The sequence below is a fragment of the Pagrus major genome, chromosome 20 (genome assembly GCF_040436345.1).
Source record: "Pagrus major chromosome 20, Pma_NU_1.0".
Classification (NCBI taxonomy): Eukaryota; Metazoa; Chordata; class Actinopteri; order Spariformes; family Sparidae; genus Pagrus; species Pagrus major.
Window position 1 is genome coordinate 21,569,317 of NC_133234.1, and position 138,575 is coordinate 21,707,891.

General features: G+C 41.4%; 2 protein-coding genes across 8 annotated transcripts; both read left to right on the forward strand.

Annotated features, from left to right (window-relative positions):
* Positions 1-25,571: 25,571 nt before the first annotated feature.
* Positions 25,572-90,922, forward strand: LOC141015602 (corticotropin-releasing factor receptor 1-like). The gene is made up of 14 exons (XM_073489733.1): positions 25,572-25,920; positions 34,011-34,098; positions 36,464-36,523; positions 36,895-37,020; positions 56,837-56,922; positions 71,936-72,042; positions 78,234-78,354; positions 79,764-79,917; positions 81,300-81,360; positions 82,932-83,004; positions 85,724-85,809; positions 85,995-86,130; positions 86,387-86,428; positions 90,132-90,922. Exons 1-14 carry the CDS (start codon positions 25,891-25,893, stop codon positions 90,270-90,272), a joined length of 1,311 nt encoding a protein of 436 aa, XP_073345834.1. The 5' UTR covers positions 25,572-25,890; the 3' UTR covers positions 90,273-90,922.
* An 11,105-nt stretch (positions 90,923-102,027) lies between these two features.
* kansl1a (KAT8 regulatory NSL complex subunit 1a) lies at positions 102,028-136,665 on the forward strand. 7 transcript variants are annotated; one of them, XM_073489248.1, is made up of 16 exons: positions 102,028-102,059; positions 102,736-102,818; positions 109,714-111,187; positions 124,046-124,187; positions 124,324-124,407; positions 125,810-125,919; positions 127,388-127,529; positions 130,087-130,252; positions 130,775-130,930; positions 131,954-132,163; positions 132,272-132,426; positions 133,876-133,997; positions 134,129-134,186; positions 134,882-134,994; positions 135,093-135,345; positions 135,460-136,665. In XM_073489248.1, the coding sequence occupies exons 3-16, from the start codon at positions 109,782-109,784 to the stop codon at positions 135,667-135,669; spliced, it is 3,327 nt and encodes a 1,108-aa protein (XP_073345349.1). In that variant the 5' UTR covers positions 102,028-102,059; positions 102,736-102,818; positions 109,714-109,781; the 3' UTR covers positions 135,670-136,665. The 7 variants fall into 7 exon arrangements, with proteins under 7 accessions (XP_073345349.1, XP_073345345.1, XP_073345348.1 ...); XM_073489244.1 differs by lacking the exons at positions 102,028-102,059; positions 102,736-102,818 and adding an exon at positions 106,213-106,232 and having other exon boundaries at positions 131,945-132,163; positions 133,873-133,997; positions 135,460-135,892; XM_073489247.1 differs by lacking the exons at positions 102,028-102,059; positions 102,736-102,818 and adding an exon at positions 106,316-106,807.
* Positions 136,666-138,575: the final 1,910 nt, after the last annotated feature.

The window sequence follows — 138,575 nt, forward strand, 5'->3', positions numbered from 1 at the left end:
AAAGTAAATTCAACATTCATCATCTGTCTGAGTTTAAGTATCAGTGTTTTTCAAAATAAATTAAAATAACAACGCACTGTTTGGCTCTAGTGCTGCATGTAATCTGCAAAGTAACTAGTAACTCAGGTTATCAAATAAATGTAGTGGAGTAAAAAGTAGAATATTTGCCTCCAAGTTGAGGTGAAGTGAAAGTACAAAATAGAAAACAATTACAAATACACAAAAGTACCCAAAAGTCACCGGCCTGCTTGAGTAAAAGTAAGGATATTGTGTTAAAGTAACAATGCACTGTTTGACTCTAGTGCTGAATGTAATCTGCAAAGTAACTAGTAACTAAGGTTATCAAATAAATGTAGTGGAGTAAAAAGTAGAATATTTGCCTCCAAAATGTGATGAAGTGAAAGTATAAAATAGAAAACTAATGGAAGTATTCAAAGAAAATTACACATATACAAAAGTACCCAAAAGTAACAGGGCTGCTTGAGTAAAAGTAAAGATATCGTGTTAAAATGTTACTTTGGTACAAGTGAAAGTCACACATATTAAAAGTAATTAAGTATCAAAAGTGTAAGTTAAAGTAAATTTATCATCTGTCTGAGTTTTAGTATCAGTGTTTTTCAAAATAAATTAACAATGCACTGTTTGGCTCTAGTGCTGCATGTAATCTGCAAAGTAACTAGTTACTAAGGTTATCAAATAAATGTAGTGGAGTAAAAAGTAGAATATTTGCCTCCAAGTTGAAGTGAAGTGAAAGTATAAAATAGAAAACAATTACAAATACACAAAAGTACCATCTTAATATTTTGATGGTATGATAGCATTTTAAGTGTTGTATTGTGTATCATTGATCTGAATCTGCAAAGTTAAGTGCAATATTCAAATACTTTGAGTAGAACTAAAAGTAGCAGTAAAAATACTCTAATACTAAAAGTATTATTGGGAAAATGAATTTTAAGTATAAAAAACAGAGCACGATAATATATAGTCGTACTGATGTCACTGCTGAACAACGATATGAAATGAACACACAGTGTGTTTTTGTATTTTATCGGCTTGTCACAATATTTTTATACTCGTAATATTTTAATTTGACTGTGAGGTCGGAAAACTAATAAATTAATGAATTCTGGCCAGTGTGGAGCTTTGATTGAAGACTTTAATGTGGCGAGATAAAAGTTTACAGACATGATTCACATCTAACCGAGTAAATTACTTCTGCAATACTAATTTATTGATGTAGATTTGGACTCCAGACCAAAGTATTTCTAAAATCCTGTCTCCTGTCTGTACATGAGTTATTTCCACTTTACACGCCAGTCGGACATATTATACTTTCCACTCCACTGCCTTCATCAGCAACAATAATCCAGTGTTGTAATGTAACTGGCAGTGGAGGCAATACTCAGATCCATTACTTAAGAGTACAATTACTAAAATGCAAAATATTACAAGAGACAGTCAGCTTCAAGGTGCCTTTACAGTAAACATTTAGGATGCCGATTATATGTTTTGTTTGTAAAATCGTAGTCTGCAAAAATCTAAATTGTACTTCAGTAGAGTACTTAAGTACATGTCCTAAGTCCCTTTCCACCACTGGCTGTAATCTAATACTGCCTGCATAATGAGTACTTTTACTTTTACTAATTTAAGTGCATGTTTCTGATAATTATTGTGTATTTTGGCCAAAATGAAGCAGAAAAAAATCTGTATATTTGTTGGTTTATGTAGACAGAAGTTCCTTGTTGTTGTTTTGGTGGCTGAAGAAATGAAGCAGCTCAGTCAAAGATTGTTTGTGGATCAAACCTCCCACTGTGATCTGTTTCTCACATTAGTGCTGAGACTTATAAAGAGCTGGACTCCACAATGGTTTTTCCATCGACCCAGGTTCCTCTCTGCCTACTTTCACCACTCCACGGCAGCAGCTGGTCGTCATATTTATCATTTTTATTATTTAATTAAAAATTCATACCGCACAAGGATTTCACTCCTGGCAACGTAGTGAGGTGTTTGTGGATTTATAGTATTAAAAAAAAAAAGCTGTGCACTCAGCTTTCTGGTATTTTATATCTATTACAGAAAGCCAATATCCAGCCTGTGTGGCTCTGATTCAGTTTTTCAGATTTAGTTCACAACTTAAAGTAATAAAACATCTTCCTCAACTCAGATTCAAAGCAACTCAAGGGCAGGAATAAACACAAAGTGGCCTTTACACTAATCTGCAACCATTCAAACACACATATTTAGCATTTATCCAAATATACATAACAAAATACGATGCAGTTATAAACAAATAGGAACATTTTAGCACATGTTAGCATGCTAGTAGGCTACAACTGAGGACGATATCGTCAGTATTGCAGGTATTAATCTGAAAGATCAGTCCAATAAAAATCACTTAGGGTCACCAACGTTATGGATTCATCTTCTGGGGACCAGAGACGTCGGTACAAAACTGTATGACGATCCATTTGAACGTTGTTGAGGTTCAGTTTATTTCGGAGCAGATTGTTGGACCGGTGACAGCCTGTCATTGTCGTTTCAAGAGTCATGCTGCTACCACGACCAAAACAATTTAACCCCTGCTGAGTGCAATCTAACGCACACCAGGTGGACAGGTAAGACAGGAAATGCAACCAAACATGTGGCCTGAGCTTCCTGATGTTTGTAAGAGACATAACATGAGATGATTAAACCATCAAATCAAGTCTGAAGGCTTCGTGAAAATGACGCGACAAAGTCAAAGTGGGGTCAGGCGCAACCTCCTCCATTACCTTCAGGTCATTCTGAGTAAAACTAATTAGCTCTCTATAGCTTTCTTATCTTTTTAATGTCTTTTTAATGGCTCCATAAAGAAAATGAGTTTTGGAAATTAGCCAGCTGCTGTTTGGATCATATTAAAGTAGATTAAAACTGCCACTGGCAGATGAACATAGATGTACAGATAGAGACTCTTTGATGCTTAATCTTATTATTAAAGTGACGTTCCTCAACATTCAGGTCAGGAAACAACCTTGAATCGGCAGCAGAAGACGGAGAATTTGGAAACTCCCTCAAATCTCCAACAATCAACTGTTGTTCTCCTGCGGGCCTCCTTCGTGTGACTGTTATTGCTTCATTTTGCAGAAACATGCCTCAAACTCCTCATGTTGAGCAACAATCAGCTGAAACACGGCACGTATTAAAGACACACACGAGATTACAAACATCCTGTGGAAAAAATGACTAGTTTAAATGTCATGTACAGAAAGTGATTGTCTCCACTTTGGCATTTAAACTACTTTCATATACAGAAAGTGTACAAGTCATCAAAAGCAGATGGTTGTTGTTTCTACAGGCCTGGTTCAGAAGTTTATCTAAACAGACACTGTTTAAAGAAGCAAAAACATGCCCAAATAATTACAATTTTGGTTTGAATGCATCCATCAGAACGAGGAAATTCGTGACCATTTAACCCAAAACCAAGATGTTTTCCTAAACTTAACCAAAGTACGAGTGTCCGACGACGGTCCGGTACAACTCACTCTTTCTGATCAATCAAATCAAGCCTGAATGTTGGTGTCTGAATTTCGAAAGTCCAATTGGAGCAACTGTTCTTTTGTTTCTTTTTGTGGAGAGTCACGTACATTAGGTAACGGTCTTTTAACTTGCCAACATAGTTAAGTTGCGATACGAACATAACGTAAGTGACTCACGTTACGTAGGTGTATTCGTAACTGAAGACACAGAAGTAACGCAGTGATTTTAATCCAAACCACGATGTTTTCCTGAACCTAACCAAGTAGTTTTCTTGCCTAAACCTGACCACACTGTGACCGTACGAAGGAGATCCAGTACGTGTCGCATGTGTTGCTGTTACTGTTGTTTTTAGGAGATGATGACAGTCGAAGACATATTCAGTCGTTTAGGTATGAGGACATGTTGAGCTTATGAGTAGTAGAGATGGTATTTTAGCAAATGCGTCTCTCATCTGCATGTTTCACACTCCACAGTGTCCACGCTGATGACAGCTGACTATTTCTGTATTTGTTAGGGGGGTTGAGGATGGGATGCTGCCTCAGAGTCTGCGGCTGAATGACCCTGTGGGTGCCTCATTGATTTTTCCGAGTTTTAAGGGGTGAAGTGGACACAGTTTCCTGTAAAAAATAACTTCTGTTACAGTAAACATTTTAAAATGGGCCCAGGATTAATAGATAGTGTGATAAATTGACTGTACATCTTAAAGTTTTAGTTAAATGTCACAATTCATTATTCAGATGCTCATTAAATGTTTAATTACTGTGGTATTTCTTTGCTTCCAGTCCAGATGTCCGTCACAAAAAGCACTAGTCATTGCTGAGAATGTGCATTAGAACAAATATTTAGTTCTTTTCCAGAAAAACTATTTGATACACAAAATATCAATCGCCAACATTTGAGAATCCATCAGCAACCAGAGTTTATTTCAGGATTTGGCTCCGAGTCCTGAGACGACATTACGTTGCATCATAACAACAGTCTTTTTCAGACTCAGTGGGGTTTTTATTACAGCTATCTGCAGGGTCAGGCGCTCCGGCGAGTTCAGAGAAAACAACCGTCTCCTTTCAGATTGAATCAAACATGTGGAGAGTGAAGGCCAATCTGAGGCCAGGCGACCGTCTTCAGGACATGAATCATATTCTGGTCATGAGGCCAAGTGCACGAGATCAACTACGGCAAGATCATGAGAAAATGAACTAAAATTATCCAGGGAAGGAGATACACCAGATGCTGAGGAGGGGAAACGGAGATGGATACACAACATATACAATTTCACCAGAAAACAAAAAAGATGTTGAGTATATGAAGCAAGTTTTCTGATACTTTACTCATTTAAATTAAAAGTAAAATTGTATAAAAATGACCGTAGTAATCATCGAAATAGTTTATAACTCAGCTAATCTTGTACAAACTGTTGGGTAGTTAAAAATATCATTAAAAAAATCTGAATTTGTAACGTAACTAAGTCACTAAAGCTAACGTAAAGTACAGTTACCTACAGTGCTTGAGTAAATATACTTAGTTACACTCCATTGCTGCCGTCTGCTAAGCGTTTCTGTCTTCTCTCCATGTCGCTGTCTGACGAGCGTGAGGAATAACCCGTGAAAGATCTTTATAACGAGGGAAGTTGGCAGTGTTATCATTCATTATACAGAAGGTTTTCCATGCAGGAGACATCAGGATACGTTGGAGAACATCTGACCCGCCAAGCTTTAAGCTCCTTCAGGTTAATGACTTTAAAGCCTGCTGCCTCATACCTGTGTGGCAGAACGGTCACTGTAACCTGCTGTAGTATTTCAATTATGAGGATCCTACGAGTTATATTAAGAATTCATGGCAGCGAGCTTTCATGCAACATGCTGAGCGATTTGGGATTCAGATTCTTCTCCAAGGACGCGGTGACGACCCGCTCTGCCTCTTAAACTAATGGCGAGGTTGAATTACCGACTGGGCGAAGCAGTCAGCCGCCTTCAGGGCCCTGCAGACCTCAGTTTGAAGTAATCAGATTAACTGATTAATATAAACGAAGATGAAGATGTCGACTCCTGCAATCACATCCAATTATCTTTTAGATGAGGGCCCTGAGACAAAATGTTAATACTTTAATCATCAATAAGCACGCACGCAACATTTACCTTAAAACGGTCACTAATTTATTGTTAGTTTATGTACATTTGAGCTGAAGTGGGCGGCAATCGTACCATATTTACGTTTGGGTAAATAACCCGACAGTAATATGAAAAAAATAGCATCAACACTGCATCAAAACAACCTCAGGGAAACTTCTGAATAAAATATGATATAATATAATATAATAAAGGCCGGCTTACGTCACAGGGAACATTTGAAATGAAGCTCTGTCTTTCAAATAAAGGCCAGGAGTCGGCTGCATCAGCTCTTCTTAATCCAAATGTAGCTCAGTTATAAGTTTAAGAAGGCCTTTTGCTGAAGTATGAGAAAGTAAACTCAATCATGCATTTCTAATTTTATCAAAAGTGTGAAAATATTGAACTTACAGTTCCAAAAGTAAAAGTACTCGTCAAGCTGAATGTCCCATTGCAGAATAATATTGGATTATTGTATTAAAATAGATGCAATATACATTTTTCCTGTTATCTTAAAGTCAAGTAACACAACATGATTTATTTGTTGATTTCATTTTGAATTATTCATCAGAATCTGTGAAGTAGCTTGTAACTATAATCAGATAAATGCAATAATAAAGTAAAATGTACAATATTTTCCTTCTGTAGAAGATAATACTACTAAAGTTCCTCAAAAGTGTACTTAGTACTTGAGTAAAGATACTTTTCAGCAGTGGAGATGAGTTGTTTCTACATATTTACAGCTGCTAGGTGTAGCTAACTGTTGCGCCGCTAACTGAACTACCTGACAAAGTTAACGTTGGCTTGCACCAGGCGGCAGGCAGGAAGTGCAACGGATGAAGTTTTATTCTCGAACGCGGCGCACAAGGAACACGGACACACAACAGATGACTCAACACAGCCTGGACTTAAATACAAACTAAATCAACGAGGGGATGAGCTGCAGGTGGAGAAACACAGGTGAGGGTAATGAGGCTAACGATGGAGATGCAAGATGGGTGTGGAGGGAAAATCGGACCGGTGAGGAGCACAAGAAAACAGGCGGCAAAACAGTTTCCTGCAGTTATGTTATAGCTTGTGATGCGAACCTGATTTTTGGATTATGGACATTTTCTGCTCACAGTTTGTCAAATATTTCCCTGCAAACTATCGACACATGAAGTCTTTACTTGCTCATACCGCTCATTTTTTGAACATTTGATGATGTGAACTAGTTAAGTTGCATTTCATGAACATAACACAGGGCTCAGGTCACATTCATGTTAGTTTAAATGACAGAACTGCATCAGTGTTGATAAGATTCATTCTACATTAATACAAGCAATGCCTACATTTACTGATTGTTAAGTATAAAATATGTTTTGCTTGCTGATACAGTTCATTGTTTACATCAAATGATTTACTAAGACAGCTGAGTTTTAGCCTGTAGCTCCTGTTTTCCAGTTCAAAATGAGTTTAAAGTCTATTTAAAATCAACTTTCTGTTGGAGGTGGGAGGAAAACTTAACTGTCTTTTACTTTTCTGGAGCATCCTCGGGTGTCAAAACAGGAATTAATGAGATCATTAAGAGAGATTCATTTCAGAGACTGAACTCTCTGCTGGATTACAAACATGAACCAGAGGACCAGATGTTGGGGGCAGACTGAGGGCAGGACGAACCTCTTCCTCTCTCGTAGTTTAATTTTGTCTTCTGACATTTCACACAGTGAGTGAGGATCTGAGGAGGTGAAGACATTATCAAACCCTCCCGGTGCTGCCGTGTTATGACTGCGCACCCTGCCTTCATGGAGAATCATCCACCAGCAGGGGGCAGAGGAGAGCTTGAGAAGCAGTTTCCTGCTGATTTGTGACCTTTGTCATAGTGCACTGGTGTCAGTGATAGCCCCGCCTTGTCAGATCAAATGTGTCATCATCTGAAGAGAGGTACGCCTCTCCACTATCAACACCTCTAATCTTGATGGGAGCTGTGGTTATCTCAGTGTGACTTCAGCCTGCTGAAAGCTAAGTGTGGACACATGATCAACAGCAGGGTTTGAGTTTCAGCCCCCTGCTGTGTGTGTGGGCTACACATGTTGTAATTCACCTGCTGTTGTGTTACCGCTGAGAGCGACTCCGAGATAGTTGGAGTTGTTTCAGGCTGCAGGACGATCAGTTACCCAACACAACACAGATCAAACTACACAGCAGCTCGTTGTCTGACTCACCTGGGCTGCACAGTTTCCACAGAAAGTTCCAGTTGTATAATTATCAAACAGAAAAAAGTGGGTTCCTCTATATATTATGTTTCCCACGTTAGCCTCTCTCCTTTTTGCTGTTTAAGCTTCACGGGAGAGTTAAGCTGCATTGTTGTCTGACATCTCCGCTTCCTGCCAGCTTAAACTTATTGTGAGTATGCTGAAGTAGTTCTGTGTCATTTAATTTGTGTAGGAGCTGAAGTTTAAGGGCATAATTGACCGGAGGAGTTTTGTTAATCACCTGTTGTCACCTCCAAAGGTATCCTGGTCTGGGCCTCTTCATCAAAACACAACGCAGACAACACCGGTTACATACATACATGTAAATATATGTATTATATACGTTTACTCATAATACTTATGTACATTTACTGACAGAAAATAACTTCTTTTACCCAAGTACTTTTAATATCAGATACTCAAAAACTTGGATTGTAGGATGACGACGATGCAGCAAAACTTCCTGTGACTGTTTACGTTTACACATCACGTTGTTTGTCCGTTATTATTCATGGATTATTGTAAAGTTAAAGCAGGTTTTATTGCTATAGTTGGTTGAGGTGCAGCTAATTTCTAAGCTTTTGTCCAAAGCTGCAGCTACTGAATATTTTCTTTATGTACTAATCTGCCGACAATTTTCTCCAATAAATCGTTTTTTGGCTTCAGAAGCCGGAGCTCAAAGTTGCGCCTTCAACGTGCTCGTTCTGCGTGAGCAGTTTTCAGGCCTTAAATGTATTCAGTTAATTAAAATTTAATTCAGACTGATTATTTAAATTCTAATTTCGTATACTGTTGGTTCGTTCAATCTGTAATGCCGCATGCTTTATGTATAAGCTGTCAGTGGAATAAAAAGTGTTTCATTTCCCCTCGTGGTGGATTATAAAGTCACAGACATGGAAAGTAACGAGCACAAGTAACTCGTTAAGTACGGCACTTGAGTATCAACATACAATCGCTGCTTATCTTTTGACTTATACTAAGCTCGTTAAGCATCGTCTGCCTTCACTTTTAATGCAACTTCATCGTCAGCACTTGTTAACGTGGCACTCGTCATTACGCGATCTACCTGACCTCGCCTGTCCCACTGTAGCCTATTTTTCTGTCCCTATTAATCACTCTCTATTTTAAAATCCAGGATTTATTAAAACTTCAGAGAATTACACTCGAGAATGCTCTGAGGGGGAGCTTAGGGGCAAAAAAGAGATCTTTGCAAGGAATGAAGTATAAGACACATTTATCAAGCGACACACAGTCCTACTTAGAGCAGATCTCAGGTGAGCACATGAAGCTCATCGGACACAAGGTTAAACATACCTCTGCCCCATTGTTCATTCTAGGACATGTTATTCCCCCAAAAGCCTTTATTACTTTGACTTTTTTCATTCGTGTGAAATTCTGATTTAATAACGCACAGCCTCCGAGAAGAAGATGCGTAGATGCAAACAAAATCAGCGGCGGGCTCGGCTTTATTAACGTCATCTGCACGACTAGGAATGCAGAAAGACGTGGCGTGATGAGCTTTCAGACCACCCTGTTTTGAATTATACATTTCGCTTCAGGCCAACGCTGCACTACAAAACACGTCCAGGTGTTTTACCTGTAAACACGGAGGAAGCGATGAGTTTGCTTAAGCAGTAAATTGGAAGAGATTGAAAAACAGATAGAGATAAAAAAAGCCAGTCAGCTGGGAATGAAATAATAGCTGTCACAGGTAAAGCCAGCACAAACAAATACAAGCTTTAACCTGTTAAGAACTGGCCTCTATTTTGTGTGTCTCTGCAACTACAGGGACTATTTGAACAATCAAGGTATCATAATAAAGGGAACACCTGAAATATTTGTCTAGATGTGTAAGTTTAAGTATTTATGTCACTGGGTCCGAGTGAATTAAGTTGGCACACAGCATAAATGAAAGATTTTTTTTAAAAACTGACAACTTTATAATGAATATCTCTGAGGAATGATGCAGCTGCAGCTCCACATCTCCAGCAAACCATAGCAAAACATCTGAACATTACCTCTGCCAACTTTTATGGTCTGCTCAGGCTTAACAGGTTAATAAAAGCTGGACATCGCTGACCTTACTGTGGACAGGTAATCAAGTGTATTGTCTATTCATCACAGTTGGGTTGCACTGATTATGAGAAGAGATGCTGAATTTTAAAATTGTCTTTAAATTCAATTCTATTTATCTATAAACTGGATTAAAAAACAAACAGAACACTATATGGATGAATAGATACCACAAGAGGTTATTGAGAAAATAGTAATTTGAGTGGTAATTTGAGTGAACTGACCCTTTAAATAGCCTGATAGGAGAAAGGTGGTGGTGTGTTTGAAGCACTAATCCCCACAACACAATAATACCCTAAATATTTACCCCAAATATGATCTGTGTTGTTGACAAAATCCTTTTTATTAAACACAGCTGCTGTTACAAATTTGGCATTTTCACCTGGATCACATCCAGTGGCACCAACAGACACGATGAGGATCACCTGAAGCTCTTAATCTGTTTTAATCACATTTAAACCTGTATTTTTACGGACGTTTAAATTTGTAATACACGTGGAATTTTAGTGGAAGTGAATGAGGCACAACTCAACACTGAAGAAGGCTGTTTTGTGATTTCATGGCAGTCAGTGTGTACACAACAAAAAACTGATGACTTGGTCGAAGGAAGCCTGTTTTATCCTGCATTTGATAAGACGGCATCACAGATGTTACAGATCAAATATCTTCGTCTTTACTGGTTAACATTTATCAAATTTTAGTAGTGCAAGCCCATTTTAGTAGATCTCTAGTTAGCTAGTAGTTAGCTAGTTAGCTAAGAAGTTACAAAGACTTCACAACCCCATTTATTAGATCTCTAGTTAGCTAGTAGTTAGCTGGTTAACATTAGGGATGATGTTACTAAGACTTTGCAACCCCATTTAGTAGATCTCTAGCATAGTTAACCATGAAGTTAGTAAAACTACATACTTCGTAACATAGCTGGTTTAACCCAATGGATCCATGGATTATAGGTGAATAAATATCAATATTTTAGAAGGGAGAGTTCCCCACAAAATCAAAAATACATATTTGACCTCTTAGCTGTAGTGCCATTTATCCATCTAGATTGTTTTGGTCCAAGCTGCAGAGTTTTTGAGTTATCGGTCAAAGAGATTTTCTGCCGAATATAATGGAACTAGAAAAAATACATTTGAAAAACCAAACAGTAACGTCTCTAATCATGACTTTGTAAGAATGTATTTTACTGAACAACACCTGCTAAACGTATCACTTCACAGGAGGCAGCTCACATGTACTCATGTACTGGAGAACAGCCTTGTGCTCACTCATCCACATTATACTTTGACAAAATGTGTCATATTTGGGCACAGGGGCAAAACTCAGTGCGCATCAATACCGATTCAATTCTGCGGTCACTGCGGGTCTCTTAACTGCACTGCAGGTCTGTGATGTCTCTGAGGTCTTGTGGAGCAGATGGTTTCTTTCACAATGTGGATCTGACTGCCCAGCCTTTTGTTCCCAAAGGAGCTCCAGGAGGAAAGTGCCTCTTGAAGATGGCTGTGACGCCACGCTGCTGTCTGATACATTTCTCTCAAGACACGTTGTTTAAAAGCATCTGCAGTCGGGGGGAGTTGTGCCGCTGATGCATCGCTTGTTGATGCCAAGATGTATCCCGGCTCATCAGGGCCCAGCATCGACTCTCTTTATGTCCATACAGATGTAGGGGACATCAGAGCTACTTCCAAGCTGTCAGATAATCCAAAACTCAAAACATATCGCCGCGTATAGCCTACATATTTAAATATGAGAACAAAATACCTACATGTATAGCACATGGGACTTTCCCTCGACAGATAGTATATGATGACAGCAGACAAGCAAAACAAGTTTATCTGTGTCACCACACTTGATGATAAAACAAGAATGTGACCGTGCAAGGTGTATTGCACGTTACCCCGATCTCATGTCATCTCTGATCAGCCTCCTTTTCTCTCCTCGCCTTGGAGCTCCGCGGTTCGCTCCGTTGCTCCTCAGACCCGAGGACAGCAAATCCAACATGGACCTACATGTCTGATATTTCTGCTTATGGCACTTCTGTGTTTCTATAAAGATGTTCACAGGCTTTTTTTCTCCCCCCCCACCCTCAAATATGTTGAAAAGCCATCTGTCCACTGTCGCAAAAATATATTTATACCAGATTCCTTCTGATATTTGGATGACGTAATCATCTATCATGTTTATGTCCCCTCTATCTGTATGTACCTGGGTGTTTATCTTCCCAGGGTGCTTTAATTAAAAAGTGTGGCTAAAATTTAACACCCTGCATGGTTTTCTATTTGATTTAGCTCACCTGCAAATGTAACGCCCTGGCATTCAAGCCTTCACACACACACACACGCAGACACACACATTATAACTTCAGTCGAGGCATGTGATTCCTCCTGTCAGTCTTGGCCCGGGTTCAGACTCCAGGTGCATTGCGGCACACTCTACACCACTAATGGCGTCCTTAGCAGAAAGCCTGTCCAACTGACATTTATGCCTGACAACAAGCCCAGTGTATATGCGTGATAATTAATACGTGTACACTACAGAACCTTTTCACATCTCCTTGAGTCTCGGTGTGGTGCCCGCTGGGGGAGTTTTATTTTTAGCTCCTTGGTCTTTGATTAAAAATATGACTCTCTTGTTGACCTTCACACCTGCCGCAGCTCTGCCAGGTCCACGGGAACACAACCACTTGATAAATAAAGGCCTGCCACCGGAACTGCTGACAAGACACAATCAATTCTCCACAAACTGGGCCCGCGGATCTGTTTGTGCACGGCACTTTTCTGCTTTTTAGCCACGGCTCTGTGGACGGCAATCAGGATTTCAGTAACAATCTGAGCTTTTGTGTGGGGTGGGGGGGTCTTTAAAATGACAAACCTTAACCAACGTTAGACAAATAGGTGTGTTCTCTGAGAGAGAGAGAGAGTCTGTCAATTCACACCTGGCATTAAACAATCTCGAGGGACCAGATCTCAATTTCCTGCCGAATGAACAAGAAGGCCTGAATAGTTAATAATGTTGTATACAGCGTTTCTCAAAGTTCATATGGTTTCTCCTGCTGCACCGAGTCTCAAAATTGAGCGTTTTTTAAAGGGAGTCTGGTGATTTTCTCCACTTTGTTCTTCAAAGAGGTAACCTAGGTACTGTACTTGATTGTAAAATTTCATGTTTTACCATCAATATGTTTATATTCTTTGATAAATTTTGGTCTAAATGGTGAGAAGAGTTGAAACACTGTGTTCAAAAAGCTGCTGGGAGTGAAAATGCACTTGAAACACGGACAACAGACACTTTTTACAAGGAAAGAAACATCTTATTGTTTTGTATTTAATGCCGATTTTACATGAAGGTACCAATTTTTCAAACTTTGCCGTAGTTGTTTCACAAAGTTTGTTAAGATTCACTTCATGACGCAACAACTCACATGATTTGTTGAGGGAGTCTGGGATATTGCCGTTACTCGTGACTTCACTTCATTACTTGGTCCGTGTCTGTGACTTTCACACACACACACAGCAGCCCACTTCCTCAACAACAGTTATTTACTTTCAATAAGAGAAAGTATGACGGCGCACACCCCAGAGAGAGACTTATGGTATGTGGTTATTATTAGTCATTCAGAGAGAACAGGGTGTGGAGTCCTTCTGGAAAACGTGTTTATTCGAGCCTATTTATATCATTAATGTAAGGAATACTTATTACATACATTTGTTGTGTCTCGGTTGGTGGTCCAGATGGAAATATCTCAGTATCTGGCTATAATTTGGCTTGCCGATGGAAACCATGGAAACAGGGGATGGAGAGCAGAGGGTAAATGTCGGTACTGGTATTTCATTACGGTGACAGCAACCAGTCAGAATCATTTCTTCAAACGTGATCTGGGTCATAGAATCAAATAATGTGACCCATTTCGATGTGTCTCTGTAGATATTTTAGAAAATGAGACTTTTGGACTGAAGTTGGTTCAGATTTCTTGTTCTTGAACTGCTGCAGTTTCTTGGAAGGTCAAACTGAAATCAAATAGCAACATCAAACAGATCGGCTCTGTAAATAACATCTCTGTGGCTCTTTGTTGAAAGACAATCTGTTCTCAGAAGGGGGAAAATAATATTTTATGTTTTGTAGACAGCAAATGTCTGACAGTTTATTGCTCCTCTGCTTTGCTCTAGACTGAAATAGCTTAACAACCATTGGATGGATTGGCTTTAAACTTGGTACAGATGTTCATGGTGCCCAGAGGCTGAATTTCCGTGATCCCCTGACTGTAACTTTAACACCACCGGCACTAAATTTTGTACATATATTTACGGTTCCCAGACGATTTATCCAACGATGTTCCTGGAAGATTTTAATATTCTGGGCCGGAGACATATCTGTGGTTGTACAGTCATAAGCACTGCTGCCTCATAGTTCTGGGTTTGAACCTGCCGACTGGCGTGCGAGGTGTGAAGTTAGCATTTACTTTGGCTTCCTCCCACAGTCCAAACACACGCAGGTTAGGTTGGTCGTACGTAAATATGATTGGTTGTTTGTCACCATGTGTCAGACCTGTGATGACCTGGCGACCTGCCCAGGTGTGCCACGCCTATTACCCATCCCGTAAACCTGCAAGAATAATCTATTACAGGTAATAAATGGATGAATTGACATTTAAATGTGCCGAATTTAAGCAGATTTTCTCTGTAGAAACATGTAAATCTGGTACTCAGTTCATACAGTCTGCCCAAAGAAGTTCAGATTTTTTAACATGAGGAAATTACCGTTCAGTGACTCACCAGCTGTTGCTCTTAATGCAAAATGACAATGATTAATATGTGTCTGAAATCTGGATTCACTGCTCACTACCTGGTAAACACTGAGTATCAGTGTCCGAAGACCGAAGACCGAGGCATTCATCTTCTATTTTTCCAACAAGAAAACACAATATGTGGACGGACGGACAGCAGATGGATGACTGGATAGAAATATTGATCCACGCAGATACGACGAGTAATTGACAGATGGCAGATGGATGAAGAGAAGAAGCAGGTTTGTTGGAGAAGGTTCAAGGAGACTGACCTGTGCATGTCGTCTTTTGGTGGCTTCATTACCGTAACGGATGAATGTAGGACACGAACTCACTTTGGGCGTCCAGATGAATTAAGATCACTTTGATTCCCTGAGGGCCAAGAACATTTATCTATCTGTTCTCTTGTTTATATTTATTTGTATTGTGTCGTGTCTTTATGAAGGTTTAATGTGGCTTTTTTATACATTTTAAATGTCGTATTTGTCTTTATTTTCTTCATTTGTTTCTTTTTTTTTCATCTTATTTGTTTTTGGTAGTTTAAAGATATGATATGTAACATTTCTGACCTGTCTGTGTTCTTTATTCACATTCGTACCTGCAGTTTTGTTTTTTAATTTGATTCATTACATTCTTGATTTTTATCTCGGCCAGGCAGGTTATGTCTTCACCCGTGTCGGTTTGATGGTTGGTTGGTTTGTCAGCAGGGTTACATAAAAAACTACTGAACAGATGGATGGAAGATGTGTCTCAGCCCAGAACAGACCCCATTGACATTCGGTGTGGATCCGTAAAAAGGGAATGGATCCAGGAATTTGTTCTGACTTTCTTTAATATTGCTAGAGAGGGCATTTTTTCTGCATTTTTGTTTATATCTCAGGGAATAATTCATGGATCTTGATGGAAAAAAATCAGGCGTATATATTTGGTGGCTGGTATCTTTGTGTGAGTAAACTTTGATGCTGAAGTTTGATGGATTAGTGATTTAGTCTTGACTGAACTGAAGGTGACTGAGTGACATTCTAGTTATTTCTGAGCTTTCTATAGAAAAAAATCTGTTCTGTGTTTGTCTTCATTTCTTTAGTCTTCCCGTACAATGCACATCATTTCAGCGTTACATGAAGAACAGTTGCGGCACAATGGCAGCTCTCCCGGCGCACAGATTGCAATTACATTCGTGTTGTCATCATCTTACACAACCAGCACCTTTGTCCCTCAAAGTGTTGGGAGTGTAAAACAATGATGTCACCAAAATTGCACGAAACCCAAACGCCTTTTTCTCCCCAAAATGATTGTCACGAAATAATCCCCCAAAGAGTGTCGGAAATGAAATGTTTATGTCATCCTCTTGCTGAAGACCACTCCAGCGGGATCAGATAATAATCCCTCTCCGGCAGCACCTCTCCACGCCGGCCCTACGCGACACACGTAAATGTCATGGCTGCTTTTGCATGTGGATGAGAAACGCTAATGAGGCTCCTCACCGAAGGTAAAAAACAAGCAGTATGGCTCTAAATGGGCCCACTTGTATCTCTCCGAAGGTTAGCGGCGCATGTAGGCACAAAGCCCGTCTTTGTCAGGCGACCTTATTAGCATGCACAGAGTTGTGTCATGTTCTGGAGGTGCTACTTCATCCTGCCCCTGTCATAAAATCAATACACCATCTTCTGAAGGCTTTACCAATAACTCATATCGGCTTTGTCACAAAACCCGGTTCAAGGACTGACTCTTGAAATTGTTTACCACCTGAAATATCTTTGTGAGAAGGCGAGGAGATGTAGTGGTTGGAAACACGCTCACCATAAATATACAAGCGTGTCGTTCCTCCCCGCAGCACACGAGCAGAACCGGTGTTCCTTGTTCTGTGCAGCATGCTGTCTTTGTTTCCTCCTCACACACCCGTCCCGACTGCGCCGGCAGATTGTTCTGCGGAGACGAGAGTGTGTTTCAGAACCGCGCTCTGTTTGTTATTGTTGGGAGAGAGCTCTTCAAGTGTAGCTGAGTGTGCCAGTAAGACACAGTGCACAGATGTGGAAAAAACTCAAAACAAGAATCAGCACGAGCGTACGAGCCCGACACACACACACACACACACAAACACACACTTGCCTGAGTATGAAGCTGATGCATTTTTCTAGGTCACCATCTTGCTGAGTGACTTGACAAGTTTTTCCTATCTCTGAAGAAGCGTTTGAAGTTGCTGCAGTGATTGGATGAATGAGTTTATGAATATGCGACTTTCCCTGCCGACAATTGATGTATTTAAAAACTTGCCTCCAAAATTTGATGAAACAATCTGAGCTCCGAGTCTCATTACGACTCGCTTGTTCTCGAGCTTTTCGGCCCCGCGTGAAACGGTCTGAATCAGCAGATTGAGTTCACTCGGTTTGTTGTGAAAATGTGGACGATCAAACTTTTCCGTTAATTCGAGCACATCGAGGACTTCAGCTTGACCGCAGCTGACCTGAGATACAGCAGCTGACTCATAATCATAACACTCAAGGTCCACTCACTCGCTTGTTCCGGAGCTTTCCACCGTATCAAACAGTCTTCATCACCAAATTGAGTTTACTCCGTTAACACAGGAAGTGTAGACGATCCAACTTTCCATCATTTTGAGGACCTCTAGACTTCTCGTCCATGTCTACTTAGACTTTCTCGACTGTGGAAAACAGTCGTTGACGAAACAATCCTAACTCAAGTTCCACTTATTCGCATTTTCTTGAGCTTTCAACTGTATCGGTCAGTCTTCATCAGCAAATTGAGTTTCATCTGCGAACATGGAAATGTGGACTTTCAAGGCCTCGTATACCTCTGGCTTTAAAAGTTAGCATGATAGTTCGTTCATGATCTTCATCAGCAGATTGAGTTTGGTCTGTTCTTACAGAAATGTGGACTTTCGAACTTTGATTCTGAGCATCTCTAGACGTCTGGCGTAAAAGTTTAGCCTGGTAGTTCATTCTTGACCTTAACAATATGTCGACTTTATGTCCCCAAACCTTCTTTCATGTAAAGCTGAAAGGTTCTTGACTTTGGAAGCAGATGTTAACAAAACAATCTCAACTCCAGGTCCACTTACTTTCTTACTCTGGGTCTTCCTTTGCAGATATAATCTTCTCAACCTCTCATAACCTGTTATAACCTCTCATCTATGTTGACACTCTCGGCTCTGGAAAATGTAATTTCCAAAACAATCTCTACTTCAGGTCAGTTTAACCTCGTCTTCAGCAGGTTTTGTTTGTTTGCTCACTGGAGCTTTGTGATACTTGGCCTACTTTGTGCGTCTCTAGTCATTAGTCAGCAAATTAAGAGTTAGTTGGTGGTAACACAAATGTATTTATGAACGTTCTTCATGTACTAACAATGCAAACCAAAGACTTTTACTCGGCTCCCTCTAAAAGATGGAGTTAGAGTTGTCTAAAGGCCTTTCTGTTTCATTTGACTTTATATTTTTCTTGAAGTAAATAAAACTTTAAAACGTGACCTCCTCACTGAACATTTCTTTCTGATCTTCACTGTTTTCAAACGACTCTTTTTAACTTTAACTCGATAAACGTGAACATGAAAAGTGTATCGACAGACTGAATGAACTGAATATTCTCAATACAGTTGGGATGTAAAAAAGATCGATGCTTCACAGTGGACCGAACCACTTTGGCAAGTCAAAAAGACTTTTCCAGCTCGTTTAAACTTAACAAGAAAAATCTGTGTGCTTAATGACAGCAACACGCATAAAAAGATCATTTCACATCACGTAATGACACACAAATTGACAAATTACATCCAAATGAACATGTCAAGTGCAAAAACATCCGTCTTTCAACCTCAGCTTAACATTCAACAGAGGAAATCCAATCTGCTGATGAGGACCCGGCGACTCGGTGAAAAGCAGCAGAAACGCAGCGTACTCTTCGTCACACTTGCATTAGCTGATTGGCCTCAGCTGTTTCATTCACCATCGCTCGCTTATTCATCATCCGCAGCTACCGCCTGACTATTAACGTCCAATCATAACCATGCAGACGCACAGGACAGACATCATAACCTGACACGTCGTGCTGTGACCCTGCTGATGCACTAACGGCTGCACCCCGACCTCCTGCTCATGCTGTATATCTCCGGTGTCACATGTGAGATTTATGTTCATGTAAGTGCTGTTGGGCTTCTCGACCAGACCGCACTGTAACCGTTACGAGTGGTTAAGTCTTGACGTATTGTGATGCCTTTGACTCCAAGAGCGAGTGAGTGGCTCTCGAGCTGATGTTGCTTCTTGCTAACAGCAGTTTCCAAGGTCAAGAATCATCCTTATGTTTTATAATTGTTACTGTTGAGACGTATTGTGTTGCCTGGATGTGAGAGATGATGGATGCTTGTTGTTCAGCTCCTGTTTCCTTTAGTTTCAGCTCAAGGTGATGTTTGTGAACACTGACTTTAGTTGTAAATACATGTACATTTTCCATCTAATTCTATCTTATTCAATGTCAAAGCTCACATTTACCATTTAGAGTCTTTTATATATATTTCATGTTGAGTCAATGTGAATAAATCAATTAATGCCTGAGGTGTTTATTCAATTAATGCATGTAAAGGGGAACTCATATGTGAACATAACGTGTTTTTCAAGTGTTTATCAGTCAAGTATAATACGTCAAAGTAATGCATTTCATTTATTTATTCTGTCTCACGCATGTATTTATTTAATTTATTCACACTGACTCAGATTTTGCATTAAATGTGACACTTTACATCGAGACTGTGCAACAGAATTGACGGTATCTACCATTATTATTATTTTACATTAATTTGCTGATCGTTTTCTTGATTCATCGATTTGTCTTTAAAGGTATAAAATATAAAACTAAAGGACTGAATGATGAATTTCTTTATTCATGTCATTGTGTGGGATGTTTACTCTCAGTCAGGTAGTGAGCGATTGGTTTCAGGCTTGCATCCGATCCCTATTTAAGATGGCTTCTGTTTGCCTGATGCAAGTTAGACACCATGTGGGAGTTTGCTTGCAACTCAAAAAGTATAATAAGTAACATTTCTGAATTTAGAGAAATTCTGAGAAATCCACAAGTTAACTCAAGCTAACGCTCCAGTTGATCAGCTGTCACTATCATTTCTGGGGAAACATCTAATGATTCACCAGAGAGTGAGGAAGGAACATTACCCGTTGCTGAACATTTGTTCCTGAGTCACGTCAGATAGATCTTCAACAGCATCAGTGGTTGTTTAGCAATGATGACAGAAACTCCCACGATCCCTCGCTACTTACATATTTTGTTTTGATAGCAAGACCCCAATCGCAAGAATAAATGCTAGCTAAGTTCGTTTCTGCAGATTAGTTAAAACTGTTTCTTTATGCTGCAACTTTACGTTTGTTTAGGTTGAATTTTAAATTTTTTCTCTCGTCACAGCATTGCCAACTCTCTGTTTAGGATTAAGCACAAAACCCACTTGTGTAGGGTTCGGAAAACATCATAGTTTGGCTTAAAATACCTGTTTCGGTCGCCACGATCACGGATGGAGACGGTCCGCCTTCCTGTGAATTGAGCCGGTTTGAGTCGTTACAAAACTGAAATATTCTCAGATGTCCTTAAAAATATCAACTGGTGTTATCATGTGAACGTGATGTGCCACATTTGCTACAAATGTCAACCTCGGACATGTCTGTAGTTTGCAGAAACGTTAACTGTTCACATTATATCCTGGAGAGAAACGCTTGTTTTGTTCGCGCAACAGCCAAAAAACACAAATATATTAAATTTAATATCACGTAAGACCAAGAAAAGCAGCAAATCCTCACATTTGACAACCTGGAACCAGAGAGTGTTTCTCTGCCCTTTTCTTGCTTTTTAAAAAAACCATCAAATGATTAATCGTCTGTTGAAATCGTTCCATTTTCTGCCCGTTGATCAATTACATGAATGGGAACAGATTTTCCTTTTCTCCCTTCCTTCTGACTATCTGAACTCATCTCTCTGCAGGTTGACCTACACATTTTCATCACCGGATGCACTCACGCGAGGAAAAAGGCGCATTTATCTGGACCTTCACGGCGACGAGTGCATGTTCATCACATGTAGAGACCCCAACATGCGCCTGCTTTATCATCATCCACGCATCAGGATTGACCCTTAAAGCACACGGGCAGGATTCGATGCCATTTAAAGCATGCGTGGACTGCGGAGCGTAGGGGGATGTCACACGTCTAGATTGAAGATAAATTGTGTTGCAGATTAAATGAGGAGGAGGAGGAGGAGGAGGAGGAGGGTGAACTCCTCCAGCTGCAGGGAAAAAGGGGATTAGAAAGACCGTCTTACACAACCCTTCCCGAACAATCCCATGTGGCCTCGCAGGAAATCCACATCAAGACCAAAACAAATGGTTCCACCAAAGCGTGCATGACACCTGTCAGGTTGATTCAGGTGATATTTTCAGCACCTGTGTGCTAGTCTCACGGACAGGTGTGTACACAGAAGGTAGGCACACTGTGTCCGACAAGGAGCAGGCTCATAAACAGTCCTCGCCACATAACCCCCGTTCGCCATGGTCCTCTGTGTTGCCACTACTGACACTTCACGAGCTGGCACACTCAGGGGAGGGCACTGTCACCTTGGATTAAAGCATCTTCTGAATAATGCCTCTTTGCACGTCACCGGCTTTCTAAAGAAAGCTTTAGCGCAGTGTGCATAAAGCATTTTGTGCACTCAAAGCCTCAGTGGTATGGATATGAGACGCCAGCCATGTCTCCTCCTCCTCCTCCTCCTGCATGTGAGCAAAATATATAATGTCTGATGATCTGATGTGTCGTGTAAAATATTAATTTGGATTTAAACAAGCAGGGACAGGAACACCACGGGGATGGAAGTCCCCGGTGCTGCAACATTAGAACGAGGATGGCGACTGGAGGTTCTTCTCATTAACGATTTATCTGGTATTTAATTTTTTAAGCTTATAAAATGTCAGATAATATTATGAGAAATACACAATTTTCCACGAGTCTCAGGAGACGTCTCCGCTTGTCTGACCAGCAATCCACGACTCAAAGATGTTCGATTAACAAAGAGATAAAACAGCCGACATCAGAGAGTGTTCGGTGTTTCTCAGTCTTTTTGGCTTTTGAGGCCTCCTGAGTTCAACCAAACGCTTATTTTTTCTCATTCTGATTGATGTATTTGAAGGATTTTGGAGCCTTGAAGTGTTTAAAGCTGCTTTTATCAATATTTTCATATTAACAATAGATCAAAAAGTCCAACATGAAAGGTGTCACATGCAGGGATGAGCCCCACGGAGGCCCCACAGTCATTACTGAACTTTGCCGTGTCTCTCATGTATCATTCAGATACGATGAAACTTTCCTTACAAATCGATTTTCAGTTGAATGTTGTGACGACACTGCGGTTATGTTCTGGTTAAGGTTTTTGGCACAATAACCACTTCATCATCATGTTTTGGCTTACAATACCTGTGCTGTTGTTGCCTCCACGTCTCATTAAAAACACCCGGTGGTTTTGTGCTTACGAATGTTGGCAGCCGTCTCGCCTGTGGCACCACCATCCCTCCACATCCTGACACGCAACTCAGCTCATATACATGTAACGTGAATGTGATATGACACGTGTTGTAGGAATGCTGATTTGATACATGAAAAATGCAAATTAAACACAGCTGTGGGTGCAGAAACAATGCCAACATTTCAATCTGTGGACTGGAGTGGCATTTTAGCACGTCTCAGCTAATTGGTTTGGTTTTATAACCTTGATGTTTTGGCTCTTTTCATGTTTTAATAAACCCACTGCACATTACCTGCTCACCAGACACACTTAGAGACCAGCTGGTGAACATCGGCGAAGCAGTCAGTAGCTAACAAGGCAGATATTTCCCCTCAGCAGGTGGTGGAGACCAAAAATGGAGCTAAGAGGGTGAATGTTGGACTTACATCCATCAGGTGGACACAGACACAACTCCAAATTTATGCTCGTGTTGTTTTGCTAAAAAGCCAACATGTCCTCGCTCCCAGCTCGTCAAACTGCTTGGTCAGTGGCCTAAAGCTTCTAAATATCACGCTCAACCTAACGCTCAAGTGTCTGGTTTGCACGTCAAGGACTCCAAGGTCAAGTTAGTAATAAAACGTAATGTGTGTGTTGACCAACAGTTCACATAAGATGACACGTAATGACTTTTGGACTGTTATTAACATTGTCACGGTTTGGTTTGGTTTGGTTTTGGCACCAAAGCTACTTGGTTAGGTCTAGTAAAGGTCAGACTTTTAACTAAAATAAATATGTTCAGTCTAAGTTACGTAGCGGAAGTTGCATAAGTGACATAACTACAGTAGGCTTGGGATGATATTAGATATGATTGAATATGCCGATATTTGCCATTACAAGAGCAATGTGTTACAGTAATCTATTACTTTTAGCGGTAACGTAGTAATATAACATGTTACTAATAATATTTCAGGAGTATATTACTACAGTTATGTCACGTAACGCGTTACAAATCCACGTTACCGACCGAAGTGAAGCGTTTATTGTTGTGTTTTTTAAGAATCCATCCACACCAACACGACCATATTAATAAAGGCTCTGCGTGTGTTTAATATAGACGAGCCTCAGCCCATAGACACGTTCTTTGTTCAGTCTCTGTGTGACTGAAGCCTGATGATGAAGCTTAATCCTCCGAGTGCACTTTAATTTACATTCTTGAATCACATATGCCCATGAATCCTTATTCTGTGGACTCACAGTATTGCATTTTGAAAGTAATTTGGCCAACACTGCCAAAAATCAACATATTGTGTTGTGACAGAAATATGTGATGTGTCTTTAATCATCTGGTGACCCATCAGATTTAATATGGGACCCCAGTGAGGATCTGACCCCCAGATTGTGAAACACTAACTTAATTTATGAATGAATGAATGAATGAATGAAGGACTTTATTTCAAACCACACAAACAACTGTCCCCAGTTTATTTACAATCCAAATATCCACCCAGTGTTACAAATTAAATAGGAACGCCCCGACACAACCTCTCCTCTTCCACATACCTGCCAAAAAATGTCTGTTTTGTATATTTTTTATAAAGTGATTTATATTTTAGCTTTGTCGACCCGCACACTGAATCACACACAGACTCTTATCAGCTGTCTGAACACTGTTCTTATAAATTAAAGCCTCCTCTTAAATTAAAGCTCCCCTCCCTGTCACAAAACATTTCTTTAAAGTTGCTTGGGAGTGAATTATTTCTTGCAGTTTTATATTTGACCAGATGTGTAAACTTCCCTGCCCGTGACCTTAACATCAGTGCGTTCCCGTTCTCGACATTATACATCCCGCTCGCTGTCTTGTGAAGTATGTCAGACACAGACAGTTTCTTCCCCCAGGCAGCAGCCGGCGTGTCAGAGTAACCCCTGATCTCCACACATCTTTAGCACGCTGCTTTTGTATCCTTATGTAAATACTGTGTGCAGAGTTTTTCTCTTAATGTAAACACTGTTGGAAATTCTGCCACTGTTTTTATGCCTCCGCCGGCGACAGCGAGGCCCGGAGGCTTTATGTTTCCAGGGTTGTCGGTACCGTTCTTGTGAACGCGATATCTCAAGAATGCTTTGAGGAATTTTCTTCAAACGTTGCACAAATGTCGACCATGAATCGAGGATGAACTGATTACATTTCAGAGGTCAAAGATCACTGTGAGGACAATATTTTAACGCATTGAGGGGATTTTTGTCAAATTTGGACTGGAGGGTGAACTGATCAGACTCCTCCGGCTCAGGAGGCAGGAAGGTCGGTGGTCTGATTCCAGGTCCCCTGCGGTCTACGTGTCGCAGCATCCTTGGGCAGGATACTGAACCCTCCTGGCGGCTCTTACATCACTGTATGCGTGCGTATGAATTGTTATTCACTGTTATTCGCTCCTGATGAGCAGGTGGCGCCCTGCATGGTGCCCTCTGCCACCAGTGTGTGAATGTGTGTGTGTCCTGGCTCGTGTTGCAAAGCGCTCTGAGTGGTTGCTCAGGCTAGAAAGACCTTATATAAGTACATTTAGATTTTGGGGGTCAAAGGTCACTACAACCTTATTGTACCATACTGTAGCTTCGTAGGAGCTTTACCTTCTTTAAGGCGGTAGTTGTAGTTAATGTAAATACTGCTTTTGTACATGTTAGTCTGAATTTTTCAATTATTTATTATTTTTTTGGATTGAATGTTCAGAAACGATTCCCTGTGCATGGGAGCGAACTGACCCGGAGTCAGATTCCTTGTTTGGCCAACAAAGTAATTGGCTAATGGTGATTGACTGACTGATTGATCGTTTCAGCACCAAATCTGAACACATGGACCTTTTTAAGTCGAAGTCTATTTTTAAAGAGCATGTTTTATGGCACTGACTGGATGATCCCGGGGGGAAGCTTCACTTTATATTGACACAGCGGGACCATCTGTCCATCTTCGCCCTCAGCCAGATCTGTTGGCTGCGGACTTGGCACCAATTCAAGCGAAAACGGGGACGCACACATGTTTTAAAAGGTTTCCCTTCATCAGAGCCACCCCCCCTCCCTCCTCCAGCCCCAGTCCTTTAACTTTCTCACAGGGGGGAGTGACGTCTAGATTGCAAGCGGGATTAGAGATTAGGATCTGGACCGGACAGGGAGACGTTGCATAATTAACTCCACGAAGAGGAATCGGGGTTGTTCCTCAGGCGCGCCGGCGTTGTGGCACAACGTGGGCGGCGCGTCGAGGAGCCGATCTGTGGCCGCGCAGGAGGAGCCACAAGCTGGATGCGAAGCAGCGGGACATGACGGAGGAAAGCACGCGTGCGGAGGGAGTTCTGGTCCGGGGCCAGCTGTGAAGGGGGACCGTGGTGTCCGGGGCGGATGGTGCGCGTCTTCTTCTCTCCGAGGTGGATTCAGTTTCTCAGTCCGGTAACAGACACTGACGGAGGGACTTGATTTCAGCAGGTCACCACCTGCGGACCAGCTGACAGATCAGAGCCGCTGGACTCCTTCATTAAACCATCTGAGTGGATCGTGTGCTGTCTTTGGAGGGGCTGATTTGTGCTTTCCCAACATTTTTTTTATTCTCTTTGCGCAAAACTCGGATAAAAAAACACAGTCAATCAAGTGATTAGAAGACGTTTAATGAGAATTATGTGAAGAGTAAAGATCTGGAAATGCGTCGCAAATGCTTCTATGTGCTCCAGGTAAGTTTCATCCCATCTCCTCTTCTGCTTAAATTAGTATATCTGAATAACAGCGAGGCTCATTCTCGAGGATTTGACTGGTAATCTTGATGCGAGGAGGGATTTAACACCATCATCTCATCCAGATGTCAGGTTTTTTTTTTTGGAGTCTCCATCTCACAGCTATTTTGAAATCTAATATCCATTAAAAGCAAAAGGAGGGGAGGGAAATAAGCATGTTTCTGTGCGCTGAGAGGTTTGAGTCAGGGCTGTAATCCTTGGAGGGTTTTTTATTTTTTATTTTTGTGCAAAAACATTAAAAACAATCTGCCTTGAATTAGTTGAATAAGCGCCGGAGCTGCAGATGTGATGTCGTCTCATGCACAGTGAAACACGAAGAAGGACTCTGGGTTAAGATGGCATGAGAAAACGATCCCAAGCGACACCATCCCTCCCCTCTCCTCCCTCTTTCTCCCTCTGTCTCCCCCTCTGTCTCTCTTTCTGGGACTGCTGATGCTGAAAAACCCGGATTTGGGACACTGGAGATTAAAAAGTGTTAATGCAGCAAGTGCCCTCCTCTCACTGCTGCTTCTTGAATTAAAGAAAAGTGAACAAAAATGTCAAAAAAAATGAGTCGTCTGGTGTGAGGACGTGAAGGGGACGTGTGTGGTGTTTGTGGGGCTGATGTTGCTCCAGATGCCTGAAGGTGAATTACTTCATCACCTCCTCCTCCTCCTCATTGTGTGTGTGAGCGGAGCTGCAGCTCTAAGAATAACTGAGAATCCTCTGAACCCTTCTCTGAAAATCCCCCTGCTTTCTATTCGCGTCCTGCATTGTTGTGATTTAAGAGCAGGCAGTGGCCCCCACGCACTCACATATCACATGTCTGCTGAGGTCACAAAGTAACTGAGTACATGTACTCGAGGGCCGTGTACCTGTATGCACAGTGTCCAGGTGCTCGTAGAGTAGGAAAGTACAAAAAGTACTCAAGTATCTGCAGAGAGGTTGAACGATGCGGCTTTGTCAGGGCCGAAACTGATTCAGATGATCAATAGTCGAAGAGACGGACGCAGTAAAGATCTTTGTGTCACACTTTCAAACAACCAGCGATGAAATAAACAAGTACAATTTACTCAAGTGTGTATTTGATCGGCAATCTGACAGAAAAAATGTTGAATATCGTCCCCGATCATCAGTCAGCCCCTTATTAAGATATATCTGTCAGATGTATCGGTGTGGATATAAGTTGTCTGATATTAAATCTCCTGTTTAGAGATTATAATGCAGAAGAAGATTGTCGTGGCCATTATGAATCTGAGTGGAGCTTACTGTTTCACTGCACTGATATCCTGCCTCCATCACATATCTTAGTGTTCGTTTGTTTTTTTAACTCAAGTTTTATTGCAGTTTCAGCACTTAAACAATCATATTCACAATTGTGCCTGCTGCTGTTTTTCTCCTTCTTCTTCTTCTTCTTCTTCTTCTTCTTCTTCTTCTTTTTCTTCTTTTTCTTCTTTGCAAAACAAAATAACACAAACAAGAATTTCAGCGGGAAGTGTTCACTGAAGTGGTGAGACTGCAACAGAAGTAAACATTAGGGAAAATATAATAAATAATACAAGTCAATCAAGCAAGTAAACAGCAAAGTGAGCATGTGTATATACACAAAGAGACTAAGATATATGTTTGATTTAAAGGTGTAAGTGTTCAAATCAAATTCTCAATTTTATTAATACAAACTCATAAATATTTATTTTTCCACAACTAAGTAAACGAGTTGTTCTCAGAGGAAAATAAGTTCCCCAGAACACTGTTTGAAGTTAGAAAGTTGGCAGGGTCCGCCACATGTAAACAAAGTTAAACAGTAAGAAACTGTGTTGTCCTTTAAGGTCAGTTTGTTTATTCATCATGAAACAAAGAGTTTGTTTATTTAGTTTGTTTGGACATTAAATAAATCGGTCAGTGAAGATCTTTCTCTTAATGTCCTCCTCAAAACTACAGACTGCTCCTTTAATGGTGGTGGAGGTGAATATGGAGCCTGACAGATGTGTGAGTATCAGTGATGATGTTGTCCGATACGTGCCGATATGCAACCTTTCATTTGGAGATTATAAAAGAGAAAAAGATGTGAGATGGGACTCATTTATAATTGGGTCATTCCGACTCACCTCGGGCTATTGTGAAGCTCACTAATCACCTATTTGTGTCTGGCTTGAGTTGAAATTTGTCCTGAACATCCGAGAGACCCAAATGAAACTTGGCAACATTCATTCAGTTACATAGTCGTTGCTGAGTGGTTACAGTAATCACATTTATAACAGGAAGCCATTTTTTTTACCAGCATGAAGAAAAAACTTCACTTTCTCGCAACCAAATTTCCGTTATGTGTAGTATTAATATGTATTTAATAGAGCCCGACTGATAGTCGATTTCTGGGAACCGATGGTGATAGTAGGGAGTCGAAAAACATGCTTAAAACAAATTACCGATAAACGCACATTATTGCAGCGATCCTTCAAATGTGGTCATCAAACACACAGATAACAAACTGATGTGTAACAAAGGCAGGACGTTTTACAGTTTAACAATGCACTTTTTAAATAAAATTATTAATAATACAAATAATAAATTCCATTCATAGACGCCTTTCAGAGCACTAGAAGACTCCTTACAATACAACAAACGGCAACGTATCAAAGGCAACGAGGCAACAATATAAAACACATCTTCTACGATAACTAAGGTGTAAAAAACTGAGTGTGGGTTTGAAAAGATGTGTTATGAGACAGCATTTGAAGGTCGGAGAGAGTCAATATTCTGACGGTCTCTGTGAAGGCTGGAGACCCTGTGTAGTGGAGCGAGCAGAAGGTGTCGTGAGTTGGATGGCAGAGCAGTGCGGGATGGTGTGTAGATATAAAGCATTTCTGAAGTTACTGAAGGTTGAAGGGCTCCAAAGGTGAGAAGCGAGAATCTTAAAAATCAATGCGATATTTAACAGGAGTCAGTGAAGCTGGTGATGAACCGGAGCGATGTGATCTACGAGAGGGAGTTCTGGGCCAGTCCAAGTTCATGAAGACACTCCAGACCAGAGAGAAAAGAGTCGCATCAGTCAATACGTGATGTGATCAGGGAGTGAATGAGAACGGAGGGGCTGTTCGGTGTGAGACGATTAACATTTCTGTAGATGAAAGTGTGCGGGCGGAGTAACGTTGTTGATGTGTGCCTCCGGAGATAACATGCTGTCAATGATGACACAGACTTTTTCACCTGAGGGGAAGGACGTACTCGGTGGTCATCAATATTCAAAGAAAAACGATCGGCTTTATTACTGTTCTGTTTGAAAAAGTTACAGGAGAACAAGGATTTAATTTCCAAAAAAGGGAGATGGAAGAGAGTGGAAGATAAATTAATCAGGGAGTTTGGTCTAGACCTGCTCAATTTGGAAAGTGTCATGAGATGACTTTTGTTGCGATTCTGCGGGATACAAATGAAGATTGTTTGACTGATAAAGCTGGGGGTCGTCCATTGATCAAAATGACATCAGTGTGCAGGCCTGGGCGATTGCATAAATAAGTAAAAATTCTGTCATACCAGCGAGCTGACCTGTCCTTTTTTAATCATAATTTCCTCTGCGTCTGCTTGTGTTTTTCTCGCGGTTGGTTTGTTGGTGTGGTGGATTGTGAGTCGTAGTTGCTCCGGTGGTCGCGCCGAGCACGTTCGCTACTGAAGTGTCTCTGTAGAGCAAACAGGCTTGGTGGCGGAGCAGAGCTGGCCTGGCTGCTCTGCCTAACGAGCCCAGAGACACTCCGGTGGCTCTGGAGGGTGAGAGACACCAAGAGGAGCAGCAGAGGACCGGGACAGAGGCTGAAGAGGTCGGTGTGTTTGCTAGTGGGGCTACGGCTCGGAGGCCGCCGTGTCAGACTGCAGGAAGTTTAACAGGCTGGAGCTGGTCTGCACTGCTATCAATGACGTGTCTATCGCTGATACATATTGCTATCGTTTTATCTCCCAGGCCTATCAGTGCACTAAAACAGTAAATTCACTGGGAATGTAATTACATAAATCATCCCGAGCATCTTATTGTAAAATATGTTCTGTAAAAAACAAAGTTTTCATACAGACATATCTGTAATTGGTCGGTATCACTCCATATCAGTCAAGCTGTAGCTGCTAGTTGTGTTCTAGTGCTGCGACTCGACTGACTCTCCCAGTGAACGATGAGAGCCGACTGTCGTTTTGTGTTTGTGTCAGTGACATTTTGCAGGTGAACTTCACCTCTACAGCTGTTGGTCCTTTAATATTCAGTTCATGCTGAGGTTAGCTGGCCTCTGTCTGAATCCTCTCTTGACCTTCCTGCAACACATGAACCCTGACATTGTATTACAGAACATACTGATGACAGCATACTGGATATTTAAGCGAAGGATGATCAGCTGCCTGCAAACATACATAAACTGACCTAAAATATGTTGATTAAAGAAGAAAAAATACCCCAAATAGGAGTGAAAGTCTCGGTGCAGAGATGACAGAGACTTTACAATGTGGCGGCATCAAAGACGTTCTGCTGACGTCACCTGATCGTGTTTGAATCACACAGCAATATTAATAACTACATCACATCCTGAGAGCCATTAAAACCCGAAAAGGTTAGAACAGGGACCGCTGTGCATGTAAAGATATTTACAGATGATGATGATCTGACCAGAAGATGGATGGAGTTAAACTGGCAATACAGAAGTTTTTTTGTTATTGTGTCATTATGCAGTAAATGTTGATTGCACAGAGCAATGGCTGCAGAATAATGACACCATCAGAGTTTAGATTGGTTCCCCGGCAGACCTCGCTTTCATTGTGCTCTTCTGTTTCGGGCACGAAGTCTTACAGGAAAATGAAGGCTGACCGGTGGCAGCCCGGCACAATTTCTGTCTGCTTTTCACATTTCCATTAGCGACTAAACGATTGAATAAACTCAATTTTTGTCCGGGGAAAGCGATCCAACCGTCTGTTTCCATGATTAAAATCATTAAAATAATGGCTGCAGCTACCGAGTATTTTCAGTATCGATTAACATACATACATTTTGACGAGTAGTCCACTGCTCTAACAAAAACAAATGTTCAGATGTCGCCATTTTATGCTATGTCCTTGGTGCCTACATTACCCACAATGCAACTCAGCCACTGAATGACATCACTGGAGGCAGTTTATCAGGTTGCATGCAGCTTCCTCTGGAGCCACAAAAGACTTTATACTACTTCTTCACTTATGCAGTAGTTCTACACAAGACCTGTAAACACACTTTAATGTGGAAAATGTGCGTAGTTTCCCTTTAATAGTTGACAACTGATAAATCATTGCAGCTCTGGTGTTGAATATTCTCACTGCACTGCAAAATTAGGTTTTCAGGACAAAAATGTAGCTCAACAAAAATGCACCAACGCATCAGTGATAATAATCCTATTAAACATATATAACACTAGAAAAGAGCATATTTAGCATTTTTGTTCCATTTTCTTGGTAATACTTTTATGAAATACCATTTTGATCAGTTGGGCTTTATTAGTCACCAGACGTGGCAAAAGTACACACATCTTTACTCAGGGGGATTCGTCCCAGCTGTTCCTGAACGCACCACTAAGACAGCTGATTGTTGAGTCTCATTTCCACGACGTCAAATAGCCACATTTTGGGTTGGTAAAACCCAAAATGTGAGAAAATAATAAAAATCCAGGCAGAGGGCTGCAGATACGAGACATTAACACGTCTTTTCTCCCCATTCCAGTCTCCATCTCTGTCTGTTTATGTCTTCTTACGTATTTTACGTTGTTTCGTCTCGCTACATCTGCTGTGCGTGATGTGCACTGATAGGTTGAAATCAGTCTTGTGATGTCGGGGAATAAAAATAATCCATAATCCTCCTCAAAAACTAAAGTAACGAGCCTTTTTTGAAGATGTAAAGATGTAAGAAAGTACAGATATTTGTGTTCAGATGAAGGGAGGAAAAGTCAAACAAGTTTTTGTGCCTCCCACCTCTGTTAGTCACAGAGTTTTTTTTTTTATTAAAAAGTATTGTTTAATCTGGAAAATATTCCTGATTAACCTATTTTGTCTAAGAAATGTCAGAAATGCGCATGAATCCAAACTAATTGTCTGAATTTGATTTGATTTCACTTTATTCATAGTTCCACATGAATAACAAAACTCAACATTTAACCAAACATTACATCAGACATTATTTATAAGTGTACTACTCTCCGACTTCAACGCGAGTAAAGGAACGGGAGGCGAACAGGCTGTTTTAATCCAATTGTCTACGTCGTGGCCGTCGGCCGTCGAGCTTTAATTACTTGGAAGAAGCTGGACGGCCGGCGCTGTATTCTGATACCTGCCCAGGACTCAGTGAGCGTGAAACAGACACAGTGAGCCATCAGGAGCTCGCCTTTGAAATCTGGGGCACTCCAGCATTTTATATGACATGGTTACACACACACACACACACACACACACACACACACACACACACACACAGTGTTGGTATTTCACGCTGCTGTAACCGTCAGGTATGAATGTGCTTTTAAAACACGGAGAGCGACACATTTAATTAAAGGTAGAAGTCACTTATTTTTCCCTCCATTTTCTGTCTGAAGATGTGAAATGTTAACTGTTTCAGATGAATTATAGATGGGAATGTTTTATTTAAGGGGGAAATGAAACATCTGCTTTATAGGTAATAGTAGCCACCCTCTCATGCCCGCAGGGAACCGACTCAAGGACAGCTGCACCGACTGACGTGTAACCTAGTTCGGGGTCAATTAGCGAGGCTGCTTCAGTCCGAACATAAACTAAAAGGATAAGCTTTTACAGTCGTTTCTTGGCCCTGACAGATGCTGGCACGCAGGCAGATGTTTCCAGATGTGTCACCACTGCAACATATCGCACAAATAATGTCCCCAGCCTTCCTGGTTTGCTTCCAGCAGTCACTCGTCCATCATAAGCACAGCTGAGATCAGAGTGTGTGGATGAAATATGAAATATTAATGCGAACACTGAATTCCACTAAACTGTCATTTCACAAAAATGGATTTCAAAAATTTAAATTCCTCAAAACATTTCTGGAGCTTCAGAGCAAAAACAGTGTTGCAGCGTTCTCCTAAACGTGTGAAGTAGCTGGGAAATGTAAAAAAAATAAAAAATATCCTCTGATTTCATGCTTACAAATGTTGAAGCACAGTCTTGAACTGTGGTCACTGGCTTCGCTGCAATCTCACCTGCAGCTCCTCCACCATCCCGATGTAAGAGTCAGGTCTTAAACATGTAATATAAGCGTGATATAACGTGTTTTGTAGCAGTGTCAGCGTAAGTAAATATGATAAGTAGAAATTTAAACATATCAAGAATTTGCGGGAACGTTAAAGGGCCAGTTCACCCAAAAATGTAATAGATATGTCGATGGAAAGTCAGGTGAGTCCACTAAACATTACTTCACTTACCTCGACCTTCCATCTGCTTGGTGTTGATTAGATAATGAGTGAACTGCTCCTCTGACTCGAGGGCCTCCTCTGTTTCATTGCTGTGTAAATGGATGCGATCTTACACTGTTATCGTGGCAGAAACAGTAAAAAAAAATATGCCGGCACTTCTGTCGCATGAGACCCGGCAGATGTGAGCCCTTCCTGAGCTTCTTACTGTAGTTTTTAATTATGTGCATTATTTAATGTTTTCCCCCCTCTGCACACATGATAAGTAGGCTAACTGCAGCCACGCACACGATGCACAAACAGAAATATTTTCAATATAACATGACCAACCTCCGAGAAGCCAGCGAGGAATTTCTTTGCCTTTAAACATTATCGAGTCCTTGTATCTGTAAACATGAAAGAGTGTTGACGGGGAGAGATGATTACAGACTACAAAGTGCTGCAAATTGGGAGCGCCGTGCTGCACGCGGCGAGAGGAGCTGTTAATAAATGCATCATGTTGCTCAAGGGCACCCGGAGTCTCTTAGTTCGATTCAGCAGAGCAGCGCACGGGGGAATTAAAGGAGCAGGTTGTATCTGTCGCTGTGTTAATGTTTGATTCATTGATTAAACCCGTCTCCTCTCTGTTCTCAGGTGTGTGCCGTCGTCAGCCTCCTGCCTTCAGGCTCGCTGGCAGACCTGACATGTGAAGCTCTGCTCATGCTGTCAGGGAACGTCTCACGTAAGTCGAGGGCAAACATCAGCTGTTACAGGCTTTTAAAACAGCACTTATAGCCAACCTGAGAGTTTCACTGCAGCTTGTGAGGCTGCATTGATTTTCAGTCTTTCCCATTTCGTGACCGCAACCACTAAATGCCAAACCCTCATCCTCAATTCTAACTTTCTCTGTGTGGATATTGGCTAAATGTCTTTTCCTATTATTCTGTTTCCGTGTCGACCTCGCAAGTACAGCGATAGCTGCTCATTAAATCCACGCCCAGAGAACACAATCACACTCGCATTTGCAGGAATGATCTTTGTTGGCTATTGGGTTGCCTCAGGTACCTGGAACAAAAGATGTTCCAGGTAGATCTGAACAGACTAATAACAAACGCTGGCTTTGCTATTAAGCTGCCACGCGACTCTGTGATGAGTTGACGGGGTGTGAACTTTCTGAACGACGGGTCTCTGGAGGATCGGGTGTCATAAAGCATCAAGTAGGGCAGCAGAGAGCAATTACTTTCATTACTTTGTGACTAATCAGTTCATCATTTAGTCTTTCCTTTATGAAAGTTTCCCACATGAAACTAAAATTTTAACACGAACGAATAAAACATCCCACATGTAAAATTCACATTTTCAAATGTGGATTAGAGACAGATACATTAATATGTGATTGTTTTTCTCACATGTGGGTAATTTTCACGCATTTTCACATGTGAATTACAAACAGTTTGTTCGTATGTGATTGTGTTTTGTTCACATGTGGAAATGTAAAAAAAATGACTGATTATTCAATTTAAAAAATAAAAAATCTGATTGCTGATAAAAATAATGCATTTAAACATATGTGCTACTTGTGGCTTTGATGCAGCATGTGCAAAGTAACTAGTAACTGAAGTTAACAAAGAAAAGTAGTGGAGTAAAAAGTACAATAGTTAGGTGGAAGTACAAGTAATTCAAACTGTACTAATGTACAATCTCTATTTGTAATGATGGTAACTCTTCATAACCAGTAGCGATGTTGACGATACATGCTGTCCAAGTTACATGTCATCTTGGACGATGGCTCCCATCCACTCCATGACGTGGTGTTCAGCCACAGGAGCACATTCAGTACTAGACTGATCCCACCACGATGCACCACAGAGCGTCACAGGAAATCATTCCTGCCTGTGGCCATCAAACTGTTCAACTCCTCGCTCAGTGTCAGACACTCTGAGTCAATAGGAGGAGTCTGGATGCTTTGTTTCTCAAATAATGTGCAATAATTAAGTCAAAAAATGTGCAATAACCCATATTTCAACTGTAGCATTATTTATTACACTGTATATATTGATTTATTTCTAGTAAAATGTACATTTCTTATATTTTTATTCTATTTTTATTATTCTTGCTTATAAATAGTTTTTATTTTTTCTGCATATTTCTAAGACTTTGAATGGGAGCAGCTGTAACGCAAGCAATTTCCCCTCGGGGATCAATAAAGTATTTCTGATTCTGATCCTGATATCTCCGCTCAGCAGAATAAATAAAACATTATTGTATTTCAGAATCCACCTGGCTCATGTTAAACAGTCCAAATCCTGTAACCTGCCCCTCGACGAGCTTTCTGAAAGTTTGTCCAATCAAAAGAAAGTTTGGTTTCAGGCGGGTCAGGATTTGAATCTTTAAATATAAAGCTGGAAATGAGCATAACAGGTCCCCTTTAAAGTAACGGAGCATAAAATGACTTGATGTAATGACATTACTGTTATTAAACAGATGTTTGAGTGTAAAATTGGTGGATTGTGCCTTTAAAAGTTCCCGGTTAAAAGAAGAACCGCTTGATTACGGTTAGAGAAAGATCATTTATAGTGTTAAAAGAAGCGAACAATGACAGTTGGTGATAAAGGACGGATAAGAGTGTTATAATTCACTTGGCTACGCGAGGATTTTGTTAAGAAAACATAAATATCTCACAGCTGATGCTGTTGTTTCCCTGAGGACAGTTTTAAAACCACTTTGGGCTCATTTAACATTTTACATAAATTCATTAATTCCTCATAAAACAGGTTGGTTATGAAACATCTGAACACATTAAACGTGAAGTGTCAACTTTGTCTCGCAGAACATCCTTATTTCCGGCTCTTTTTCTCTAAATCGTCTTGAGTTATTACAGAATTAATAGCCTGACCCCTCGGGGCACGTCTACATTCATATTTGCTGCTACCGTGCTGTTATTGCTCCGGGAAAAGGTCTGTCACCAGTGTTTACCGTTGCCCTTTAATGCTCAACCCTTTGTAGCTGTTAAGCTGAATCTAATGAGATTTTCATAGCCTCCATCTGAACCGAGCAAACAGAGATTGAGGTTATTGATGAGTCTCTCTCTCCCCTCTCCGTTGCAGTGCAGTCCCTGGCCTCCTCCTGGAACCAAACCCTGAGCAATGCCACAGGTCAGTGGAGCGGTGAGTCGGACACGTTGCTCCTCTCGCATGTGTGAAAACTGATTCCCGGAGCTGTTACTACAAAGCAGGGTTGTTGTGGAAGACCCCACCGGGGAGATAAGTTTGATCTGAGCTCAGATTATAAAGACTAACATCAAAGACGAGAACAATGCTGGAAATAGACTTTGGCGACGCGCCACAGGAGACGACGCTCCGCTCAGCCGGCGCAGGAGTGTTCATTAAAGCTCGTGTACACAAACAGCTAATTCAGCTCCGCGGTTTTATTGCCAACATCTTTGGAGCATTGTCAGAATTTCACCGTGGCTATATGTAGACTTCAGGCGTGTCAGGAATGTATGTCTGTGTCTGACATTTCTGTCCTCACGCTTCAGGCTCGGGACTCTACTGTGACACCTCCATCGATGGCATTGGCACCTGCTGGCCCAGGAGCAGCGCCGGCCAGATGGTGTCGCGACCCTGTCCAGAGATGTTCTACGGTGTCAGATACAACACCACCAGTAAGTCCTCGCTGTCAGCTGAGATTCAAACACAAACAATAGATTCAAAACAAGATTTAATTTGATTCCCCCCCCCCCCCCCCAACTCGTCTTCCCCTCGGGCAAATCCTGTTTACGTAATTGTGTATACAGAAAATTAGCATGAGCATACAAATTAGCGAGAGATGAACAAAAAAAAACCCAAACGTGTACACAAAGTAGGACTGCGGATAATACACCGTGAAGTGCCAGAAGAAAGGATGTGGTAAGGGGAAGACAAGTGGAGCTTCCCGCTGTGAAAAATGGTATTTGTGTCAGGATTTAAATGGCACAAGAAAGACGGGATAATGTCGCAGAATGAACCTTAAACTGCCGCCGCCTCAGATTCTTAAGCTTGTTAAAAAGAGGGAGCAGAGGATTAATGACAGCACTTAAATTTTTCTTATCACAACCAGTAAAAAATTACTTCTTCAAAACGTGTTCTGGGTCGTAGAATCAAATCATCTGTCCCATTTTCACGTGCAGCGTCTCTGAGACACATTATCAGGTTTTTGGGCCGAGGTTTTGAGATTTCTCGTTCCGAACTGTTCCTGAACTCCTCCGCAGCAGTTTCTTCTGAGGTCAAACTGAAATTAAGCGACAACTTCAAACAGATCCGCTCAGTAAATTTACATCCCTGCAGCTCTCTGTTCTCAGAGGGGTGAAAATAAAAGATATATTTTTTAGACAGTCTACTTTGACGAATAGAGTCTGACAGTTGATTGGTCAAACATTCATTGTCCCTAGGGGATGGATCCTCATTACACTGGTGATCCTCTGACATTTACTCTAGTGCCACCAGCAGATATTAAACTATCACAACACATTTCAGATTGAAGCGATTAAATTTGGTACAGACATTCATGATCCGCAGAGGATGAATCCTAATGACTTTGGTGATCCTCTGACTTTTGCAGTAGCGCAACCAGCAAGTTATTATTTGTATTTTTATTGAAATATCTCAACACATATCAGATTGAAACTCATCAGTTTTTGACGACATTCATGGTCCCCAGGGGATGAATCCTAATGTCTTTGGTGGACATCTGACATTTCCCCTAGTGCCACCAGCAGATCAATATTTGTGTCTTTTTCAAATAGAAATATCTCAGCACATATCAATTGAATGTCATTAAATTTGGCACAGACATTCATGGTCCCCAGGGGATGAATCCTAATGTCTTTGGTGACCCTCTGACCTTTGCAGAAGGTCGACCAGCAGGTTATTATTTGGGTTTTTTATTGAAATATCTCAACACACCATCAATCGTTTGTCATTAAATGTGGTGCAGACATTCATGGTCAGCTGGGGATGAATCCTAATGTCTTTGGTCCTCCTCAGTTGTTTGCTCTCTCACCATCAGCAGGGTTATATTCAAGGAAATCCAAGTTTTTTTTTTAAAAGCTCAATAAACACATCACATTTCATTAACTAAGTCATTAAGTAATCATGTTGTAAACGACCAAATAATCGTGATTATGATTGTTGCCATAATGGAGCCGCCTTATTATCCTGTCACTGCAATCTTTTTCATCACATTTTATTACATACCGTCTCACCACAAGTCACTGTGGTGAGACAGCTGGGATGCATTTGTGATGGATGCGTCTGGCACTACTCGATGTCGGCGTTCTTTGTGCCTGAACACGGACTAAAAGCACAATGTTGACATATTAATGATAAGATCATCCTCATCTCCCAGTGTCTCGAAACAACGAGGAAACAAATGCAAATTAAATCAGATAGCGTCATCATGTCTGTCGTCTCAAATAGCAATGATTGATAACCATCTTAACCTTTTCCTGATCTCATTATTATGAGATAAGAAGTCGTGGTTTTGACTGATAGAAGTCATAATCAGAAGATAAGGCCTCACATTGTTCACTGTCTTTGGTGAAAGCAAAGTGGTTCAGTAGAAAAGAAGCAAAACATTATTTGAAGCTGAAAAAATGCTAAAAGCTTCAATCTTTTTGGGTATTTTTACTCGAAAATGATTGATAATCAAAATAGTTGCCAATTGATATTTTATTGATTCACTAATAATGTTTTAGCCAATCTAATACTATCAAACCATAACTTATGAGGCAGCTTGTGTGACAGGTTATAATAAGTATTTCACGTTATGTCACGTCACGTCGCTTCACATCATATCATGTTAGGTCATGTCACAATATATCACGTTATATTACCTTACATCATGTTTTGTCATGTAACGTCACATTATGACACATCACGTTACATCGTGTTACGTCGATCACGTCACGATTTTTCATGTTTTGTCCTGTTTTGTCATGTTTTGTCACGTTATATCACATGATGTCACGTTAAGCCACATTACGACACATCACATTACATCGTGTTACGTCGATCATGTCGGGTTTTTTCATGTTTTGTCACATTATATCACGTTTTGTAACGTCATATCATGTTATGTCACGTTAAATCACATTACGTGACATTATGACACATCACGTTACATCGTGTTACATCAAATCATGTCACATTTTGTCACCTCAAGTCACATTATGTCACGTTTTGCCATGTATGTCACCCATGTCATGTTATGTCACGTCACATCATGTAACCTATGTTAAGTAAATCACATCGTGTTCATGAGTTAAAATAAGCCAATATTGATTTTTTGCTCCATATGCACAAAACCGACAGCTCTCTCCTGGGTCAGCTCCTGTGTTTGACCCGTTCATCCACCCTGACATCCTCCCCATGCAGACCACACAGACGTCTCCTATGTCTGTATCTGACCGCCTTTAAATAAGAAGTTTGAAATCCAACCAAAAAAAATCTCCTGCCAGCGATTCTCATCAAACATGAATCTGCGGTCTGTGATGTGTATCTATCTGGGGCACTGCGGCACTCTGAAGGTAAAACAAACACCACAGAGGGGAAATACAGTAAACACAATTAAGTAAATTTAGGAGATAAAAGCGAAAGTGTTTCTTGGTAATTTAAAGTCGAAAAAAAACCCCACAGGACCCCACAGGCGAGAGACAGAGAGAGAGAGAGTGAGCTGGGCTATAATTCAGCCGCAGCTCAACAGTAATTTGACACCGCAAGGTTCATTTCACCTTCAGGATTAACGTAATCTCTATTCAAGCGTAGCCTAAAAGCCTAAAAAGGACTGCCCATCAGCTGACATTACAGCGAAGGTCAATACTGTTGCAAAGCGTTCAGGATGCAGGATGATGACATATTTACATTAGGAGAACTTCTCCTGGGATCTGACCTACTGAACGTTAAAATCCTCTGTGGTATTAAATCCTGGAGGGAAGTCGTGGATAACAAATGAAGCAGAACTACTTTAAGGTGTATTTTTAGCGTGAATTTATTATTAAACAACATAAATATTTGATATTTTTCACTGATGAGCTCAACGGAAGAGCGTTTAATGAAGAACCTGAGCCGCCCGCCGTCGTGTCGGGAACTAAATGTTCAGAAAACTCATTTTTACTTCACAAAGTGCTGTTTTGTTTCAAAAGGTAGAAAAACATTGTGACCTCAGACTTTTTCAGAGGCGTCTGTTCTCCTCCTCAAGGTTTTACATTCATCACGTCGAGCTGAAAGTACCAGGTTGTTACGTCAAGTGCTCTTAATGTGAACTCAAGGCTGCGAGAGTTTTCTTTCACAAACAAGTTGTTCAGAAAACAGCGTCAACATTCAAACAAACAAGTACATTTACTCAGGCGCTGCACTCATTCACTCATTCAGAGGGAGATATTTTATTTCACTACTCCAACTAAGTACGGCATTTAAATCGCTCCACCTCGACCAGCTACAACATTAATACTTATACCGTAGTGACAATAATCGGATTATATAGTATATGATATGGTAGCATGATAATTAGTACTTTTACTTTTGGTACTTTTAAGTACTTTTTTGTCGATACTTTTATATGGTTTCTGCTAACGGCACAGCTCAGTCAGTCGGTCGTCCAGTCTGAAATACCTCAACCACTCACAGATGGATTGTTATTAAATTTTGTTCAAACATTCATGTTTTCCTCAGGATTATTTGTTATAACTCTGGTGATCATCTGACTATTTCTCTAGCGTAGTACTCAGATTGAGTAAATGTAGCAAAAAAATAGAAAATAAAAGCTTTTTTTGCTCTGAATTGTTTTTTACAGCGACCTTAATCCTCTTCCATAGTACTGGCAGAATAAATACTTAAAATATCTAAATTTAAAGGACACATTAGACAAAATAGCTTCGTTCAAATTTTTTACATTTATTATTGTAATTATGTTCATAATTCATTACCGTCTGGCAGCATCTGAATGTTGTTAAGGTGAAGCTCATTTGAATAACTTGATATATTCACACTTTAGTTTTCATGTTTGACAGAAAATCCTGATCTGTAAAGTACAAGTACCTCAAATTTGTATTAAACTCAACTAAAAACTGTAAAAGCCTGTAACTATTCCTGTCAGACTTCATACATTCCTGTGAATTTGGCCAATTTCAGTGGAGTCACAAGGTTTTTTGCATCTTCACGATGCCACCAGAGTGAACTTCAGTGTGTTGTTCAAGCTCTTCCCTCGTCTGTTCTCAAAAAATGAAAATTCGGCTGTGTCATTTCTTCCCTCGAGACGAGCAGAGACTTCAAACATGAAGAACAAACTTCAGCCCCCTCCTCATGTTAGCGTCTGAAGTTTGCTTTTTGTGTTTGAGTTTGAAGATTTCAGCTCAGAGCAGCAGTGCTTGTTTGTTTGTTTGTTGAGTTTTTGAACGCACCCCGACCTTTGTGGACTATTAGAAGCTCATCTTGAATGCAAATAAGCAAAAATCCCCTGATTAATAACTCTCCAACTGGAGTAAAAGTAATAATATTGTAAAAAAAATACTCCATTACAAGTTGTTTCAGCCGCAGTGGCCGTAACTCTTTAGCCGTCTCCTCGTGTTTTACCGTTCTTAGTAATTTATTCCTTGTCTTGTGTTCCTGACTAATCACTATCCTCCTCTTCTGTGCCTCGGGACCGTAACTCACCTGCCTGCCTCCTCACCGGCCCGCTAACAGCCAGCTCCACCCCCACCAACCCCCCTGATTCATCCGCCCCGCTCCGGCCGATCCAGCCATACCTCACCGCCCTCTTGCCCCTCGGACTCAGCAGCTACCTCCCGACTCATTTCACCTCCGTTCTCTGCCGCCCTTCTAATAAATCCACTCAATTCATCTCACTCCTGAGGCCGAGTCTGCGTTCGGGTCCACGCCGCTAAATCACAACACTGTCCAAAAACTGAGTCATGTTGTGAGTCCAGAGTTAAGAGAAAATGAAACCTGATTTCATAAAAAACACTTGAAACAAAATTGGGTTTCCAGTGAAAACAGACGGTAATATTCTGACTGGATCTTTGGACATGTTTTGATGAAGAAAAAAAAATCAATTACAAACTAAAATGACTTGATTAGACGGAGATTTCTGCAGGGAACATTTGTATTGTACAAGGTACAGCTAGTAGTTTACCAGGTAGCTCACTACACCACAGAGGACGTTTTACTGCATTTAGTACATTTACTTTCAATACTTCAAGTACATTTTCCTGATTTACATACTTTTATTTAAATAACAGTTTCAATACAGTACCTTTACTTGTAACAAAGTATTTTTACAGTGTGGTGTGAGTACTTTTATTTAAGTAAATAATCTGACTGCTTTCCCCAACACTGACTGTAGTGGAGTAAAAATACTTTTCCATATTTCCCTCTGAAATTGAGTAGATAAATGATATAGTACTTGAGTAAATGTACTTTACTCAAGTACTTTCCACTACTCACAGTATCAGAGATGGTTTTATGTCACTGAGTGTTAAAGGAAACTCATTTTCAGCCTCATGAAAACTGTTTGATAGTTTAAACTCCTCTCCGATTACTGCAGTAGTACACACTCACACAGCAGTACTTTATTTATTTCTCATATGTCTCCCGCGGGTTCAGTGTATCATCTGATGTCTCCCTCTCTGTTTGTTTCAACACATTCCTGCGACTAAATGGTTCGACTCTTTTTAACCACAAACACATGCTCGACATTATCACTTGGGTTTGAAAAACACTTTCCAGATTTTATTGCAGTTTAGAGCCCGGGCGTTCTGCTGAGGCGTTGAGATGCGATGCCTTTAAATTGTAAAAGTTGACGTGCCTCGCAAACCAAAACAGTCACAAAGAATGTGGAGAGACGGGCCGAACGAACGAGTCTCCGCTCCACATCACTGGTGAATGATTTGCTGACGCGTTGCACAGAGCTGAGACGCTATCTTTATTTATTTGAAAGCACTTTAAATGCAAGTTTTTTATGAAATGACAAAGATTCAAAAACAAAACTGTAGCTGTTGCCCCTGATGAGAAAATATCTTGGTCTCATGTCAACACGATTATAACTGAAATGGAGGAATATCTGCTTTAAAAGATCTTCCTGCAACCTGTGATGTATGGAGGACCAACGCTGCCAAAATAAACATAAATAAATAAAATGAACTAAATAAATGATTCAATGGAGAACAGTAATACGTGACTTAAATTGATATTTCTGTTTTTATGATAATTGTTTTTTATCATTCATTTATTTTTGATCGTGGCAGTTTCAGTCCCCCATGGTGGTATAGTCAGCTGAAAATGATCTGTGAAAGTTCAGAATCAAATGATTTGTAGTCTTATTTCCTGAAATATAACATGTCTGGGGGGGAAAAAAGACTTGTAGGATTCTGGATTAATATTTTTATTTGTGTTCTACAGCAGATAAAAACTGTATTTTCTCTTGATTTAAGTTCTATTACAAATTAGACGCAGGACGGTGGTTTAAGAGAGAATAATAAGCCGTTTTTTAAAATAAATAAAGTACTTGAACAATATTCAGATGCTTCTGGAAACCAAACCAAATTATTATGACAGTAGTTGCTTATTTTGAACCAAGACTGCATGAAAAACAGCAGAAAGATAAGAACAAAATAAAATAAAGATGAAAGTAATACATAAAATAGTATGAAATACATTTGATTCTGACTCGTTTACCCTTTCAGAAAAGATCTGGATCGTGTCCGGTAGTCAAAAGCGTCCACGAACACTCACCGCTTTATTTTTAAGTGTGTTATTTTTGGCACTGGAGTAAAAGGTGTGAATTACAGCGGCGATGGGGAAGACATGTAGTACGGTGATTTATGGACTATGTTGCCCTTATTTTAGCCTGAGAGGAGGACGAGCAGTCGCTGCTCAGGGCTGAAATATCTCCTGCCACTATCTGCTGCATTTTTGGACAAAACAATAAATTAAAGGGCCTGTCTGTTTTGATTATTTGCAGCTTTAGGTGCCATAAATACTGTGAAAACATCAACATTTTTAAATCCACGGAGAAATGCACAAAGCATTTATTCACACGCTGCCTTCAAACGAGCTGTCAGCACCTCTGTTACGTTGTGATGTCACGACCATGCAGCCACACCGCCAGCAGAGTCGTGTCTGCAGAAACACTGACAGAAATGATGTGCACTGTTACTAATACTACTACTACTATAACCACATACATAATAATAATAATAATAATAATAATAATAATAATTATAATAATAATAATAATAATAATGAGAAGAAGCAGAAGAAGATTTGATAGTTTTCAGACATTTTCCATTAAATAAATGTGAAAATATGTTTTTTTGTATAATAAAACATAATCATATCAATAAAGATAAGAACATATTCAATGCATTAAGCAAAGTAAAGCAATGCTTGAATATTATATTATATATTATTTCAAATGATATAAATATTTAGATGACATATAATTAGAATAAGTAGATAGTAAACTGTACATGCTGTATATCCTTAAATAAACAAAGTTAAAGTGCTTAACACAGTAAAGCCCAGTAAGCCAGAGGAAGTATTAGCAGTAGTAATAGTAGTGTAAGTAGTATTAGGACAATATTAAGTGGCTTTAGGTGAAGGCAGCGCGGTGAGTGGCTCTAAAAGCTTGAGTGGTTGTAGCTGCTGGTCTCAGATCCAGAGGGAGATTACTGCAGAGTTCAGGTCGACGAGTGCACGAGTCAGCGTCCCTTGTTTGTCTGAGTCGCTGGTGCGGAAAAGAAGCCAAATATCTGCAGCATATTTCAGCTGCAGCTCGACTTTAAAGCCAGGAGACAAATCCACGACAAGATTTACAGACAAGTAAAAAAGATCTTAAATTGGATTCTGAAACTCGCTGCAGCGAAGAGGAAGAGTGATGTGAATACTTGTTTCTGCTCCAGTTACAGAACAAAATGAAGGAGACAAAAAAACTCACACATATTAAATCGTATCGACCTCGTCCTGACCTGCGTCGAGAATATGAAAGTTTATTCGCAGCAGAACATTCACACATAACTGGAGGAGGAATCTGTCAACGCTGCACAGAAGTAGAGGCGATATTTAGACAATTTACTTCAGTAAAACACTAAAAATACTCAGATACGAGTGAAAACCGTGCATTTGTCTCAAAGTACTCGCAGAAGAAAAATGAGACACATTCAAACTTTTGCAATTATTTCATGATTTGGCTAATTGTCAAACAAAACATCATATTTAGGCTGTCAGACAGCCTAAAAATAGTGGAGTATTAGTAGAGTAAATGTACTTAGTTACATTCCACCGCTGCAGCTCCAGACTGAATGTTTGTGACCGATGAAGTTACAACATGTTTCTCTATTTATAAACTGGTGCAGCTAAAAATAGTGACCAGAAGTAAATCCATTATGTCTGAGCTGTTCGCAGCAGTACTGTGAAACTGCAGTTCGGTGAATCAGGACTTCAGGATTCCCAAAATTAGATCGTGACAAACCCCGTAGACGTGTGTTAGTGTGGTTTCAGTCAGTTTATCAAACTAATCCTATCAGGAAAGATCAATACATCACTGGCCTCCGTTAACCCTTGAGGTCCAGAGTCCTCTGTAGCCGACCCAGGGCTGCAGACCGAATCTGGATGGTGGTAACAATAACTTAAGGGGAGAACATCACACATTCGCTTACATGCAATTTAATTGTCTTTTTTAATTATGCTATTTCAAAGTGTTACATCTAATTAATATAACCCTGACTTTAGCCTCAGGCTTGCTAATTTTGTGGGGTTAGCCCCAGAAAATCAACTAAAAATGGGGCTAAAAGTATGAAACGGAGCTAAAGTAATCAGAGTCTTAACATTAGCTGTGTGTTAACAGACAGTTAACCCGGGCCTAGCAGAAGTGCAGTGTGAACAGTAAAGCCGTGGGCTGAAGTTAACCCCGGGTTATGATTCTGTGTGAAAAGGGGCTAACTGTTAGCCTGTAGGGCTAAGGATGATCCTGGGCTAAGAATATGCAGTGTGAAAATCCCTTTAAGTGGACTAACCCTGACTTTAGCTCAAGGCTCACTGGCCCTTCTCCAGAGCAGGGATAGCCTTGAGCTGCAGGGTTATCCCCTGAAAATCTACTTAAAACAGGGCTAAATTAACAGAGTGGTCGAGGGCGTCACGATTTCAATTCTAAATCGGAAATTGATCTAAATGAGCTTCATCGAAGTCTGAAGCAGGATCAGTGGTTCTCCTACTTGCATGCACTTTACCAGGAGAGCTATTTATCAGCTTTATATCAGACTGTGTTTTAGTCATCCAACCTTGGAATATTAACCTACTTGATGAAGGTTGGATGACTAAAACATGGTATGAAATAAGTAGCTCTCCTGGTAAAGTACATGACTCATTCAGACTACTGAGGTTGAGACCAGGGGTTCAAATCCTCGCTGTAGTGTTTGCTGCATGGAGTGAAATTTGGCCATCATAAAAACTGATGAAAAGACGTCAAAGAAACTTTCATTCTGGCTCTCCACAGGAAGGCAAAGACGTTGAATTGACGTCTTTTGGATTTTTGCTCAGCGGGTTTTGAACAAAGAATTTGAAAGTGTAAATGACAGCTGTCAGGGCTTCAACCAGTGATCTGTTGGTCTTTACACAACCAGATGTGATAGTGAAACAAGAGCAAAGCCGTCAGTGCTAAAAAAAAAAAAGAAAGTTTCAATCAAAAATCAAAATAGAGATCTGGAGAATCACCAGCTGTCAACATTTATTCTCGTAATAAGGTTTCAGATATCATTAAAACTCATTACCTTCCAATCATTACATTTAATGATATCTCATTTGTGCTGAACTGTCATAATTTGAAGAAATACCAGCTAGATGAAACCTAACGTGTCGAAGAAATTCAGGTCTGAAGATCAAAAAAAGTCCAAACTGCACTTGAGGTAACCTTCGCGCTGAGCCGGAGAAAGAAGCCTAATTGGAGCGTTCACCACACGCTAATCGTGCTAATCACCGCAGCCTCCTCGATATGTTTGATGCTCTCCCAGCTGATTACAGCATGTTGTCAAGCATATGCACGGAGGGGATGACAGACGTCCAGCGGCCGTTGTCCAGACCGCTCAGCCGCCGACTGGTGACAGGCGCTCGCGGCGCCGCACGCCCTCCTCCGGGCCCAGTGACTCAGCCCGGCGTGGCTATCTTTGCACGTCTTGCCCCACCCGGAAACCCCTTCACCATTCGATGCCAAGCTTGACTTTCCCCTAATGGTCCCCAGAGGGAGGCCGGTGGATTCTCATGTGTGTGTTTGTGAGCATCCGTGTGTGAACGCACTCTGTTTATGTGGATGCACATTTCCCTGACTTGCTGTGAGTTGTCGGGTCTTGAGCCAGTCACAGCGGATAGAGGCCGAAGGGGAGGTGGTTTTATTTAGAGAAGTGCTGCCGGTCAGCGGGTTGGCGAAACCCCTCACCCCGACTCACCCCGGCTCACCCTCCTGCTCACTCACAGGGAATGCAATGCATCCGCTTGTTGAACGAGCTCGGCGGAGCATCCGTTGAATATTAATACGTGTGCAGACATCAAAGACAGGAAAGACAAAAGGGAAAGATGTGAAAGTGATTGTGTGAAAAGTAGCTACCTGTGCATCCTCCTCACAGTCAGTAGATTATTCTCCTGTCTTCAGAGCTCCGTCCAAAACAGTCAAACCCTCGAGGTGTCTGCAGAACCAAACAGAAGTGAGCCAGAATACACACCCAGCGTGAACACTGGCATCTATTCCCCTCAGTCCAGACCGCCTACGATTCCTCACGAGGCGCTCCATTTTTCAGTTGTTGGATGAATTTAACAAGACTTTTCTTTTTAATGAAAATGAGCTGGCAGCAAACCTTTTCCATGTGCAGCAGGGACGCGTGTTTTCAGAGCACAGGTACGGCCGCTCATCTGAATACTCGTGATTATTATTCAGTGGAGAGTGTCAGTGATGTAGCTGCAGTCTGGTTTAACTCAGAAACGGTCTTAGTTTGGGATTTATGAGTCGTTGGTGAAGAGATTTGTTTGTGGAGGAGAGAGACGAGAGTTACGTTAGGATTAATGCCACTTTTGACAGTGTTGGAGGAAGTATTCAGATCCTTTACTGCAGTAAAAGTACTAACACTACATTGTAAAAACACTTTGTTCAAGTGAAATGTGAGTATAATCAATAAAAAGTAGGTAATGTCCCCTGTGACAGTTTCCTTTCACCGCTGCGACTCAGTGCTGCCGCTTGGCTGCGTTTCAGAAGGGGAATGTTGTGTTTTCTTACTCCACATAGCAAAACTGGTCTGCTATAATCCATTGAGGTGCAAACAGCAATTGCAATGAATTATGGTCCACAGGTGGTCCAGATCTGGTAGCCAGGACATGGTTTCCCATGACATAAGCATGCGTTCTGGGCCAGAACAGAGCCAGCTATAGCCAAACAGTTGGCTGATCCCCGCCCTGCAGGCTAGACCGACCTTGCTGATGCTTTTGTGCAGAATATTTATTTTGCAAAACATAAAATCAACTTCTAAACTTCTTTAAAGAAAACATCTCACTCTTGTCAAGTGGTTTTAACTATAACTCCCGGGAGAGAGTCCGAGAGTGAGGAATGAGGTCGGCGAACGTGACCGAACGTAACGTGGATAAAACTCGAAGACGTCACGTCGTCTGTGAACGTCTCTGCTTGTGTCACATCACATAGATTTGAATCAGCGGCTGTGGTTGTGACAGCGAAGACGACCACGACCTCGTGCTACTTGACATCATCACGCTAACTGTTTTGTTTCCATTGTTTTGAGGCGGCAGAAATTTCAAACTTTGTTTTATAAAAAGTGAGAAAATATGATCCAGTTGAGTACGAATATAAACACAGTTGCAGCTTTTACTCTACTGCTGCTGCTGGTTATTCTTCTTCTGACTAAATCGGTTCTGTCTCCTCGAAATTCAGTTTATATGCAACCAATTTGCAACAGCAAATCTGAATGCCGACTGAATGATGTTTTCTGTTAGAATAATAAGAAAATGTTAATCAACATACCTGGGAAGTCGCAAAAAAGGTGGCACTGAACGTATCAGTCAGACGTTCACTGACAAAATAGACTACTACATTTGTTTGTGTGTCTAATCCAGAATATTATTGATTCAAACTGTTTTTTTTTAAATAAGTTACACATCTTCTAGCTGTACTCTGATGAGGTTTATGATCTGCTGCTTTCTGGGTCCTACTTCCCTGTTTCTCCAGCACGTTCACGATGACGAACGCAACACACAAGGAAAAACAGAAAGGCAAACTAGTCCGCTGAAAGGAGTTAATTGCTGATTACTTCTGGGTTTACTCGTGTTTAAAAACCTGCATATACATGATAGTTTCGGTGTCAAAGTGGTGCAGGACACAAGGTTGGTCTAGATTCTGTCTAGACCTTCCTGCAACACCTGCACACTGATACTATAAAGCACAAAATATCGAAAGAAGCAATGTTCTCTAAATGATACTCCAGTTTAAGTGCTTTATTAATGTTAAGTGTGCTCTGTAGGATGTGTATGAAGGAAATAACAGTCAAAAATATAATTTAAAAAAACTGAAAGTCTGTAATCAATAAAGCTTCACCTCAGTACAGAACATTTAGAGGCTCTGAGCTTCCACCGACAGTGACTGAAGTGCGTAAACAGGCGTCACGTTACAGCTCAGATGCTCACCGTCTGTTCTGCTCTACAGAACTTGCATTAAAAAAACAATTAATTTAGTGCAGATAATGTTATTTTCTCCTCTGCTGCTGCTGCTGCTGTGTGTTAATTAGCTGCTCAGAATGCACAGAGGAGGAAGATGCTTCTTAGCTGCAGCCATTGATCCGATGTGTTGAAGTGCTGAGCAAGTGTGACTAAATTTGGGTCAGCATATTCACTCGTGTCGGGTCTTAAAACAACAAAAAAAAAAACAGCAACATTTCTGTTCTGTTCTGCATTTTTTTATCCACGGAGGGGACACGCTGTAAACTGATCTTTATTAGCGAGCTGTGTGTTTGTTCTGCCTGGAAATAAAAACGAAAAGAGGATCGTTTAGCCTCCGGGGGTTTGGAAAGGTGCCTGTGTTCCATCCACATGTACCTCCAGCTCCTGTTTCCACCGGGGAGGATTAAGCACCTGGCACGGCCCAGTCGCTGTTTTTAACACCCATTCAGAAACAACAATGGCCGGTCACTAAGCAAAGATTAAAACTCATATGTACTATGTAGCGTGCATCCCTTTTTCAGACAATGAAATCCTCCGCGAGCCGTCTCAGATGCTCCGCAGACGAACCTGACTGCCGTTAATAGACCTCCTGGAAAATCACCACTTTGGCAGCGGTTCCTAAATGACATCAGCAGTTATTTTAGGGACCTTGAGCTCGTGACCCGCGTACAACTGGCGTTTTTACGACGCTTTCAGCGGCCCATTCGCTGCAACGTTAACGGCACTGCAGGAGAAGTGCCGCCGCAGTGTGAGAAAAGTGTACAGTAACAAAAAAACAGGAGGTGTACGGTCTGAAGTGCAGCCTGCAACTATTAATGAAGTGAGAGAGAAACCAATGTTTCCAAGAAAACCTCAGGAGCTGGCCTCCGTCCCAACGCGGCCACGCGAGTGCTGACCTGGACGTATTCTGTTCATTCTCAGTACATTAAAGGAGTAGTTTCACATTTAGGATAGTTATTCACTTTCTTTCACAGAATGAGATGAGAGGATCGATGTCAGTCTCATGTCTGCACATTAAAGGGGCAATATGTCGGAATAAAAATTTAATTTATTACGTCTATGCATTGTGTTGCAGAGATTTGTACTGAAGCTAGCATGCTAACCAGCTAGCCCTGGTCAAGAGCTCCTGTGCTAGTGATGTTAACTCCGACACTCTCCTGTTCTCCGAGCTCCCAGTCCGGACCACTAGCTGCACGGCTACCTGAGCTAACTAGCTAACAGCAGGTACAGCAAGTAGCAGCTAGAGGCCACTATGGTGATTTGTTGCCACCCCTTTTTTTTTTAAGTATGAGGGTTGACAGGTGCACAACCCTGCAGCTAAATGCCACAGCAGATTCTGTCTGGAGGTGATTAGCCTAGCTTAGCGTAAAGACTGGAAGCAGGGGGAAACAGCTAGCCTCGCACTCTCAAAGCAAAAAATAATAATGGCACCAGACTACAAGCGGCTTCTTCCCTCAGGCACTAAGTCTCCCGAACTCATCCGTTTATATATTTGAGCTTTTATAAGTAGAATAATGCAAAACTATCTGTTCCTTGTACAGTCCCGGTTGTATAACGATAATTTAACTGTAACAAACTGTTGTTGTTCTTCCTTTGAGAGGTGTTGGACTGTGTATCGTTGGAGAGTGTCGGCCTCAACCGCAAACATTTGCCTCTCACACACTTCAGCCCAACAGGAAACAGGCTTTGCGTCCTGGGATTGCTGCAAACAACTAGTAATCCAAACAACAGTAACACTGCCAGTGTGTTGTCTGGGTATTAAATCCACTCTAATTTAATTCAGCTGTAAAACTCCCTCATGCACTCTGGCAGCAAACAAAATCAGAAAACATGAGATGGAGACAAATCCAGTGACATTTATTCTTTGTCATGTGATAGTAGAGTTTATACTGTGTATTTTTGTATGTTTTTTCAGTATTCTGTATATATATGTCACCATCATTCTGTTATACTGTTCGGTTTGTACTGTACCTGACCTGTTACAGCTGCAGGTCATTGCAAGTCTCTGAAGAATGTACTATTGTGTGTTTCAACCTGTTCATCCATTCACTGGTTAGAGGAAGTCCTCATATTCGCTTTGTGCCGAGAGTAAGATGAGAAGATTCCTCTCCCATCGAGCTGTGAGAGTGTTTTTTCTTTACAGATATCACATTTCAAATTTCTCTTTGATATCGATCTCCTGCGTTCTTCATTCCTTCCTAAAAATGATCATTTGAAGATTTAATGGGATTTTATTCATTTTACAAGAGATGATATCCTCAGAGTTACTGAATATAGAAACACAGCACTCCTCCAGATAATGTAACAATCATACAGGTTTACAGGAAGGTCACCACTTTTATTGATTCATCAAAAACCATGTCGAAAACCATTTTATATTTCTGCTCACGTATGGTTGGCTAGCTGTTTCCCCCTGCGTCCAGTCTTTATGCTAAGCTAAGCTAATGAATTGAGCTTGTCTGACCCCAGCTTATCAAAATGATTTAAAAATGCTAAAACGCTATGTAGCTTACAAAAACGAACGGTAAATACTGTTAACGTTACGCACTAACAAGCTAACTGTGACGGGTGAAGTACGGTAACGGTAGCGTCAGTTCAGTTACTTCACTATTCAAAGTTTTATACATATCATTGATCGTATTTACCATTCGTTTATATGCCGTCGTTTCTGATCACTTTAATAATCACCTCAGTGTCTTAGATGACCGTTAGCTTGCTGCCCAATGTAGCAACAGTGTTAGCCTCATTTTCAGAGCTTAGCTAACGTTACATCATTACAACCCCTCAGTGCTCAGAAGAGCTGCCAAAAATCAAAGTGACTGACGTGGCGGGCAGTAAACCTCCAGCCCCAGTGCTTATACACTTTTTATTTTATTTTAGTAGTCATTAAAAAAACATTAAAAATGCTAAAAGACAACAACAAAGTAAACAGCAAATACTGTCGACAACAGAGCTAAATGTGACGAGCAGCTAACTTGATGATTAAAAAGCGGTGTGATCGCTAAGTTTGGAGGCAAAGGTAACGTCACCGTAGAGTTGAAAACAGACGTGTAATTTTTAGTCACACTACTGTGGATGCAGAGAAAACTAACTGCGACACACAGACACACAAAAAAACTGACACCAATCCTCTTTTTACTGTCTGAATCTCAGAGTCCAGGCAAATGTTCCTGCAACTTTTTCCACGTTTTCCACACATTTTATCCCAAAGTGAAACGGGGTGTGCAGGCTGGAGCACAGAAGCAAATGGAAACAATACTAATCCTCACAAAAATACAACTGCTACTGTAACTAACAGGCCATAAAATGGTGCCTGGGCATTAAATCCACCGTAATTTGACTCAGCTGTCAGACTTCTTTCACCTTTTTCCTCCTGCAAACGACGCCAAAGAATAATTTCACCGTTAAAAAACACAAAGAGGGTTATTTACAAGCGACTTAATTTGATTATTACGTAAAGAAATATCTTCAGAGACATCCGTTCTTCGTTATTAAACGTCAGGACATATTCTGTCTATTTTTTATGGAGAGCTTTAACGGCCATAAATCACTCTGTGTTCCCCGTGCCAGAACGAATTTATCTCAAGGTCATGCTGCTTAATTTGAAGGCTCCACCGTTTATACCTTTAAGCTTTTGGCTCTGCATGTCGACGGTGACGTCTCATTGTTTGGGCTTGTTTTTGTTTGGCTCCAACACATTTGGCTGGTAGACCTGAAGAAAATGTCCACTGCTCTTTGTTTTTTGTTTTTTTTTTAAATGCGTGCTTCCTCAAATAAAGTGACTTCAGTGTTGTGACTACAATCCATGCAGATTATTTTGCGACGATGAGCCCAGAGGGGAGATGTCCAACCACGCAGCGTCGTGTAGATTTGATTTGAATAAAAGAGGAGATAATGTGCGCGTCTTTTGGTGGAGGAGATTTATGCCACTGCACTGAAATTAAGATTGTCACGAGTCTGATTGAAGAAAATTGAGTTTAAAATCCCAAAAAAGACAAAATATTTAGTGAACTGTGAACTGTCGTCTAAGGACTCAAATTATAACATTTATTCCTAAATCTCATTATGAATCCAAAAAATGTTAACAAAACTATGAATTATTTGTACGTCAGGTAGTAAAACTTTATTAGTCTTAACTTTTGACTTTGACATAATCCTCCGCAGACAGATTTTAAAGCTCTCTAGGATATTCCGTCGGGGGGTTAGGGGAATATCACGAGCTAGGTAATCTTGATTGGGGATGACAGTCCCCTTACACTGTCAACATGCTATTTTTACCCAGCTCATTGCACATTATTGCCCTCAGGCAACCCAATCCCATTTCATCTCTTACCCGCCCCAAAAATCTTTTCTCATTATTAAAACATGCATTTAGGGTTATCAGCCCTCATCTCAGGTCGTGTTCACACTGATGAGGATCCAGTTAATACCTGTCTTTGTTTTCCATTTTGGGGTTTAACATCCAAAAACAGAGCTCATCTGCAACGTGGCCTTAAATCGCCCTAAATCAGAACAATTCAAAATGGACTTATGGACCAGACTGGTGGTTTTAAATGATAATTGACTCCGGGAGGGGAGAGGTGGTCCTCCCTGCATTTGTCTTTACGCCTTTACGACTAATCCTGCTTGTGCTTTATTGTATTGTTTACTGCTGTGCTTCTCAAAGTGGGGTCGTGGCACCCTCAAGGGTCTGAGAGGGGGTTTCAGGGGGTCCCCAGCAAAAAGGGGAATCAATTATTTTCATTATAATTTCATTAATATTTAACAAAATGACAGAATGTCTCACTATTTTGGTCGTAAGGTGTCACACAGCTTCTGTAATGAAACATGCAAAAGCAAAAAAGTTATCAGACGGGGACCCTGGGGGCAAATTTTATGTTACAGTGACATATTATAATGTTATACTATGTCTGGGCGATACGACCTTAAAGTCACAATATTTTTCGTCCGTATACAAAATATAAACCTCGATGTTTTGAAACTGGGCGACAAAAACTTCATTATCAATATCACAACAATATTGACTATTGGTACTTTAACAAAATATGAACAGGATGAGATTTATGATCAGTGATCATCAATAATGTGGATATAATGACTAAGTGAGTAAAGACAAGACTTAGAACAAGTCTGGCATCACTTTTTTGTAATGCAGCCTTTAAAACCAGGAAAAGACAACACTTATGATCACGATATCCAAAATTGATAAATATTGTATATATTGTGCAGACCTATGATATACTAGTTGATTTTTGTTGTCCTGATGTGGCTGCAGCTGTAAAAGCAGCTGTTAATGAGCACCAAAAAACATAAGAGATGTGGACAGCAGTTTGGAGGTCTGGCAGCAGCACACCTGCAGTGTAGAAATTCAATATTTGGCTTGATGTTTTTCCAACATAACCTGAGCGCAAAAGTACAAACCGTCTGAAACAAACAAGCGCTCCCTGTCACTGATGTTGTGTTTCATTATATCTGGATGTTGACAGCCTTCAGACAGCAGAAAACAAACAAACAATGCAGCCGCAACTGTGTCAGCGACGAACTCCGCTTTCTCCGCCCGGCTCTGAAAACGGCTCAGCTGTGACCGGGAAAAGGGTGTCTAACGACCCGAGTCAACCCCGCCCGGAGATCAGGGTCAGAGCTGTCCATTGAACTTCAGTGAAAGATGTTTCTCATACGGGGACGAGCGATTAAATGGCTGCCGCACTCGTGTGTGCTCTCACTGCTGATTGACCAAAATCTTCCCACACTGACGGAAAAACCTTCCCCGGAGATGAAATAATCCCCCGAACCTGACCTGAATGTCGCGCGTTAGTTCTAGTAACTTAATTTCACCCCCGTGCTCGTCATTAAATTAACTGAACCTCGAGCTTTTAGTCTTGGACATTTTATTCACGATCCAGCAGCCTCACCTGTTCCCCTGCAGACAGCCGCTCGTGTGGAAAAAAAAAATATCATCTACAAAAAAAATGTCTGACATCCCTCCTTTCAACTTCAGATTGCCTCATTTTGCTGTATGTCGACTCCGCCGTGTCCTATTTGACTGTTTCGTTTCTTTCATCTCGAGAAATAATAAATGTGAAATGACAAATGTGAAATTTGTTCCAGATTATTTCATGTCTGTCGTGCTGCGAGTAAATGTGTGCGATGATACAGCCGGGCCCGACTGGAAAAATATCACTCCGCTCGTCACTTGTCAGAGCCTTCACGCCGACCCCCTACTTTCCGGTCTGATATGATCCAGTAATGTGCAGGAACAATATTGTTTTCTTAATAGAAAATCTGACAACCTTGTGCTGGTTCGCTCCCTTGAAGTCTTTTGATTTGAAGGAGAAAATAAATGTTATAAACAAATATGCACTTTAATCGTGTCGCAGCCTGCAGCAAAGTCAGAAACTCGCGGATTTTGAGTACAATTCTGGTGAACGCGGGTCGAGTGGACGGGCCTCGATGTTAAATGTGAGGTCTGAAATATAAAGAATAACAACAAAGCTTAAGCAGAGAGGGGTGGTAGACTGTCCTGACAGCAAAAAAACGTGTGAAAAATCACAGCTTGTGAGACTTCCTCTAATGATATCTCTCCCTATTAGTCTCAAAAGAAGAAAAAAGGTCACGGTGCCACTACGGATCGAGCGGCACAAGGCCGAAGAATAAGATGCAAAAAAAAAAAGAAATCTGTAAAAATGAAAAGAAACAGCGTCTAACAGCAACCCTCTGTCTCCTCCTTTTCCTCCTCAGATAATGTTTATAGGAAATGTCTTGCAAATGGGACCTGGGCGCTGAAGGGGAACTACTCCATGTGTAAGGCCATACTTCACGAGGAGGTAAGACCTTCATGTGTGTGTGTCCTGATTAACGAGGCATTTCACATAGAGCCCTCTAAGCATGAAACATACATTAATCAAAAAACCAACAACAAAAGGCGAGGTTGGCAGCGGAGAGCAGCAGGTGACTCCAGGCTTTATTTATAGTAAATATGGATGGAGGCCTGGTTGGAGCCTGCAGCCATGAAGGGTCACTACAGTTAGACAAATGCTAAAAATACGCCGAATGTGCTGTGAAATGCCCGAGAGCGTCACTTAAAGGAATCCGCTCCAGAAGCACAATGAATGTCTTTTGCATTAAAAGCGGCTTAAATGTCGTCTCGGCCAAAAGATTTGGCGGCTCGGCTGAGTTTTTATTTTTTATTTTTAAGGAGGCGGGAGCTTGAAATCTGCAGATCAAACCTGCAGCGATTCCCTCTTTTCATTTTGTAAATTCCTCAAGAGAAACCGTAACGGTGATTTCTCTAAACAGCACTGCCCCCCGAGCCGTGTGAGCGAGCTGTGAAAGCAGAGAAGGAGAAAAAAAAAAGAAAACCAGTCGGTCAGGTTTGGTTAAAGCAGCAGCGTCCTGCTGTGCTCCAGATTTTTATCCATCCCTGTTGTTGTTTTTTTTGCTCTCAGCCTCCACCTGGATGTTGCATGGTGACGGTGACGGCCGCTGATTTAAATTAGGACTGGACAAAAGCGCTCAGCCGGAACAGTCTGACCTAAATCACGGCTGTGACATGAAGTATTGTATGTGAAATTTAAAATGCAATAATGGAAGTAGGTGACACAGCATGTTTGTTTTGAGCCCGACCATCTGCTGACACTGAATATTGAGCGGTTGAGTTTCCACAAACATTGTAGTCCTGAGCTGGTTGAGTACGATCTGTTTGTATGTTTCTTGGGACAATTTCTGCTGAAATCCTTCAAGGATAATAATTGCTTTATTCTATATTTTTGAAAGACCAACAATGTGTGAGTCTGTTCGTGGCCCTCAGCCCCTTAATTAAGTCATTAAAAAGCTCGTTAGTCAATACTGATGATGTACACAGTGAGTATAAATATTGCATTTGCTGGGGGACTATTTTCAGCTGTGGATTAATACACATTTGGAGCTCTAGTTAGCATTTATGACAGCGTGACTCTCAGGTCTAGTCCACACGTTCTTGGAAAGGATCTCCGTCCAGATGAGCGTTTCAGCACCGTTTCAGAAATAATACCCAACACAACGCAGCTGACAACTCATACCTCGTGCCCGTTCACGTGCACTGGGCCTGCAGTAGTAAACAGGAAGCAGGTTGTAAACTCCGGTCGGTTGCTAAGCTTCAGAAAACACTATGAACGAGGCATGTCTCTTTTGCATGATGCTGCAAACACTGACAGACATGTGTCTCAGTTTCTGTCCGTCCAGACTAAAACAGTGAAAACAGAGTTCCTGAACATCTCTGAGATCTCCACCCTGGAAGCTTTGTTTTGAGAAATACGTGTGGACATGTGAACAAGTTCATGCATTTAGCGTGATGTCATTTTCACGTCATGTTAGTCGATGTTTGTTTGACAGGGAGGGTCGGTTTGTTTTACCAATCTGTCAAAACAGGCGATGGCCTCCTTTCCTCGCCAGTGGACGAGTTTGTTTTTTTATCTCACATTCGATGTCACGGTAGGTTTTTAATGTCTTTTACTTAAGTCTCAACTCAACGGCAACCAAACAATGATCGAGCGCTGCTTGAACGGAGACGGATGTAAAACTATGAACCCACAGATCTCCTGAACTGCAACGCACGTCATATAATTACCCTGGAAAAGGGGCGGAAATTAGCATGTTCACCCTGGTGTCGTACATTTTTGTGTTGTTTTTCTTTCTATTTATATTTTGGCAGTAATACAGCACAGACATCAGGTTTAAATGGTGCATAATTGGTGGGTTCGTTCATCTCTTTACATTCTGTGTAGCAGCTGAACGATGGCGAGAACGTTTACTAAAGCAGAAGCTGACGCAGTGATTTTAAACAGCTGTGATGAGGAAGATTCAGTGACGGAGGGGTTTGATTCTGAGGATGAAGAGGAGTATCTGTACACAAACAGCAATGTAAAACCTCCTGACTCAAACTCCTCAACGCTCAGACATCAGAGTAGTATCGATTTTCTCATCTTACGCTCAGTGATACAAATCGATAGGCATTTTGTACAAAATGTCGAGCTTTTCCCTCAAGATTTATCTCCGTAATGTGATGTGCAAAAACCTGAATTCTCATCTAAACTGCTCAACTCAGGCTGGGTTAATTGTTTTTCCAACCGGGGGACGCGGCCGTCCAAGAGCACAACGCCAGACTGTTTAAATCCTGAGAAATGAGGGACTGATTCAAAGTGAAGTAAGGGAACGTCACCCAGCATGGCTGATTGATAATTTAATAGTTTTATCAGGCTTTGGATTCACACAGAAAACTCGTCAGTCCGATCAATTCTAGCTGATTTCTGTGGGATTCGTTAACAATAAGATAAAAATAAAGTGTCCCTTCACAGTTGGAGGGATTTTGTCTCACATGTGTCGGTTCGGCCTCCAGCTGCATTACATCTGTCCGTTATAGATCTGTGAGCTTGAGGAAAACAGTGCTGTGGACTGAGACCCTTCATTTAGTGTTTTCCCCGAGACTCTGAGAGTCTGATGGGTGATCGATCCCTGCAGAAGATGGATATAGAGTGTCTGACCTTTTTAAAATGTGGGTTTGATTTTATTTATTTTTTTCCTTCTTGTAGCCGTGAAATAAATCACCAGGTGGCTGCGGCCACGTGATTGACATCAGGGAAATTGAGGGGAGAGTCGAAGCGGCTCCTCTTTAAAGTTCAGCCTATATTGAACCACATATTCAGAGGAGCTCCCACTGGGCAGAGAAACTGTGTGGATCAAAGGCTTATTGGAAAGTTTGCTTGAGGAAAAAAATCCTCTTTCCTTCACTCGCTCACAGTTATTTTCTCAAATATACGATAAGTGTCTTTGTTGTTTCTTACAGCAGGAAGGTGAGTCAGGTTTGGTTTCTGACTCTGTGGCCCACACATACTGTGGGACCCGAGGCGACTGGTGGTCTTTTATTATCCCCTGGTCGTCCACCCCCTCCTCTCCGGCTCCGCTCTCCATCTTTAAACCTCCCTGTTTGCTTGATTTATGTGCTGATGTGTCAGCCGGTCCGGCTCGAGTCAGTGTCTGTTCGGAGCCTGATTCACGTTTTTTTTTTTTTTTTCTGTCAGGTCTATATTACTGCACACATGCTCACGTGCACGCCGATAGCGCCATCATTCAATCTGTAATCACTAGTCATTGTAATCGTTCCTCCCGACAAACCGCCCTTGAAATGATCCTCCTGCTGCGAAAGACAGCGGAGAAAATGTACGATCCTTGTTTGGTAGAAAAATGTCTTTTACTGCAGCTGAGGGAAATGTGCTGCTAGAAGCATTTAGGGTTTTTTTTTTTACTGAGACAAAAAACACCAGTAACACATAAAACTCCCAGGACAAAAATACCAACGTGATTTGACTCCTGATGCTTCGTTATTAGCTCCGGGTGAGCTTTACAATGCTCTTTCTTTCTTTAAAGATCATTTTTTTGGGCTCTTTTTTAGCATTTATTTGACAAGACAGCTTAGACATGGGCAGGAAATGGGGAAGAAGACGTGCAGCAAAGGACTACAGGCCGGATCCGAATCCGAATCCATTGCTTAGGACTTTAACAGTGATGTTTGTCCAAGCATCACAAGCCTTTTCTACATACGCCACATGAACTTTCCCCAGAGACCAGGAACCTTTGGAGGAACTGTGTTTCCACTTCAGGGACCTACATCACATATGGGTAAACTGCGGCCCGGGGGGTCGGTTCCAGCCAGAACATAAGCAGAAAAATAAGTTAATGTGGTCTCATACATGAAGTATAAGAGCACATGTTTGGTCATGAATAGTTAATATTGGTCTTTTCTTCATCCAGTGCTGAAGGTCTGTTCTGCATTTGGTACAGAGGATTAGTTTGACATGAATCAGCACGGTGTGTTTAATGTTTCATTCGGTTTGGCACCTGGCTAACTTGAACAGGGATAAAAGTATTTATTATTTATTTCAGTCACCAATATTTCAAACTGGCTTCGAAGCCTGGCGCTCTTCCTCGGGTCTTGGTGCCACGCAAAGCCCTCAGGAGGAGCACCAGGCTTTGAAGCCATTTTGAAATAATTGTGAAACCGTGTAATTACATCACATGGTGCACAGGAACCCAATGGGACATTTTCCCATACGCTTACATTTTAAAAGAAGCAGCTGTAAAATGGTCGCGAAATGTCTCGCTATCACAGTTTGATCCATTTGGTCCAATAACATTTGGAGAGTCTAGAAAAGCAAGTCTTCAAGTCAGCGACGGGCTAAACTGGGTTTCCACCAGCTCGACCAGGGGACGTCACGGAGCTAACAATTAAAACTGGATACAGTTTGGTGACCCAGATCTTCCGTGTTGTGGGGGTCCATAGAGCGCACGCACTAGAGACTTCCACCGACAGAGCCGGCTAACTTCCAGTTTAGCACCCGGCTAACTTGAATAGAGATAAAATCATGTAATCGTGCAGCTCTGTAACTTTCCAAATGCTTTAATGGTGTGACACATTACGTACTATAAAGAGTCATAATCATTGGTGTGATCATGCCTCCTCAAGCAGCCTGACAATCACACAACACATCGCTCTCTAAAAGATCTGAACTCGTCTCTCGAGTCGTCACTTTTTTGTGCGTGAGAGGAAAAAAACCTTGAACGCCTCGAAGGAGAAACTGTCTAAAAGTGTGCATCATTATCTCCATTAGTACATTTGCACATTGTGTCAATGTCAAGACGCACAAAAGACAGGATTCTTGGAGAGAGATCAGGGAGGAGGCGTGATGCAGCCTGGAGGAGGAGGTTATGACAGCAGCAGCGTTTCAGAGGAGACAACACTTCTGCCTTCAGATACACCTCTGCTGTTCCCAGCTGCATCCTGAATCAGACTGCGAGCACGTTGTCTCTGGTTTTATAGCACTACATCGGACCACTGCCAGGTTTTAGTTGAAGGATATCTGCTACAGATCAGACCGGACGGATTACAATCAGCTCGTTTGCTCCTCATTCTGTCAAACTTTAATATCAGAGTTTGGGTTTCGCGGTGGGAGTACGGTGGCCCTGAGAGCTCAACACACAGCTGAAGACACATTTTTACTCACAGGCCTTTCTGGTCCACTAATCTTCTGATCTGTGGCCTATGAAGTGGTGTAGTAATGAGTCCGGCTCTGACTTCATGAATAAAGATTTGTCCAAAATCAATAAAGACGCAGGATATAAATAAAAACACGTTAACGTTATAGATGCAGAGGCAGAGGACGCTCATATGATGAGATTTGTAATTGTCATATGTCTTTTTTTTTTAGGAAAGGACATTTTTTTATATAATCTGTACTGCCCTCTCTGGCATGCACGTCTTTGCCACAAGGTGGCAGTACTGCTACAGAGGTGGAAAGAGTTAGCCTAAATGTCAGGAGAAGCAGTCAGTTTGCAGTCAGTTTGCAGCCCGAACTTCAGCAGTGCCAATTCAAGAGTTAAGAGAACATATGCCTGTGAGTATTGTATGTAGTTGAATGTACAGTTGAATAGTAGTTACTGTAACCGCTACTGGTGTAAGATGGCGTTCTGTTAATGTTTTTACCGCTGTGACGATGCTAGTTTCGTTAGCCTGTATATGGCGTTTTCCATTGTATGTTAGCATTGAGCTAGCGGACTTTATTTTCATCTGTTATAATTGAAAAGGTTAATGGCTTTTCTGTAAATATGAATGCTGTTAAAACTGTGTTGGTTGAACATCTTTATTACGTAAAAACAATACATTAATCCCGTGTTTGTATGTATTTCAGTTTTACAGTGATCTTCCATTGAGAGTAACAATAAATCCTTGAAGAGAGAAAACTTGCCTTTCATTGAAGAACTGTTAGCTATCTGCCAAACGAAACACACCACGTTCAGGGAGGGCAGAATAGTAAAAAGGCATCTTCTCATCACACTCTACTGGGAAACGGACTGCTCCACAGTTGCAAGTGTAAAGTATCAGAGAAGACTTGTCAATCATGGCAACTCCGGCAGATGAAACCAAAAGAGATAAAACACTGGAGACAAGATCAAGAGCAGCCAGTTCACAACTCTCCAGTCAAAACACCTCATCATCTGTTGCTGTGGCCAGGGCACGAGCAAAGGCTGAAGCTGCTCGAGTGAAGCTTTCCTTTGCACACAAGGAAGCAGACATCTTGAAGAAACAAGCTGACCAGCTTAAACAGAAAGCTGACTTAGACGCAGATCTGCATGTACTCAAATCAGAAAAGGAAGCGGCGGCAGCACAAGCTGAGGCTCAAGCTTGGGAAGAGTCCGCACAGGAAGTCGGAGACCCACAACAGCCCGAGCTGGACGAGATGCCACTCATCAATCCAACCCAGCGCACTCAAGAGTATGTGCAGCAACATGCAGGATTCATTACTGGTCCACAAACGTTTCCCGACTACCCTCCTGATCCTCCATCTCCATCCGTGCATCAGCCAGCCACAGGCTACCTTAAAGGGACAGAGGACTACAAAGACCTGGATGGCTACCAGGGCAGCCGGCACAGCAAGGAAGAGTTTAAACCTTTACCATTCCTCTCGTCTGACCAACGACAGAAGTTTGGGGTGAGCATGTCACAACACAACTATGCTGTAAGTCCCAAGAGAGAGCCTGTCAGTGGGAATTATGGTCCTTATGTAAAAAAGCCTATCAATGACAGCCAGCTTTATCATCCTGGGCCCCACCTATCTACACCAAGACCTCCTCATGTCCAACCTACAGACACCTCCGACCTTGCAAAATACTTGATGCGTCGAGAGATGGTTAGTTCGGGGTTACTGAGATTTGATGATCAACCCGAAAATTACTGGGCGTGGAAGACATCCTTTCAGACTGCAGTTTGGGATCTGAACCTGCTACCACGAGAAGAGTTGGACCTGCTCGCAAAATGGCTCGGGCCACAATCAGCTGCTCAAGCAAGAAGGATCAGAGCAGCTTACATTCACAACCCTGGGGCTGGTCTCGACATGGTGTGGCAGCGACTGGAAGAATGCTTCGGTGCACCAGAGATCATAGAGCATGCACTGTTAAAGAAAGTGGAGGACTTTCCAAAAGTGTCGAACAGAGAGAACCAGCGTTTAAGAGAGCTAGGAGATCTTCTTCTGGAGCTACAAGCGGCAAAACAGAACGGCCATCTTCCTGGCCTTTCTCATCTGGATACAGCACATGGAGTCAACCCTATTCTGACAAAACTCCCATACAACTTGCAGGAGAAGTGGGTTACCGTTGCTTCAAAATATAAGAGAGACTGTGATGTGTCCTATCCTCCATTTTCGTTCTTTGTCAGATTCATCAGTGAGGAAGCCAAGGTTCGCAATGACCCCAGCTTTGCCTGTGTCACGACCTTCAGCCTGAGAACCGAAAAAACAGCAGGTCTAAAGCAGAAACACCAGCTTCCAATCTCTGTCAGGAAAACGGAAGTGTCACCAGTAGGTGGAGCTACTCAACCTACTACCACTGACAAGAGCATCATGGACCCTGATAAACAGTGTCCTCTGCATGGTAAACCGCACCCACTGAGGAAGTGTCGCCTGTTCAGAAGTAAGAGTCTAGATGAAAGAAAATCTCTCCTGAAGGACAAGTATGTGTGTTTTAGATGCTGTTCTTCCATTAACCACATGGCTAAAGACTGCAATGTGCCAATAAGATGCAGAGAATGTGGAAGTGAAACACATACCACAGCACTTCATCCAGAACCTCTCCCTTTAAAGTGGAAAAGCTCTGCTGCTTCTGAAAGCCATGGCGGGGAGCAAAAGGAGCTAACAGACATGGAGGTGACATCCAAGTGCACTGAAATATGTGGAAACTTAGCCGGCTCCAGATCGTGTTCTAAAATATGTCCGGTGAGAGTGTATCCTGTGGGACAGCCAGAAAGAGCAATCAAAATGTACGCTGTTCTTGATGAACAAAGCAACCGCTCACTTGCAAAGACAGACTTTTTTGACCTCTTCAATATCGATGGACACCTAGAACCATATATCTTGAAGACATGTTCAGGAGTCATGGATGTCACAGGAAGACGAGCAAACAACTTCATCATCGAGTCACTGGATGGTACGACACAGCTCTCTCTTCCTACTCTCATCGAGTGCGACATGATACCTGATGATAGAGCTGAAATCCCAGCTCCAGAAGTTGCTCTTCACTATCCTCACCTGAAGCCAGTAGCAGGCAAAATCCCAGAAGTCGATCCACATGCGGAAATCCTCATCCTCCTTGGTAGAGACATTCTCTGTGTGCACAAGGTTAGAGAGCAGCACAATGGACTCCACAATGAACCATACGCTCAACGTCTGGACCTTGGGTGGGTCATAGTTGGAGAGGCGTGTCTCGGAGCCACACATATGTCATTTCAAACCAGTGTCTACAAAACCAACATTCTACACAATGGTCGAGCTTCACTTTTGAGTCCATGCACCAACAACCTTCAGGTGAAAGAGAAGTTCAGTTGTCACACTCCAAGCTTGAATCTTCAAAGCTCCATGTCTGACCAAGCGAGGGAGACTGATAATCTTGGTTACCAAGTATTTCAGAGGACAGAGCATGACGACAACCTTGATCTGTCAATTGAAGACAGAGTTTTTCTGGAAACACTGGATCAACAAACTTATAAGGATGAAGCAAACACATGGGTTGCCCCCTTACCGTTTCGATCACCACGGAACCGTCTTCCAGACAACCGACTTCAAGCTGTGAAACGTCTCTCATCTGTAAGGCGCAATCTAGACAAGAAACCACAGATGAAAAAAGATTTCATCAACTTCATGCAAAAAATATTCGATGCCAAGCAAGCAGAGCCAGCTCCACCACTAACAGAAGGCCAGGAATGTTGGTACCTACCCTTATTCGGCGTTTACCACCCACGCAAGCCAGATCAGATAAGAGTAGTGTTCGATTCCAGTGCTAAACATGAAGGAGTTTCTCTTAACGACGTGCTCCTTTGTGGTCCTGATCTGAACAACACCCTTATGGGGGTCCTGATCCGTTTCCGCAAAGAACCAGTTGCAGTTACTGCAGATGTGCAGCAGATGTTTTATTGTTTCACAGTCTGCAAGGAACATCGAGATTTTTTAAGGTTCTTCTGGTATGAAGACAATGACCTGAAGAAACCAGTGAAAGAGTTTCGCATGACAGTCCATGTATTTGGCAACAGTCCGTCACCAGCTGTTGCTATTTACTGCCTACGACGAGCCGCCTCAGAGGCAACAGAGTCCACTCCTGAAGCAAAAGAGTTTGTCATGCGCAACTTTTACGTGGATGATGGACTTGCATCATTCCCCACTGAAACAGACGCTATCAAGATCTTGCAGACGTCTCAAGAAATGCTGGCTGAGTCAAACATCAGACTACACAAGATAGCATCCAACAGCAGCAGCGTCATGAAAGCCTTCCCCACAGAAGACTGGGCCAAAGGTGTTAAAGACTTTGATTTTGGAGGAGAATCACCGCCCCTACAGAGAAGCCTAGGTCTCGGCTGGGACCTAGTGACAGACAGTTTCACCTTCTGTGTTTCTTCAGAGGAGAAACCCTTGACTAAAAGAGGTATTCTCTCCACAGTGAACAGTCTATTTGATCCCTTAGGCTTTGTGGCACCAGTTACTGTGGGGGGAAGGAACATAATGAGGGAGCTTTCTGTTGAACAGTACGATTGGGATGCTCCACTTCCAACAGCAAAACAAGAACAATGGAAGCTCTGGAGAGACTCCATGAAAGAGCTGGAGCAGCTTGAGATCCCAAGACCTTACGTTCCTGTTTCATTGGCTACACAGACTCAGTACAGACAACTTTGTGTTTTTTCAGATGCTTCTGACATTGCCATAGCAGCTGTTGCTTACTTGAGAACTGTCTCCATGACAGGAGAGTATCATGTGGGCTTCGTCATGGGAAAATCCAAACTGACGCCGCGTCCAGCACATACAGTCCCTCGTCTGGAACTCTGCGCTGCCGTTTTGGCAGTCGAGATGGCAGACTTCATTAAAGGGGAAATGGACATTGACATTCACTCAGTGCAATTCTACACAGATAGTAGAATTGTGCTTGGTTACATTAACAACATGTCACGCCGATTCTACGTCTACGTCTCCAACAGAATCACACGAATCAGGAAGTCTTCTCATCCACACCAGTGGCATTACATCAACACTGAACAAAACCCCGCTGACCACGGGACTCGGCCACAAGCTGCTGCAGACCTCAAGAGCACCAACTGGTTTTCTGGGCCATCGTTTCTGTCAAGGCCACAGCAAGAGAACACTGCTCCTGTCGACAACTTCGAGCTGATACATCCAGACCAGGATCAAGAAATCCGTCCTGAGGTCACAGCCATCAACACAAAGGTGTCAGTGGCAACAAAATATCTGCTTGGGGCACAGAGGTTTGAAAGATTTTCCTCGTGGAAGTCACTGGTGCGGGCTATCTCCAGATTAATCAAGAGAGTCAGGAGCGAGGTGAAGGCTCCTGACAGCGAAAGCAGTAAAGGAGAAGAAAATGCTCAAGCAACAGCTGTGATCATCAGAGCAACGCAGCAAGAGATTTTCTGTAAAGAGATAGAACATCTTACCAAAGGGGATCAAATCCAAAGGCAAAGCCCTCTCGTGAAGTTGTCACCATTTCTGGATCAAGATGGACTACTGAGAGTCGGTGGTCGCACATCCTCAGCAGACATGTGCTTTGATGATAAACATCCTGTGATCATTCCAAAGACGCACACAGCCACACTATTGGTGAGACATTATCATGATCAAGTTGCACATCAGGGACGTCATTTTACAGAAGGTGCCTTGAGATCAGCCGGACTGTGGCTAATTGGGGGAAAGAAACTTGTTTCTACTGTTATACATAAATGTGTCACTTGCAAAAAACTCAGAGGTAAACTACAGGAACAGAAGATGTCGGAGTTACCAGCAGACAGACTGTCATCGTCGCCACCATTCACTCATGTTGGAGTGGATGTCTTTGGCCCATGGACCGTGACGGCTCGAAGAACAAGAGGAGGCCATGCAGAGAGCAAGCGGTGGGCAGCCATGTTTACCTGTTTGAGCACCAGGGCGGTGCATATTGAAGTCCTGGAAACTATGACTACTGCAAGTTTCATAAATGGTCTCAGGCGGTTCACAGCAATCAGAGGACCCATTAAAACACTCAGATCGGATCGAGGAACAAATTTTATTGGAGCGTGTAAGGAACTCAACCTTGACACAGAGGATCCTGATCTGCAGACACACCTCCATGATAGCAAATGCACCTGGATCTTTAATCCTCCTCACTCCTCTCATATGGGTGGAGTGTGGGAGAGGATGATAGGCATCGCTCGACGCATCCTGGATGCTCTTCTCCTCAAAACAAGCACATCCCACCTGACACATGAGGTGCTCACTACCTTGATGGCAGAAGTCACCGCCATCATGAACTCAAGACCATTGGTTCCAGTATCTGCTGATCCTGATGCTCCTGCAGTTCTTACTCCATCAATGTTGTTGACACAAAAGGCAGACATTCTGTCTGCACCTGAAGGTGACTTTGATGTAAAAGACTTCTCTATTAAGGACTGGAAAAAGGTTCAAGGCCTCGCCGACGCCTTTTGGAGGAGGTGGAGGCAAGAATATGTGTCAACGCTCCAACCCAGAAAAAAGTGGCACACTGACAGACGCAACCTGCAAGTAGGAGACGTTGTTTTACTGAAAGATTCACAGGCCAGAAGATCTGAGTGGCCTACGGGACTCATTGTTAAGACTGTACCCAGCCAAGATAACAGGGTACGCAAGGTGGAAGTTAGGGTGGTTAAACAAGGTACTCCTAAAGTGTATTTGCGACCTATCTCAGAGGTCATCTTACTTTTCCCTAAAGACAACGTGTAGTGGTATAAAGCATTATACCAGGCGGGGAGTGTGCTGCCCTCTCTGGCATGCACGTCTTTGCCACAAGGTGGCAGTACTGCTACAGAGGTGGAAAGAGTTAGCCTAAATGTCAGGAGAAGCAGTCAGTTTGCAGTCAGTTTGCAGCCCGAACTTCAGCAGTGCCAATTCAAGAGTTAAGAGAACATATGCCTGTGAGTATTGTATGTAGTTGAATGTACAGTTGAATAGTAGTTACTGTAACCGCTACTGGTGTAAGATGGCGTTCTGTTAATGTTTTTACCGCTGTGACGATGCTAGTTTCGTTAGCCTGTATATGGCGTTTTCCATTGTATGTTAGCATTGAGCTAGCGGACTTTATTTTCATCTGTTATAATTGAAAAGGTTAATGGCTTTTCTGTAAATATGAATGCTGTTAAAACTGTGTTGGTTGAACATCTTTATTACGTAAAAACAATACATTAATCCCGTGTTTGTATGTATTTCAGTTTTACAGTGATCTTCCATTGAGAGTAACAATAAATCCTTGAAGAGAGAAAACTTGCCTTTCATTGAAGAACTGTTAGCTATCTGCCAAACGAAACACACCACGTTCAGGGAGGGCAGAATATAATCTGTCACTCTATATATAACTTTAATCATTTTTATTATATTTTGTAAACTGTCTTTAATGTGTTTTGGTATCTATTTGTTTTATTACCTGTATTTTTTAATTGTTTTTATTTACATCGATGATCTAACTAGTGGGTGGGTGAGTGGGAGGAGAGGAGATGTTTCAAGGGAGTCCTGAATGATGCAACCAAACTAAAACATTTGCATGTTAGAAATCAATAAGGATAAAAAATAAATAAATAAATAAATAAAATAGAGGTGGCAGGTCAGAAAGAGCTCTTATGACTCATTTTGCAATCATCAGACGAGTCCCTTGGAAGGAAATGACACATAATCAATTTCTTGTTTAGGTTCGAGGACGTGGGTTTCAGTTCCCGTGAATATCTTTCGCTCTATATGTTTATATAAGCGTCAGACAGACATGAAGCACTTTACATTCATGAGTCAGAGAGGAGAGAGTCGGCGTCGTTGACTTTCAGATACGGTGTCATGTCGTCCGTCCACTGGAGACTTAGAAAGAGTTAAAGATTTGAGCTGCCGCACCAAAATAAAGTGAATGGGAGAGATTACGTGTTTCGGGGCGGGTGGCGCGGGGATTAAACATGCCCACATTTAATCTCGGCGTAGACACCAGTAGGTTACATAAATCCACTTACAGCACAGATTACTGTTGGTAGCGTGGGGGAAATCCGATCACAATGGATATCTGAGCCACAGACAGTGGTCCTAGGAAGAGATTCAGAGAAAGATGTGTCCACGTTCTGAGTAAAATATTTGGCTACAGCAGCAGTAACAGAAAACCTCGTGTGGATACTACATGTGTGTGTGTGTGCACGTTCACCAGCCTCCTGGTATTCATGTTTAAAACCAGGAGGGAGGCCAGAGGGGTGACAGTTTGATTATTATTATCATGGATGCAATCCTGAACAGGCCTCTGTGTGGAGTAACATGACATTTCTAATAGAAAATTCAACAAGAAAAGATATAAGAATGAGGCAAATGACCACAATAAAATGCAAAACGACTGCAGGGACGCAAAATGACGGAAAAGAGATGAAAACAGCTACACAGAGACGGAAAACACTCACTGAGGGACAGAAAACGTCCACAAAGGATCAAAAAATGACTTCAGTGACACAAGAAATCCATAAAGAGATCAAAAATGACCACTGAGAGACAAAGGATTATCAAAAACAAACAAAAAAAATGACTACAGTGACACAAAATGACCACAAAGGGACACAACAACCACCAACAGACAAGTGATTGATTACAAATAGACAAAAATGACGACAGTGAAAAGGAAAACGACCATTAAGAGACAAAAAAACAACCACAAACAGAAAACAAAACATGCACAGACACAAAGTAGCTGTAAACGGACGAAAAATGACGACAGAGGAATGGAAAATGTACATTAAGAGACAGGAGACGACTACAAACAGACATAAAATGATCACAGACGGACACAAAGCAAGTACAAACATACAACAAATGACCACAAAGAGACAGAAAATGACTATAAACAGACAAAAAAGCTGCAGAGAGATGAAAAAACCGACGAAGACATAAACAACAACACCTAGGAGACAAAGTAAATGACCACAAACAAACAAAAAACAGCTACAAAGAGATGGAAAACGACCAATGAGAGACAAAAAATAAGCTACCACAAAATGACTCACGCGACACACAAATTGACCACAAAGAAATTCGATAAATGACCACAGACATGGTGAACAACTCCAAAGAAACAAAAACACACCCCCAAACTAATTAACAAACTAACGACTGCAGTGACACAAAATGACCACAAAAAGATGCAAAACGTCAACGAACGACCACAAAATGACCACAAAGTAATAGAAAACGACAACAGTTGCACAAAACGACTACAAAGAGATGAAAAACATCTGTGGAAAGATGAAAAACATCTGTGGAAAGATGAAAAACAACCACTGGGAGATCAAAAAACGACCACAAACAGACAAGAAACGACTACAAAGCTGTGTCTCTTTGTGTGTGTTGCTGTTGTGTAGCAGCTGTGGGGGGTCCTGTATGTGTGTGTCAGGGCCTGTGTCTATTTGTAGTTACAAACAGCTGCTGGTTATTGATATTATGTCATATAAGAATGTTTCAAGTTGTTTGTTTGGCCTTCGTTTATTAAGCAGAGTAAACAGTGAACTATTAATAATGTACACGGTTTATTTCTGCCTCTTTTAAACTGTGCCAGGCTCCTCTCGTGCAGTCACAAGTTTCTAAACTCGTCTCCGTTTAAAAAAAGAAAAAAAGCTCAGCAGGAAACGTAAAGATGAAAAATAGTTAGAAGAGGATTTTAAAGTCTGTTTTCTGATGTTGTTTCTGTGCAGCGGAAACACCCAGAAGACTCATCCTGTGTTTCTCTTTCCCCCTGCAGAAGAAAGGCAAGATGCACTACCAAATAGCTGTGATCATAAACTTCCTGGGTCACTGCATCTCAATGGTGGCTCTGCTCATCGCCTTCTTCCTCTTCTTGTGCTTGAGGTAAGTGCTGGTCTCGCCGCCACCAGTCCGCTGATAATCCCGAAGACATCCTTGATGTGACAGAAACGTCAGTATTCCTAAGATCCCTCGTTCAAAGCGCCTCTCGTTCTTATTCAAAAACCGTTTGGTCATGGGATGAAACATTCTCCTATCTCAATCCCGCAGATGTGAAGGGGTTTAGACGCCCGCAAAAAACTAGGGCACATTTCCCCCCGCAAATGGGAACGATATACCCATCTGTACTAGCGGGGGAAAACCAAAGCAGCCGTGTGGTCTGCTGGGACAACCGGTGGAGGTGGAGTGGGTTTTCTCCGACGAGCCGAAGCAAAAACCGAGAGAGAAAAAGGTCTTAGCACCCTCAACACCGCGGCTGCTATCGATCCCCGAGAGACCACCGGGGTGAGAAAAGCGTGAAAGGGCACAGAGAGACATAATAAATAGACGTTTTACAGGACGGCGTTTATGGACAAGCCTTGTTTGTGGGCCAGAGCGGCTCGGACAGAAAGGGAGAGAGGGGAGGACGGGTTTCAGCTGGCTAAAAATGGCACCGGGGTGGTGGAGGAGTTTGGCATTTATTACTCACCTTCTTCACTTTTTAATGAGATTGAGAACCATTTAAGGGGAAGGTTGCCGCTGCCAGAGTGATGGAGAGTAACGTTGACACAAAGGGATCGGAGCCCAGAGACGAGCGCTGAAAAGTTCATCCTGAAATCACAGAAATGGCAGTTGGAACAGCCTAAGCTCCTGTTAATGTGACATATGGAAAAAATACTAACTCCAGAAATAAGTTTAAAAGTTAACACAAGGAGTTTCTTGCTTGTAAGAAGTAAAAGAAATCTGCCAGTTGACCATATTCACACCAAACATAATGTGGGAATGTGGCAGATTGTTGTTTCACAGCTTCCTGATTGATCAGACACTGAAAAGACAACAGTGAAAGAAGCAGAGTTAGTTTTCGTCTGTCCTGTCGAGGTCCAAGGTCCTTCAGGATATTCAGTATCTTTTCACTCGGTGATCAATCATGTGTCTGGTGACTGACAGTTGGACCGCTTCAAGGCTTGGATGGACATTTCTGGAAAATATCTGGTTCTTTAATTTAAAGTCAAAGGTGGACAAAAACGTGGAGAAAGATAAAGTACTGGACATCATGGTTGCAAATCCTATAAACGTTAGAAATCTGAGAAATTATCATTTCACTGCTCACAATACACGATACCATAGGAGAGGTGTAAATCATAAATAATTCAAAATATCTTGCATTAGTGGCCAAAAGGTTTAAAAACACTGACGTTGTTTTTAATTGGCATATCAACATCAGATTAATTGGATTATTCCAGTGCTTTATTTTTCTCCATGTCTTTTGTCCACCTTTGACTTTTAATCAAAGATATTTTATAGAAATGTTCATCCAAGCCTCGAAAAAAAAGCCCCAAACATCCAAGAAGACCGAGGACATTTCACCTCTACTTTCCTCTCCACACTGGAAGCTCTGAGTAACTCCTCTCCTCGCAGTCGGGCTTTAACCTTGAGAGTAGTTTGATTAAATTCTTCAGATGGCCGTGATTCAGGAAGCGCGAGGGCGAGCACAGAGATGTTGTAGCCGTAGACGACGGTTAGCCTTTACCCTCCCCTTCCCCACCTGTGTTGTTGGATCAGGAAGAGGAAGACATTAATAAATTAAACCGGGATCACCTTCTGTTGGAGGGTGATTTCAGCAAACACACCTCTGACCCGTCATATTGCTGCACCATCCATCCCACACACAAGCTGACGGGGAGAGTTTTATAGAGGACGGTTCAGACCGAAGACTCACGACACGACAAAATCGTTTGAGAACGTGCAGAGAAAAGTTACAGGAGGGTGAACAGAAGTTTGTTTGAAGAGCGTCAGTGTCAGCTGGACAACAGCTGGGTGTCAGCTGGACAACAGCTGGGTGTCAGCGGTAAGTGCTTTTTAATTCTTGTTTCTGTCTCGTGAAATAGTTGAGCAGAGCCCAGCAGTAAAATGGTTAAAACTACAGGTGATTGACCACCGAATTTGATTGAGATATAATCTTAAACCTGGATTATACCCAAGTTTAGATTAAAGTTGTGTCATAGATCATATTCAGCAAAGTTTGTCTGACGTGAAGCTTGAGGACTGTGCATTGTGTGGCATGAAGAGAGACATGCCTGCTTCATACGCTACGTTAGCATTAGCAACGTGCATTGAAAGCTTGATTAAATCTAGTGCGTGATACCGCCAGGATTAGATAGTTGAAAGAAAATGTCTCCAAGATGTTTGTTGCTGTTTCAGGATTATTTGAGGCCTTGCCTATCGTATCGTGATACACTGTCAAACGGTAACGTTAGCCAGGAAGTAGATGAATGCTAACGTGAGCTGGTGTCCAACGGTAGCTGATTGTTTTACCTTTAAATATGGTCCGATGGTTTTTCCCTAACCCTGAGGCGGGAAAAAAGATACGTTTTTAGGGATTTTTTGTTATTTGCTAACATTGACTGTTAGCCCAGATGCTACCTTGGACCCTTAGACACATTCAAGCTAGCTTTATTGATCATTGGCAACTACAGTTGTGTAAATTGTTCCCTAAAATCCAACCATCTCTAATAAGATCATCATTTTCAGCTTCAGTCTTGCTGTGAATCATTGTGGAAGTGAGTGCGGACATTATTTTCCGTGCTGTTATTGATCGTTTATGTCCAGTAAGTATCCTGCATCTTTATCCCACCCTGCTGCATTTATTCATCAAGCATCAGCCAATCCTTATGTTTGTAACTGTGGACTATTCTCTGCATCTTGTCAATGTCTCGTGAAGTATTTTATTGCAGTAGAAGGTCAATAAGAAGATCAATTCACTTTGCACACAATACAACCGCTTCTCCAAACAGCACGTCTGGGAGCGCAGGAATGGATTATGTGACATGTGAGCTTCCCGGAGCAATACGTTTAAAAAAAGATCGTTCATTTCGAGAATACATTTGTTTTAAGCAGACCAATAGTTTGAACGTTTTCAGAAGAATTGATCCCATGAAACGGCTGATCGTTTTTGTACAGTAATCTGAGGTCCGGTCATGAGCAACACTCTCCTCTGGCGATGTTCTTCCTTTCATACACGCATGGTTATTGGATGAATAATTAGTATACGTCCCCAGCGCAGGATGAGTCATCAACATTTTTAATGTGTTTCCAGGAAGTTACAAACTCTAAAATACTGATACTGGTGTATAGGTGAGCTATGGAGCAAGACACAATTGATAAAAAACACTTAAACACTAGTTTCATGGGGACTTTAAAGTTATAATATTGTGTGAAGAATGTGGAAGTGGAAAGATAATAGAGTCGATGATATAAAACTGACACGCAGAAGATTAAATCTTGTCCAACCGCCGTGAAACAGCTGCCGGAGTCGACATAATATCAGAGGATGTCTCGGGGACTTGCAGGAAGGTATCACCACACTCGTCGTGCAGCAGGTCCAGGACGATCTTGTCACAGTCTCGGGCGGGAGGTCAAGAAGACACGGCAGCAGTCTGACAGTATGCCAAAGACATTTCCCATCATCCTGCGTGGCTTTGATAGCCAGTAGTTGAAGACCCTCTGCTCTTGTGAGAACTCAGCTGGGTTTTGAGGATGTATGTCTTCAGCGGGAATGCCTGATCCGTATCCTCCGCCGTATGTTGTGACCTGCTGGGTTCATGGAAAGAGGTGCTGGGTCTGGAAAATTTGGCATTCCTCAAAATCTGACGGATTAACGTACAGGAATCTGTAGCTTCAGTGATTGTCAGTGATTTGTTTCTCATCTGACGCTCCGAGGCTTTTTCCCACTCATCTGTGGTGTTGAAGATTGAAATGATATATGGTTTAACTATGTCTGTCATTACAGAGAAGAAGAGTGAAGAGCCAGAGAAGGTGATAGAGGAAACTGAAGAGTGAGAAGCAGCTCCTAACTTAGGGAAATAAGAAAAAAGGACTTGAGTGGAATGACATCAGTGTCTTTGCAGACCGATAGCCCCATAACTTACATGATCACTGACGTTACCATGGCCTATATGGCTCCCCTCAGGAATAGGTAGGTGGTAATAAAACACTAAAAATATCTGGCACACAATAGCACAGTATGCAAAGTGATTTTGGGGACATCTGGTAGCCTAGAAACATGCTGGTTTCTCTTCAACAAAATGTCCTATTTGAGCTTAACTTTGTGTCCCATTTTATGTAATGAATTCAGGTAAAATTGGGACAGACGCTCAAAAACAGTTTTCCAAAAAAAAAGTGAAGTGTACTGTGGAAATACTTTGACGAAAATGAAACATCCTACAAACACTTTGGTGTTTTAACGTTATGGTTTACCTGCCACACAGTTCCTGGAACAATAATTTTGTTTTTTTGTATCATTTTCTCATCGTCGTTATCTCAGACCAATATAATGACTGTTAACCCAACACTGCAGTAACATGTTGGGTGGTAGGCTGCTCACAGGAAACAGATAAAGAGCTGTGTATATATTTATATATGTGTGTCTGTGTGCACTATTAGTAATATAGTACTACTAATACAGAACTAAAACATATAGTATATAATCAAAACTAATATAATATATATGGTAGCAACATAGTATTTTTAGCACGATACGATATGATATAAATAATGTTGGGTATGTAACTACCAGTGGTCGAATGTAACTAAGTACAATTTTGAGTACTTGCACTGTACTTGAGTATTTTCATTTTATGCCCTTTTATACTTGTAATGTACTGCAGTTGAGGAAATATATGTTTTACTCCCCTGCGTTTACTCAGTTACTTCGCAGATTCAGATTACTAATACAACATATAAATGAAGTAATAAACGATGATGTATTATTATAGGTTGAGCAGCAGTAAATAAAGTAATTAAACTTTACCAGCTGCCATAATAAAGTGATGAACACATTATATTCAGTATTATATGTCATTATAAAATGGCTCATTCTGTACATGAGCGCTTTTACTTTAAGTATATTTTGAAGCGTTTGTGCTTTTATTTAAACGAGCGTGTTAACAATCTGATTACTTTTACACTTTCATTCATTTGTGTGCCTTTAACAAAGACGTGTCCGCGGGAGTGTTCGTCTCTCCTCTTGATTAATACACATCGGGCCGGGCTGACCCCGGTGGCAGGATGGAAGTGAGGTCACGCAGAGTAATGAATACGACTCCCCTCTCGGTGCTTCTGGCTCAGCAGCCGCTGCCTTTCTGACACTAATGGAAACTCCAGTAACAGTGTAGCACAGAGAGGGAAATTAGCTGCTGGTTTGTGGGACAACACGCTTTTTATAAATTATAAGTTTGCTTGTTTTTTTTGTACCCTGGAGGCTGTTTTTTTTACTTCTGTGTAATATTGTAATTATTCAAAACTACAGCCTTTGTTGCAGCATCTCTGTGCAGCTGTTATTGTGTTAATGAGGCTGTTATTTTCTTCAAGAGATGCACGGTTAATAAAAATGTGGAATAATACAACGTCTCTGGAAAATTCTTGCTCATGCACGTCTGCTCCGTCAGCACAAAGCCTCTGCAAGTGACACCTATTAAGAATTCATGCTACTAAAAAATAAATCATGCCATTCATGGCTGGCAGAGGAGGAAGCAGCCTTTGCTGGCTGATAATGCCGTCAGCTGGTGACAACAAATGAAGCTGTCACTACAGCGACCGAGGTTGGTTTGTTCTGTCCGTTGACTCGTGTGCTTCTATTTTCGACCGCTCGCTCTGAGGCAGTTAAGCACATTTTAATTGTATCCTAAGGTCGATTTATTTACAGCATTAAAAAAACATCAGACGCCGAGGACATGACACAAACGGGAGCACAAACAGTGGGAATGAAATGTTACTTCATATTATATCAGAGGTGAGGGGTGCCGGGGAGTGATGGGAAAATGTTACTTTGAGGCTAAATCTCTTCATTATTCATATTCATCAGCTTCATCTTACGTTGTTTCCGAGCTTAATTAAAGGCTGATCTCATAGCTGAGAAAAAAGGCAAACACTGTGAGTTTAATGTCTTTGTTTAAAATACGCGAGAACACAGATTTAATTCGGATCATTTCCACCAGTTTGGTCACATGTTTTGCTTTTACATTAAACTTTCTTCTCCGTCTGAAGTCATTTTCTTTTCCCCGCCGCTGAGTTTTTATTCTCCTTTGTTCGTCTCACAGGAGCATCCGCTGCCTGAGGAACATCATCCACTGGAACCTCATCACCGCCTTCATCCTGAGGAACGCCACCTGGTTTATCGTCCAGCTGACCATGAGCCCCGAGGTGCACGAAAGCAACGTGGTACGTGTCATCTGTTGATCTTTAATACATACAAACAGCAACAGTGAATGTATCCACTCGGGCTCAGGGGGGATTACTCGGTTGAAAGGACTATATGGTACAGATAATGTCATTTTCAAGTAAAAGTCTGAATAAAACAAAACATTCTCATACCTAAACAACTAAATAGGTCGAGTGCCGTTGACTCCCAAAACAATATCTATCACCTTTCCACAAACAGGCAAACCGGACCTTCGTCGTGGCTCAGTTGATTGGGTTTACGCAAGAAAACTACTTGGTTAGGTTTAGGAAAATATTGCGGTTTGGGTTAAAACAACTACGTTACACGTACAACTTGAGTTACGTAAGATATGTAATGTAAATTAACGATGTTAGTCGGTTAAAAGTACTCACCTATGACGTTTTCTTTCACACCAGACGCCAACACGGCCTCCTGGGTAAAAGTCCTGTGCATGTTTGGCCCAACTATCCACCTCCGTCCTCCTCTGTATTCAGACTTTGGCGCTCTTTATACCGCTTTGCCTGACGTCCTCCTTTGCTGCTGTAATAAGTACTACAGCCACTAGAGGTCGCTGCTTTTCAAGAAACGTAAATATGGGTTGTAATAAGCTGCTTTCACAGTCAACCTATATATTCATTTTTTCTGACGAGGACTGGCCGGAGTAAAATGTGTCGATATTTCGTACACGTGATGAAAGAAAATCCTCGTTGGGGAGCTGACTGATGTTTATTTATTAAAGTTTATGAAGAATTGCAACTTCAGGTTTAAGCCCCACCTGTTCCGTGTATAGATAAAAGCCTTTATCCTGTAAATGGTTTCTAATGTCCTGCTTTTGTGATCAAACCTGAATAAAACTGATCATCCTTCACTGAAAGAAATCATTAATCAGCTGTAATGCATTGGACTTCTGAAGCATGACAGGCGACACATTTGAAGCACTTTCTCTCTGTTAAAAAGTTTGCAAAATTCTTCCTCTTTGGTGTCTTCAAGGATGGTGCAGCAGCTGAGAAGTCACGACTTCTGCTATCATGAACTTCGGATAATAGGCGTCAAATTAAAGCAAGAAAAAAGTGCAGTAATGTGATTTTTAAGGTGCTGTGAGCCTCCAGAAGACTTTGAATACTGCTCGTCACACTTTCTACAGATCTGTTAACTCTTTTGAAAGGAAAGAAGAGCATATCAGAATCTGACATGTCGCTCCAAAATCTCACATAGATGTTCAGTTGGTTTCAGATCTGATGACTCTGAAGGCCACAATTATGTGAGCCCTCGTAATAAGTTATTGCCGGTGTGTGTGCAGCATTCAAGTATAAAGCTATAAATCTTCCTGATTAAATGATGACAACTTGAAGAAATACTGTATTTTTGAGGAACTATAAAATGTTAACCAGGAGAATTCATTTGGTAGGTTTGGTGTCGTCTCGTCACCGCCTCCTTCAACTATTTCCACTCCACCAACTTCTTCTGGATGTTTGGCGAGGGCTGCTACCTCCACACCGCCATCGTCCTCACCTACTCCACCGACAAGCTGCGCAAGTGGATGTTCATCTGCATCGGCTGGTGTGAGTAAAAAAAAAACAAAGCTGTACAGCTGGATGAAAAACCTTGGATGTGGTTCAAAAAATGCGGTTTTACGGGGACCTATGCGCCAGGTTAGCTGTTTCTCCGTTTCTCCTGGGCTCCGGTCACCGTTCACAGTCCAAATATCAGCTTGAGAAGCGGAAATGAAGTTGGATTTGATACATTTTTGTAAAAGCTAAATCATCATCAGACGAAAGATGAATCCAAGTTCTGGTTCCGCTGTTGCATTTGAGGCCGATGTGTTTCACCTCTTTTGCTCTCCACACCCACCGTCCACCTGCCAGGAACCAAAGTCCGCTTTAAAAGTGACGGAAACGGAAACCAGAACACTTCCGATATCTAAATCTGGCGCCTTGCTTCCAGATTCTGCATTCATATGCAGATATGTGTTTATAGAGATTAGAAAGCAAATAATTGTATTTTCCTAAACTGTTAAGCTGTTCGTTTAACCGCAGTCACTTTGGGTGCATTTCATCTCGGCAGAACAAACCGGAGGTCAGATTCAAATTCAACCCAACAATGGGAGCCGTTGACTTGATGGAGATAGCAGGATTTCATGTGGCAGCTGGGAAATGTATTGGTGTGGAGTTCACTAACACCCCGTTTCACACTGTCAAACTAAACTATGTGCTGCTGAGATTAGGTGTATTGTGCCAGCTGGATTACATTTCCCCCAGGGCGGCGTGAAGCCTCCGTGTGAAGAGGAGATGGCAGCACATTTCAGAAGAAGGGCCGTGAAAAAAATAAATAAGATCAGATTTTATTTGCTTCGCTTAGCTTTGACTCGGGCTTCAAGAGCAGAGATATTATTAATGCAGGGCGGTATGGACAAGACATGAAAACAAGAAGACAAATTACATTTTTCAAGTAATCCGGAGCTGTGAGCCGAGATTTTCCTGAGGTTTTTTTTCATTACACTGATGACAGAATATCACTAATGATGTGGAAACTGTCCGGAGACATGAGACGTGCACGTGTGACGCGGCAGCTGGCAGCGTCTTCATGCTTCTGTTAGTGTCATCTAGATGTAAGTAATGGCTGTTTGTCCGCCTTATTATAGCCCCTTTAAGTCAGTAAGCCAGACGCTCACTCTGCATCATCGTCAACCCGGAGAGTCCAGCTTTTCATTCATTCACAAAGGAAGATTCAGATGGTGACAAGTCCTGGCTCGCATCTGCGGATCACGGAGCACCAGCAACAATTGCTCTTGACAGCGTTTGGCAGGCGCTGGTGCAACGCTGAGGGAAAAAAAAAAAAGACAAGGATTTCATATTGCAGCAATCCCTGGAGGGATAATTTGTGATCTGAATAGCGGAGAGAGATGAAAGAAGAATCACTTTGTCACTGTCTTCTTTTCCTTCAGGTATACCGTTCCCTATCATCGTGGCGTGGGCCATTGGGAAGCTGTACTACGACAATGAGAAGTAAGGCCTTTGTGATGTTGAGATCCTTCTGAGATAGTCGACGAACAGTCGGTGTGTAATAAAAGGACGAGGGCAAAGTCAAACTGTATTGCATTAAAGAGATGGATGTCTATTAATAACCTGCTTTAATCACATTTGCATTGTACACTATTCTTAATTACACGTGAACCCTGCAGCCAGTTTCTCTCTGATTGGGAGTGCTCGGTGCTTGATTGATGCAAGCGTTTAGAGAGCTGTGAGAAAGGTGGAAAACATTTTCTCACTCTGATCAAGTCTCTAGTTTAAGTCCTTAAAGGACAAGGCTGGTGATATTCTGTTCTCTTTGTTTTTGGGAATAAATGCCACAAAGAGATGACATTGAACTGATAAGAGCTGCGCTGAACACTTCAACGCTTCATTCATTACGTTGACATTCAAGGTTTTAATTAACATTTAAGTGCGGTGTAGTTTTTTTCACGTGCATTCAGTCTGTTTAAAGCCAGTGTGCACAGTTGTATGTTAAAGTTCCCATGAAGTCGAGATCACTCGACTATTCACCAGTATCAGGCCCAACAGAGGCAAAAAAAAAAACAGTGTTTTAGGTATTTTAGAGTTTGTAACTTCCTGGAAAATCAAAATGTCGATGACTCATCCTGCACTCGGGGGCGAAGTCACGGCCCTAACATTATTTCAGGAAAACTTTGTCTGGTAGTGAACGGAGAGAGACAAACAACGGTCACCAAAACCTGTAACTTAAACATTGTAGAGCTTTCACATACCTGCAGTCATCAATATGAACAGATTTATTGTGATTTTCATCTTTCTTATTACCTTTTCTGAACCGAGTTGGCGGCCATGTTGGTGTTGAGCGAGACAATGTAGTTCAATGAGCGGTTTAACACAAAACTAGATGATATTTTACTTAAACTACAACAAACTGAGACTTTCTGGACTTGGAAACTTATCTTTTAAACTGACAAACATCATATGTGTGATTCATGACACAATTCAAATGCACACAGTGCTCAGATGGTCGAAAAGCATGAGGTAACCACAGACCTTGTTTCAGACATTTAACTGAAAATCAATTCAACTAACTCAGACTTTGAGACGAGGGAACTGGATGTGCAAAAATGTGAACTTTGATTTTAGCTGGTCGAACAGATACAGATAATGAGATACGTGCTCATTCCTATATTATATTATTTTAATTCATATTTCAAGCATTTTATAACCAACCTTCATTTTTCTTAATTTCCAGTGCAGCAAGGAAGGTTCCTTATTCTTCTCGGTTCAAGACAGAGACGCTAATTTCTTGCTAATTATTGCAACCGGATCATTTTTATTTGAATAAGTCTCATTACACTGGCATTTTCAGGACTCAACTCTGAACTGAATTACGCTCTATAAATTATATTCTAGTAAAATTACTGACTGGAAAATGTGTTTACACTCATGAGCACAAATTAGGAAATTAGTTCCAACACGTCGGGAACTCGGAGGGGAATTCTTCCCGGAGAAGATGAGTGACAGCGTAAATACATCGGCCTGTTAGTGCCGAACATGGCTGATTGCCTCTGTTGACATTGCAGGTGCTGGTTTGGGAAGCGAGCTGGCGTGTACACAGACTACATCTACCAGGGTCCCATGATTCTTGTGTTGGTGGTAAGAGTCTTTTTATTTTTTAATTTGTCCTTCAGCTGCACTCAGCCCTGAGCCTGTTTTACATGTCTTCCTCTGACAATTAGTCTTCATTATGTCTTTAAAATGCCCGGCAGGTGTGAAATGTTGGAAACCGCAACACATTCTTCATGTTAGCGAAGATAAATGTGAAGCCCCTGTCGAGTATAACGTGCTGCGAGGCGTGAGAATCTTTTGGATTCCTCGCTGAAAAACAAGAATGAAATCCAAGCATGTGCTCAGTCTTGTGAGGAGTTATCTCTAACACGGGGTCAGTTCCACACCCCGAGGGGAGGATTATCACGTTTTCATTATTTCATCAGGTGTTCACGATTGTGAGGCTGTGTGTCGTCAGTAAACCCTTTAAACTCTGCAGCAGAAACGGTCCAACAGAGCCTACTTTGGTATTTTTGCTGACTGTGATGATATTTCTCTGAGTATCTTTAAAAGCTCTTTCACCACGTTTTACAACGCGTGTCACAGGACGTAATGACATCATCGCGTAGTTACAACATGATCAGACGGAAGATGAAAGTCTGAGCTTCCTGTTGCAAAAAGAATGAATGTTCCTGTTGTTTTCAATTTAAACAGGATCATGTAAACAACTATCTCCCGCTCCGTTTTCTTAGGGTTGATTGAAAATCCCCCTCATCAGCATCCAGCTCCACGTTCAGGAGCTAAATGTTGAATAACAGCAAAGGGGAAAGATGCTATAACATCTTTTACCAGACATCATCCACATGTAAGACCTATCCTTCAGCTTTTAGCTGTTTTTGTGACTCTCCCTCACCCTGCTAACAGACTATGTGTTGTAGACACTCAGCCCTCCGGCCAGGCTCATGTGGATGATCCTGCAGATTTTCGGAGATTGTCAGGGGAGTCAGCCCGGCTCCTTGTACAAGCTTTAGTCATCTCTCGTCTGGACTACAGTAACTCCCTCGTGGCCTGGCTTCCAAAATACTGTCCTCAGTCGTTATCCACATGCATGCCCTCACACTCTGACCACTACCTCTCCTCTCGCTGTGACGATTTGCCCGTTTTTCTGCTCAGTTTGGACTATTTCGTCCCTGCTGGCTCTCCCGTGGTGATGTGACCTTCCCATCCTTGTCAAAAACAACACATCGCCTCATCTTCTCTTCTTGTTTGAGACAGTCATCTCTCCAAGAGGCACTTTATGTTCTGTCTCTCATGCCGTACTCTTCCCTAAAGCACACATCTGCCTCCTTAAATATCTCTTTGCCTCTTTCACAAAAAAAAAAAAAAATCTGCAGTCTTGCTTTCAATAGCGAGTTCTCTCAGGCTTTTATCTCTGTGCTTAGCACTTGATCCTGCAGGATCATAGTCCGGTCATCAGAATATTTGTGGTATCTCCCGCCAGGGTGCTGCGGCTGTGAACTTTCCATGCCTCCCAATCGCCGGCTTTTAATGTCAGTAAAAAAACTGATGTACTGCTATAACGAATAAATAGCCCACAGGATGTTATTAGAAATGTTAACGTAAGCACTAATACTTGGGGTTATTAAGGAACCAGGAGAATGGAGGGTTCTTGAAAGACTGCCATGCATCTGTTCAGCTCAAGGTCAGGTCGACTGGCCCTGGAAAGTATTCCTGCAGCTATTTTTGCTCCCACGTTACATCATTCACACCTATTGCACGAGTTAGGCTATTGATTTTTTCATTCATCACATTGTGGGAACATATTCTCAAGGAGCACTTCGGATCGCCAAGAAACAGTTTACTGCCTCGAGCATTTACGGAAGGATGAGGCCGAGGAAAGCCGACAAAGATTTGATCGTACTGAACACGTATCATCTGTACAGCTAAAGCCTGATGCTGTTGTCCAGAAATCCACGTACACCATCCTGCTGCCACGAAGAGTGGTGGAAGAAGTAACTGGATCTTTGTAATCAAGTACAATATAATACCATCATGGAGAAATACTCACATTTCAGCACATAACCCTCCTGTAACTATGAATTGAAGTGTGTACACTGGTTAATTGGTGTCGTTTTAAGGTGTTGGTAGGTTTGTTACCTTTGGACAGAGCCACGCTAGCTTGTTCCCCTTTGTTTCCAGTCTTTATGCTAAGCTAAGTTAGCTAACGTAGCTTAGCTTCAATTCTCTCATCGAACTCTCAGCAAGAAGCGAATAATGTTTTCCAAAGTGTTTTCCTTGACCTGTGCTTCTCACTTTGTGTGCTTTGGGTTAAACATGTGTTTGAGCTTATATGGTTATAATCACAGTTTTCATATATATTCGAAAGTGTGTCTGAAAATTAAACAAATGAAAACAAATAAAATCCCAATTCTGAAAACAAAACACTGGCACACTGGTGATTCATGACACAATTCAAGGGGGATCAGGAAAGTATTTGTCTAAGTCTTTCTGAAATAGGGTCCACGGTGCTCAGATGGTCGGAAACTGTGACCACCGGACGTTTTTTTCTGTGTTTTGCACAATAAAAAAGGGAAAAACAAAGTCTGTGTTAGCATACAAATCTTAACAGTAATTTTTCTACTTATTTGACATGTTTCTTTATTTCTAAATGTTGTTAAATGTTTGTATATGAGCTATTACTAGGCGAGGGTTCCTCCATAGTTGAAACCCAGTGGCTCCTGAACATAAACCAGCCTTTATTTGACATTAATAGACACTGTAATGTCTTTATAAAGAGCCTCGCGCTGCTGTGTTGTATTTCCCACAGATTAATTTCATCTTCCTCTTCAACATCGTGAGAATCCTCATGACCAAACTGCGAGCCTCCACCACATCAGAGACGATCCAGTACAGGTACGTTCAACGTCACCTGATGTATTCAGAGAGAGGCTCAAGAGAGGGAACGTTTCAGCGTACACACACTCAATAATTCATGTTTTACACTCTATCCGTTGAGTGTTTTCTCTGTCCGGTGCCTGTAGACAATCGTCTTTCCCGTCACGGTTGTGTGATCACCCGTGTCTTCATCTTCTCCGCAGGAAAGCCGTGAAGGCCACGCTGGTTCTTCTTCCTCTCCTGGGGATCACCTATATGCTGTTCTTCGTCAACCCGGGGGAGGACGAGATCTCCCAAATCGTCTTCATATATTTCAACTCGTTTTTGGAGTCCTTCCAGGTATGATTCAGCACGCAGGCTTTCAGAGACAGGCAGAGTATAATGTCATTGTGTGGGTGTATTTTTTTTTATATAAAGGCTCAGTAATTGTAATGAGTGTTCAGTGGCATCACAGCGCTCCTCTCCAGAGATGATTGAATGAGTGTAACCGGTGTGATTAAAACAGGATCAGGGCGTTGTGATGTTCTGAATGCCCTCCTCTCTGATGTTGTTTTGTTCCTCTCTCCACCTCCCTCCTCTTCCTCTTCTCACACAGGGCTTCTTTGTCTCCGTGTTTTACTGCTTCCTTAACAGTGAGGTAAGCACATTTGCATCCGCTTAATTGATCTAACATTTTCTGTTGCCCCCCCGCTTCAGATTATTATTTTTAATACCTCTCTTCGGGCGTTTCCACTCTCCCTTTTGTTGGCTGTTGCTGTGTGTCGTTGCGGGGAATTGAGCGATGAAGCTCGGAGCACTTATATTTAGGGCACAATTAAGACTTGTCATGTTCTGACGTAAGTGACATCACTTTCTACGCTTTATGACAATGTCAGCACGAATTTGGCTCCACGGACGAATCGGGGGGTGAAACCCTCTCAGAATAGCACCGATGTATTAATATGCATGCATGCAGAAATGCAGCCCTTGTGTTTAATGCATGACGTTATTATTATTAATGTTACGAGGAGTAGTAGTAGGTTTATTAGTTTCATTAGTATGACTGGGTTTATTAACGTTTTATGCTTTGATTTCTGTTTTGGGAGACGGACAGAGATACATGCACACATAGACGAACACATTTTTACATCCAATAAGTATAAAGTGTTGCTCCTTCCTTGCACAAATGAAATAATAAAAATGATATAATTCCTCCAAACCTCATAATCCTCCACTCCACCCTGTCTGTAATCCACATCCGCTCTTTGCACAATCACACCAGATGTTTTTCCTCGCAGCTAACAAGCGTGCTAATGTAAACACTTATTTCATTTTTTTACACCATACAAACAGAACAAAACAGTGATAAGAGGGGCGAAGCAGATGTTACTAAGACGTCACTGAGCTTTAGGTTTTAACAGCAGATCTCCTCTTGAATCAAGAATAAACCTCAGCTTTGCTCAGAGCTCAGCGGTGCTTTAACTACCGGACTTGTCAGGTTGATCTCTGCACTCGTTTCATGTCTGAAGAAGGGCCTGCTCCAAAAACGTCACACATGGAGATAATAAATATTCATGGGATCATTGTGTATCTAGTGTGTGGGCCAGGGATGCACGATATATATCGGACAGATAAATTATCGACCCAATAATGGAAAATTTACATTATCGATTATCGGCAGATAATTCAAAGCCAAATTGCTTTTGTTGACTTGACAAGTGCGGCATCGTCACACAGTAATTGGTGGTATGCACCTTTAAAGTTGTTTTGTGAGCATCCAATAAACACAGAGAAGAAGAACAACAAACACGCTGATGTCACGCTCATAACGGCAAACTGCTGCACCTGTGTAGAGCCACGCAACGTAGACAAGAGCCACACGTGTCGTCACTGGTGTGAACTTTTTTTACAAGAAGAACAGAACATGAGGGAAGAAGTCTTCAAGGTTAACCATAAAATCTGATCACAGCTGTGGAATATCTTTGCTCACTACATCTTAGCCTTTCTTACACTCAGGTGTGCATGAAAAAGCATGAAAATGTATCATATCGGCTGAAGAAATCCATATTGTGCATCCCCAGCGTGGACTGCTCCAACTCTGGCTGAGGAGTTCGTGTTTGTGTTGGACTCCATCAAAGTAGGAAGCTGCTTGAGAAAATAGATTTTTTTCATTAAAGGTTTTATCTCATTAACGACAGCTTTTTACCCAAAAGCGTAAATTAACTTCCATCGTGCTCGCCAAAGTTTCGATCATTACCCTTTTGGCTAAAACCGGAGAAATACGGCCTGACGTCACTGAATTGATCCTAATGGTGCCAAATGAGGCAGAAAGCAGACATGTGGATAATTATAGTGTCACTTGACCTTTTTTCATTGTGGTAATGAGGTTTATTTTAGATCCTCAGGTTCATCAAGCAAACCGGCTGGTTCGCCAGCTGAATCATAACGCGGATGCTGACGTCTGAAGACACAGTAATCACTTCTTCGCCAGTTATTTTCTTGAGTAGCGTGAGGATGTAATATCAGCTGACTGCTGCCCTTTGGTGACCGTCCCACACTGTGTTCGCCGGCTGGATGATGAATGAATATCTCATCATGAGGCGTGTTGTAGCTCCAACAAGGGGCTTAACCAGCATGTGTAGCTTACAGAGGATATTGATTTAGTGTTTAGTTGCAGGCTGAGAGAAGCAGAAAAGCAGGAGGGAAGAAATGAGACAGATGAACGGAGGATACCCGGGGTCACATTCAAGAGGAGAGGAAAACATTTAGCAGTGGAACATGCAGAGGATTAAATGATCTGACTTTGCTCTGGAGGACAGCAGCCAAACAAAACGCTGGTTAGCGCACTAATGAACCGAGCAGTAAAAATATTATTATAGTGTGTTAAAATGACGTTCGGTATTTTATCTGGATCAGATTTGAGGCTGAAGCTCGATGAAAGTATATTGTGATCAGTGCAGGCGGGGATGCACAGAGGTGGACACAGGGGACGATTGATTTTGTGAATGGTAGAGAGGACGAAGCCTTTTAAATCATAATTAAAGTGATTTATAGCTTGTTGTTACTATAGATTTAATGTTTACACAATACATCAAATGATTGGAGCTCAGTTTTACAATGCAGAAAATATAAAACAATTACATTAATTTAAAAAATGTTAAAAAAAATTATGAGATACTGTCGTTACAGTTACTTATTTTTACTTACAATTCTGCATTAAAATGACCTATATATATATATATATATATATATATATATATATATATATATATATATATATGTGTGTGTGTGTATTTGTTCATCTACCTTATCCCAAATGTTTCCAACAATGTTCAAACCACAGAAATCCACAATTTCATTCAAGGTAACACAATAAGATGACACTAAATACACCAAAACAGTTGCCTCAGCTGCAAAAAACTATTTTAATAATAAATAAATCATTTCGAGTCATTTCTTTAAAACAAATTCTCTGATAAATGTTGGTATGTTCTGGTTTCTTTCCTCCTCTATGACAGTAAACTGAATGTCTTTGGGTTGTGGACAAAAACAAGACGTTTGCCAAGAGAATGAATACTGCAGCACTTCTTTATTTTAGATCAGTTTAACCAGGATAACACAAACAACAACCTCCCGTGGCAATTCAGGGTGGAAGGTCTGTTTCCACAGGCGTAGCCAGACACACACTGACTTTTATTATCGATCTGTCTGTCTATTATCTCTTTCTAAGATTGTTTCTTGTTGTTCCATCTCACTTTCTGTCTATATATTTTGTGTATATTGTGTTACTTTAACCTGAACTTTAAAACACACTAAACTTAGGCACTTTGCACACCTTACTGAGTTAGCAGTACCTTTATTTTGAAATACTTCTATGTTAGTGTTGGCTTTTAGGATCCATATATAATGCATTTTAAGATTCTCAAAAAAAGGGCCTGTCCACACGTGCACAAGCTTTATCTGTTTAACGTTGTGTTCAGAAAGACACAAACGGACATTGATATTACAATCCTGGAAAAGAGACAAAAACAACTGCCGACGATGTTTTGTTGACATATTACCCAGAAAGATTCTGTGAATTCGCAGTATTTTCCGGTAACTACGCAACCGACCAGAGTAAACAAACTGCTTCCTGTTTACAGCAGCATCTGCCTGTCCAGTGTACGTGAATGGCAGTGAGATGTGTGTTTTCAGGTGTGTTGTATGAACAGAGAAAAACAAAAAACAATTATTTTTCTATCCAAAAACACCCGCGTACGTGTCGACTAGGCATGAAACAATATGAGGCAGTATATCAGTAAGCACATGAATCATGACTTAGTTAACACACAGATCATTAAACTGTCCTCCTTGTTTGACAGGTGCGGTCAGCTGTGAGGAAGCGGTTCCACCGATGGCAGGAGCAGCACTCCATCCGAGCCAGGATGACCCAGGCCATGTCCATCCCCACGTCACCTTCACGGGTCAGCTTTCACAGCATCAAGCAGTCCACATCGCTATGAAAGAGGAGACCAGCTTTGTCCTACAGACGTGCTTTGGGAGAAACCCCCCCCCCACCCCGGCTGTCGTCGTCATCGTTTTCTGCCACATCACTGGAGTACACTGAAACACTTTCTGAGCTGGAGAGCAAAGAGAGCGAGAGAGAGAGGCTGCATCAGTCTCCTAAACCTCAGGAGGGACATTATACAGAGTTTCAGGAGGAAATGGATGATGGGGACGGGGGTAAAGGACACTGCAGACTTTATGAAACGAGAGGTTAGTGGATCAAAAGATGCACGTGACCAAGCTGAGTTTGGATCTGTGTGACTTTGGACGTGAATGTACAGCACTCCATATTCTTTCATGTTCGCCTGCCATAGAAATTATTCTGTTGCTTTTTCCGCTCGCACACTTTTTGTTTTGCCGTCAGTGAGAACTGGGAGCTCGTGCTGCTGGACTGCACTGAACTGGATTCCAACCAGCGGACACTGGACTCAGATCCCACAGGAGCAGTGACTAAGTTATTAAAAAGACATTTTCAGATTGTATTTTCTTTCTTTTCTTTTTTTTTTATTTCGCCGTCACAAAACAGTCGTCTGGTCCTGGTGTTTGTTAATTTTGTGTTGTGCTATCTTCCTCTGTTCTCAGTCAGCTCGCTGCCGTCGTGCTACTCTCATCAACTTTCTGAAACACATTCCAGATGTTCTGCCTGAAGAGTTTTGTTCCAAAGTGACTAATAAAATCAGCAGTGAAGTTTGAAGTCACTCGCTTTCTTTGTGAGAATTAGATGAGAAGATTGGTACCACTGTCATGTGTTCATGATTGAGCCAGAGCTTGGAGGTGATTAGCCTAGCTTAGCATAAATACTGGAAGCGGTGGGGAACAGCTAGCCTGCCTTTCTTTAATGTCTAAAAGTAAACCTACGAAATCAAAACATCCTCATATATCAATAAGATACATCACTATGAACGTTACAGTGTACCAGTGACAGGCGTACCGGACCGTCGACGTACGCTTTCAGTTAAAGCTAAAATTTACTATGTTATTCATGTAAATTCAGTTATGAATGTACCTTCGATGCGTATGTACTGCAGTACATTATGTACAGGACGTAACCTAACTACATCGTAAGTTAAAATTGCTCACCGCTGACTTTTGGTTTCACGCTGGACACGAACAGCGGTCTCCGGGATGAAAGTCCTGTGCTTGTTTTAACCCGACCATTTATTGCTCTATAATCTGCTCCTCCTGACTTCCTCCTTTGCTGCTGTAATAATGACTACATCAACTAGAGGTCGCCACCCAAATATGGGTCGTAATAAGCTGCTTTCACAGTCGACCTATGTGGTCGTTTTTCTGATGAGGACGGGTTGTGCGAAACAGCACGTCGCACACTGAAAAACAAACAGAAGGCAAACTCATGTCCTGGCAATTAAAAAAAAACCTGTGTTTATAAAAATAAGCGCTTATTTCGGTGTAAAAATGGTATATAACTGAACCAAAAAATTAAAGTTGCAGGCTGGTAAACCAAAACAATGAGCTGAAAGTCATCATCATCCCATTTTCACATTACACATTCAAAGAAGATATTGATTATTGCAGTTTTAAATCAAGTTCCTCTTATTAGCCTTTTCTTCATAGTAATGAGTGTTTTGTTAACGATTATTTTGTCCAACTTCTGTTTGGTCCGTAATGTTGTGGAACAAAACTCTTCAGCTGAATAAAGAGACTTATATTGTTGCCTCTCGACCAGCAGCCAGATAAGGAGAATCATCAGTTCTTGTATCTGCACAGAGACTTTCTGTGGTGTTGGCTCGACTTGAAGCATGACGTGCGAGCGGGCCAGCAGTAACTCTGTTTACTGATTTATTGTAAATATATAAATACTACAGCGGGGGGGGGGGGGGGGGGGGGGGGGTTAAAGATCCAGTGGAGTCGTCACAAATGTAAAACCAAAAAACACAAACCACACACTGTGAATCATATGGGCACATCATCCATGTGATCAGCAATTCACAGTCCACATTCCTACGATACCAGTATGCCTAGCACCTGTGCATTTTTATCAACTGCTGTTTATGTCGAATTGTATATGAACCTCATCTTTCTGTCGCCCTGAACTCATGATTTCTTCTTTTTTTCTTTTTTCGTTTTTTAAATCCTTTCCAGTGATGTGTGAGCTCTGGTTGTGATGAAATGTCGGATTATTTAAGACAACAGAATTTCACATGCGACTGTGACGTGTATTATTCTAATGTTCATCATCTGAGCAGCCTGTGCAGCTGCTTCCTGAGTGATCGGAGGGTTTTTAGGGTAAAAGTACACCAGACTACTGTGGGCTCGAGTGAAAGACAAGTTTTGCAATGTGAAAGAAAAAAAATGGAAGAACAAGTCCACCAATTTTACACATTAAAGTGTGCTCGTTATGGACAGTTTAAAAACAGATAGAAGTCAATACAGCAGAAGCAGAGATATCGCCTCTTTTATTCCAAATATTCCTCTTCCTTTTCAAAACCCGCCGCCTACATAACCAAAGACAGAGCTCAACAGTGGCCACCTACTTCTTGAACGTCTCCAGCTCCATTCATTCACTCCACTGACGTTTCAGAGTTTTATTATTCAACTACCAAACACCGAATTCAGACCAGACAGAGATATATACACCAAAGTTTCAGCCTGAACCAAACATATGACAAAGAATGTCACACCCAGATATCACATAGCAAAGACTTCCACTAAGAGAATTAAAATCTCTAATAATTCGGCCCCGGATACTTTCAAATTTATCGCATAACCCATGTGAGTTGCTCTGGAGTCTTTCAAGATGTATCCCTGAGATGAGTTCCCTAATACATCCAGAAAAGCGAGGAGCACTGGTAGCTCTTTGCCACGAACAAACCAAACATAAGAGTCTGCTGTACAGTATGTGGCAGTGTAAGAGAGGCTTCAGAACAACCAAAAAAGGCAATCAATACATCAGGCTCAATATTTAGATCATAAATTTTGCAATACCAACTAAAGATGTCCTGCCAAAGAGGGACACGTTTCGGAGTTTCAAACCTGCAACCAAGCCGACCAACGACAAGATGAATGGCAACCATTTAACATTGGATTCGGTGTAGGCTCGCCGTGGTAGTCGGCCCCAGCGGGGTTTTCCTTTTTTAAAAATCAATGCTTAACCGGATGACGGACTCTACAATTACAAACTGCCGCAGGTGTAGCAGCGGGGCCAGCAGCAGAGTAACGGGAGTCACATTTAACTCGTAAGGCACAAGCGTAAGGACAACTGTCAACAAGACAATGGTGGATGGGATGTTAATGACGTAAAAGGAGTTGGTTACCTCACTGAGAAGTTGGAAGTATGCAGCGTGTCACCTGTCACAGCTTCTTCTTGTCCCATTACTCCCACAGACTGAATAAAACGCCTCCCTGACATTTAAAACTGATCCGCTGTTGACAAATCTAGAAGATTACCGCTGTTTTGCTCTGTAGGCGGTAAGTGTTAAACTCTCTGAACACGTAGCATTTCCAAAAGTCAACTCTTTGACTTTTGGTGTACTTTTGGTATGCTTTAAATGTGAAGCTGCTGCTGAAGGTAATGTTCAGTTTGCACTAGCAGTAAATTAACACAGCGCTCTGCAGATCGTATCTTGTAAAAAGACAGGCGTAACGGGCATTCTCCGGCGTTGTCACGAGCTTCAAAGCAAAATACATTTAGGAAATAGTTGAGAGAAGGACTATTCATCCCAGAAACTGTTGTGAATTATTCCAACTCACAAACCAGGGCTGCCAATAACCCTGCTTGTGCCCAGGACAAGATGATCTCAAGCATATTCTTTCAGGATCAGATTACATCCAGCTTCCTCGTGAGCCACAAAAGATTTCATACTACTTTTTCCACATATGCAGTAAAACTCCCCAAGACCTGTAAACACACTTTAATGTGTAAAAGTGGTGGCGTTACCCTTTAAAGGTCCGGCGTGTTGGATTTAGTGGCATCTAGTGGTGAGGTTGTAGATTGCAACCAACTGATCACCCATATATCACCATATAATCACCATATCACTCCCTCTGAAGATGATGAAGGCTCATTTTAAGTTAACATTTCTCCAGGTAGATCCTCCTGAATCCTGCACACTGCACCTTTAAAAAGTCGAACGTCAGCAGGAATCGGCAGCACAGGATGTCAGTGACGTGTTTTCATTCCAGCACAGTAAAAAAAAAAAAAAAAAAAAAAAACATACGGTCAAACAAAGGAAGAAAGAAAAAACAATTATTGACACTGACTCTTCTTCTGTGGTCCATGTGGTGGTCAATCAATCACAATGTAACTCACAACATTATTTATTATTATTTATTTTCAAATATTGTTGTTTTCATACTTGAAAAGATGTGAAGAGATAATAAAGTGTGTGTTGAATTTGACTGAATGAAACATTTATGGGAGCTGTGCTTTCTACACAGAGATATATACACATTCACCTCAGCGTTACTTTAAAGGCTGAGCTCCGGATCGCGGTGCCACTCGTCTCCACCGTCCCCCCTGAGACAAACGCAGACAAGAAATACCTCTCCAGCATTGTGTGATCCTTTTAAGCTTTGTGTGTGTGTGTGTCTCAGAGGGGGGAGCGCTGCTGAACACCAGCTTTTAAATAAGATCCTTCTGCCCAAGTGAACATCCACCATTTTTTCAGAGAGTTGCTCCTGCTTTTAATCTGTGACGTCACGCCGATGCACGTACAGAAACAGAAGGACACTCGGGGTTAAAATGCAAAGATGCAGACGTCGACTGCGACAGCGTTCGTGAGCAGTTTCACAAAATGTGTTTTGATGTGGAGCTCTTTATTTTTACTGTGTCGCTTAATTGGATGTGAAGTCGCATGTAAACACTTACAGACACCCACAGAGACGCTTCAGGGGAACTTTTAAAGCCGTTCATGTGTCCAATCAGAGCTCCTGTCTCTGGGAGAGCTGCTCATCATCACAGTTACTGTTTAGATTTCAGTCAGGATGATTTAAGTCTTATTCTCATTAGTGTAACAGTCAGAGCGGCTCAGATGATTACACGATGACGGTGTTGGTGTGCAGTGGTGGGATGTAACTCAGTTACTGTATTTAAGTACAGTTTTGAGGTACTTAAAGTGTGGCATTCGATTCTCCGCAAGAGTGGAGGAAGCAGGGTTTTGTACTTTGAAACTGTACCAGCAGGAAGACGTATGTTAGCCACCTGAAATACGCATCTGTTTAAGTGTGCGGTATGTTTTTAACATTTTTGCTGCTTTACGTTGCCGTTCAATAGCATTTTTTCTGTTGGCACTGCAGTCCCTCGACCGTCCAACGTCCATATTCCTACGCACAGGCTGAGCTCCATCGTCCGGCGTCATCCAAGTCTCCAGAAGCCCCGAGATTCCAAACTGATTCGAGAAGACGTTACTTTCACCAGCAACTCCTCAGACGTGGTGCACGCTAACGCTTTTAGCTTAGCAGCTACAGTGAAGATTTTGGCTTAAAAAAGGGAGTAAATGACGTCTTTTCAATTTGGGATCTCAGGGCTGCTGGAGACTTGGATTACACCAGATGAGCTGTATGAAGCCATTTTATGTTGTTTTTTTTGTCCCCAGTTACTTCAGTTGTTTATGACAATGCCCCAGTGAGCAAAAAGTGGTGTAGATCACGTCTTTTAGATGTCATTTATGGACATCCAAAGACGTCTTAAAGACGTCCTCTTGGGAGCCAGAATGAAAGTTTTTTATACGTCTTTTCTGGACGTTGTAAAGACGTTCATATGGCCATGGGAAGATGCATACACTGTCTCTTAGCCATCCTGTCTCTCCACCCCAACTGGCATCTTTTTTGTTTGGTCTTTTTTCAGTGTTTTTTATCAACTGATTATGGGCTGGCCAGACGTCTTTTGTCAATGTTGTTATTGAGTAATTCTGGCTGTCAATGGACGTCCCGACGGACATGATATCAACCTGTTTTGGATGCCACAGACATTGCCTGCTCAGTGGGGCTGCAACGCTGTTTTGCTGTGAAGCTCCAGAAATGTTTCCTGGACTACGAAACTTCAACTGACTTTCCATCAGCATGGGGGTGAGGCAAGGACGTTACATTAAAATCTGGATACAACGTTGGAGGCGCTCAGTTGGGGCGTGATGCCAAAAAAGCTCAACTTCCCAGCGATAAAATCACCTGGATCTTCTGTGTTGTGGGGCCTGTAGAGCGCGTGCACTAGAGACTGCTGCCGAACGAGCCTGCTAACTTCCGGAGATAATGACAGACTCTTTATCCTCCGGTGAACTGTTCCTTTAATCCAGCGGAAACACTCCAGATGTCTCCTGCATCATTTTATACACATTTTCCCCCAAAACTCTTACGGATGTAATTGGTATCTTTTGAGACTGGAATTGAAAATAAAGATGAGTGTGAGTGATGTTTGACTGCATCACATGAGTTTGTTTATGAGCTTTTACCTCTTCTGACCTCACAAACGTACTCATCCTGTGCAGTCAGACATCATTCAGATTCATAGGACTTCTCCAAATCACAGCCATTATGTCCGGCTGAGGTTTTGGAACGTTTTCACGTTTGATTATGCAGCACTGCCATAAAAACACGCGGGTTTTGAATATTTTACCCGTCGTGTGGCTTCAACGAAGAGCTGAATCAGAATGTAAATGATGTCGGACAGTGTGGATTCAGATGAGTTCAATAAGTGTAAAGCTGAAGGGAATAATAAATGCTTGGCAGTGAGACATTATGATAAACGGTGAAAATTGATGTAAACAGCTGAGTTTGAGCACAGACGGTCCCTGGGGTCCATCCATCACGACACAAACTGCATTTTTTATTTCCACAATATGAATATACCAAACACGTCATCCTGAATCACAACAAAAATGCAAATAACATGACGCACAAAACATGAGAGTTCGTCTCATGAATAGACATTATTATGCTGATGAGAGCATTTGTTGCCTATTGTCTCACCTGTGTTGCAGTAATTGGATGATCTTTTATGAAAAGGAGAGGGAGCTGTTATCCACAGATACTGAGGAGGGACGGTGGGATGACAATGTGTCAGCAGTTATGATGGAAATTAACACATTGTTCTGAGGGTTTTGAAAAAAAACATCCCGTAGAAATGTTTTATCCATGAAAATAATCTTTGAAAACAATATTTTAATATGAAAATGCATTGCAGGTGTTGAAAACTGTGTCTTTGACTTGAATACTTGACACAAATAATTATTTTCTCCATTAATCAATTAGTTGTTTGCTCAGTAAAATGTCAGAAAATGGTGAAAAATGTCCGTCAGCGTTTCCAAAACATCCTTAGATGTCTTGTTTTGTCCACAACCAAAAGATATTCAGATTACTGTCATAGAGGAGGAAAGAAACCTGAAAATATTCACATGTAAGAAGCTGGAATCAGAGAATTTTGACTTCTCTTTTCTTAAAAATAAACAAGATTAACAAAAAATTGGGTGACTAATTCAATAGTTGACAGCTATTCGTTATTCAATTAATTGTTGATGCTGTTGCAGCTCTACGATATATCACAAATGTTAACCCTAACCTGAATGATTACCTGTCTAAAGGATTCTGGGCCCCTAATTAGCATCTATAACACACTATAATGCAGTTGTAAGCAGATTAATGTATATTAATGTATATAACTGGTCCTTTTAGGAGGGAAAACACATTTTGTTTCAGAAGTGTTTTTGAAAATAATCTCTGAACATTCATATTTTATAAACATAAACAGCCTGCAGGTGTTGACAGATGTGTCTTTGTCACACAATATATTACGGCTGCAACTAACGATTATTTTCACTGTTGATTAAATGCACTTAGCTACACTCCATCCCAGCAGATGATGAATGATAATATAGTAAAACAAACTTTTAAGCATATAGAATATTTCTTCACAGGAGACTTTAACATTAATAAACACTTAAACTTTCTAATATCTGCCTACGACTATTATAATGTGATATAAACCATTAATAAATGGATGTATACTGCTTATAAATGCTGATGAGGGCGGACTTGAAGTGAAGTGTAGTCAGAACTGTGGCCAGTAGCTGAGTTAGTGCACAGTGAACACATGATGTGAACACATGAACACAGGCTGCTCTTCATCAGCCTCATGATGATGGTGAGTGTGATGTTTCAGCTCCATCTAGTGTTCGTACACTGCAACTACACCGAGGTGTTTCCTCTGTGTCATGACCTCTTTAAATGGAAGTTATCATTATGATTAAAGTCACAGAAAACACTGACAGTTTGCTCAAGTACTGCACTTAAGTACAAGTTTGAGGCACTTTACTTGAGTATTTCCATTTTCTGCTACTTTATACTTATTTTATTTGATAACTAGTTACTTTTCAGATTACTTGCTGCATCAGAGCCAAATTTGATTTAATTTGTTTTATCAAAAATCAGATAAAAACATAAATCAGATTCCAATCATTTGAAATATGTTGAATATCAGTTCTGATAACTGGTCAGGCTGATAATCGATCAACCCACAGTGAATACAGTACGTGCATACATGTAAATATATGTGTATAAATTACTCCTGATACTTAAGTACACTTAATATCAGATAATTTTACTTAAGTACTACTTATATGGGTGACTTTCACTTTTACCAAAGTAATATTTTAACACAATTTACTCAAGTATGACTTTTGTGTACTTTTTACAACACTGCATGTTTATACAATGTTGTAAAAAGTACCCCAAAGTGATACTTGAGTAAAAGTAAAGATAGCTTGTTGAAATACTACTTTGGTAAAAATGACGGTCACCCATTTTTTATTTTATTTTCATATTTTTGATGTGATTGCTGGAAAATTAAATATTAAATGAATAATAATTAAATGAAAAATGCACTACTCTGATACAACATCAACCTGCAAAGTAACTAGTAACTAAAGTTATCAGATGAATGTAGTGGAGTAAAAAGTACGATATCTTTATTTAAAATGTCGTAGAGTGGAAATATAAAGTAGCAGGAAATGGAAATACTCAAGTAAAGTACAAATAACTCAAAATTGTACTTCAGTAGAGTAAATGTACTTAGTCACTTGATGAGCATTAATGATCCATGTACTCCATCACAACAACCATCTCTGACAACACACAAATAAACAAATAAACAAAACAAAACACAGGACATTAATAATCACAGAATGAGTCGGTGTCGTGATTACAGCTCTGAGTGATGCTGAGTCGAGATGAAGCAGAAAGAACAAAGATGAGCCGAGGATAAAGAGAGGAAGCAGGAAGATGGAGAGAAATCAATGGGGAGAAGCTTTAATCCAGACGGATCTATTCTTAGCTGAGCTTAGTCAGCGTCGTGTCCACAGTACTGCAGCCCAAATGGACATTCTCACAGCGAACATCAATAATACAGAGAGGACGAGTCCTGGTTCTGATCCGTGGACACGTCGCAGGTTCTCACAGGTCACATTCAGATGCGTTGTGAGGCTTTCTCTGGTCGAGCTCTTAAATGAAACCTCCTCATTAACAGTAAAGGAACAGTTCACCCAAAGTAACATTTAGAGAGATGCAGGCTGTTGAGTTTGATATTGGATCAGGCTTAACTGAATTTAAGGGGACCATTGGGCCTTGGCGGAGGTATGCACTCTACTGAGAGGAGGATTAATCCACCCGACAGAATATAAAGCTGTTAAAATGAGTTTAACCTCAATCTGCTACACTAAAATGCTGCTCACACATGAATGCATCATTAATAATAATAATAATAGTAATATACTGACTAACTGACTGAGGCTGATCTGGTGGCAGAATCAGTTCTTACCTCTGATACCTTGGATACATTTTGTTAATAATATTTCTGTACTTTTGTCAAATAATATTTGAATGCAGGAAATTTTTACTTTAGAGCGTATACCTCCACCAAGGCCCAACAGCCACATTTAATTCAATCAAGACTGATCCAATATATATATAAAAAATCATATTAAAATCTGCTTGATCTGGATTTTTATTTCAAATTGAGCTCACCTGCTAAATCAAACCCTCATTCATGAACGCCACGATGACCTGCGATCAATGCAGCCTTTACAACCTCATTTCCTCAGTGAGGCATTTATATTCATGGGATTAATAGCGTGGATGTGTTTCCTCTATTTGTATGAACTGTCGGGTAGTTTTATTTATAACACATCATATGTTTTGTCTGCATAAATCCTCATTTGTAAAGTAACTGAAGCTCTCAGTGGAGTGAAAAACAGTATTTGAACTTTCAACTGAAGCCAATAAGACACACTTTAAAACATTACAGCGTGAGTAAAAGACATATTTGTAAGAAAAGTTGATTTTTGACGCAGAGGGACGGTGGCCGGCCCGTCCTACAGTCCCAAAGCGTCAGTGTTTGACGACTCAAAAATCAGCTTTTCTTACAAACTGGACCTTTAAGTACAAATACCACAAATTTGTATCAGTACACTTTAGCATATCTTGATTTTATCTCATTGGACAGCTTATTTGATTTGCTTTAACTTGTTGTCTGTTGTCAAATATTAAGGATTGAAATTGTGCTCTTCTTGCATATTTTATGTCTCACTTTGGTATTTTATTTCATTGCATCGATGTGAAGCACTTAGCGAGTTGGTTTGATAAGTGCTCTATAAATAAAGTGTATTAGTATATCACTATCATCATCATTACTTGAGTAAATGTACTTAGTTACATTCCATCCCTGGTGGTGTTGCTACTTTGACTTTGACCACTCATTTTTCAAACATTCGCCTTGATGCACCTCATTCACAGAAAGGTACGGAAGAAGTAGGATGCAGGTGAACAAACTGATGCCACCACTTCATGCATAAGAAACAGAATTGTAAATAAAGCGTGATTAATATTGTTTAATGAGCTGTTATACCCATATTTAGTATCAATATCACATCAGTCTGGTAGAAAGTCATCCTCTACTTCAGGCCCTTGTTGCTCAGCTGCCAGGGACGTGTGATGAGGGTAATTTTAATTCAGCATTTAACCGTGGATGTGACCGAGAGGTCAGACTTCAACTTCACTGACACTCTGAGGGGGGAAGGCTCAATCATTTCACAGGTACATCTGAGGACTGGATATTCATCCCACTCGGCCGGCACTGCCTCATTTAGATTTACTCCCATCCTCTGTCCTCTTGCATAAATTTGCCTCCTGTCTCACCAGCTCCAGCTTAACTCCCCTCTCACAAAGCGAAAGCCTCCTCTCTCGTGCCTCCTGTCCTGCTTTAGGCCGAGGACTGACACACTCAGACTCATTCAAACCAGCAAAATCTGCTTACAGAAATTAAGATCCCATTAAATATATCAAACAAACTCATGTGCAGACATCAGCTTTATGTGTCTGTGGTGTCTGCTGTGCTGTGAAGACCAGAGGCTCATGTGTGAGTGGAGTCCCACAGGCAGAGCATTAAAAACACCAGGTATTGTAGTTAGATTGAGTGAATATACATCAGGTTGGACTGTGAGTAGTTAGCATGGGTGCGGTGTAAACAACACTCGTGTAATGGCGCAGTGGAAGCAGCCATTTGAGGGAGACGAGGAGCTTGTGGGACTCGGGGGAAACATTTCCAAATGAAAACAATATTTTTTGGATAATGAAGTTTCGTGCTATGAACTTTCGTCCACATTTCCGCTGTACGGGCATTTGTAAAGACTGACAGCCGCGGCGGCCAATGGGAAGCCTCGATTGGAAGAATCGACCAATAGGAGCGCAGGGGGGACGGTTGTTATCAAGTCGTAAACGGTTAGTAACAGGACAAGCAGGTAAGTAAGATTTTGTCTTGTTATTTTCTCTAAATTAAATGAACGCTACGCTTGTCAGGAAAAACCGCTCGTTTGGTTGAACCCTCGGCTGTTCGATTTGAGCCGGTGGGATTTTTTCGGCGCACTTTTCTGTCAAACGTGCAAAAAACGGTAGTCATTGAGAAGTCAGTGTGGGATCGGGAAGCAAACAAGCTAGCGAGCGTTAGCTTAGCCTGCTAGCTAACTCGCCTGCTATTGGCCAGCCGCTCGGCGTTAGCTCGCTACGTCGCTGCACCTCAGCCTCAAACATTAGCTCGGGCTAGCGTTAGCTCCTCAACTAGCGTCAGGAGAAAGTACTGTTTAACTGTGTCACTAAAATCACTGGCGTTACATTCTTGGACACGATAGTCAATAAAGAAACCCCCCGCGCAACTTGCTTTTGAGTTTCAAAGCCCAGTGTTAAAATTATTCAACATGTAAAACTTTTTCATTATAAATTTTGCAATGATAACGTTCGTGTAGGTAACAATAGCCAGCTAGCGCTAGCTTGCCAGCTGGATGTAGAAAAAAAAAAATCCTTGAGACTCGCACCGCTGCCAAGACAGTTGACAACTTTATTTACTGAGCCCTGGCTCTGTCCTCAAGTGTTTATATGTGATTCATTAATGTTCGTCTTTTTATTCTTCTTATATTTTAGCTGCCATGTTGTCCCCATGTGTGGCAACTGGAGTCATGGACCCTTGGATTACTGAATGGAGTATGTCAACAACGGAGTTAAAGGTATTCCCAAACACTAAATATTCTTAATTGGGGTTTTTTTACTTTTTGTTTGTTTCTGGCGGAACCTGAGGGCGATGCTCTCCATCAGTCCTCACCTGTGGGCTCAACCAAAACAAGAAGGCAGGCTTGCGGATACAAGTGGCCGACATGAGTTGCCTTTTTCGGATCGCCCATCCCAACAGGGACAGCCGCCCTGTCGCCCAGCAGGGAGCCACGTGAGGTGCATCTAATTCGGATTGACACGCATCCCATGCTAGTGGAGGTATTTCAGTTACAACGGGCGTGTCCGACTGGGAGAAGACCAAAAACCATGCTGGATGGATTACATCTCCCAGCAAGTGAATCCAACAGGAGCACCCAGGAGGAGTTCAAGGAGCTGGAGGTGTATTCAACTTTTCATAGCCTGTTGCTGTTCTGACCTGGGCGAGGATCAGAAGATGGATCTATGGATGGATGGGTGCTTTAACCAATTCCCAGTATAGCACACAAGGATTACTTCAACTCATTGGATTACTTAATGGATAACAATCAAAGCCATCAGATCTTTTTGATGCTGACATTTGTTGTTCACCTCCTGAAATTTTATGCAGATCTGAATTTGATAATGGGCGCATAGACATTGCTCTTTCTCTTTCCTTCACACATGCACACATTGATAATTACTTATTTATTATGCATGTCTACTCGGTTAGCCTGATAATGCACACAGGCCATGCAAGACCCCGCAGGAAATAAGTGTTATGCATTCATTTGCATCACTTATCAGTAAAATTGATATACAACAAGTCAGAAGCACAGAGGCAATGAACCCTTTTTGCGACTAACAGAACTTTAAACTTCCTCACTGGAAAAGATAAAGATATCAGTACTGTACATTAGGGGTGGGAATTACATCATAACTCACAATACGTCGTCCATGGAAGCAATACTATCACAATACAGTGATTCTGCAGAAATCTATACATTGCAGGACGATATCTGTCTCACTGAAGAATACAAAATACCCCTTAAATGGCATAGTGCAGGAATTAAGAATTTATTCACTGAATTGCGGCGTCAGTTTCACAAAATTTGACATGAACTGAGATAAACAATGTATAAAAAGCTAGAGTCTTAGCTCAGTGCCTCTTTATCACACACACTGACTTCAACTTGTCAAAGTGTGCCATTATTCAAATGTTAAATAGACATAAACTTGCAAAAGGCTGAACAGTGCAGCGAGTTAAAATGTTTTTTCTTTTAAAAGTAAACCGCTATGCCTCACTAAATCCCTTACAACCTGTGTAAATTACATTTACAGACGTTTACACCACAAGGAGTCGTGAAGTAGTGGCTCTGGTAATTCAATTTGTCAGGGGAATCTGTTTAGAGCAAATGCATGTTTTATGCATGCCGTATCGATATTTTGTCCCATCCCTGCTGTATGTACTGAAATGGTCTTTGTGAAGAGTAGCACAAAACAGTGTTGTAACAATAAATGATCTAAACGGATAGTTTTAATTTATGAAACACAGGGCAGTTACATCCAACGATATCTGTTATGAAAGAACTTATACATGTACAATAATACACTTTTAAAATGTGACAGATCTATAAATTACTGAGTGAAATATAACTTATGGTCCACCACCACCCTGTAACATCATGCTTTATTAATAATAAGTGCAGACAAATACTGAGCAGAATGAAACATCAAAGAGATGAGTTACAATTCCCAGTTATCAGTGTCACATGTAATTCTGGTCACTGCAGCGCTGAAGACAGACTTTCATTGTCTGAGTAAATCTATTACAATCTTAATATAGACCTGCATGCTATTGAATTTCAAGGAATTCATTTTATGTATCAGCCAGTACACGTCGCAATCGCTGAATGCTAATAGAAGGCCTCATAGATACACAAGGTGCCATGACTAATTTCGAGTAGTCAAGAGTACATGAGGTGGACACGTAAAGTGACACCTGTACAAAATTTTTATTTTTATTTAACATATTAAATTGTAAGCGCTTTGTGGCATGTAAAAACACAAGTATCAAAAATATCAAACAATACTCAGCACTGTTCAAAGGTCCACTTTGAAAGAAAGTTGCTTTTTGTGTCTCATTCCCAATCAAATACTGACGCTTTGGGACGGCAGCCGACCTGATCTACAATGAAGCGTCAGTGTTTGAAGAGTTGGGAATGAGACTCAAAAAAACAACCGCCTTACAACGTGGACCTTTAAAGTTTTACTGAGACGATGACAGAAATGTTTTTCGATAACTCTGAGGCTGCAGTTTGTTGTACTGTATTATGAAATGTTACATTTAATTGTACTACCTACAGCCTCAAATTAGGGCTGGGTGATATAGCCTTCAAATAACATTGCAATATTTAGGCTTTATCTTGAAATGTTGAAATCGCTTTAAAATCGAGGACTAGGCGACAAAATAAAATATGAAGAAATGACTATTGGTACTTTCACACAATATTAACACGAATTTGAAATAAATAATCTTAAGTAAGGTGTACATAATGACTAAGTAGGTAGTGGCAAGTATAAGAACAAGTAGAACAGTTTGGTAATTTGAGAAAGCGACGTCACTTTACTGTAATGCAGCTTTCAAAACCAGGAAAAGACACAATATGATATATAGTTTCGTATCACAATAGTGTTGTAATATTGATATATTGCCCGGCCCTTCCCCAAATGACTAATCACCCACCTCTGAGACAGACTAAACAAAAGATTAAATTGCATTATATTGACATTGTTGCTTTAATGTCCACTCCAGTAGTTTAAGTGATCAGTGTAGGTGCTGCAGGTTTTTTGTAGTTGTACATATTACAAATCTGATTTAATGCTGTCCACCACCCCTGCTTCGCTCCCACAGCTGGATGTTGTTGTTGTGTTATATTTGGCTGCATGTAACCATCAGGTGGAGGAGAGCTCCTTCACGTGGCCGCTGGCTGTAGGTGGAAGGTTGCTGCTGCTGCTGTTGTGGTGGGCGAGTTACTTCCTACGAAAGGTGACATGAGAGCCAGGCTGTCTCGACTCGGCCCAGTGTTATCAAAGGGGTGCTCCCCTCTCCTGTCCTGTAATTCCCAGCATTTATTATTGTCATTATTGGGCTCTTTGGAGCGTGGGTATCAGGTTATTCTCCGTGTAGGCGGTTTATTTTGCATGCAGGGTGTTTTTATGGATACAAACTAGTGTTTTAATGTAGGTCGACTTGAAACATAATGGTGTATTTACTATATGGTGGAGGAGAGACATGAACAGCAGCTGTGGTGTTCCCAGTTTAAACCACCTCCACACGGTCTGCGTCTAACATGTGCAATATTGACATTGCGCTGTGTTTTGAAGACAATGCCCTCCTGTGGTATCTTCTTTTGAGCTTTCATGTCGTTTCTTATCTGCCCTTTACTCTAGTGGTGAGTATGAGAAATGTCTCCCGCCTACCAGCAAGCAACACACACACACATACGCAGACACACACACACGCACACACACACACACACACACACAGCCCTTCTATGTTTGTCAGACTCAAATCCGAGGGAGAGGAGCTAGCCGCCATTTTCTAAGCGTCTCTCCCTAAAACGAGAGAAAAGGGCTCGCGACAAACTGCCATCCGGATTACCTTTCGCTTACTGAGAATCGGAGTTTTTGGTCCAGGATTGCGGTGAAATCGCCTACGTTTGAAGTATTTCGGGGTAGAAAGGACTGTTTCACGGCCTTGTCTTATATTCGCCGTAGCGGCGAGGCGAGCTAGCAGGCGAGCAAGGTGTAGATCGTTGATTCGCCCATTGCCCGAATCCGGAACGAACCCGAGCAGGCTCCGTGAAACCGGGCCCCGTCGGCAATCTGGCTGCATTTTTGGATTAATTAATGGCAGAGTGATCGATTCGAGCCGTGTTTTTTTGTGTTAGCACCCTTGGTTTTTTTCCACCAAAACTGCAGGGGATTGTTGCCGAAATTCCCTCGGATAGTGCAACCTCGTCACGTGGTAGGTTCCTCCTTTTTCTTTGTTAGCGAGCTAGCTAGACTGGCAGGGTCTACTCCCAACTTCTCACTTTTTGACATATGTGCATTAACGCTACGTGGTCTTTGCTCACACCACCACATTACTTGTACTCGAGGCCAACGACGGTCCCCGTAGATTTAACAGCGGGCTGCCTGTATTTATTTCCTGAGTCTAATTGCAATGCACACCATGTCTCCGCTCTGCAATAGGTCTTAAAGCGTTGTTTAAAATAAGTTGTGATGCATAACGAGCGAGGTGTCTTGTTATCGTGGCCAGATTACTTTCGTTTATGGTGTTTCGCGACCTGGATTTAACTCTGACGTTAATTGCACGTGTAAAACCCCATGCCTTTTTAACGCATAATAAATAATACTTCGGGCGTTATTGACCACAAAAAACTAGCACCGAGGGGTGAGCGTAGGCTACGTAGTTAGTGACTTACATGTTTACTCGACTAACGAGCTTGTGCGTAAAAGCTCCAAGTGGGGCTCTCACTTAAAAAAAACAGAAATGGCCAAGTCGTGCCACTAAAAGGAAAGCTACCAAATGATAGATAATGTGATGAGGGGTAGGTTTGCGTTTCACTGCAGTTGGCTTATGCGAGCCGCACGCTAGCTTTTCCAGCAGGTTGTGTTTCTTACATCAGCAGCTTTCCCGAGCTAACGCTAGCCAGAAGCGAAGCGCATTAATGTGCACGCAGTGTTTAGGGTGACATGGTTTACACAGATATTTATCTTTCGCTTCGTGCAGTTTGGTTGTGATGTGACGATCCGTGGCTGGGGTATTTTTATTTATTTATTTATTTATTTTCTGGACTGCTACGGCTCCACGATACAAAACACTGATGTTATAATGGTTTTCCGCGGAAGCTGCTGAGAATAGAGAGATTATGAAATAACGTTATTACGCTCGTACGCGTCTACAACAGAGGAGCCAGCCTCCCCCTTTTTTTTAAAACATCAAATGATTTTTGTAAACATCAGGAAGACATTTTGGTGATTACGTTATGGTTGGCTAACGTTGGATGTGGACATTTTTTGTCGCATCTCTGGCGATAAGGTTACAGTTTATGTAACACCTGGTGTTATGATGCATAGTGGATACAAAGGTTGTGCGTTTACTGATGTCGGTCGTTCAGTTTCCTTCCATGTAGCATGAACAAGTGTGTTAGGAGCGGAATGGGCGGTTTTAGGTAGATGAATTGCATTGCATAATCTGCTTCGGAAATACCAACATGGCGTAGTGCGCGCTGACTAGAAACTGCGGTGAAATACTGAGCCCCCATTCATCTGAGCCTGCAGACGATCCGCGGAGATGCAGCTCGCTTTCATCTCTCGTCTTAAATGAAGGAAGGCTTTTTTTTTAAAAGTTTGATATGTATATGAGGCAGTCGGTGTCGATGACATGTTAATCACGGAAGCGATACCTCGCCTTGATCTTTTCCTCGTCTTTCTCTTTACGTACTGCATTTGAGAATCGCTTTTGCCGGGAATAACATTTAGTAAATTGGGGATGGTTTAATGAGTTCAGCTGAAATTGACACAGGAATATGGTCAGGATGACATCATGTGCTTTGGACTAATGCTGGGGCCTAAATCCACCTACTTACACTGCCTGTGTGGAGCCCTGCTGCACACTGACTTACCAGGGCACATATAGGGCAGTGGGGTTTGGACAATTTGCATTTGCTTTTCCTGTGTCCTCCTTCATCTGAATTAAATTCCCAAGCTTATTCTATAAAGAGGAGCCTTGTAAGTAAATGACAATGAAGGCTTGTTCACACAAGCATGGGTGTAGTTGGCATTATTTATTGGCCTGGGTTGTAGCTCAGATGTCTGCTGTTATTCCATCTATATCGTTAGCATCCCATTCACAAGGTCAGAGCATGTCATTAATTTTTTTTATTTTTTTTGTATTTATTTAAGCCACAGAAGAGGGCCTCTGCAGACAGAAGCATTATTGTGATTACAGTGGAATCAGATGACATTTTCTGCAATGTTTGTGAGAGCTTAGTTAATGGACAGAAAGATGAGAGTGTATTCGATCATCTCAGATGTTCCTCCTCTTCACCTGAACTGTTTTCTCCTGGTTCCATTTATAGGATCAATTTTAGCAACACTTGCATCCAGTAGGTCAACGAAATGTCACTGAGTCACCAGTTAATTTCATTAGGCCTTTAACTGGATTAGTTGTAGACCTTTATTATAGGTTTGCTCTTAAGTCAGTATGTTAGATAACTTTCATCTATTATATTTCAAGGCAAATATTTTAAAAATGCCGCTTTCTTTTTTGGCAGTGGTTGGTAATTTTCCACTCACTCTACAGGCTTACAGAACCTGTAGTGCAAGTATATCAGTTGTTTGTTTTACTGTATATAGGTACATGCTGCCTTCATGTTGTCACCTACATAATATTTAATGTGGAGAAGTATGTAAAAACATATTAATGTCTTAATTGAAGTCAAGGGATGATTTTTCATCCACTTGTACATAAAGCACTCTCTCTGCCTTTGAGATCAAACGTTTGTATTTTATAGTCAGTTCTTCCCTAAACATGTGTTTACGCTATCAGGTTAAGTGTCATTACTTACTTGATTTCCTTATGAATAATTGTGAGTGGATTTCAATATTAAATCAGTATTTAAACATTTTCAAGGTAGTGTCTGTATATGCTTGCTAACACTATGTGGTTGTGCGTCTATCACTGTACAAGGTTGTAAATGTTAACTGTGAAGTGTTGATAGGAAAATATCTCCACCCAACACCCTCCGACGCCAACTTGGATTACAGTTTGATGTAATAAGGGTTTATGTCATGCCTGAGTTCATCAGACTACTTTATTCAACTTTATTTTTGTCTTCCCTCTCCTTCTTTTGTCTTTATGTCCAGGCTGTCCTCAGGTGGGGCAGTAAGCGGGTGGTGTGGAGCAGGCCGCGGTGCCCGTCCCTCTGCACTGCATGGCTGCGATGGCGCCCGCTCTCACCGACGCCCCAGCCGAAGCTCACCACATCCGCTTCAAACTGGCTGCCCCATCCTCAAGTCTCTCACCGGCCAGTGCAGAGAACAACGGTAACGCCAGCAACATCCTTATCCATAGCAGCGGCCCCGCCAAGTGCAAGGCCACCTCCGAAGAGTGCCCTCTTGACTTTTGTGGTGGCGACCAGGAACAGCAGCAACCGCAGCCCCAAGCCGACTCCGTGGCTCAGGCCTCAGCCCTGGGCAAGCTCCAGCCGCTGGTGGCTTCTTACCTATGCTCTGATGTGACACCTGTCCCTTCAACTAAGGAGTCAATCAAGCTGCAAGGAGTCCTCATCAAACAGTCTGTGTTGAAGAGCCACAGAATACTGCCCAGCTCCCTACTCAACGGCGGAGGAGACTTCCTGTTGAGGAAGAGGCAGGCGATTGAACTCTCTGGCGGCCAGCTCAAAAGCCTCATGAGTGGCAGCACCAACGGAGGTGGCCAGCCCATGGCACCTGTCAATGGCCTGGCCAAGAAGCTGGCCACTATGTCCGGCCCTGGCTGTGTGGTGGCAGTGAATGGTGACAAGCCTTCTGCCACCACAGACTCTCAGTCCCAGAACCTGCCCCTGGACTCAGAGACCTTGACAGCAACCTTATCAGGGCACATCCCGGTGAAAGGAACCCTTAAACAGAAGCATTCCTCTGGGGTTTCTCAAAATACAGATGGAAAAAACCTTGAACCACCAGTGCATCAGCCTGTCGCACTTTCCCCCTTTACCCATGACAACCCAAACCCCACTGAACAAGCAAATTTAGAGGAGGCTGACTCACACACGCCTACCAGCCAGCCACAGGGTTCTGATAGGGAGAGACCAGGTAGCAGCCAGCAGGGCTCCCCGTCTTGCTCACCTGCACCACAGCCTCCTCTGCCCTGTAGTTCTTCCTCGGACAGCCTTGATGCTCATGTTAGGGAGCGCACCCTTCTCAACAGCAGCCGCCAAGCTGAAATTGAAAGCCGACTACGGCGCCTGCGTAAACGTCTTCAGGTTGTACAGGCCAAGCAGGTGGAGCGGCACATTCAGCAGCAACTGGGTGGCTTCTTAGACTCGGCTCTCAACCGGCTACTTGCTGGTAACCGCAAATCAGAGACGGCGACCCCTACAGCTACATGGAGGACTGGACGCCACTCTTCTTCAAACAACAGAGACGGCCTCCGTCGCTTCCTGAAAAGCGGCTCCATGCCCTTGGAACTGGAGCGGCTGTATCTGAGCGGAACTGCCAACCTTCATTCAGCAGAAAGCGCCTTTGACTCAGATGTAACAGAAAGTAGCTCTGGAGGGGACTCTGACCTGGAGGAGGAGGAGCTGGCCAGAGTGGACATCGAGCAGCGACATGTGAAAATGTAAGTTAAAGTGTCCGCAGCCACAGAGACATCAAGCTTATACATACGTACATGATTCTGCAGTAATTTAGAATTCACTGTTCAGACACAAGTTGAGTGTTCAAAGCAGCATTCATGTAAAAACAAACATATTTTTTTAGTGAATAGGATTGATTTCCTCATGCCCAAGTAACTCATTACACTCGAATTTCCATGGTACATTGAGCTCTTCCACTGTCCTGGTAAAGTCCCTGTATTTCTAGGCCCTGCAATATGCTATTCAGGCCTAGCAGGTGCTAATGACAATCATAACTGCCTGGTCTGCCTCAGTTGTGGTTGGGTCAAACTCCAGGGAGGGGTAGAGATACCATTCGACCAGAGATCATGTGTAGTCGTGTGGGTGGTATCATCCTGTGGAGAACGAACAGGCTCGAATGGACTCAAAGTTAAAAGCTCTCTCGTCACACGGTGCTTCCTCCTGAGAGGGCCAAGGCTGAAACTGAACGTTCTGTTTATCTGCAGAGCGAACAAGTGAGCGCCCACAGAGCCGGTGAATGTTTTGATTTAAACTGAAACCAAGAAGAAACCTAGAGTTGGGGGTGTTGGCGGTGGTTTTGCAGAAGGTGTGGGATTTTATGTTTTTACATGCAGAATGTTGTGATGGCAGGTTCACCCCAGCAGGAGCTTGCAAATGTGTTCCATGAGAAGTTCACACCAGAGTACTGTTTTTTCTTTTTCTGTGTCATTAGTGTGTGGAAGGAAAAAAAAAAGAGCAGGTGGGTCAGCAGCGTTAATGGACTTACTGGCCTGTGTTGGATTGGGTAGATTATTAACAACACAGCTCAGAACACTGATTTTTATTATCCTTCACTGTGTTGACTTTAGACCTTTGACCCAAATATCCTCATAACGTAACAGGAAGCGTGTGTGTGTGTGTGTGTGTGTGTGTGTGTGTGTGTGTGTGTGTTGCATGCATGATAGAAAAGTAGAGAAATTGTTGTAATGTATTCATACAGTGTCTTTTGTTTTGTTTGTTTGTTTCTTTATTAGAAGAGCTTGTGTGCAGATTCATAGCATTTCATTTTGAAGCAGAATGGACAGTGAGCTACATTCATGAGGCCTGAGAAAGTGACAAGTCATTATGAGTTCGATGGTTCATGTAAACAAAGGAAGCAAACGAAAATGGCTTTGAGTTTCACATCTTTAATTCTCAAAACAAAGTCCTACATTTTCTCTTCAAAACCTGAATATTGAATACTTTATTTAACAAATGGACAACGGGTAAATCTAGTGAGTAACACTGAAACAATTTTCAGCACTTTTATCTACAGATAACAACTGTAATGTAGAAGTATTTATGATAGTGAAGGTAAATGTTGCAATGATGAAGTTTGTTGACCGAGAGTGTGTTTCATAATGGAAAAGAAATTTAGGGATGACAGCTGGAGGATTTACTGTGTCATGACTTACAACACAGTTGAGTTGTTTTGAAATATTCTTCTTTGATATCAATGTTTTATGTGACTCTTGAGTCATAAAATTACACATCAAGGCAATAAAGGCCTTTGAGCTGATAACTAAATATTACGGCTGTATTTGAGTTGAAGTCCCACTGTAGCAGAGAAGATTTTATGCTGTCTGGGATATTCAAAATTAGGAGATTTTTCATTTGAATTCCCTTAAATCATCAGCTTGTGTAGTTTTCTTTCCCCCTCACCCGACGCAAATCCATCAATATCCTGAGACTTAGGGAGTATTAGCAAATTTTTATTATGGATTCAGTTGATAAATTATTTGTTAATCATAAGTAAATTTTCAGTGATACAGCATGAAATGTGCATCTTCACTCTTGTCTGGTTATTTTTTTAAACTGAAAGTGAAAGATATATTTAGCTGGAGGGGTTCTGAAAATGGATCCCCTCGGGAGTTGTAGGTGCTTTCCACAAAAATTAAATCTTCTTTTAATACTGAGGAGTATATAGAGTTTGGTGGAGAATAGTGAAGGATATTTGTCAGGTCAGCTACACCAGAGTCATGATGACAGATAGTGGAAATTTTAAAATAATTTTCTCGTTAAATTAGGAACATAATGATTAGATGTGATATTTTGGTACATCCTTGTCATTCTGAATTTGGCTTTGGCCAACACATACTAAACTATTACACCTCATAAATATAAATGCCACACCAAGGAAATGAGGTTAAAGGCAGCATTAATTATAGGCCATCATGATGTTCATGAATGTGGGTTGATTTATAGGTGAACACAGGATTTAAACCTTTTGGGGTGGCAGTGCATGAGCTCAGATGATTGTCGTACATTATCAAGCAGCATTTTTTACATACCAAAGTCATTGTGTTTCTATTTCGTTCATTATATTCATGCTCTGGTTGTCTGCTGAGCTCAAGCAGACCAATCAGATTTCTAGCAGTCTGTAACAGAACATCTAGTACTACCTTTTTGAGAAGGCATCCTAAAGACATGGAGGTTATTCTTCAGAGTCAACAGTAGGGACAAGGCAGCTACCTCAATACAATGGTAACATGACTCCTGCAGAGCTCATTACAGTCATCACTGCTTTTTTTGTGTGTTCTGATCTTGACGAAGCGCCCTTTACAGTCCTTAAACAACCGGGCAAAATTGCTAGTTGCCATCTTGTTTTTATTCTCATCTTCTTCAATCTGAACTGCAGTAAATCTTCTGCTCTAGCAAACGTGACACGTCTTGTTCCTGCTTTACCATGAATGCGTTCCAGCGGCCGACCATTGTTAGGGGTTTTATTGTGAAGCAGCTACGGCTTCTTGCAACATTAGTCACTGCTGTTAACGACTGCTAAGTCCTCAGTGTGTAGAAATAGGTTCCCATAAATGTATGGACGTTTTTAGTGCTTCTTCGTTAATGGATCAGTTCTGTGGAATTGTGAAAGACGGTAAAAGTTTACAACAGTTTGTGCGAATATGAAACCCCCGACACAACAGAAAACAGTTGCTTTTGTACTCCTTATTGAAGAATCTGCTGTTAAAGGTGCACTATGTAGATTTGGGGAATCAGATTCAATCAACTGATTTTATATTTTTTTTGTGCGTTATGCCTAAGCAAACTAAGTAAACAAACTCTCCCTGACTCAATACACTGAATAAACAAACAGACATTAAAGAACAACACAGTTGCAGGTTTTACTTTGTTTATATTTGGAGGACCCTGCCACCTTTCAAGCTTCAAGCAGTGTTCTGGGGACCTTATTTTCCTCTGAGAACAGCTCGTTTATTCAGTTTTGGAAAAATAAATATTACTGAATTGGTATTACTACCTAATTTATACTGTAAATGTAAAAATCCTGAGTTTGAATATGTTCTCCAAGACTACATAGTGCCCCTTTTTTAATGTACGTTCATAAACTACAGCACTATTTTACTTTCAGAGTAAATACGTAGTTCTTCTTGTACCTGTTTAAAAATATCTGCCAGACCAGGTGGGCTACAGTATATTGTATGGTTCAGTATAATACAAATCTAGTCACTGATAACTGTAATACATCAGCTGGTTGTGTTTGAGTCCATATGAGGAAGACACAAGAGTCAGTAAGCTCTGAACTAATATTACAATGAATCTAGTCGACTGATTAATCAGTAACTGTGATCTTCAGATGCTGACCCACATAACAGCCTGCTGAAGCAAATATTGAGATGTTGCCTTCCCTGCAGGAGTTTTGTTAAGCAACCCAGTGTCATTTTTCACTTGAAAAAATAACCCAGATCCGAGTGCACTTGACAATTGGTTCAGCCATGTTTTATAAGGGCACAAGAGGTTAGCTGACCTGTATTACTTGCTACAAAATCTCAGTAAGATGGAAGGAATTTCTGTCCGTCTGTTTGTCCTTGGGTTTTGTCTCGACAACCACTTATCCGATAAACTCAACACTAGGCAGATGTATTGCTAAAAGCCCAAGGAAGTGCAGGGTCCATGAGTGGTTCTCAAAAAGCTCAGAAATGTGGCCCTGCATAGCTCCCACAGTTTTAGACTTTGCAGTTCCAGACAGACAGTTTCAGAGTTTAAACAGTGGGTTAACCCTCTCTCTAAATGGCTCTGACAATGGCATAGTCACAAGTGCTATTGTCAGAGCCATTTAGAGAGAGGGTTAACCCTAACCCTATCTCTCAACAGCATGAATCCATGAGTTTTTATAAAGAGTAATGATATAAGTAAATATTTGAATCATTTATTGTTACATCTGGATGAAAATCTTCTTAGAAATAAATTTAAGTGACAGGGCTTTTCTTAAAGCATCCCCCACAAATATTGATAACACTGGTCTTAAATCAAATATTCAAATTGTGTATTCTGACATTTTTAATGCATAAAATGACTGCACATTTTGCTTTTCATGTGTTCGGTGTGTCTGGCCTACATTCAGTTCACTAAATGTCATTTAACAATGAGGCAGAAATAACAATAAGAATTTCTGTTATTATTACTAACCTAGGTGTGGCTCATGTTTTTGAGAACACCACAGTAAAACCGGTGGCGTATTAAAGGAAAGGTTCACCCAGAAATGAAAATTCGGTCATTATCTTCTCATCCCCATGGGGATAGAAAGTCTGGTGAAGTTTTGTAGTCTACAAAACATTCCTGGAGCTTTACAGCAAAAAAGTGTTGAAGCATTCTCCTAAACAACCGAAGTAGCTGTAGACTTGTTTTAAAACATAAAAAACCAACCAAAAAAAACCATAAAATGGCTCCATACAGCTCGTCGGGTGTAATCCAAGTCACCGCAAGCCCAGAGATCCATAATTGATTTGAAAAGACGTCATTTACACCCATGACATGTGGTTGAGCCTGTGCACCCATGTAAGACAGGTGCTCGCTAATGCTTTTACCATAGCAGCTACAGTGAAGATTTCAGCTTAAAAAAGGTTGTAAAACGGCGGACCTAGAACTGTGGGGGTTCTCCAATTCTGCAGGTCGATAATATTGAGAAAACCGCAGGCCAAGCACTCAGTCCGTTCTGAACAGGAACGTTTTGAACAGCAAAGTGATCAAAACAGGCTTGTAGAGCTTCGTTAATGTGCTCAGATGTTTTGAATAAGCCCTTTGTGAAAGTTTTTGTATTGCTGTCACAGGCACCTGTCACTTATAGATTCGCAAATGTTTGCCAAGTGGTAGCACATGTAAGCCTAATAATTCTCTGTACAGGGAGTGAAAGCTGCCATGGACATTTAAAACTGTCCATCTGTAATGCCTGTAAGCAGCTGTCTGATGCACATTGTATAATCATCCATCCCACAGCACGGAGAGAACTGGTTCTCAGCTCCCAGCTCTGCACAGGAGAAACCCTACCTCACTGTGAACACATTATTGTTCTAGCAGTAGGGTGTGTGTGTGAATATACCCATAATGCCACATTTTCACAACTGACATTTTCTCTCAGTTAACAATTATTGGCTTACAGCACTACAACGATCAACACTACAGACAATGTAATGTCTTCTTCAGGCAGCAGCACCTCAATTATTTAACGTCAGCTGAGTTTACAGCAGTGTGGAAAATAACCTATTTGGGCTGCTTGTTTGGATGCAACACTGCTTACAACTAATCCTGTCATCCCTGTCTATACTGTAGACGTGGTTTCCCGTATCTTAGAGGATTGGGGGCCGGCCAACATCTGTTGCCGTGCTTATGCTGCAGGGCCTTTCTGCTCTAGCCACTGTGTCTGTCTGTGAATGTGACGTCCACAATGGCCTCTACAGGGTGTGGGTGCTGCTAGCTCAACAGCTGAAGTCTGCTTTTAAATGAGCTGCAGAATCACAGAGACGCTTTCTGATAGTCATTGAAATATCTGTTATTTAGGCATGTTACATGGAGCACGGGTTGTTCCGTGTTAAGAAGCGAGTGGGCACCGTTTCTGGTTTCTGAGGCAACAATAATGCTCATCAGGAAATCTCAGAGCTTACATAATAAGTCATAGACAGAACAATGAAAATGTCTGAATTATGTTATCTTAACAGCACTAAAATGCACCTAACTGGGCAGGCTTCTTGTCTGTTAGATGATGAAACCAGGGTTAGGTGATCCAGAGTACATGTTTGTATGATCTTTATGCAATAAGACAGTTAAAATGCCTGTCTGCCTGCTGCCCGTGAACTAGGGTAACTGGGTTGGCTGAGACTACAGCGTGCCTTTCATGCTTATGGCTCAGCATTACTCTGCAGTCTGAGAAGCTTAGCTACGTTTTTTCCCTTTTTTTTTTTTCCATTCCTCTGTGTGTGCGTGTATTTATGAATGTATGCGAGTGCCTGTATAGTATAGGTTTCTGACCGGTTTGACACATCTGGATGTGTTTAGCTCGGCCCAAGTTCCTCAACACGAACCCACAGGCGTTACATAACCCCCCTCTTTTATGTAATGACTGCTGCAGCTCTCTGGCTGCATTTGCCCTCTCTAGTTTTTCCTGCCCCACACCCTGTCGGCCTGCCTCGTTCACAATCGCTGCTCCCGAGTACTTTCTTCCACTAAGAGAGGAGTTTAACCAGCTGTCCTGTGAAGCTCCAGCCAGCCATCCTGACACATTAGAATAAACCTGAAAAATAAGGCCATGTTCATTTCCCATAAATGTTTCAGTGTTTGGATAATTTTCAGCTCTTTTAATGTGCTTTGAAAGTCCTTGACTCTAGAGAACAAAGAAATTAAACTGACAGCTGCTGCTTTGATTTCCCTTGTTCTTGTTACTGAGCATTAATGATGACTGAATGGGTTGTGAAGCATAATTGCAAAGTGATATTTTTGCATTTTATATGAAAAGCAAAATGTCTGCAGACCTTTGTTTTCTCTTTTTTACCTCTATTCATAACCGTGTTCCTCTGACAGATTTTTGTACAAAGAGCTCATGTTTCAATATATTAACATGGCTATGATAAAGAGTCATTAGTTATCACCTAATGCACATTAAAACCGAGATGACTGCCTTGTGTAAACAGTCCTGCTCTTTTCCCATGATTGGAGTTATTATATTGGATATATGTCGCTAGTCTTCTATACACTAGTTAGTTTTGCCTCACCCATTTTATATATTAAAGTGTGTAAATAGGTCTTGGGGAGTACTACTGCATATGTGAAAAAAATAGTATAAAAACTTTTGAAGCTCCAGAAGAAGCTAAGTGGCATTGTGGGTAATGTAGGCACCAGGTTTTGAAAAGCAGTGTTCTGGTCTAGTATAGCCCTCCTGTAACACTGTTGGACTCATTATAGACAGTTTAAAAACAAATGATCAAAAACAATTAAGCAGAACCAGAGATATCTTTAACGTCTTTTTTTTAGTCCACGCATTTTCTTCCTGTTCAAAACCTGGTGCCTGCATTACTCACAATGCAACTTAGCCACTGAGTGACATCATTGGACGCAATTTATCAGATTAAATGCAGCTTCCTCTGGAGCCACAAATGGCTCTATACTACTTTTTTCACATGCAGTAGTCCTCCCCACGACCTGCAAACACACTTTAATGTGCGAAATTGGTGGAGTTACCATTTTAGTCCATGAAAGCAATTTGGCTTCGTCTTACCGTCTGTAGTTATTGGCTGGATTTTCACCAATATGATAAATTATCAGCTCGATATATATGGTGCATGTCTAGCAAATATGTTTGGTGGTCCAATAACTGCATTTAGAAAATGTAGTCTGCATCACCGCTTTGGTGTAGTGATTTTGTGTAACTCTGTTTCTTGTAAGTCTGTAAAGAAAGTTGGATGACGACACATTTGGGATCCCTTACCTCCTATTCATTGCAATTCTCAGCAAAATATGGACATTTAAATACTGTTTTCAATCAGTAGCAGCACTTAGAGTAGAGTTGTGGCACATCTGCAAAATCTTTCTGGTGTAACAAAATTCATCTAAGTGAGGCACAGGGACAGATACAGCTGCAACTCTGACTACAACTCACAACTGTCTGTATTAGCGCTGCACAGTTATTTGAAATATAATTGAATTCGCACTATGGCTTAGTGCAATATCCGTTACAGAAGCTGCAGTTTTTTGATAATGATGAAATGTGACAAACAGCATTATAATGAGGTATTATAATGCTACAGAGATTTCGTGGCCTATAAATGTTGTTCTCCAGATGTAAGAAAACATGTTTGTGTGGCACAGATCCCAACAAATGTCACATCATCATGATTTTATAGTTTTTTCCATGAAAATGAAAATAGTGATGTAAAATGATCATTCCTTCTAATTGCTAGTCTTATTGCTATTTCAGTAAATGTCAAAATAATCTCAGATTTATTTGTATCATGTCATGCAGCCCCAGCTTGCATTATGTTTTGAGTCAGAGGACACAGCTGAGCACAGGTCCAGAGATGAGCAGCAACCGGTGATGGACTTGAGTTTGATGGCTGCATATTTTGTGCCGTTTAGAGGCAGTTCAGTTCACTGCCTTCATCAGTATTTAATGTGGTCTGTGCTTACTGTTTTGCCCTTAAAATTATTTATCTTTTTGAATGGTTATGCAGTGTTTTCTTCAGATTAATTCAGGAGTGGTAATAAGAACATTACCACCACGGCTAGTTAAAATGGGAATTTGAACATAATCTGGATAACGAGACAAAAACACAAAATACCAAGAAGCATCAGGCAGGCAGCCCTTAAATCACTTATATCACCTGACCAAAATGAATAATATTAGTGCTGCAAACCACTTATAACACTATAACCAAAACTAAGATCAACAGGGATAGACTTGGAACAAAAACCAAACATTACCTGCTGCCACCACAGCTACAAAACAGTTTTTTTGCAAAACAGTCTTCTTGGCACATTGTCTTCTAATTGTTTTTCCGTAAACTAAAGTTTGATATGACTGTTGAATCACCTCAACAGAATAAACAAAAACCTTATCATACAATTTTTGAGATACTTTGAATTGTATTGCATTCCTTAGGAGGCTTCCCTGCTCCGGTTTAATAACTGTAGCAGTAGTATACTGTGATAAAACTGTACAGCAGCAAACAAATAACAGTGCAGTCAGTTCCTTCTTGTGTCTAAATGTCTGCATAGTGGAATGTGGGATAGGGTTGAATGGGTTTGTCAGAAGTCTTGTTTCTGAGTAGCCCTTTCATACAGAAGCATGTACATGGTCCAAAAAAGGGAGAAGATGATTGGTTGCTCTATGTAATACAATATAGGCAAAAAATTGTGTCTGGTATTCTAGGAAAAAGGGAGACAAAGGTGATCCCAAAGGCAATACATGCACTCCCAAAAAGATAATATCAGGAAACGAGGAAGGAAATATTAAAAAGCTTTCATTGTCATGGCAATCAATAAAAAAAAAAGCCAACATTTTTCAACCACCAGGTCTTCATCAGGGCATGTATACAGTCAGCTGAACATGTACTCATCGTGCTGAGTGATGACAAATGATGATAAGCAAAAAATGGCTGAGCAGATGAGAATTTCTAGAGAATTACATATGAAGTGTACAGCATAATGTCACTGCTTCTTACAAGCGTATACTAAATGGAGCGTTAATCTTGCACCAGTCAATTGTGTGTCTATGTAAAGGAAGTACACCCCCCTACAGTATGAATAAACACACACTATGGAGGGCAGGATGAATGAGTGTAGAAAAGACAATAGTACGAGTGCAAATTTAACCACAAAGGATTGAATTGTTGACAAAATCGACTTAGTTTGGCATTGATTGATGATTGTGTCTGGTAGCATGAAGGAATATCACACGTCTTCTCTGTTGATGGTAAATTTCCAGTGGAAGGTATATCATGTCATCTCAGACGCCTGTTGGTTTTATGGTGACGAGCTGGGCTACGTTTTCTGAGTGGTCGTGTTGGTTTTGGAGGAGACTGTATGGTACAGGGGTGTCCAGCACCATACAACATATGTGCTGCATCCAGAGAAGCACCACAATGGAGAATGTGCTGACAGCCCAAAAACGGCGGCCGTAGTGATTGCCGCTGGTGCTTTGTGTGTGGGAGTAGGGGGGAGGAAAATATGTCCTGGTTAGAGGGGGATGGAGCTCCTGGTGTTGGGAGGGGGGGGGTTTCTCAATGCTGCTCACTGACCCCTCCTCCGTCTCTATGACGATTAAGGTCATTGGACTTGTAATGGCCTCTGTGTGTTTATATTTTAGTAAACTACAGATTTAGCTCTTCCTGCATCCTTGTCAGATCCTGTCGAGTGTAGCCTGAGAACTGATGAGTTTTTCGTTTTAATTCATTGGTCTAAATCAGAACTAGGGTTGGGATCGTCCTCTAACTTTAATTTCCCCTCTCTCTTGATCAGTTTCCGTCTCCCTTCTCTGTGATCTAATGTGGCCATATGGCGTTTTTTTTCTTTCTCAGAGCGTCTGCATCTTTTTAAATTGTTCCGATTGAGGAGTGAGCGTCTGCAGCAGCATGCAGTCACCCAGAGAAAAGGCGCAGCGCCCAGTGTCTTTTTTTCCGAGCACTTGGCCTTTTTTGTGCGCCTGCTTCGAGTTGAAAATCAATCAAATTTTCAGAGAGGCGTCACCATTGCTCTTTATCTTTTTCCTGGCATCGTCAGGTTCACCGTATTTTTGTCTCCTGCGGAGCATGCCATGCACCCACGTACTCCGTGTCGATCTTACAGCAGCGGTTGTCAAGATATTTGTGGTCATAGCTACAAGATGCACGTGCAGTGTTTTTTTCTCTCGGTGCTCCTGAGCCTACAGCCAGCGATTCTCTGCCTGAAAAACAAAATGCTATATGGACACGGGCCTTACTCGCCTTTCCAAGCAGAGTATGATTCTCCTTGAGATCATCTTCTACTTCACCCTGAGGGACACCACACCTGGCCTCTCCTCCCTTTGTTGTATCAGTTGTCCACCCACCCACCTCTGGGTGAATCACAGCACACAGGCTCAGACTAATTTGAGGCGTAGATCGTGCGACACACTTTAGGCCACCCGTGTTGTTCTAAGATGGGTCTCCACGGGGACTCAGGGATGCAAATGAATTGCCAGTGCATTGATCTAATGCACCAGCCCTGGGCGTGTTCAGGAGTGTTGCAGTGTTGGTGAACATTCACTGACATGTTTGTTTATCTGTGCAGAGTCCAGTCTATAGAAAAGCAACAGGAAGTGTTATTAACACTGCAGCAGTGTCCTTGTTCCTGTAGTGCAGTGAACAAGCTATAGATTTCTAATTGTGGTGGCTGAGTAAAGATGGGAATCAAGACATCTCTCACTGCTCTGATTGGTGGCTGATGTCTGCGTTGCAACCTCAGTAACTCTCCTTCCGCTCAGCTCCACAATAAGACAGGATGCCTGCTTGGATTATTGGTGATCCCAGTGTCTGCCGCACTGTTCCCTGACCCAGCCCCACCCCCTCCAGCACCCTGTGGCCTGTAGATTGCTTTTAAAGCCCTTCTGTTCCTCCCCAGGCTGCCAGAGCTTCCCATTCCTTGTTGTCCTTCTTTTGCTCCCCCTCTTCCTCCCCGTCCCTTCTCCCTCTCTCAGCAGTAGCTGTTCCCGACTTCCTCCATCCTGGTGGAGCTCTGGAAATTGAAAACAGAGACGGGTGGAGGGTGGGGAAAGCGCAGAGAAGTGCAAGGTCTATCTTTGTCTGCCATCTGAGTCATTTTTTTCATTGTTCAGCCACGGTCACTGCAGCCCATATTTTGACGAAATGGCGCCCTCTGTGGTCGCTGCTGCACGGTGTAGAGCAGACATTTTCCTCTCATGTCTGCCTTTGAAATGCCCATTCTGTGTGTCATACTGGTAAAATGGAGTACTCTGCTCTCAGCTGGCATTCACTCTCTGCCATGAAATAAATCAGTGTAATGAAAATCCCCATTTTTATCTCTGTCCCACACTTCAAATGGATGCCTGGTCTTATTGTTTTCTGACTGGAATGTTTTTCCAGGGTGCCTGCAGTTCACATTGCTGGGAGCTTTGTATAATGCTGATTCACTGACCTCTGCAGTCTGACAAGGGAAATGCGTGAAGTCTCACTAAATATTTTATTAATATTTCAACGTTGATAGGGCAATGATGATGGCAGACCAGACATTTATCAAACTTGCCTGTATATTAGGGCTGTGACTGATTATTTGCCTTGTTGATTAATCTGCTGATAATTTTCTTGATTAATCGTTAGTCTTGAGAAAAATAGGGGAAAATGTCTATCCCAGGTTATCCTCAAACGTCTTGTTGTATACGACCAACACTCAAAATCAAAAACATTCAGTTCGCAATTATATAAAACAGAGAAGAAGAAAATATTCACATTTAAGTGGCTGAAAACTGCAATGTTTTGGCAATTTCGCTTCAAAATTACTTAAATACTCATTGCAGCTCTGTTTTGAAGTATTTAAATCGTTAGGGCTGCAGCTAACCATTCTTTTCATTGTCGACTAATCTGCCAGTTGTTTTACAAAGTATTTTTGCAGTTGTCTTACAAGAAATATATGTACTTTATCCATTTGTACAAAAAGGAAATGGATCATATTTCCCTTTTGGTTTTAGGGCTGCAGCTAACGATTGTTTTCATTGTTGTCTTATCTCTCGATTGTTGTCTTGATAAATCAATTCATTGTTTCATCTGTAAAATATCAGAAAATGTTGAAAAATGTCCATCAGTGTTTCCCAAAGCCCAGGGTGACATCCTCAAATGTCCTGTTTTTTCCACAACCAAAGATATTCAGTTTACTGTCATAGAGTAGAAAAGAAATCAGAAAACATTCACATTTAAGAAGCTGAAATATGAGCGATTTATTGATTACTGTGATTGGTGATTAATTTAATAGTTCACAACTAAGAGGCTTTTTGGTGCCGAATTTCGTCCATAATCTCATCTCTTGACCTTAAAACAAGCACTCACACCTATTTTTTCTTTGACCCTCAGATGGAAGCGGGCGGAGAGCCGCTACACCGTGGAGAGAGCCGCCATCATCAGCCACTGGAACTGGCTCCAGGCCCACATCTCGGACTTGGAGTACCGCATCCGACAGCAGACCGACATCTACAGACAGATCCGCGCCAGCAAGGTGAGTCGCTCACGCCTCTGTTATATATGTATGCGTGTGTCTGTCGTGTGAGCTGTTTGATCAGTTAGTCACATCAATATGATCCTTATATTTATCTTTGGGGTGGAAGTGTAACACGCAGGTCTTGATTCTGTAGGGCTCAGTAGAGTTGGGAGGTGTTGCCCCCAGCATGGTGTCTGCAGGTGGGGCAGAAGTGAAGACAGAGCCTGTAAATACTCAGGTAAGCAGAGTGAAACTCAACAGAGGCTGGGCTTTATTCTGTCTGTTGGGGATAAAGCAAATTATTCTCCAATATCTGCTGCCTCAAAGCAGACTCATCGATTAAGATCCATCCACAGTTGGAGGCATTCTTAAGTCTAGCTTTCATGTGGTATTTCTTGTCGAGTATTGAGCATTTTGTGGTGCATCCTACTCTATAAGCCTCACCAGGATCTTGAGGATGTTTTTTGTAATTTTTGAAGCAAAAATGACTGAATTTGCTTCACTTTTTATTGTATGATACATCGTGGAAATGATTAAAAACTACAAGGCCTTTGGGGGGTTAAGTTGTACTTGTTTAAAGAACACACAGTTATTGTGAATGAGTAGGGTGAGAAGAATGAGCCGTAGTGTAGCTGTAATTTAGGTCATTTCTTGTAAGAAAGGCTCAGCACAAAACATCAGCACCGGGTTAAATCTTGAAGCTTCAAACATTCTCAATAAAAAAACATCCAAATGCTGCTTGAATAACATGTCAGCCCATTCAAAATTAACATACAATGTAAGTGTGAAAAATGCTAATAAAGGTTGTTGTTGAAGAAATTAGACATCAGTCTCCAGATTAAACCAGCCTTCATTCAGCAGGAGCCTGTGATCGTTTATTGGCAGGTGACTTTATTCATCAGCTACCTGACAATCAGTGAAACGTTCAAGTTGTTTTTGTCAAAGCATCTGCTGCAAATTAAAAGAGAAATGTTGACAGGAAATTGTTTTGTTTTGTTTTCCTGTCTCTGAGGTCTGAAATGAATCAGACACAAGAGCTTTTGTATAATAAACTCCTTCAACCTTCATTTCCAGATTATTGCCAAATAATTTATCACAGGATCTCTCAGGTCTCTCCGGATATGTTTGTATTGTGTGTACGAATGCTAAACCAGTTAAACCAGCACCACTGCAGGAGTGGCCTCCTCTCCTGGTTTACATTTGGACTGCTGTATTTTGATTAGTCATCCAGTCAGTTTTCACTTTAACCTTGTGGTAATGGTGTCATTGTGTGTGAGTCACATTGTTGATTTAAAACAAATATAACCTGCATGCATGGAAAGATTCCTGAATAAACAGTATAGAAAAATTAGAAAACTAGTCCTGTGATTGAAAGTTGTGTTAATGTCTGAGTTAGAGCTCTTGTGGAAGGAGCTGGCAGAGATGCATCTTGATGACAGTGCAGAATAGGTTTTTAAGTTTTGGGAGAACCCAGCGCTTTTCCACAAATCTAGCCTGAATAATTTAAGACCACAGGACCAGGATGATTCAGTTAGTCTGTGATGTAGTTTCATTAAATATGCTGGGTTGGTCAGACTGTGTTTCTGTGCCAGTTAACACGAGGTGTGATCTCACTGGTTTTGTCTTATCTGTCGATGCAGGATGGTGGTTCAGAACGGCTGGAGCACACAGGCACCGCCCACATCACCAACGCAGAGGCCGGCCCTTTGAAAGGTCAAAACGCACAACCAGTTAACGGCGTCCTCAGCAGGTACAGCTCGTAACGGTTACCTCATTTCTAGGCCAAATCACAGAAGCTGCGATGTTTTTGATGAAGGCAAAATGTGACAAAGAGTGTTATAATGAAGTACTGTAGAGCTGCAGAGATGACCTGACCTACAAATCTTGTTCTCCAGATGTAAGAAAAAATGTTGTTTGGTCACATAATGATTTTAATGGTTTTTATTATTATGTTGTTTTTTTTTTTTATTTGTAGATCCATATATTCAATCCACTGACGGTACAAATGGATATACAATCAATGAGGGGAAAACAGGAGTCAGGATTAATGATGAATAGAGCGTCTTGTACCAGAAATGATGTCTCTCAGCGTCATTTTCATTTAGATTGATTCATAGTCTCATTTCTTTTCATTTTCAAAGTATGGCTATGAAGAAACTGTATACATCCAGAGAGGAAGATATTTTATAGTGATAATAGAATAAATAAAAATGTCTGCAGCAGTTTGGCTTCGTTCAATTGCATACATGTTACAGTGACACATTTAGCCAAAAGGACTCTCGAAGAAGGAAATAAATAAACAGCTGATGTTCCTTCAATTCATAATGACTTGGCAAAATTAGGTCAAGGTTTGACAAACTGCACCCATCTTCACCGCTGTTGTAAAAAACAGTCCACCTTCAAGTAAAGAGAAAAAGTGACCTATTCCATCATGTAAATATGATTTTAATAGTTTTTTAGTGAAAATGAAACTTGTGATGCTAAAAATATTATTGCCACTAATTGTGCATCATATCACAACCGTAATATCTGTTAAAATGGTGCAGCCCTACATGTTTCATTGCTCTCTGAGACACACAAGAGGGGAGGTCTTGATAATAATGGATTTTAGCACTTTGTAATTATGAGATGTTTAACAGTGATAGTTGCTTAATCATTGAGTGGCTCAACAGAAAAGCAATAGGCAATTATTTTGATAATCTGCTAATTGTATGTCATTTTTCAAGCAAAGTCACTGAATGTTTACTGTTTTCACCTTCTCACATGTGAGGATTTAATGCTGTTTATCATAAATGATAGCAAAGTCAAAGGTCTTCCTGTGTTGAACAGTTTACAGGGCCGTTTCTAACTATTAATTGATTATTCAGGGAAATAATCGTCAGACTCATCAATTTTTGAAACTAATCTTTTTTGCAGGCCTAATGTTTCATGTGCTACTGCTTCTCAAACTGGGATTAAGTTGGGAGGATTTTACCATTAAATATCATATTATTTCACTTTTCTTGCTTTAAAAATCAGAGATAATAAGACAACCATCAGTGTCTGTGACATATTCAGTTTTAAGCCATATTGAAGCTTTTCAGAAAGACTAAAAATAGTTTTATGTCACTGATATCTTTAATTAACTTGGTTGTCACTTGAGACAATATGTGTTTCTGTGTAATTTTAAGGTGTGAGATCTGTGGCCTCATCTGCTCTCCTGGTTGTCTCTGTTTTAGGATGGCGGAGAGTGCAGACACCAAGCACCAGCAGCCGTTGCCGTACGACAGCACATGTGTGGCTGCACGTACACGACCGCTCGTCAGCTGTCGACGGCGGCGGCTCATTCAGCCCAACACGGTGCCCAACCTCAACGGCAAGGTGAGCCTCCCCGTTTGTGTCTGCAGGCTTGTATACGCTTACATCCTGTAAATGACCAGTATAAAAATCATCATGAAGTCATGCAATACTTTCACCTTAGATGAACTGAGAGAGAGTGTGTGTTTGTATGAATGTGTTTGATGCTGAAATCAGCGTGGAAGTGTTGTGAGAATGTAGAATTATTGGTTGCAGAGAGTCATGAAGTGAACTTTTATTCTTGAAGAGCTTCCTCTGTGTTTTAGGCTGAACTCACTGATGAGTTCTGCGGTTTGTAACTTTATGGCTGACTTCAAAAACTAGGGCAAACAACAAAGATGAGTAATAAGCCTTGTGACAACTCACAAGTTTTATTTGAAAAAAGAAAACCATTGGCTGGTTGTTGCTTTTCCTACACACACACAGACACACACACACACACACACACACACACACACACAACACACCAGCTCAGGGTTCTGTGGCACGAAAATCTACTAAAGTTCAGCCTTTAAAATGTCTTGCATGTACATTTTTTTTTATAATAGATTTCTTATTGGTGCTTTTGTAGATTTTGGTGGTATGATTATAAAGTTGAAGTTTCATGACTATAATGCTTGCTCACAACACTGCGGATGTATAAAGTCACATGAGCATTTTTAATGAGAGGTTTTATTGTATTTTGTCTTCACACCATCCTTTCAAAATAGAAATAATACAGTACAAAATAATGAATAAAAATAAATACAAATCAAATCAGGTCAAAGTGCAGATTAAGTAAAAAAAATAACGGACAGAAATTGGAAACATCTCTTATGCTGGTGTTGTGCCCTTGAAGGTATTACATGCTGTTTTGGTGAGCATTAATTTATAAAAGGTGCGATGCTCCTTTTCCTGCTTTGTTATTGTTGGTTTACATCGCACTGGAAGCCCAATTCTTAACACTGCTATTTTGACAAATAATGTACCATAGGGAGCAGAAACACTAAGTGAGGTTGAGCCTTTACAGTTACAAAGCAGTGTCATTTTAAAGTGCGGGTACTTCCTCATTCTCTTCCGGGTTTTTAAAAATGGACACTCCCAGTCAGCCGTTAGTAAAGACTGCTGGGTAGGTTACAGTGCTCAGACCCTGACAGCGGTTACGTTCTAAAGCACAAAAATAATCCTGTGGGAAGCTGCATCATTGCTGGATTTTGTGTGAAATCAGCCGAAGCGTACACGTCATCCTGTCCGCTTTGTGGCCTCGGACCAGCCCTTTGAGTGTAGTTCAGTCACACCCACGTTCACACACAGACCTGTAGCTCTCAGTCAGACAAGGATGTTATAAAGTGGGCTGTAATCGTGTCAGTGTCATCATGCAGAAACCTAAAACAAATATACTTTGACCAAAATTAAAATCTTTGGATTTGAATATATAAACTTTACTGTGAAGCTACAGAATGATCTAAAATTATTAAAAATACAAAAATAAAGGACTCACCCTTTAATCCCTGCATCCCCAGTGCCACTATTAACATTAACAGCTATAAATACAATCTGAAAAAGTGTTTTCAGTCTTTTACATTTTACTTGTATTTATTCTGGTATAAATGCATCATTGTTGGGAACAGCCGATTCAAATGTGCTATCTCAGGAACGCCTTGATGGGAATTTCTCCAGATTTGGCACAAACATCCACTTGGACGCAATGACCTGATTAGATTGTGGTGGTCATAGTTTAAGGTCACTGTGACCTGACAGCCATGTTTTTGTCCACAACTCTTTTTTTCCCATACTAGTTAAAGGTGCAGTATGTAAGAATTTTAGACGAAAATATAACTTAATTATTAACTATTGTAGAGATCTCTATCGAGGTAAGCGTGCTAACCAGCTTGCCCTGGTCTGTCCCAGTCTAAAGCTCCTGCTAGCAGTATAAATGCCAACATTTCCTGGGTGGTTGTGATATGCTGTCCCCCTTTTTGTTTAGAGTAGCCCTAAGTATTCGACAGGTGGCCAGTTATAAATGTTGTACCTTTTTTAAAGGTCAGCTTCACTATGACGTCATAAACGCTTCTATGACAGTTGTTCAACGCCTTAACTCGGTTACAAATCCCTCAATGTCTTCAAGACGTTATATTTGATGTAAACTGCAACTTGACTTGTCAGTGGGGAAATAGACCGAATCACAATGTTTGTTTGCAATAACTTTCAGGTAGATACAATACATACAATTCACACATTGTTTAATTATTCACATAACTAAACAATGTGAATCAGAGTCTAGTTTTCTGCCCGGAAGTGACTGTTGTTGTTAGTTTGAAGTCACAGTGGTTCGGTCTATACAGCTGGTTAAATTATTCTGCAGTTCCAAGTACAACTAATATTAGACCCTCTGAAAATCCAGTCACTCTGTCACCATGACGCCAGTGGCTTTTGAAGAGGGAAATGTTTTTCTGGAGTGACTCACTTTACTCCTGTGGTGCATTAAAAAGAAGAAGATTTCCAGAAGCCAGAGTAATATGTTCTTAATGTGTTAATGTAGACTTGAATTATGCATACACACTGCTGAGCTTTACATGGTTTTCCTTTTGTGCCCCCACAGGCCCCGAGAAGCAGCTGTGTCCAGTGTAACTGCAGGGTCAACCCCAGCTGTGTGATGTGTGGTGGCTGGCCCACCCCCAGAGAGGACCCTCAGTATGAGCTGCCCACCCTGGAGCGCCTGTCAAGACTGGATCTTGGCGTCCACCCCATCCTCTCCTTCCCTGACGGTCAGTGCTCAGTTTACGCAGGCATTTCCTACTTTACATCTGGAGGGGAAGACAAACAGGGAGTGGCCTCACACAGGCAGGAAGTCCTTTGAAAACATTTTTCAGCGATTTGGACAATCTTCCCAAGCTGTAATGGGTGTCATATTCCCCTGGAAAAAGTGTTGTTTTCTCAGTGGCTGGATCCTTTTACCATTCAGTGATTCACTGATGTCCTTTTAGCTTTCAGAATCTTGTTTTAATGTGTGTATTTCAAGGAATTTGTTTTTATCTCAAAAACAAAACACAAACCACATTAGACTGATGCATAATTGAGACAAAGTTGTATTTACAACCACAAGACCACAATGGATTTGGCTCAAATAGTAGATTGCCCATGGCTTTGTATAAATCTTGCATGCCGTCGTGAATTGCTAATGTTGAGCTACAGATGGCAAATCTGACGTATGCAGCGTCGCACTTGGTTGCACGCTGGTGAAATCTCCTAATTTAGTGTCTGAACACCGGTGTTTACTCGTCCCTCAGACGTTTGTATAGGCCTACGTCTGCAGCAGGTGATGAAGAGCCAGTGGCAGAACAAGTCGCTGGAGAGGAGCAAACCACTGAAGAAGCTCTCCCTCAAACACAAGCTGTCCTCGTCCAAAGAGAAGCACAAGTTCACCAACTCACTTATGGCAGTCAGTAAGTATAAATGAGGCTTTTAACCGCTTTGACAAGCAGACACATGTCTACAAAATGAAACATCAGGAGGTGTGTGCACATTACCTGAATATAAGACTGTTCCATGTTAAAAATAAACATACGATGATGAAACACTAATCAAATATAAGGCAAAATATGTCACCATGAAATTGTGATAAAAGCCAATAAATACTCAAGTCATGACGAAATGTTATTTCATCCTGCCAGTTCATTTCAGGTTGTTTTTGTTTCACAACGTTTGTCCCAGTGACTGTTTCGATTTCACAACACCTCAGACCGTTACGTGATTGGCTGTTGTCTCCCAGCCCCAGTATAAACAACCTATGTTCTTACAGCTCCACAGAAGCTTTACTTGTTTTTATTTTAGTGCTGAAATATACATAGACACATTTCATACCCCGTGTAGTGAATATCATGAATTTAGGGGCTCGTGGACGCCCAATAAAATATTTAAAACTTTCACTCTGGAAACATTCATCAGCTGCCTGTCTAATAATCAGCAGTGTTTCCTCTACATTCATTCAGGAGTTGTGCACCATCACAGCTAGATGAAATTTTAAAAAGTAATAACATTTAGATGAATAAAGGAAAAAGTCAAGAAAAAATCAAATAACTAATATAAAGCTAACCAAAGCTAAGAACAACAGGGATGGATGTGGAACAAATATCTACATTTTTACCTCCACTGCAACAAAACAGTTACAGAGGAAACACTGATCTTTTGTTTTCCTAGTGTGGAGAACTTTGCTTTTCTTTTATTATATAATATAAAGTTCTGAATTTCTAAAGACGCTGTAATGTAATGTAACAAACTGCATTTACTTAAGTTCTGTACTTAAGTACAATTTTGAGGTACTTGTACATAAGTATGTGATCTTCCATCGATGTCATAATGGTCTGAAAAAATCTACAGACAAGTCTGGAAGTTTAAGTTATAGAGAAATGTAAAATCTGTAGGAACCCTAATAATAATGATACTGTGGCTGTCTCCTGGTGTTTCAGGACTGGGCCACTATAAGAACCGTGCTGAGAAGCCGAGGACAGCGGACAGCAGCGTGGGCAGCAGCAGTGCTGTTCTGAACACAGCCCGGCTCGAGGGCCAGGCCGTGTGCAAGACCGAGCGGCTGCAGACCCTCTCCACCCCGCTAGGGCCCTTCGACAAGAACTATAGCCGCAAGAGGTTAAGAGAGCACTCGCTGGACAGGACTGACTGTGAGTGTTGAATGAATCCAGCCCTGCTATAAATGCACTCTCTTTAAAGCCTCATTTTGTTGTGATGTGTGTGAAAAACTGTAAGTAATTTAAGTCTGTGTCCTCCAGCCTCCCCCAAACTGTTCCTGGACTCGAGCAGCCCCTGCACGACCCTGGCCAACATGCACTCGTCACTTCACAGCCCCCTCACACGCCAGCTGTCCACGTCCTCAGAGAACTCCACACCGCTGGGCCCCAGCAGCCAGAGCGTCCCGAGCACACCTGTAAGTCAAACACTGCACCACGTCTCATTTCCTGTTTGCTTACTAAATTAGCTGTCTGCTAAGATGTTCCCAGATTACACACCCTTTTTATTTTGTTGACTGAAGTCTCTAAAACACGAGTGTAATTGTTTAAATTAGAAGGAGTTAAGTGTGAGGTGGCTGCTGTGCTCTTTGAGACATCAAACTGAGAAATACAGTAAGTGTTGGGGAACATGTGGCTTAAATACAGTCTGATATCAGACAGTGGTGACATGCAAGAAACAGACAAAGCTTGTGGGAGGGCAGATGAGAAAGAGAAACCAAACTGAAACTTTATTTGCCTTACGGGGTTTTTTTTGTGGTTACGGAAGCAAAGAAAGTGTCAGGAAACAAAAACACTCTGCAGACTCTGTGTAGTCTGAAGAGTTATCAGACAAGCAGTCGTTGCAGGTGCTGCTGCAGATATTTGTAGGTAATTTACAGACAAGGAGTATTTTAAACTCCTTGTGTGTTAGAAATTGCCCTCCCAAGTGACACAACATAACAACACAGTACATGGTCTACGGAAGCCCTGGACGGTGATGGGTCAAACATATTTTTTCCTCCATTTTCCCATGATAACAAGTGAAATTTTGTTAATTGTTAAGTTATTTATGTCAGATAACGAGATACAATTCTTGAGATAACAAGATAAATTAATCAATCATCACAAGAAAACAAGGTTGTTCCCAAAGTTGTATTTCTTATAGCTTAATGTATATTTGATCAGCAGTGTGTATCAGTCCTTACATGGCGTCTTAACCAGTGTATCAGCTGATTTATGCTGAAGATGTCAGATTCATGAGTCCCCATTATTAATGACAGAAATTAATTAAAACGTTCAGGTGGTTTGCTTTAAAATGCCCCAAACCCAACCCACACAAGAGTGTGTATGTAATGACCCGCTCTTATGACTCTTATGAAGTCGTTTTGTCATTATAAATCATCTCGTTATCTTGGGGAAAACAACATTTGTTATCTCGTGATAATGACAAGTTTGATTTCTTGTGATCACGAGAAAATTATCTCATGATCTCGGGGAAAACAATATTTGTTTGAAATAAATAACTTTTGATCTTCGAGAAAACTAATGTATTTTTTTTGTCAAAAAAAGTCAAAGATTTCCACATTTCTGTAAACATAACGCCCCCTGTAACACTGTATTTTAACATCATACTTGCATTTACATGTTAACAAAATGTAGATTGATATAACTCAGACTATTAACCGTTTTCCTCCATAAAACCTGCTGGGCCAAACATGTACTACATAACTTAATGCTTGCCTGCAAAGCTTGAAAAAGAAAAACATGATTTATCCAGAAATCTGACTATAATTCAGTCTAAAATAATCTCGACACGGTCTAAAAAAGCACTCAATTTAATTATCAGAGCCTGACATTGACTCCTCATACTGTTTGTCCTCCAGCAGCAGCCCATCAAGAGGAGGCGAGGTGAAAGCTCCTTTGACATCAACAACATCGTAATCCCCATGTCTGTGGCTGCCACCACCCGGGTGGAGAAGCTGCAGTACAAAGAGATTCTCACACCCAGGTAAATTATCCACAAGATATTTATCCTGTGAGCCACCGACTCGTCTGGTCGGGTTCCTTTTCCAGAGTATTTATATAGTTTCTTAAAAAGCTGGTTTCCTGTACTCATGTTTTATTTGTCTGTGTGTGTAGTTGGCGATCAGTGGACATCTTCTCCCAGCTCATAACTGAAGAGGAAAATGAACGAGAGGTGAGTGTTTACTGGTGTTTTATTTATCAGGTGTCCAACATCAGGATCACACACGTTTCATGTTATTCACTTTAAAATGTGCAGACGCTCTCTCATTATTTATTAACACATAATCTCACCTGTAAACTCAGTTATGCTGCAAGGCAGTGAGTGAACAGTGACACCTGGTGGTCAAAATTTCAAGGTTATCTCTTTATACAGCAGTATACTGTCTGGAAAATCCCCAGACAGTTTTTGTAGGATTGCTCTGAGCTCTGAACTCTGAACTAAAGTAAGATTCACATTAATTAGTTTTGGTTGATCCATGCCTCCATTTTCTGCTTTACTTAAAATTTTAATAAACTCCTTGAAAACTGTTTCATTTTCAACATAATGTGGTGTTTCATCAATACAGTCACTAATGTAAAACAAAAATTGTTAAATACTTACAACAACAAACAACATTCCCATCGCTTTATTTGTTTGTCTCCTGGTGTCAAAATTATCAAATGGTACAAAACATACATTTATTCCTGTAGGTATAAAGGATCTCTTTATTTTTGCTATTGCATTTATAGTAACAAATATAATATGAAAAAGGCTTCGAGAGTCTGGAAACTGTTGGTTTAAAAAGTCCCGGTGAAACCTGCAGAAACACTGCCAACGTGAAAACAAAGATTCTGTCAGCTGATTAATAGATTTCTGTGTGTCTGCAGGTGGAGGACCTGACAGACGCAGCCTTCACTCTGCTCCATCAGCCCTACGAGGATCAGGAGCGTTCCCGCTGGACATGGATGGCTCTGGCTCCTGCTAAGAGGAGGGGCAGCAGGTTGGTAGACCACTGAAGACACACACACACACACACAGTGACACACTCATGTTGGGGTTGGACTGTAGATGTAAACTCTGGTCTGTGTCGTCCATCAGGTCGTACAAGTCTGTGGACGGACGAACCACTCCGCTGCTGTGCGGGACCAACCCTCCCACCCCTCAGCCCGCGTCTCCGGACCCGGGTCACTGCCCCATGCTGCACGACTACAGCCACGTGCCGTCACCCATGAGTCCAGCCAGCCCCGACACCACCTCCAACCCCCACACACCCTGCTCCAGAGACTCCCACCGCCTGCTGTCCAGTGAGGACACACGGTGCTCCACGCCGGACTTCACCTTTGAAGAGCGGGTACGTGCTGTGATTAATGGTGTTATGAGCCTTGTTGTTTGTTAGCCATGATTATATAGAAATACTGAAGGCATGTTTTCAGTGTCTTTACTGAACGTTGTGTGATATTCACAGACGGTAGCGCCGTGGGAACGCCGCAGCTTCCCGTTGCCAGAAGACCCAGCCCCGGAGCCCGAGGCAGAGAGCGACCACCACATCAGGCCCAGAATGCGCAGCATCTCAGGGTGCCGAGCCGCCACCTATGGACGGCTCGATTCGGACGAAATGGAGCTGCCTTGTGACGACGACAGCGGCCCGAAACACAAGGCCCCCACCCACCGATGAATGACTGACAGGCTGAGGTCTCCCTCCCCCGACCCCTCCACCCACCTACAGCTCCTCTCTGGCATTAACAAGCAGAACCTCAAAGCAGAATAAGATATTAAATGGGTTCCTGTTGTTTGATATTCAAACATCAGTCTAATACTTTTCACAGTTTTTAGTGAACATTATGGAGATAGAAGCCTTTCCCTACACTTGTTTTTGTCACAGGAAAAAAAGGATAAATGTAAAAAAAAAAAATTTAAAAAAAAAGTATAAAACAACACGTTACAAAAAATGTTTTCTGTAGTAGGCTAAACAATGTACATGGGGGCTTAGTGGTGTTTCATATGTCGCGTGTACACTTGTAGCGCACTATGTAGCGGACTCCTCAAAATATGGCCAAAGGGTGTTTTCTATTGACTAGTTTGCTTGTAATTCCCATGTACATTTTTAGTGGAGTGACAAATAACAAAACAAGAAAAAATACCCCCTTCCTCCCCCTCATCCTCCTCATCCAAATAAACAGGTACATTTGAGATGTGGTTCCCTTCTTCTCCCTCTAGAGGTCGCCTGAAATCACCAGAGCACTTCTCCAACTGCCAAGTCTAGTTTTTGTTGCTTTCTTTGTTTTTCATTCCTGACTTGTTTTATTTGTTGTAACACATTCTTTGTGTTTTTTGAAGAGTAAATCATTCCTTTACAGAGTGTCCAGCTCCCGTCTCCACCCCGCGGTCTCCTCTCACACTCTCAGTTCTGTTTTTAAAAGAGGCGTCGAGAGGACCGGGGGTGTCTTTTGAGCACTTGCCCTACAGAAAGCGCTGCTGCATGCTGGAAAACATGCTCATGTTAGTCTTATCACAACAGCACACAGTAAGAGTTCCACTTATTAAAAGAAGTAATAAATCGCAGGTTAACGGGGATGATTGTACCATCTGCTAAGTTCACTCCCTCCTCCTCTTTGCGTACAGTCGTTGCTGTATTAGAAAATTGTGGATAAATAAAGACGTAACACAATTACCCCCCTCCTCTTCTTTCTGGTTCAGCTTGACAAGTTTTCTCTTGCAAAACATTTCAAATGTAGCAGCTCTCGGCTAGAAGCCACCCCGAGCTCAGGTTTTTCAATTTAAGGGAAGATTTTTTTCTGCTGTTCAATAGTTTCACTCTCAGACTGATCAGATTTAGACTACTCTGTTGCAAGATGGATTTTGTTTTTTGCCACCCCACAATGTCATAACCACACTCTTTGCCCCCTCCCCCTCCCCCCATCCTTAAGTAACTAATTGCTATGCAAAAAAAATCTATGGTTGTTTTCATTTTACACCTCTTTTTATGCCACAGCCATTCAATCACTGTTTTTTCTTTCGTAGTTAAGCAAGATGTCAATGTACCTGTTCGATTGTTGCAGCAGTTAACCTAATCAAAAAGCAGACTTGTTTTTTTCTTTTTTGTAAATAGTACCATTAAAACATTTATGTTTAACTTGGACTAACTGTTCTGGCCTCAAGTCCTTCAGTGTCTGAATCACTCCCTCGATCACTCACTCATTGCTCACTGTGTAATTTGCTTGTTTACAATTTGTAGCATCATGTTTCTAGCGTTATTTTTGCACCTATGAACATCTATGAAGACAAATTAGGGATGCATGATTTGGATTTTTGCTAATCTACAGCAGATATTTTCTACCAGGAAAAAACTCTGAAAACAAGATGTTCATATTAAAATGTATTTATTTGATCACATATACAATATAGTGAAATTGGTACTCTGCATTTAACCCATTCCAAGTGTGCAAGGTACACACCCAAGCTCCTATTACAGATTTTAGCCTTGATTAGGGGTACTGACCGGAGAATGGATAGGGGTTACCAGAGGATGAGGACCCCTGATGTTCTTGGTGTGAGGCAGCAGCGCTAACAACTACACCACTGTCCCAATCACAGGTCATGCCTCACAAATGCACCATCACTGTCATGCCAATAACAGTAGAGCTCAGCCTTGAGTGTAATCTTGTGATTTATACAGTTAGCAGCTAAATTAAAGATATAGTATCTTCTCAAAATGTATTAATACTTTTGAGCAAATCGCTCTCAAAATAAAAACATCTCTTTTATCCGTTTCCTGGAAACATATGGGAGACAATTTGTAGTCCCTCCCTGCCAACCAGCCAACTTGAGCTGACATTGTGTGTTCATGTGGTGAAGGAATAATTAGAAAAATGTGCTCGGCTCCCTCAAGTCAGAGCAACAACTCAAAGTCTGAGAAAATGTTGGTAGATGAGTTGCTGAAACGTGGCAGACGAGAGTAAAAATTGGGTTGATGGTAACATACGTGTTTGTGAACTATATTTCATGGCTCACATGATCTGTTTCCTTTGCTCTTCCTTGTCACTCAAATACTGGAAATGGCTTCAATGTGTTGTTTAAAACGCTCAGAGCAACAAAACGCAAAACAACTTATTTTTGGCGTCCATGTTGTTCCCACATTCTGACTTGACACACATGAACACTCTGGAGTTGGAAGAACGACTTTGAACCTCAGGAAGTGGGATCATCCATGGAGCACATAAATGCAGCATTATTACCTGATATGACTTGTATTAAAATAGATTTCGAGTCTGTGACAGTAAATGTGTGCATGCACAAGTTCTGATTGGACATGCACCAAAAACCCTCCTTGGGTGTGGTCCAAAGATAAAGTTTGGACCATAACCATCCCTCCTTTTAACTCATGTCATAATGTCATGAATCAAAAATGGGGATAGTTGTGATGAATACAGATCTGATTTCTTAGTGTTTCTTAGCAATCTGATTTTTTTAAAAACACACAAAAACTGATTCTGATAATCTGAAAAATGGTAAATATCGGATCCAATAATCAGTTGACCCATAGTATACAGTATATACTGTACATAGATGTAAATGTATTAT

Coding starts and splice junctions, on each gene's coding strand:
- kansl1a (XM_073489244.1), top strand. CDS start 109,782: ATGGCTGCGATGGCGCCCGCTCTCACCGACGCCCCAGCCGAAGCTCAC. Junction 125,920..127,387: donor GTTAACGGCGTCCTCAGCAG/GTACAGCTCGTA, acceptor TCTCTGTTTTAG/GATGGCGGAGAGTGCAGACA. Junction 127,530..130,086: donor TGCCCAACCTCAACGGCAAG/GTGAGCCTCCCC, acceptor GTGCCCCCACAG/GCCCCGAGAAGCAGCTGTGT.
- LOC141015602 (XM_073489733.1), top strand. CDS start 25,891: ATGCGTCGCAAATGCTTCTATGTGCTCCAG. Junction 37,021..56,836: donor TGTCAGATACAACACCACCA/GTAAGTCCTCGC, acceptor TTTCCTCCTCAG/ATAATGTTTATAGGAAATGT. Junction 78,355..79,763: donor AGGTGCACGAAAGCAACGTG/GTACGTGTCATC, acceptor TTCATTTGGTAG/GTTTGGTGTCGTCTCGTCAC.